This window comes from Syngnathus leptorhynchus, chromosome 19 (genome assembly GCF_054491065.1).
Source record: "Syngnathus leptorhynchus isolate UIUO chromosome 19, UIUO_Slep, whole genome shotgun sequence".
Taxonomy (NCBI): domain Eukaryota; kingdom Metazoa; phylum Chordata; class Actinopteri; order Syngnathiformes; family Syngnathidae; genus Syngnathus; species Syngnathus leptorhynchus.
Window position 1 is genome coordinate 1,389,598 of NC_141213.1, and position 108,694 is coordinate 1,498,291.

Consider the following 108,694-nt stretch of genomic DNA (forward strand, 5'->3'; position numbering starts at 1 on the left):
CGCCGGCGTAAACATCGCACGAATCGGGGAAAAACCGACCGGCTGAGGATGAGATGAGTAATCAGGCTTTTGTGGATATATTTCCCCAAATAAAGGCGATGCCAAGAATGCAGAGAGAAGATTTTCATATCGCTGATATCGTAAAGCAATTTATGGCCCGGAATGATTTATTGCCTTAGTGAACTGCTTCACAGTTTGCAGTTTGTCACATTTGCATCGTAAAGAAGCAATTCACCCTTTGGCTTTGTTTCAATTTGGCTGTTTCCGTTCGACACTTTAATTCACAATTCGGTTTGGTTTACTTTCTACTTGCATTTAGTAGCACGGTTGAGAGAAACTAAAACACCTTCAGAAAAACACAAGCGTCCGCAACGAGATGAAATGAGAAACGGAAGAGAAGTTCAGTGCACCGCGGCCTTGCTATTACCCGCTTGGCGCCAGGCGCAACGTGCAACAGCTCATTATTACGCATGGCGAGCAATTTCACAGCTCAGATTCATTTCGGTGCGGCAAGTGATGCGAACGTGCCAAATAGCGCTCCCGCAGAGGTGACACAATGCAACACTGTGACACAAAACAAGTCGGCGATGCTAATGTAGCGTGCGCGTGCTTGCCAATGAGTTAGTCCAGATAACACGGAGGGAACCTTGTCAACAGGTTTGGGACGGCAAAGACAACGTTGTTGTTTATTTCTCGGGGCCGCGCCGGCGTCTGGATTGGGGAATTCAAATCAGCACGACATACTGGGAGGGATGCGCTCGACTTTGTTTGCCGCTATTGTACAATGGCTCAAAATAACTGACGCAATCTGTCACACATTTTAGGCCAGTTTGTACTTAGCGCTTTGATTTAATACGCTTTGGTTCACCATTTATTCTATTTGAAAGTGAATGTGAAAATATTTACCCTGACATGATTCCATTAGTGAAACCAAAACAAAACAAAAGTCAGGCTATTATATTTTTCTGTTGCTGATAACGAGTGTTGCGCTTGAAACGAAAGCATCCACAGTTGCGCTAAAATAACAAGCAGTGGTGAAAGCCACCCCGAGTTGTCTCGCGGGAACAATGAAGCAAACAAAGAGCTTTTTTGCTTGGTGACTAGCGATAAGGTTCATGTTATCAGCGAGCCCAGAGGAGGCTGTTACTGTCGTCCCGCAGCCTTGTTATTGCTCATTCCAAATGCACCCATTAACAACTTGCATGCATCTTGAGATATATATTTTTTACACAAACCAGATAATTAGGTTGGACTAATTGCAAAGATTTAACGATTACACGAGGGGCCATCGACAGCGTGCAAAGAAGGCAGCTTATCTCGTGTAATACGTTTAACACCGGTTATAAGAATGTAACGAACGATAACGCCTGCTAGCAGCTACGGTTGGTTAATGCCACAAGCTAAATCCAAGCGATGAAAGTGGAGGAAAGATAAAAGCAAAGAGCTAGCGTTTGCCAAGTTCGTGGACGACATATGGACGCGAGGGGAATAAAAGACCATGCCAGTTAACAAGAAAAACGGCAATTTTTATTTAAATCCAATGTGGAAATAAAATACAAAGATCAAAAGGCAAAGCGAGGGCTCATTTTTTTTCTATTGGGGGGTTGCTTGTGTGCATCAGTCAATTAGGGCTTGTCCCAATAGTTTTGACCAAAGTGCCGTCGCACACCTCTTTTGATTATATCTTATATACATACACACATGGACAAAAATCTTGGGACACACTTCAACAGACATAGGGGCTTGTTCCAATACTTTTGTTCACAGTGTAGTCATACACCAATTTTGATTTTAGCTTTCTTACACACATGGACATTGAGTATTGGGACACACCACTTTAGCAGTCCGTTGGGATTTGTCCAAATACTTTTGTCCGCTTGTCGGCTACCTAGACAAGAAGATCGTAAATGCGACCCGGGATATGACGTGTAGACAACATAGTGGCCCTCTACTCACAAATCTTGAACGAACCAAAGGAAAAGCGCAAATGACAATTATGGCAGAGTTTCTGTCTGGGGCGCTCCATAAGAGTTTGAAAGGTTGACAAACATTTGTTTGTTTGAAGGCAGCATTTGCATCTACTGGAGGCTAAGCGGGCAGGGGAAGGAAAATAAAAAAAAAAAAGTCATGTAAGGAGGCGCAATGGTTTTGGGTGTTCAAGCTAACGAGGTCGCACAAGATGCAGTGCGTTCGGGGTCCGGTTTCGCACTCTGGTGGAAAAACGAAATAGGCCATCTTAGATAAAGGGCAGGAAACGCGTCGCTTAGAGAGCCTGTGCTAAGAAGCTTTGAAGCAGGCCAGTACGATGGAAAAGCAAAGATCAGCGACACGAGCTGTGTTGCTGACGCGTTTTGAGTTCACGTCACATCCACTCACTCACTCACTCACTCACTCACTCACTCACTCACTCACTCACTCACTCACTCACTCACTCACTCACTCACCCAAATCCATCCATCCATCCATCCATCCATGCGTTAATCCGTTTTCTTCTCTTCTGGATCCTTTTCTAATGCCACATCACCCTCAGGGCCCTCCAACCGTCGATCCTCCTCCTCCTCCTCCTCCTCCTCTCTCTCTTCCTCCCCCTCCCCTTCCTCCTCCTCCTCCTCCTCTTCTCTGGCCCCCTCCTCCTCTTGCTCCTCCTCGTCGTCGGTCAGACCGTCCCGCTTGATTGCGTCAATGTCGTCCGAGCCGTCGTCCGTCTCAGCCGTGCAGATGCCGTAGCACATGAGGCTGATCACTCCCAGCGGCAGGCCAAACAGGAAACAGCCCAATAAGGGTGAGCTGCGGAACACTGACTGATGGGGGGGGGCGGGAAAGAACAATACGGGCAGGGTCGGTTGGGAAGGGAGGTGGGGCAAGCAAGACAGGACACTGTTATGTTCATGGTGCCAATGAAGACAGATAGGACATGGAATCTGTAACCTTTAGATCAGAAATTCCGCTGCCTCAACGGGCTGCAGAAGAGGTAACACTGCCTCGATAGGCTGCAAGAAACAACCTAAAAAAGGAAGCACGCGTTCTGTACGACTGCACGGTGCTGTACAGTAGCGCAAACCAGTGGAAAGTGATGTTGGCCGAGTACTCGTGGAAGTTAATTAACACTTGCGCATTCGTTACCTTGAGAGGGCTAAATGCACCGGAGAACCACAGTGGATGTGGAAAAACCTAATCCGATCAGAGAGGAAGAAGCAAGCGTGCAAGTCTTTGGTCCCAGGCCGTATCCGCGGCATCCGCCAAGCAGCGGCGGCAAAAGCAGCAGTAAGCGCGAGCGCATTTATCCAGTTCGTCTTTAAAGCTCCCCACGGCCAATAAGTTAGCAGGCTTTAATATGGAACACGCTGGACGGGCAGGCAGGCAGGCAGGCAGGAAGGGAAGAAGGAGAGACGGGAGTCTTAAATTGCAGCAAGACTGACGAGAGAGAAATCTGCTCGCTCCCTCAGGTCGCCGCCTCGGGAAGAGAAACGCATCCCAACTGCCAGATGTGACAGCCGCGCTAACGTTAGTCACTGTACCACTGTGAGAGGCGGCCAGAGTAGCCACAAATGATACTCGGGTACGAGTACTGACACTTGAGAATAATCCTACGCCGGGAAATGGAAAAGCCAGATCTCAAGAGGAAAATGGAAGAAATATTCAGCCAAAGGTTGTGTCAAAGCTGTTCTTAGTGTTATTTAACATTACAGATCATTTTCACCGTACTATCAAACAAAAACAAATGTGCTGATTTAAAATTGTGTTTATGTAAATTCTGGGTTGGTCGTTGCATTTCTTCTGTCGCCCGGAATTCATACAGACTTTACAGTGACTAAGTAGACAAGAATGTCATGATGTACTTTTTGTGTGTGCCGTGACATTTTTCCGATACAAAATACGTGCCTTGGCGCAATAAAGGTTGGGAAAGACGCCCGGTGGGGCCCGGCAAGGTCACCCGCAGTCGAGGTGCGAGTTGGGATGTCGACAGGGGCTGCTCATCAGCAGCTAGGATTACGGCGAAATGAATAAAATCACTCCCGAAAATGTGGCATCGCTTCGCAGCGTTTTGGGCGACGTCGTGGTCTCGCAAACTTTGCCTGGAGGAACGCTTACGAGCTTGACGCTATGACTGCGCCAGCTGTTTAAGCAGTCGTCTCACGGCCGTGGCAGAGTAAACACTATTACTCCCAAAAGAAGTGCGGACCCTGAGGAAAAGCTCCCACCGTCTCCTCCATCACCCCCACCTCAACCTGTTTACTGCTTGCCTTGCATATTCCCGCCCTGTCAGTGTCATTTGTCTCCCAGGGGGGCGCAGCGGCACACACATTTGTTCTACTTGTGTCACAGCTCGCCCTCGCCTGCTCCGTATTGAGATGCGCGGCGAGAACGACGCGGTCGATGCAACATCCCCGAGACTCTTTGCTCAAGTGCCACAATCTAAAAGTACTCGAGTGGCGCGTGAGGAAGGAACAATACGAGCACCTCGGACAGAAACGTGATGACACGTCATTAGGCATTTAATGGAGGGAGTCAGGGGGGGCGCTTGCGTTTACCGAGGTGCTTAAAAAAGTGCCGATATTCGAGGTTTACTGCTAATTGGCTGTTTTATTTACATTTCTTTTATGTACCATCGCGGCTGTAGGCAGTGTTGAATTCGTTCGGCGACGGTTTAGATCGGACGTAGCAGGACAAACGATGCGGCTATTGTCTTAAATAAGAGAACGGCGCTAATAATACATCAAATGTGTTAAATATTCAACTTAAGGTTTGATGAACTGCATCAGGACTGCAAAGACCACGAGTACCCCGTGGGACAGTTTGAAAAATAGCTCATGAGTCACAGAACATTTTCTAGTAATGTAGAAATGATCATTTCAAAATGGAAATACTGGCTGAGATTCATGAAAACAAAAATGATCAGCGTCTGAGCAAAAAAACTAAAACGTGAGTGGCACATGACAAACTGATTTAGATGTAAATACGTTTTGCAGCGTTTAGAACCAAAAAGATTTTGATGGCAGTGGCAGAAAACGGTTGGATTGCAGTTGACATAAAAGGTGAGTGAAAGAGTTAATAGAATTCAAAAGCATATTGGAGGAGGAAAACTATTTTGATATATCTCCGTTGCATATTTTAACACACTGCCGGTAGGCCTGCAGCAAATCACCCGCTTCCTCGCACTCAATTTGTATTTATTGAGGCAACATTCAAGTCGAAAGCTAAACTGCACATATTAAAGAAAAGATTTTTACTTACCATCACAGTGGATCTGGCGTCAAACAGCACGCGCTTGATCCTCTGGATGAAGCCGTCACCTCCTTGAGCCTGCAGGGAGGCGAAGACACTTTAATGGAGCGGCGGGCACGGCGCGCGATATTGTTTATATGCTAATTTCACACTGGTGCCGTTCGCCGTCGGCCATTTGTCGCAATTACTCCACGACAACTCGAGCGATCGGCAATTATCGCCGTGTTTATGAAGGGCTCCTCGCAGAAGACAATTAGCGTTGGGGCTCTCGCCAAAAGCCCTCGAATTTGCGTCTGGGCTCAATTATTGCCAAAGCGCAGCTCCCGGGCAGAGGCCAGTGCGAGTGCATGGGCCAATTATAGTGAGCGCTGACAATTTTGGCGAGCCGGGAAGTCGGATTTGTTTACATGCAAGTTGTCGTCCCCGCGTTGCCACCTCAAACACTGGATGGCAAGCAAGACACCGGCACTTAGGAGGAAGAAAAAAAACCAACACTTTGAAACTGTCATAGAACTGCAAAACAACTGCAAATGAGCCGCCGCTGCCTGTCAGAAGCAGCTAACTGCGCCTCCCGCACACAAGAGCTCACTCGTGTGTTTCATCCTCCTTTCGGATGATGAAGCAGCGGGATTTATTTCCGGCTCCTGCACGAGGTATCTGCTTCCAGCGCTCGTCAGTCGATGCATCGGGCACACTGGGATCCAACAAATTTGATGACTGCAAATGCACGGCCATACAATATTAATCATAAAGTCATATAACGTGTATCTAAATACTTGTCCGATGAGCTCACAGGCATCCGTCCGATCGGCGGCCTGATTACCGACAACACTGCTTTCGTGGAAAGTCCCTCACATACTTTATGCCTCGGCTTTGTTATGCGAGACAAAAAATAGTGAGCGTTTTTTGGGTTTTTTTTTTTTTACTGTGGCGGTTCTGCACGCGCAAGCGGGCTCTCAGTTGACACGCTGCCTCTCCTGAGCGGTGTGCGGATTACAACAGCGAGTCGTGTACTAATCTCACTGTTTGACTTGGACCGCAAGAATTATTTGGAGATAATCTGTTCAGGAGGGATAGCGACATGTAATCTAAACACGCAAAAGGAGATTGCAACAAATACCTCGTGGGGTGAAATGTCAGGCAACATGTTTGACTCATCAGACAGATGGTGTGGTTACAACGGCCGTAAATTCTGCTAGTTTGAAAATCGCTCTTCAATACGTTTGATTTAAAGTCCCTGTAAATAACGTTTTCTAATTTTGACACACCGCAGAGGACAGTTAGTGTCGGGGTACAAAATTGGTTGATTTATGTTTTTTTTTTTTTTTTAAATCCAACTTTGCTAGTGCTCAGGCCTTAACGACTTAGCGAGAACAGAGCTTTATGCACAACAAACAGTCAAGCGTGAGGAAGGTAATTTCGTACCGGCACGGAACCGTTCAGAACGCCGCTGATGAACTGGACCAGCTGCTCCACTGTCTTGGTCGGCTGGCTGGGCAGGAAGTACTGCTCGTTGGCTGTGTTGAGGACGATAATGGAAGGCACTGTCACCTCGCTGAAAAAAAACAACAGGAAATAAAGGTTTGTGTTTTTATTATTGTTTTTAATCCTCTCAGCGGAGCAGACCACCTGAATCAAAGCGGAAACAAATTGTGACTTCTGCAATGACAAATTGCCACACAGAAGAGCACAACGGCGTGATCGACAAAGCCTTTGTACTTTTCCCGTGGGAACGCTCTCAGAAAAAAAAAAAATGATGCATTTGTGCCAGGAAGAAGGCGAAAAGCAGATGGTACCAAGCCTTGGAATTTCCTTAATTTGTTTTCTTTTGAGTTAAGTTTCTCTGGTCTGGAATGCATATTGCATTTTGTAAGGGACCGGCTCACCATAAAAATAATCAATTTCTGCTATCCAGCCTAGCTTTGGGCCAAGACAAAAAAAAAAAAGATGGATCATCGCAAATGGCCAGCACATCTTGGGCCGTGACAGAAATCAATTTGAAAATGATTTCCTTCATTGTCAGTTTCTTGCAGAGAATAGAACTGTCATGAAAAAATGGACTTGAAAGCAGTTACCACATATTGTGAAGCGGCCTGCTTTTGTCAACTGTCTGCTGTTTGTTTGCAAGTCACATCGGAATTTACTCTTCAACGGTGCTGAACTGGAATGACCTGCGCCGTTTCGTGGAAATGGAGCTTTAAGATGCGGCCGGCATACAAAGTGTACAGACAGTGAGGCCGCCGCCTGCTTTGGACGAATCAACCGAGGAATTACACAACTCAGTCAGCTAACAAGGTCATGCAAACAAGCAATGCCCCCCCCCCCCCCCCACGCGCTGCGGCAATGGCTCGTATAACGTGCCCTCATCAAGCGGGCCGCACTCGCACTCCATCACGCCGCCGCCATTCCGCGTTCTCGACGTGTTACGCTAATGGGGGCAACTAAAGTGCACACGCATGCACGCGGGGCCAGTGATGGATGCGCCCCGGCTGCGCCGACCAGCTGAGCTCTGAGAGTCACGCATACGCACGTGGCACAGCCCCGCCTGATGCGCCGCCTATTGCAACAGATGGTGGCCATTTTAAATAAATATGGATTAGCCTCTTAACCTCACTCAGAGGAGAGAAGAATAAAAGTTTTTTGGGGTGGAAACCGAATCACACATTACAATGGAAAAAATGCTGACAGCGGGCGGTGTTGTGAGCCCTTAAGCAATGGATAACTCAAATGTTTGGTGTAAAACTTAATTTTGTGGACTCATTGAAATCTGGCGCCTTTTAGTTAAAGATATTTTCTAGACTTGCATTATCTTTGTAAAGGCAAAAAAAATTGTAATACAGGTCTTGTATTGCTAATCATTAGTGTGCAGGGGGCAACCGAATGTTGCAGTCGTGTGGTGAGTGGATATTAAGATCAATTCTGGTCTCATATAAATGCTAATTATGGCACTGGAGCCAGAAGACGCTCATCTTAATGATTTGAAAAGCCAGTGAATAATTTAAACACACAGCCAATACTTGTTTTGTCCACGATAAGTATTTTTAAAAAGAACAAAAAATTGGGTTGCGCTTCCAGTAGAGACTTTTTGGGCTGTGTGTGTCAGTCGCTGGTGCATTGTGGGTATGTGGCTTCCCAATGTGCATGAGATGAACTTGGAGAAGCAAGAGGCCAAAGCAAGGCGGATGGAGTGCTTTACTTTGGGGGTTAGTGCAGGAAATGAGTGTAAGCCTAAGTAATGTCCTGGATATGCGAGTGTGTGTGCGTGTGTGCCTCTGTGTGCCGCGAGGTGAAAGCAGTGGCAGGCTAATGCCAGACAAGCCGCTGCCAGGACACAGTAATCGCCATGATGACAGAAAGCGGGATAAAAAGCCATCAGATTTATTTCGCCCGGCGTCCTGAGGGAGCGGATTAGTGGACATTGACGGAGCCAGGATTTCATCCCTCAAAGGAGGGCAATTAATCCTGCGCCGCCGCGTCCAAACACCCGCAAAACCCTGGAAAAGCGAACGCGGGAAGGCCAATCGCGTCCTTTCATCCTCGGCCGGTAAACGCCGGCAGATTTCCAGCGATACTGGTTAATCAACTGCGTCGGGTGTTTTCCAGGAAGCCTTCAAACAGACGCCTTTGCTCATACACTAGATTATATTACGACACATCATTTGATTGGGCGGACATCCCCGTCAAGCGTCTAATTAAAAGGAGGCCTTCCTGCGACCGGTGCTCTCGTCCAGATGTCGTTAGCGCGCCCGAGCCATTAGGTTATACGTGTTGCTACATATGCCGCTAATACTCACACGCAACCCCCGTCGTCGTTTTTACCATCAGCATCACACACCAGATTTGTGGCGTTTTACCGAGCGGGAAGTGAGGGAGCGAGGATGACGACAAGGATGAGGGAGTGTAGAAGAATGCTGACATTAGTTACTCACCCCATGATGAGGCTGTTGATGTAGTCGTTCCCATCCATGTGGCCAAACTGGAAGTCTCTGTGGACACAAGGCCACATTCATTAAGTGCGGCTTAAGCTTATGTACACAAACACACACACACACACACACACGCATTAGAGTAAACTTCCCATCTGGGTGGAATGCAAACAAAATTCTGCTCCATTTGCATGATCCGGCTGTGAAAAAGCCGCGGATTGATTTTGGGAGGAAAAGAAAAATCGGCAGGCTGAGAAATTCTACTTGGATGTGATTGTGTCAGCCGAGTGCATTGTGGGTAGTCCAGGTAAGATGACTGCAGTGGGCGTCGAGGGAAATGACTGATTAGTTGCGCTCTCGCTATTCATTTGAGCCTCCAGGCGCCGCATAATGGCGGCGGCGCTCGTGTCAATGACGAAATTACGAGGAGACGGGGGCGTGTCATAAATCCAGCCGACACAATGGGAAGCATCGCTCTGGCTTATTGATGATTTTGCTGACAAGTGTCAGGCGGCATGGATATGAAGCTAATAAAAAGTCTCAATACAAACGTCTATTAAGGGACCCAGAGACGTACAGATTCAAATGTAATGGCTTTTTTTTTTTTTTTTTTTTTTAATCAAGGCCCAAGTTTGGCAAACGGAGCGCAATCTTTCCTGGTGGATGATCTCCACTGCAGGAGGATTCAGGCCACTTCCTTCAACTTTCCCCGACCGAGGAAATGAATCCATAAAGCGGGATCTCCATTCAAGGCATGTTTATTATCAGATTGGCTCATGCGGTTCTCGGGGTAAAGGCTTCTAAAATTCAATCTCGCAGGCCTTAAAAGAGCGAGTGTGTGTGTGTGTGTGGGGGGGGGGGGGGGGGGGAATTGAGAACCTACAGGAGCAGTGATATTTAAGGCAAGAGCCCACCAGCAATAACTCAGAAAGGGCTTGAGTTTTTGTACTTCTATCAGCTGCTATCATCACTTGTTTGGTTCATGTGCAAATATCAACAGTGTGAAATTAAACAGCAAAGTTTGTCTAAAAATATTAATATTATGTTAACACAGCCTTGGCCTAGCAGTAGCGGGCGGCGTGCTGAGGCATGGCTCAGTTATATTAGACAGGACCGCTGCCTCACAACAGGCTAGCTTGAGTCAGGCTACTACAAAGTATCCAATAAAATTGGGGAACGTCTGGATCATTGGACCAAATATGTCTCTGGCATGACACTAAATGGTACGAAAGGAACGCAGAATATGTCCTCTTTAAAAAAGATCTTGAGTGACAACTAAAAGAGCGGCAATATTTGTCAGCCGCCCGACTACATGATTACCTCTTTGAGTGAAGCACAATGAAAAATGGGCGCGCCATCCCTGAATAAACCAACAAATTGGATGTCATACCTGCTCAAGTGCTCTCTGTATTCCCTGGCAACCGTCTGAACCAACAATTTTAATCTGGGTGGGGGAAGAGAGAGAGAAAAAAAAAAGAAAAGCCTGTGAGCAAGCTTCCCCGAAATTGTCGGCGAGTCTTATCTTGATTGGACAGCCGTGCACTTAAAGGTGCTGGTGTACCTGCCACTCTCCTCGGTGGGGTCCTTCTCGTCAATGATTGCAATCGCCACCAGTTTGCCTAAAGGGGGCAGACAAGGGGGCGGGCTGCTAGATTACAAAAGGCAATCACAGTTGACAGATGAGAGGACAATGGTGAGGGAGATAAAATGTTGTTTTCCTGAGACGTTAATATTAAACCAGACTGGGGTGAAAATGAATAGATTGATTTCAATTTCCTTGCAAGCACGATGAATCCTTGAGAAAAGAAAACACAAGCCACAGGGCCCCCCACCCCCTTCAGGGCCGGTTGTGACAGGAGCGCCCCCTAACGGTGACGCATGGAGCTTGCTGCCATTTCTATTGCTCAATGAGTTTTTTTTAGCAGCAAAGACAAAGCGGTTGCTTTCGTAAAGTCTTTTACTCGAGGGCTTGCTCGTTCGTCTCAAATTCTGCCTCGGAACTTTCAAATCTGCAGACCTTTGACTCAAATACAGGGGCACTCCAAAGTCATGGTAACACGTTTTTTTTTTTATTCCCCTTCATAATTTCCCCTGTACTGTTCGCTGACCCACTCTTGGCATCAATAAAGAATTCTTATCTAAAGTCAGAACATGTTGAAGCTAATTTTACCATAATGATTAGGTGGCTAAATGGATTAGTCATGCAAAATGTGCGAGCCGGCTGTTTTTTGGAATAAAAGTTCTCAAGCAGGTAAGCAATGCCAGCCCAGGACCTCAAACGCATCCAAAAGGACACAGCGGGGCTGCTGCCCGGGCTCGGGTACACGGTCACTTAGACACGGACGCCACGCTTCATGTCGCTACGAGTTTGGTGGCGTGGCTGACGGAAGCCGCCGAGCGGAAAATGTTCTTCCGCCGGCGCCGCGCTTGCATTGCCTTTACTTTGGCAGAAGAGTCACGCTCCTCCGACATCTAACCGACGATTTCAAAGCCTCCGCCTTTAATCGGTGGGGCTCTAATTAAAAAGCATTTGGCTGTGGCTTGTTAGGTGCAGGGGCTGGCGGGGCGAGACGAGCGGCTAAATCAAAGCGCCCGTCACAGGAAGGTGCACATTAAACTGAAACGCCGAGATGCTGCTGCTGCTGCTTCTAATATTAGAAGGCGCGTGGCCTCACTTGCAGTAAGCCCGAGACATCCTGTGGGAGGGAGCGCCTGCAAAGTAGAGCAACATGCTATGGATTCGCAAAGGGGGGGAATGTCCTGAAACCACCCAACTGCCAGATATAGTGGCGGCTGTGATGATTGGGAATAAATTCAAATTTGGGAAGAAGGGGAGGGGAAAAAAAAAAAAAGTATAGTCGCCCCTCGCAACATGGCGGTTCATTTATGGCGGCTTCATTCTCTGCGATAATGTTTCACGCTGAAAAATGAAGAGTTGTTGCGTTACGGAACATAAGCTTCACCGTAGCGTACCTGTCTCTCCGAGCTCGTACAACGTAAAGCCGTCAATCTGCATGTAGCCTTGGAAGCGCTCTCGATTGACCCAACTGGTCAGGCTGCCGTCAGCGTACTCTGCAACACGGAAGCACACACACACACACACACACACACACAAGCTTCCTTAACAATATTTTTCATCTTGCAATCAGTGTAGCGTGACACCCGGTGTTGCCTGGACACCAGCAATCACGTTCTTGCTTAAAACGCATGAAAGGGAGCCGTGTAGTTTGACACCGAGGCGCTGTGGGGAAAAACTAGGACTGTTCGGTGGAAAAAAATGGGTTGAGTGTTGCGTGCGTGAAGGGGTAAGCGCCGCATGTTGCCACTCGCGCATCTGGCGGCCACATGTGGAGCCGATCCTGCTCGCCGAATCAAAATAGTAGGGGGAACGTCTGAAAAGCGCTTACGGGATGCTCATTACGCACGTCGAAGGGCGCTGGGGACCTCATTATGACACCTTAATAAGTTATCACGACCTCGCGGCCACCGTGAGAGTAATTACAAGACAGGCGATGACTTTGACACGCTTTTTAAACTAGGCGGGGAGCCTCCCCAAAGGGCCTCATCGCGAAAAGCTTCATTTCAAACGGTCATCACCGGCCGGCGCGGGTATTAACGCTGAGTTCGTGTGAGAAAGCTGCTGAGTCAACTCCGGCGCATTCTTTCCACAGATGTTCTGGCTTTATGGGCCGACGCGCATCCTTCCCCCAGAGTGAGCTAAACGCCGCCCCCCCCCCCCCCCCCCCCCCCTCTCCCCACCGCCCACCTCCGCAGCATCTACTTCACCTTGAAACACACGCTCAAGCTGGGAGAAGCCCGTTCTCGGACGCCTCCATACGGGCTACAGGGATGAGGAATTTGAAAAAAATACAAACAGGCAAGATGATCCAACGTCTTCAGCAGCATGACAGAATCATCACATGTAGTTTTTTTTCGCGGTGGGTGTATTTCCTACAACCGATGCTGAAAGACTGCCATTTTTTTCGTGTTTTATGTTATGACTGGATGTGCCGGCTCTCAATTTGACACGTTCTAAATACTTGGGACCAAATGCAGGCATTTCAATGACATCCTCGTCATCTTTGCTGACTAAGACGCAGCGTGTTATCATCTTCAGAGGCGCGCCGGCTTCTTGTCGTCGCTGTCGCGGCGCATTAGGCGGCCCGTCGCTTAAGTGCCCGCCGTAAATGTATGCAAACTAATTCCGCCTCACAGCCGGCTGCGTTTTGTTCGCTCCCATAGGAGGAGCGGCGCAGTCAAACAGGAGAGATTAGCTGAGAGACTTGAAGGCGAGCGATAACTTGGACGGTCCGACGTGGGAGTGGCCTTGCTCGACCTTGTCGCTCGCTACACCTTTCAGGCGCGCCGTCGTCCGGCTACTGATCAAAACGGTCCGAGCACCAGCTCCTGTAGCGTGAAGGATTGTGGCAAATTAAATATGCATGAGCTCCACGCCGTACTTATTTTAACAGCAGCCTTGAAGGGCTGGAGAAGAAAAAAAAAAAAAATGGATGCGGCTTGTGATGCGCGCTTAAGCTGTGAAAGCCAAACAACGCTGCGCCGTGGAATTATTTGCGCAAAACGAGAGGCCAGATTTAGACTGCACAGCTCGTCTCTTCAAATTCATACGAACGAGAGCAGCGAGGCTTAGATCCGGGCGGGGAGGAGGAGGAGGCGGCAATCTTGGTTTCATTTTCTAAGAATTGTCAGCCTCGGTGCGGCGACAACACAGACCGTATAGAATAGAATGTGCGCGTGTGTGAATGCTGGCAACGGTCAGGAATTTGTTCAATTCTATCAACATCCACAACCGTAGCTATTTGCAAACGTTGGGGTGTTGTTTTTATGAGCCTGACTATGGAGCCCGAATCCAAAAAACAAAGGCGGAGGACGACATTGGCACTGACGCGGTAAAATCCCGCCTGGCAGCACTGACCCAAAGCAGCTTCAAAGTACAAGTGGCCATCAAAGCACGGTGGTGAAATGACACAGTTGCGGTGTGGCAGCGGGAAAGTTGATATTTCCTGCTTATTTCCCGACCTCGCCCGCTACAAGCTCCACGGTTTCCCACGCCCACCCCAGCCTGCTACGCCTGGGGAGATAACCGCTGCAACATGGCTAGAGGCCTTGCCGCGCGGAGGCGCACAGAAGAAAGGCAAAAGGCGGCCCGAGGCTCGACACAACAGCCAACGACCTCGTTTGGGGAGCGGCACTCACCGTCGTAGGTGAAGTAGGCGCCATCTTTGAACACAATAACCGCGGGCAGCTCCGGCAAGGTTACGGACTGAAAACACAAAAATGTCTCCTTTTAAAGCGGGTTTACACACAGAGACTTTCAAACAGGAGAGGAAACCTGAGGGTGACAAATAAGCACACTAAGCGCATTTCACAGATTTCAAGCGACACTGGGGACCATGATGACTTAGCAGATCACACGAGTGATGAAATGTCACTTAAAGGCATATACGGGATTTATTATATTCTCAAATATGTTACTATCAATGCAAATCTGTGGAATTATTGAGCAGAGCATGAGTGAAGAAGCAGAAAACAAGCAGTGAAAAGCACCATTTGATCATTTGTCACCTCTGGCAGGACGTCCTCCGAGGCCGAGAAGAAATATGTATAGACAATGAGCTCCGTGGCAACATCGTTGTACTTCTCCTGCAAAGACAATGGAAAAATAAATGTCTTTTTGTTTGCATTCCTCGATTTCATACAAACACTGAGGCAACACACACTCACTTTGAGAGGAGACTCGCCGCCGATGTACACGAAGAGGACGTTGTGTCGCTTCATCATATGCTCAAACATCTGCTTGCTCGGAAGGGCTCGAACGGCCGGCCTGCAGAGGGGGCCGGGTGTTAGTGATTTCAACAAGGCAACAAAATGCTCGCAGGTCCCCACTACATTAGCTACACCCGCTCATGAGATCCAATACAAGAGCTAGATCCAAAATGATGCCAGAATTGTATTATAATCACCGCTCCTAAAAATTGAGTGTACCTAAAGTTGTGACCAGTGGGTGAGTTTGTATTGTGAGGTTATGGCGCCACCCAGTGGTGATAAGCAACCATTGTTGCCCTCCAGTGAAAAATGTTGGTAGTCAGGAGGCGCTTTGGCAAAGCACTAACACTCACCCGGCCACCCGGTTGGCAAATTCCACTATGTCGTCTTTTGTCCTCGCACCTTTGTAATTGTAGGCCAGGTCACCCTTCAATCTGCAAGGGGCACACAATTCAAAATTTCAGTCAAGAAAGCAACAAATGTAAATTGAGAAGCATTGGAGGAATAGCATCTTTGCATGATGGTATTGATGGTTCATAACCGAGTTTAGTTTCAATTTTCTAATGTAGAGAAACACAACATGGTGCCACAAACTCATTGACGATCTAAAACTATTTGCCTCTTCCCACATGCAACACCTAAGTCTATTTGTGACATTAATTAGGTAGACATTTGGCACATTGGCGCCTCTGCGCACCGGCGCACGAGCTAGAAAGAGCATGTTGCTGTGGAGTGTGGCTGCCATTGCATCAGCTCATGGGGCTTGGTGCTCTCAGGAGGGGTGGGGGAAAGGTTGGCATGGGGCTGCTGTCCTCTGATGGAGGTTTCATCACTGGCCTGCGCTGTCTCAACTATACTTCCCCCAAAGGAACTCCAGTTTACATAAAAAGATGCCGTCTTACAGATGAATTTAAAAGCTTTAATAGGTGAAAAAGCGAATTTCATGTGAACATTGTCGCTTATGATTAAAAGCCTCTGGAAGTGTTGCGGGAATAGAATTGAGGTAACAAGTTGTGAGCAAGCTTTGTCTTGATTACGCCTCAGGCAAGCAGCAGAAGCAGCGCAAGCAGCACGGCATGTTCCAAGTGAAGGACACAGAGCGAGCCTCCGGGGGAAAGACTCAAGAGGCACCGAGAGCAAACTTCACCAAAGATACTTCAGATGCGGGGAAAAAAATAATGCAAGTGAAAAGCTCAGAGAGGAATGAGGAAAAATATTGCCACAGCCAGTGCCAACACCATGTAAAAAGGCCACGCTCGTACACTGCGGTGACTCAGGGTCACTGCAAATTCCTTAGTCCATTAATTCTCTTTTTCCATGATTCAAAATGAAAAGCATGATTGACATGATTATCGCAGACACTTACAGTTTTATGGTGGGGTACCCGCGCACGCCAAACTCTGACGCCATTCCTGCCAAAAAAAGAACAAAAATATCTGAAGATGCTCACATTTACTTTATAAAAATATTTATATACACTAAATGACAAAAACAACCTGAGTAAGCAGTGGCGTCCATTTTGCCGACACGGACCGGTGACCCGGATAGCTTCAGCTCAGCGCCCACATCGTGCCACACCGGCTCCAGTTTTTTACAGTAGCCACACCAAGGAGCGTAGAACTGAAAGCCAAGAGTTACAAGATGTTCTTCCATCATTTAGGCTTTGTCAGTTTGGTGTTTTAAAAGCAATTGTCAAGAAGCATATCAGGTCACTGTGAGTACCTGCACATATTTTTTTTAGTTAAGCATATTTTCATGGTGGATTTTGGAATCACTTAATCAGAAAACTTAACAGTACTTCTCGGGTTGGGCACATTTCCATCTGCTCTGCAAGCCTAGAACTGACTCCGACTGTAACATAAGCCCCCCTGGCTTTGCCCTCCATGCATGGCTTGTAATTGACGTGATCACAAACACAATGTAACCCTCCATTCAGCCCCCGACACCCGTTCCCACCATGCACGCCGCTACTTCCGCCAGGGATGAGCCGGTCGGTGGCATCCGGCCTGGCATAGGGTTGGTATTGTATTGTATTGTGCATGTATGTGTGTGTGTGTGTGTGTGTGTGTGCTTGCGTGAGTTAAAACTTACATCAACCAGCCAGATGTCATTGACTCTGGTCTCTTTAAATCTGCCAAAGAGAAATGCAGACACCTTGCTATTATCAAACTACTTACAAGTTAGCGCTAATTTTTATTAAAATGTACTGTCTCAAATCCAGGAAACACGAGTTTTTAAATTACATTTATTAAATTAGCACAAACACAAAAATCTGCCACAAGCCTTAAATGATTCACTTACGTGTCGTCCAAATCCTCCACAAAGGCAAGCACCTCCAAACCCGTTAAGGCAGCAATGACTGCAGGCAGGAATAAGAAAAAAATGGGTCAAATAACGATACTTTATAGTGTGAATATTCCAAAATAAAACGTCAGCTCGCCCATCCTGGCGGCAAAGCTCACGAGTGTAAGTGAAGGAAGCATCCCCAGCAGGCTAAAGGAGCTAGCATCACCATGGCATCATTTCGCGCCACACTTTCAACAAGAGAGGCTTTTTGACCGAGAGCAAGACCGAGACTGCGGGCTCACAAGTGAAAGCTTGAAAAGGATAAAGAAAAAGTTTAGCGAGCAAACGTACCTCCATAAAACAGGGAAGCTTTCACTCCTGCCATTTCTTCGATAGGAAACGGCAAGCCGTCAACTCAATGAAAAGGTTCTGCGCATGTACGTAGTGACGTCACCAACGACTTAAACGATGGAAAGGCATTCGTGCGACGACGTGGGATACTAGCTTTTTTACATATTAATATTTTTTTATGTCATATATCCTATATTACATCAATTATTTTAAAGCAAGTAAATTATTTTTTATTATTGTGGAATTAATATTTGTCTTTGAATTCGCGTAACAGTAACTGGGAGAATCATTCACGACTATTCTGAGCCACAAGAGGGCGCTAGAAGATAATAAGAAAGAGTCTGTTTTTGTTCCTGGTCATTTTATTAGAAACATTGGTTTGAAGACGTTTGAAAAAAAATACATTTTAATACTGTAAGTTGACAGAAAATTCACAAACATTCCTGTCATTATAATCCTCATTAAACTCCTCCTGTTCATTCACATTAAGAAATTAAAATATAATAAAGCTGTCATATTATTTCTGAATTATCAGCTAGGCTTGTCACCATAGAATTGATTTGCTGTACCAGTATTTCGTATAGTATGCTATGCAGCAGGATAAGAATGGTTATTCCAACTGTCTTCACTTTTAAGCAATGTGTTTCACAACGGCAAAGCGCAAAACAACCAAAACTTCCTCAGTGAGAAAGTACAGCTCGTTCTCACTGGCTGAATGACGATCATGACTGTGTTACTAAACAGAGCCATGCTGAGGCCTCGTGTGCCAACTTTGTGAGGCTTGAATGCCTTGGAATTTGCAGGGGGGCACAATACTAGATGTGAATTGTCGTGAGCCCACATGGGGTATCTCCCTCCTCTCAAGGGACAAAAGCGGATTCAGTCGCACATAAAAGAAAGTTTACAATTTACCATTTTGTCTGCAGTCGCTGTTGATTGATGACACTGAAGAGAAGCAAAAGTGCCACCCTCAAATGGGAGGAGAAAATAAATGAACACTAATCTGCTGTTTGCTTAATAGTTTAAATCTGAGGCCAGTTTTGTGCCCCTGCTACAATGGAGTGCCACGTTCAGGCCCTCAGTAAACCTACTGACCTCACATGGCCCCTCGTCCTTTCTGGTGGTGATTCAAAGCATCACGTGACCCCCAACACTCATTCTGTCCTCCTAACATTACAATCTCACTTGAAATACAATTGGACTTGAAGTCATTAGTGCAGTGGACTAGTGGTTTGCACATCAGCCTCACATGTTCTGCTGTGCAGGGTTTGAATCCCAGTTCTGGCCTTCCTTGGGTGGGTTTTCTCAAAGTAGTCTGGCTTCATGTTAGGTTAACGTAAGACTAAACTGCCAATATATGTGAGAATGGTCGTTTGGTGTACCCCGCCTCTCGCCGAAAGTCAGCTGGCTTCAGCTCATCTGTAGCCCTACTGAACAAGCATTATTGAAAACAGATGGTTGGAAGTCACGGCTGATGATAAAAACAAAAAATTCTTGGAAGAGGATTGCTGTCAAACAAGTGTGCAAATTTAGCTGCATGACATGAAATGTTGAAGGGACCACGAAGGGTTCCAGGTGGCACGCCGAGATGTTTTTTTTTCTTTCAACACTTCCATGAGAAATAATCCATCGCTTTAGCTGTCAAAGACTCAAAGTCCACGAGGCAAATCCTCTTTGAGGGGTCGCATTAGGTGTACTAAAATAGCACAAAAAACAAAGATGGCAGAAAGCGCTTCCTAACGACTTATTGTAATCCCACGGGAACTCCAGAGTAGGTGTTGACTTTGACTTCAAGGTAGCATGTTTCATTTTGCCGAGACATCCTGAAAGATGGCCGACTTGAAAAGTCCCACTGGTGCCATCTCGCTGGTGGTTTTTCCATCCTTCAATGGTTGAGCAGTTTCTTGGGGGAGACCATCAAAGAAGCCAGCTCCTCATTCCAAGATGTCAGTCTCAAACGGGACCAGGTGGTAGTAGGACAGGTTGGTGACGTACGCCTCCGTTTCCTCATTGCAAGTGTCCGCTTGCGTGGGCAAAAACTCGAGTCCGTCGTCATACCTGGCGCAAGAAGCAAAGAATGCATCAGTAGAGTTGTGTGGAACGTTTGGTGTGAACCACAGCATGGAATGTGCTCCTTTCTTTGCTTTCCGTGCAAACCTGGGGAAGGAAAAGGTGCACAGGCAAACTTCCTGTTTCAATGAAGTGGTGGAGAAGGGGGGGCCTTGACTTTACATTGCAAGGGGCAGCCGCAATGACTCAAATTTCATAAAGGGGAGGGGGGTATAAAAAAAATGTGCAAAAAGAAGTGTTCATTGTTCATTTGGAAATGTTTACATTGGCTTGCCAAAGCTATGTTATGAGACATAAAGAGAGAAAGACCTATACATAGATACTGACAATAGATGTTGCGCAATCCTTAAAAAGAAGATATTCAATCTCTTCTATGCATTAGCAGAAGTTAAAAAAGTGTTTGTATTTTCAGAAGAAAAAAAAGCACTCTATTTTATTGTATTTATTTTCAACAGTAATAGCGTGACGAGAAAATTCCGTAGAACTCCCAAAAAAGAAATAGTTTGCGCGTCACGTGCCGGTCTTGGCCACTAGGGGCGGTATAGAAATGTACAGAGTCATGCAGACACAAGCAAACAAGACTAAATTGCAAGACACGGCTGCTCTTAAAAAGACTCACGTGTGCTCCGCAGAGTCTGTGGAAGACGGCCTCTCCTTGTCGTCTGGCAGCTTATGATCAAACACGATAGTTTCCGTATTGGCTAGACAAAAGCCATTTGAGCGCATGATCTCTGAAAAGTCCAAAAAGTTCATTTATATCCAATCAGAGACGCAGAACGGCACTCGAGAGAAGGGGGGGGGGGATTACCTGATATGTTGACTGGACTTTGGAAGCAGGGTTGGATTCTGTGCACTTTGTCGTTCCGGAGCACTTGGTCCAGCGGCGAGCGCTCAAAGAAAGTCAGCATCACTTCCGATCTGGAATACTACGCAAGCAACGTCGGGATGAGTGAAAGAATCGCCGAAAGTGTCGCAGCCACCGATGGTTGTCCCACCTTGCACGGCATGTTGATGGCGTTCTTCAGCAGCCTTTCCACCTCGTTGAGTTTCTCCTCAATGTCGTTTGCTTCTTTGATTTTCACCAGGCCTGCCAGGACAAAATGGAGGAGATGGAAGCCCATGCAAATATCTTTGGGATGAACTAACTTTCAAAACTCTCCCGAGGTGTCCAAAAAATGCGAATCTGAGTAAAATAACATGACGTATGTGGCCATTTCACAACTTGTGATGAGGAAGCGGAGTGTGATGTCAGCCCATGAGTGGCCGTCATTTTAGGATGATGTCATCATTCCCGTTGTGCGGAAGGACTGAATAAGAGCGCATCACTTTTGACTCAAGCAAACTTTTGGGGCTGCTCAATCAGAAGTGAAGCAAAGACTCCCTGTTATCTTTGCTAAATGATCTCTGGTTTCCTGCGCTGACTTCCGGGCCACCGTAGCCCTTCAACAATTGATTGAGAGAGATTAAGTTTGTGTAATCATCTAGGGAAGTGGTTAGTATTTTGCATCGCAAGAATTATCTTGTGAGAACATCTGTTTCTGGTTCCCCAAAGTTAAAAGCTGTAAATTTGTTTTCATTCCGGGGAGGCTGATGGTTCCATTGAATCGTGACACAAAGCAACGGAGACTCTCCACGCTTTGCTTTTCAGCCATATAGTGGAAATGCTGCGCCATGTTCTCGCTCCATGCTCGTCCGTGACCCTTCTCAAACTGCGGCCTTCCGCTCAAACTCCGTGAGCAATCGCTTCCCGTCCACGTGTTAACATAGAAGCTATGTAGCCTCCGGGCTAAATATAGGAAGCGCGTTCGTCTGGCTCGCTCTCATCATGACATCAGAACGAGCGACGCCTTCCTTGTTGCCTGGAAGCGGAATAGACAGAGGAAAACAGAGAAGATCCGGGACCGGGATTCTCTTTGGAATAAGTGGAAAGCCGAGCAAAGAGACCACCGATATGACAACAGAACACTCTTTCCCGTCCTGTCGACAACTTGTCGGCTATTTCCGCGCAGCAGCAGGAAGTCAAAACATTCCAGGCGCAGCTGCAGGGATGTTTGGACAAATATTTGTCTGTCCACGTCCCAGATAACACTGCGGGCAACCGGGGAATGGTGGGATTATCTAAGTACAAATACTTTTACTGTACATAAGCAGGTGTTTAAAATAAGCTTGTTACTTTTTTTTAAACCCCAGAAATGATGACTTGACGGGAAAAAGTCGAGCGGAGATCTTGATTTAGAAGGACAAAAACAGAGACAGCTAGATGTCGCTTAGCCGTATTTAAGGGAAAAAGGCCTGCAGTTATCCAAACATTGCAATCAGTCAATATTTTTAAAATCGAGTATCCTGCCTATTATTTCAATCATTAATCGAGTCAGGTATTATTTTGTAGGTATGACACTGTGACACGTTGTCACTAGTTAGCGTCATACACACTACTAGTGCATTAATAGACACTGACCTCTGACCTCAAGCCAATATAATGTTACCCAAGACATGAAACAGACTAAAATAGCAGCAGCTTTTGTGTATGCTTGACACTAAAAACCTCCATCACATGTTCATCCAGCGCCTTAAGTGTCAATACTGACTGCGACTAAAGTCAGCTTGGAGCTCTTTCCACCGATAAATCAAACGTCCAAGACACAGAACTTATCGCTCTAAATGAAAAATAAGCATTAGACTCTGCTCTCATTCAGGTCTCGGGCGGTTGACGTTACATCCACGTGTGGACTTTACACATTATTGACCCGTGCAAATGTCAAAGTGACTGAAAAAAGGAGTTGACTGACGCTTGTTTCCTTTTATGGACGCGCATCATTATGCGGTAAATGAAAATGATGCACTCACTGCAGGGATGGAAAATGTGCATAAAGTATATTTTTAGTTCATTATTATGTCTGATAGTGATTTATTGCAATCTATTACAATTGCGTAGTGTCACTTTGGAAATTGACCTAAAGAGGAAATCATGTGAATAATGAAGAACTTCTTGGGAACGTGATACTTGGTCAAAAAATATGAATAAAGTGATGGAAAATACGCAATATTTAAAAACTAAATCCAATTTGGGTGCTCGGGTGGTTTGCACGAACGAAGCTCCCTCTGAACTGTGACCCCGACCCTGACCAACCTTGGGTGAGAGGCGAGGCTGACAGATCTCCGCTGTCCTCGGGGAACGAGTCGTTGAGGCGCCGAAAGAGTCGCCCCAAGTCCGAGTAGCTGCGGTGCAAGTAGAGCACGTTCCTGTCCGACCACTCGGTGCGGATCTCGAAGAAGTCCTCCTGGTCGCCCCGCGGGCTGATGAGCAGTCGTCGGACCCCGTTCACCCAGCAGTCGCGCACGAACATGTTGACCAGCGACGTGCCCTCGAACACGGCCGAAGCCATGCCGCTCACTCCCGCATGCCGAGACGCGTCGACACGTCGCCACGGAGATGGAAGAGAAGACAAGACAAACTTTTTGTTTGGACTTGTTTTTCTTCTTCTGCGATGTGGCGAAGCTCGGCCCAGCAGATCAAGTCAAACGTGGCGTGATTGAGGAGGGAGTGAAACCAGAGTCGGACTATGGAAGTCATTGCGAGTCAGAGATAACGCCCATTTGGAATAAAATAGTGAAAAAAAAAAAAAAAGAAGAAACACTCCCAATTGTTGCGTCTTCTTGGTCATGTTTAGATGAAAGATGTAAAACTATTTAGTCAAGTAGAAACTAGTTTGTAAAACTCTTGTGAAACAAACGATTTGACCAAAATTTTATAGAAATACAATTTAAAACAAAACAAAAAATACCACTTAAAATTGTTATGTATGTTTTATGCAACACCCGTTGCATGCTGAACATGGGGATTCGACGTTGGTTCTGAGTGTTTAAGGCATCGTGTTCAAAAGTTGTGGTCAAAAGACGTCCTCCGCATTAAAAGGGGGATGGGTGCAGTACAATATGTTACCCGCAGAGGTCACCCATGCACTATAGTTCAAGCTGTGGCGGAACTTTAGGGCATTTGTGTTAAAATAAGACGGCGCATCATTCTAATTACCAAGGAAATATGTAATTTTGGAAGAAAAAAAAACGTTTTGTGTCAGTGGTACTGTTTTTTTTTTTGTTTTTGCTTCCTCGTCAGGATAGAGGTGGTTTGGAGCCCAATATCAAACCTGAGCTGGCACATCCTGCCGTCAGTTTTTGTTTGCAACTAAATTGATCCCACACAAGGATTAAGTGCTCAAATTATTTTCTTTCCAATAAATTGTTCAACTGAAATGCAAGTTGTTGTTTTTTTTGTAAGCAAATCTGCTTTGCTCATTTGAAGTCTTTGATGCTTGCTGCAAACGGTGTCAGGCTTTTCACTTTTTGGACCAGGAACTGAAGCAGCTGGCCGTTTCTGCACTTGAATCTCAGACGACTAAGAGCAGGTCGAGACAACTCATAATATTCAATGTTTTTTAATAAAGACAAGCAAAATTTGATAATAGGAAATATTTTTTATTACTAAAAAGTATCATGAAGGTGCTCTCTGAACAGCAACTACTGAAGTCTTCATTGTAATCACAAGATTGGACCGTCACCAAACCATCAATTTGTGAATGGGGGGAAAGGAAAGAACGACGATGACGACGTCTATGTACACCGGGACGAGGAGAGGCAAAGTGGTCGGCTGTCACGGCGGGAGGCACTTGAGGAGCCTCAAGCACACCACAGTGCTTTAAAAAAAAAGGAAAGAAAAGAGGAACGACAAAAACAAAATCATCCAAACTTGCCATTTGTACACGGGCATGCATGTCGACGTCCACTATTTACACTGATTTGTTGTCATTTAATTTAAAGCGTCACTGTGAACGTTTACAATGACCGGGCCGCTTGAAAAAAGAAAAAAAAAAAAAAAGGGTGACGTGTGGTATTTACAGTAAACGACACAAATTTGATGGAAGGAAGGAAGGAAGGAGGCCCAGCCGATGTTTGGTCAAATCTTCTCCTGGATGAAGGGGTGCTGCAGGGCCTGGTTGATGCTGATGCGTTTAGCGGGGTCCAGCATGAGAGTGGCATCCAGTAGGTCCTTCAGCTGCATCACCTTCTTGCGCTGCTCCTCGGGCAGGCGCTGGCCGCCGATCATGTCGCCCAGCAGGTCTTTGGTGGGGTTGATGGTGCTCATCACCGTCACCTTCTCCTGTGACCGCAAAACGTCGTGGCAACGTTAAGCGAGCCTCCGTGTTCCTTTCGCCGGACCGCACATCTTGCTCGCCGGCAAACTGAGCTCACCCTTTCCGTGACTTTGTCCACTTCGATGTAGAGGAAGTTGAGGTTCTGGTCAAAGTGCTGGTCTTTGAACAACCCTTTGCGGATCATCTGAGGGACAAGCGGTGTTTGATGATGAGGATGCTGAAGAGGATGCGGGTGGGCGACCGCGTGCGCCCATCCTACCTTGTTGGGCATTTTGCCCTTGACGTCCATGGCCAGTTTGATCATGTGGTTGTTGGAGGAGCCCGGGAAGAGGATCTTGCCCGTGTAGAGCTCGTAGAGCGTGCAGCCCACCGACCACATGTCGATGCCGTAGTCGTATGGCTTGCCGATGACTTGGGGGAGATGGAGCTTTGTTTAGTTGCGCATTTTTTTTTTTTTTTAAAGAAAAGGAAGGAAAAAGAAAGGTGACTCACTGATCTCCGGTGCTCGGTAGAACCTGCTGACCAGGTAAGGCGTGATATCGTTGTCGGCCACGTGTGAGGCCGAGCCGAAGTCGCAGAGTTTCAAGATGGTCTTGGACTCGTTCACCTAGGGGCAAAAGACGTACACACACAAAGCATAATCGTCATCGTGTTGGGGGGGGTCTTATTTTGCTGCCAAGTAGGTACGACACCTACCAGGATGTTGTCAGGCTTGATGTCGGCGTGCAGAATGTTGCATCTCTTGAGCAGCTTCAAGGCCAAGAAGAGCTGCTGACTGTACGAGCGCACGGCCTTGATGTGCAGTCCCACGTCCTTGCCGTACTTCTTCAGCACCTCGCGCAGGTTCATGCTGCCAAGCGCAAACGACAACAGTGTGAGATGCAAGAAGGCTGGGGGGGGCTTAAGGGGGGCTCCTCACCTGAGCGGCTCAAAGACCAAACACAGATGCTGCTTGTGATAGAAGTGCCTGAAGAGGCGCAGGCAGTGGAACTTGTCGTCGGGGTCGGCGTCGTTGAGCTTCTTGAGGAATTCCAGCTCCTTCAAGCCCGTCTTCTGCCTGACGCCGGCAAAGGCAACACCCCAAAATGAACGACGAGACCTTCGGGTAGACCGACCGGAGTGTGCTAAAGCGCCGCCGAGCCATACATGAGCTCGTTGTTGCGGATGATCTTGACGGCCACCTCCTGGCCGGCCCTGGCCGTGTCCCTGGCCCGGATCACGTTGCTGAACACGCCTTGGCCCGTGTAGCCGTAGACGTCGTAGCGCTTGTCCAGCGTCTCGCCGATGTTGACCCCTACGGGGAAGCCGAGCGTCAGTGAGTGGACAGGAAGGCGGCGGCGGCCGCTGAAGGCACTTACTGTAGTAGCCCTCGGCGTCGGTCCAGTTGTCCCTCAGGTTGGGGTTCTCCTTGAAGTCCTTGCCGACTCCGCAGGCTCTCATCCGGGCACTCTGCGCACGCACACATTGAAGACTTGACAACAGTGCGCTACAACTCTGCTCGAGTCAAGTGTGAAAAAAAGCTATTAGAACAGCAATGGCAAGAAATGAAATTTGCCTCCCGCTTCTACTCTGACTCGCCAAGTTTGCGAGTCAGGGAATCTCGTGAACTTAACGACACAGCAGGAAGCGCGCTTGCGCTTGGCTTACATCAAAGTCGGCGGCAAACATGTCGTCCGACTCGGTGAACATGTCCGGTGCCGACGGCTTCTTGGGGTTGGCCCCTGGATACCACCGGAGAGAAGATGGGAGGGAGAGAGAGAGGTGAGCAAACACGTGCGGCCGAGATATCGGCAGAGGGAGGCTCACCGTCTTTCTCCTGGGCGATGAGGTTGTGCTTGGCCTTGATGCTAGCCTCGAAGGTGTTGAGGTTCTCACGCTCGTACTCCTTGACGTCTGCGGCCACGCGCTCCAGGATGTCGTCGGGCGACGGCGAGCGGCTGCGCGTGCTGCTCTGCGGGCTGTTGGGCTCCGACATCATGTTGGAGTCATCGCCGGCCGCCTTGTATTTCTGACGCGCGACGAAGACGACGCACTTGAGAGCGGCTGACTCGAGTCGCGGCGGCGACCGAGATGTCATTTTTGCAGACCTGTACGATGGCCATCCGCTGCTGCCGGCGCTGTTCGATCAAGGCCTCCTCGTCCACCTCCTCACTGTCAAAGTCATCCAGCCTGCAAATTTGGTACGGAGAGTCAAGCGACGGAGCGTTGAAAAGGGAAAATGATGTCCTTGGTGCTTTGCATGGTGAGATTTTTTATGTGTGCGTGATGACTGCCGCCAAGACTCACATGTCTTCTTCTGAGGACTCCTTGTCAACCTTCTGACCCTCTGAGAGGCTTCCTTTGTACTTGTCCTCGTCTCTGCTGCGTCGCCGTCTCCTGTCGCGATCGCGCGACATGGAGCGCCGGTACTGCCGGAGCCTCCCGTATCGGTCTCGTTCACCGGATCTGGGGATCACGGCAGAGACAGGTTTTTTTTTTTTTTTTTTTTTTTTTTTTTAAGGAAGAGACAACAATTCATTGATGGCAGCAACTCCTCTAACATCATCTTCCTCACCTGTGTATCAGCGGAGAACGGCTACGTCTTCGAGGTGACGAGCGAGAGCGTCGTCGCGGCGACGGGGAGCGCCGCCTGAGCGGCGAGCGGCTCACTCGGCGACGCGAGGACACCGGGGGACTCTTGTCTCGCGAGCGGTCCCGACCCGACCCGGGTTCCGCTCGAAGTCGTTTCCTGCGTGCAGTATCGGAGCCAGACACTTAAGGGCGGCAGTCCAAATGTAAACGCAAATTTCCCACGCACCTGAGTGGCGAATCCTGCCTGTCTGCTTCTCTCCTGCGGAGGTCTGGCGAGCGCCCCCTCCTGGGCGGCGGCGGCGGTAACGGTGACCTGGGTCTAGTGCGGTCGGCTGCGCCGGCCGAGGCATGGCGTGCGTCTCTGACGCGAGGCGAGATGCTGCGCTTCCTGACGGGGCTGCGCTGCGGCCGTCGGTGCGGCGAGCGGTTCTCCTTGCCGGACGACGCGTCCTTGGACGGCGACTTGGCGGGTCTCTTGTCCCGCTCGGCGTCGAGGCGAGCGGGCCGCTCGCGTCCGGGCGAGCGGGATCGCGGCCGCCCCTTTTCCTGCGCGTGGCGCTCATCCCGGTGCGGTGAAGGGCGCTGTTTGTCAGCGCGGGTGCTTTTCTGCTCCGTGGGGGACTTCCCGCTTCTCTCCTTGGCTCTCTCGGTGGCGTCTGAATGTTTCCTCTCCTTGGAGGCACTCCTGGCACGTCCTCTGTCCTTGAGGCTAGCGTCCTTGCCGCTTTTGCTCACCTTGTCCTGCCTGGAATCCTTGGCGGGCCGCTCCATCGACTTGCTGGGGCTGTGGCGCTTGGAGGTGGTCCTGCTGCCATCAGTGGAGTCCCGTCTGGATTTAACGGTGCCTCCTGCACGGGGGGAGTTGACTTTCCCCGCGGCGGCCCTCTGGCGCTGCTCCCCGTTTCTGACACGGGATTCTCCGCCGTCCTCTTCCGAGCCCGAGTTGTAACCCTGCAGGATGAGGCCCATGCCCGATTGGACTTTACCCTCCATCAGCTGACTGTCCAGCTCAGCTTTAATCATGGCCCTCTGCTTCTCCAGGTCTTCCAGCAACGCCCGGTCGTCCAGGCCGGGGTTGCCCGACAACGGGGAGCTTTCACTTTTCTTGTGTCCTGACGAGGCCACAATGACAGCGGCGGGGGTAGGGGAGGCTCCCTCCTTGTTGCGCTTGTGTTTCCTGTGTTTGTGGCGATGCTTGCGCTTCTTCTCTTTGTCCTCCTCCGAGGCGTGCTTGTGTTTCTTGTGTTTTCCACGATGCTTGTGTTTTTTTCGCTTGTGTTTTCCGCTGCCGCCGCCGCCGCCGCTGCCGGCATGCTGCTTGGCGGTTTCCTCAGGCTTCTCGCCGTTGGTCTCGGCCTCCTCCTGGGTGAGACAATAACAACAAAAATCTCTCTCGTATATGAGATCGTTTTTGACTGGATTTTACAGTATACGGGGGAGATGTGAATTCAGATTTGCGCGCCTTCGGCAAAGTACCAAATTGTGCCATAATATGCCAGGTAGTGTAATTAAGAGCAGAGGTAAGTGTGAATATTGTTGGATGCTGTTTGTATGTGCTGCCGCTCCTTAAAAAGCAGCACGACAGATTTTCACCTGGATCTGAAACATAGGCCCCATTTATCGGGGTGCACCGTACTTCCTTTAAAAAAAAAAAGGGGGGGGGGGGGGCATGTAAGGCGTTAACGACAACCATGACGTCACACCACCAGGGGTAGCTACCTCTTCTTCCTCCTCTTCCTCTGAAACGTCTCCACTGTCCTCATTGCCACTTCTCTCGTGACTTTCCATTTCTTGTTTCCTGTTCATCAAAATAGGAATAAAAAAGGTTGCAACGTGAATTCATCACATTATGACTTTGACTTATTGGTTAAAAAGAACTTTTTAAATACTACTGACAAAATACAGCCTAAGGTATGGCTTTTGATTGAAAACCGCGAATAGACCAACATCTACACTAAATCAAGAAGGATTATCTGCCGAGTGATAACGAATCCTTCACACAAACAAACAAACACACGTAACCACTGGCAACCAAAAGGTTTGCTTTCTTCAGCACAACAACATACTCCATACTGCTTTAATATCAGGCGATTAATCCTGCACTATTTTCATATTCTTTCATTACTAAAACGAACACACACACACACACACACAAAATAAGCCTTTGTTGAATCAAAAGAAAGGTTATTGCCCAGCTCACCGACACCATGTGAAGCGCAAGGCGGAACAGCGGTTATCTAGACGACACGACTAATTTAGCAGAACAACTAATGATGAAAATGACTTAATGCAGCAGTTAAAAATATATGCAAATGTTCTAGAGGTTGTGGTGCTGTTGTTTGCGAACATACTCAACTTGCCGGTTTTCAAATCCAGCATTGGCTCCGAAATGCTAAGGCACTTTAGCAAAGTTGGGTTACACCGCGGGTTTTTGTGACACAATCACATTTTGACAATTCAAATAGCACGTTTGAACTCATGTTGCGCAAGCCACACAAACACCGCGAAGGCGTAAATACTACATCGGGGGGATTTCTATCAACGTCTGCTTGACGTTTAGCCAAACTTCATGCTAGCCCAGCTAAGCTAAGAATATTAGCAAATCTTGGCAGTAGTCTTCCCCAAACAACACGACTCGCGTTCCACTGTTTGACCGGCCGGGTCACTCCATATTTAATCAGTAAAATAGTCCCATCTCACAAAAACTTCTAAATGTGAACACATAGTGCTAACAAATGACTTACACGTGCTCGTTGAAATTATTCATTCTTCTCGACGCGATTTCCATCTCGACGTCGGCCATTTTCCCAAACCGAAGGACCTCTTCTTCCTCCTCGCCACTAGACAGCAAGATGACAACAAACGCCCCCTGGCGTAGAGGCGGCGCACTGCTATTGCATACACGGAAAACCTCGCGCTTTCTCCACCAGGATGCGCTAAAGACACTTCATATAGATTACGATTAAATCCGGTGCTGCGCAATTTCACGATTTGATTTGACAACGAATCCTCGTAAATTGACTTTATGCTTTTATTTTTTAAATTAGGTGATTGTATATATCGGTATTATACATATTTAAAAATATATGACTATCTTTACATATTTTAAATTTATTAAAGTCAAATGACAAAATTAAACCGTAGATACTGGATTAACATCAATATTTTAAAAATGACCGACAATATTACCGGATTATATTTTTATTCGAACAGTATAATTTAATAGTTCAAAAATGTGCTTCTAACAGTAAATTCATATATTGACTTTCACTATTTTTTATTAAATAATGTGGAAGTGTTTGTAATGATTCGCCCACACAATAAATACATCGATAAAATAAATGGAATATTTTAGTGTTAAGGATTCACTTGTAAATAAATTAAAAGAATTACTTGTGTTGAATTTAACTGCAATAGGTTTACTGCTTATATATATGGTCAGTGTGTGAGGGTCACTTACAAATCTAGAAAGAAAGAAAAACACCAAGTCAAATATAATTTCCATTTTTATTAAAACCATACAAACATTTGGAGTCAAGTTATAAAAGAACTGAGCGAGCGAGCGGCCCCTCTGGCCAGCTGGGCCGATGAGGGAGGCCCAACCCCCTCAAGCACAGGGCCCAGGCGCCCCTGCTGGCCCCCAGGATGTTCATTCCCCTTTTTTCCTACACAAAGCGTAACGTATGGACACTTTTTTTTTTTATAGATATGTATGCTCATATATAGATTTAAAAAAAAAAAAAGCACAGTAAATTGTGGAAACAAAATGAAATGAGAATGCATTTGACAAATCTGGACTTTTTCCATAACTCGACATTTTTTCATATAAATGCTCAATTTTTTTCATGTTTAGTTTTTTTTTGTTCTTCATTATTCACAATGTAAGATTGGCAGTGTTTCTTCTCTTTACTGAAACGTATAAGGCACATACCTCAATGCATTTTCCTTCTTTGAAAGGAAATAGTTCATTTTTTTTCCCCATTATTCATTAAAACAAAAGAAAGAAACAATGCCCTGCGATAAAAACGTACCAGAAAAAAAAAAATTGTACCTCAATGTTTTTATGCTACACTACTTTTGTTATTACGGACACGTAACAAATTGAAAATGGAAAAAAAAAAAAGGCAAGGCAACAATATAAGACTAACACTGGCGACGACGTCTCGGCAATACTTGACGGCGGTACACATTCGGAATTTAAGAGCTTTGGAGAACACAAAATCATAAAAAAAATAATCAAACATCACTGTACAGGATTAAAAAAAAAAAAAAATCATGTGCTGTTGGACCAGCGTCAGCGTCCAGTAAGACAAAAGTACATGTGTGAGTAAGCACCTGAAAAAGGAGAATATAAAAACACTGTTCGACTATATACACTGGTGTACCGCACCAGACAAATTCAACCATAACACTTGATTGTTTTAGCCGAGTTTTCTTTTTCCTTCCTTCCTTTTTTTTTTTGCACAGTACTTTCTCTTAAAAACATCACTGGCTAGAAACACTGACAGGTTATCTTGTTTGGGAAACCTTTTCACCCATCAGAAACTGTTCAAGTCTTCCTGAATTTGTCAAAACATGATGCAACCAGCAAACAAATACTTGAAAATGTTATCCTCCAAAGCCAGTTTGGCCTAGTATCTTAAAATTTGGTACAACTCATGAGTAGATTCCCCCGAAAATGTCTCAAGAAGCTGAGCCTGAAAAGAACATTTTTGTTGGAAACTGCCATTTCAGAATCAATTAGGCTGTTTGCCGGGATCATTAAAAACGAATACGACAAAATTTGAACTCCCTAAATTTGACAAAAGTGTGACATGAAATGACCAAATATTTGTGACTCTGCTTGACTACCTACGTTGTTATTCAGCTTCCTATGTTGTTGTTTTCTTCCCAACACTGTGTACAGCAAAAAGAGTGACAATACGCAAGAATACTGTTTGAAGTGAACATTGTCAAAAAAAGAAGGTCTTGGAAAAACAGCCTTCATTCCCGAAAAGAGGAATATTATTATTTTATACATCATTTTCATTCCACGTTATCCCTTCACATACACCATTTTTTTGTTCCCGAGAGGAGAAAGAGGAGAAGAGCGGGGACTACTGCATGATGGCGAGGAACTTGCTTTCCTCTGCGAGGCTGCTGAGGAGGGAGCTCATGTCGCCGATGGCCATGTTGTTGACGCCGGGGGCCACGGCGGCCGGGAAGGTGGCCGACGCCCGAGGGGTGGTCAGCCGCGACGACGTCCTGGACAGGCCTTGTAAAACGGAGGGGCTCAACGGGCCCGACACCAGGCTGCCTTGGTCGAAGCCGTCCTCCATCATGACACCAAAGTCCAGAGCGCCGGCGTCGTCCAGGGCGCCCCCGGCCAACGTCCCGCCGTCGATGGTCACGCCTTCCACCGTGCTGGTCACTTGGTCGGACGCGGGAGACAGCAGGGAGACGGAGTCGACCTGACCGCTGCCGTTGTCCAGCAAGTAGTGGTCTTCCACGGTGGGGAATGGGGCTGACTTGAGATCGGCTTGCTGGTAGGAAGTGGGATCACCAAAGCCTTGCTGGAGGTATCCATGTTCTGGAGCCTCCAGTTTCAGGGAACAGAGGTTCCCGCAATTCTGCAGTTGCGGGACTTCAGTGCAGCTTCTGGGGTTGAGATGGTTCCTCATCGAGTTCCAGTAAGTGTTGACAGGCGGGCGTGGGCCTTGCTGATTGGGATGATGTACTTTATCGTGGGAGAAGCTTTGGAGATTGTTTACGGAGGCCCGAGTCAGGGGGTGGCAAGAGACTCTGGTGTTGATGTTCTGCTGGAAGTGGTTCTGCGTTCTGGAAGCTTGGTGCGTTAGAGGTCCATCAGTGGCCTTGGGGAAGTGAGGCCTGGCCAAGCCATTGGGTGCGACTCCTCTGGTCTCCATACACATGTTGGGGGACGTCTCCAGCTTCACTTGAGCAGTGCCTTGCGTCTGGTCGGCCTGGGAGCAACCGTTTTGGAAAGCCAGCGGCGCGTTCTGCTGCACCACCATGTTTCCGTACCTGCCGAAAGGCTCCGACGAAGCCTGCCCGCCGGACCACCTCGAGCAGTGGCGATCTCTCTGTGGAGATCGCTCGGCGCTACCGGAGCTCACTTCGTTCCACTGGATGGGAAGCAAGCTGGGGCTCCTCCTCTGGACCATCTGCTGCTGCTGCTGTAGGCAGTTGTTGGTCTGGAAGTTCATCACCTCCGTGCCCTCCATCAAGTGTTGCGAGCTCTCATTGACGATTTGGTCCTCAATGTGCACGTACGGTCCACCGTCTGCCTGGACTTGGGAGCGGAGATACTGCACCATGTCATCTGGAAGTATATCTTCATCTCCGAGTAAAGAGTACACCTCCCCGTCGCCCTCCATTGCTAGAGCTTCTAAAGCGGCGTGCTCGGCGATGCTCGAGGTGTACGTTGGGTGCTGCGAGCCCCTCTGCAAGTTCCCCTCGGAGCGGGTGTAATTCTGCAGGTTCAGGTTGCGCGTGTCGAGGGGATGTGGCTGCTGCTGGTGGTGGGATAGAGGTGGAAGAGGGTGGAGGTTGCTCAGGCTGTTGAAGCGCTGCACGGGAGGGAGAGTGCAAATGTCGGAAGGTTGCGTCCGCACCGGGTCGCTGGCCCTCCGGTTGCCTGCCACGGGTCCCTCGCCGGGGTAGAAGACCCTCCTCCTGTAGCTCGAATGCGCGCCCAAGCCGTTGGTGGTCTCGGAGCAGCGGTGCGGCCCGACGAGGGGCGGCAACGGCTGGTCGGCCCCGCCTTCGTCCATCATGGCCATGCGGGCTTTAAGGCTCATGCGCTCCAAGTTAGGTAGCGGCGTGGGGGGAGGGCCGCCGGTTGCGGCAGCGTACTTGGCCTTCAGGTGGTAGTGCTGCGCTGGGGTTAAAGTGAGCATCCCCCGGAAGCCCCCGAGGTCGGCGTTACCCCCGGCGCCGCCACAAACGCCGCCTGAAAGTGCGCCGGCGCTTCCCATTGCTCCGCTTCCGTAGTGGCTAGCCTCGCTGGAACGGCGGGAGGCGTCGGTGGAAATGGGGTCGTACGAGTCGGTGGAGCTGAGATTGTGGCGGCGGCGGTGGCGGGAGGCGGCCGCCACGCCGTCGCTTTGGGACGCCTGGCTGGAGCGGCGGCTGGAGAAGCACGGCGAGATGCCCGAGGAGCGCCTGCTGCTGCTCAGGTAGGCCGAGCTCGCGGCACTCCCGCTGCTGTCGCGCCGGTCCCGCAGCAAGTTGAGCACCGTTAACTCGGTCGTGCCGCCCGGCTCGGGGAGAGCGGGGGGTTGAGGAGCGGCTGACGTCCACTGCTTGCCCAGACAGCATCCTGAGGAGGCACGGCAACGGACTGAACTCAAATCTGTTTCCTTTAGCGTCGACAGCTTCTCATCGTCAGTATTTGAGAAAAAGCCACGAGGACTCACCCTTCCCCTGGATGCCCGCAAGCATGGACCCCTTGGGGGGCGGCGTGGGAGCCAGGGGCCCCGGGCCAGGCGTTGTTCCGTTCACCTGCTTCAGCCTCTCCATCTTCAGGTGTTCCATCCAGCGCAGGGGGCGTCCTACACCGCGCCTCGCCCGCAGGGTCAGCGCGGCCACCGTCGCCGTAGAGACGGTAGAGTCCATGACGGGTGCCGGCCCGCCCCGACGGCCCACCTCTGCCTCTTCCTCTCCCTCTTCGTCCAGCTCTTCCCCTGGCGAGCGTCCGGCGCTCACAGTAAGCTGGACTCCACCGCTGGAATAGATGCTGACGGGGGACTGGTCACTGCTGCATGTAGACTGACCGCCAGGGCTTGGCTGAGACGTCTAAGGAGGACACACTGCAGTTTTACAACAACATCCCAAATGGCTTTCACGGCCAAAGACATGGATCGCTTCGCTTGAAAAGACTCGGTGTTCCACCTGGCAACTTTCACAGTCCTTTTAACATTTCATGTTTTGTGCACTTGAGTCAAGCGGATTTGACAAGATCGGTAAATTACACCCCGGAATGGTCGCCGGCCAATCGCGAGACACGCATAGGCAAACGACTATTCACACTCATATTCACACCAATGAACAATTGAAGTGTCTTCGATGAATCGAACATGCGGGAGGAATCTGGAGTACATGCAGGAATAAGGAGAAAATGCCCATCTCACCTGATTACCCACTGTCCTTAGAAGACAACAAGCGCAATGCCCAAGCATTGGATAGAAGAGAACATGCACTTGTTAGAAGAAGTTTGCAGCGCATTCACTTTTTGATGGCTTCGTAAACAAAGTTCCCCCCAGGTGCAGTTGTGGAGAACGACCCGTAAAAGCCGGTGACGGTTTTTAACATTTGCGAGGCTAGATTACGCACGACGGCTAAATCCAGTGTAGCTAGCAAACAACAAACCGCACCAAGTGGGGGGGACACTAAGGGGAGTTCCACAGAAACCAAAAGCCCATTCTGAACAAGAGTCTCACCATGGGCTTCTCTGTCTTGATGGACTTGACCTGCAGACAGTCGTCCTGCTTGGAGGTAACGTGGTTGCTGAACTCCCTTTGGTCGGCGTAGCCGCCCAGGCCCAGCTGTCCGTGGCCGTTGGCGCCCGGCTCGCGGGGCTGCGTAGGGGGCCGCGGGTAGTCCCCGCGTTGCTTCTTAGTGACGTGCGCCTCGGGACCGTGTACCGTCTTCACGTGTTTGCGCAGGGAGCTGGGGTCCGTGTAGCGTTTGGTACAGCCGGGGATCTTACACACGTATGGTTTCTGACAACAAGCGGAATACAACTTTACTCAGACGCACTCGGAACCGGTCGCTTGAGACCAACGCGCGTACCTCGTTTGAGTGCGTACGGTTCTGATGCTTGGCTCGGTCCGAGGCGTTGGAGAAGGCCTTGTTGCAGCCTTCGTGCTCGCAAACGTACGGCTTCTCGCCCGTGTGAGAGCGCAAGTGGGTCTTGAGATTCTCCAGACGGGAATAAGCCTTGGCGCAACCCTCGAACTGGAAGCCAGACAGCATCCGTCATACATTTTTTTGTTTGGTGTAATCACGAGGAGTCGGACACTGGGTGGAGCGTTACCGTGCACTTGTGAGGCTTCTCGCCGGTGTGTCGTCGCATGTGGACCACCAGCATGTACTGGGCCTTGAAGGGCTTCTGCTCCCTGGAGCAGTCCTCCCAGCGACACACAAACTCCTTCTTCTCGCCATGGATGTGGTCGTTGTTGATGTGCTGCAAACACACGAGAACACGTTTCAGTCCGAGACTCGAGAGACCCCGGCAGAATTGGCTTTTCAGGTTTTTTGAATCGGCTTTTGAAAGAGCGTTTTATGAGCGAGCCTCTTTAGGGTGAAGTCAGCAATTGGACACAATTTACACCCCTCATTGACCTCAGCAGATAATCCAAATCGTCTTGAAGGGACTACAGACAATGGAAGCTCTTAAAAGTCTGAAGAAAAAAAATATATCAAGTGCTTTCTTGGAGTTGTCAGGGTCACATCCTGACCGGGCAGGCCTCGACCCCCTCCTTGACAATGGCATCTTTGTCCCGCCCCCTCGGCCCGAGTCTGACCCGGCAAGCATCGGACTTTGGCAACGTCTGCTCGAACAACTGCGCTCATTGGAAAGTGGCCCTCTATTACTCTCACGTGGCACTTGTTTAATTTTAAAGTGACAAAACAAGAAAATGATTGTGTGGTCGATGAACGTAAGTGAAGTCCCCCCACCCTCGCCTCCCGAGATTGATCTCCTCGGTCGGAGGCCCCGGAGCCGCCACTTTGCGAGGGAATCCCCGCGGCGAGCGATCGTTGTGTCGGGCGGCCGCTCGATATCCTCCCGAGAGCGATGGACGGACGGCGCGTCGGCGTGGCGGACGGATCCACGCCGGCGCGCCGTGTTTGTACAAATGAAGGAGGCGCTTGACGGATGTGATGCATGAGCCGGCCGGCTGACAGCGAGAGGGGGGAAAGCTAATGGCAATTCTTATTGGATCAATAATCTCCATGCTGAGCATCGACAAACAGGTGCTGATAGCGGCGGCGCGGCGCTTATTCATCTTCTCGCTGCCAGCTTATCGGACCACAACTGTAAAAACGCCACCAAGATGGATTTAAGGGGTGGGGGCTAACGGGGAGGGCGCTTGCAGTCGCTGTTTTTTCAGTCTCGTCTCAGTCACAAAGAGAGCGGGAGGAGTAATTGACTCTCCTCTTAAGGTATTGGACAATTACCGTTCCGGTGGCACAATGACTGCTAACCGAACGTTAGCATTGTTGACGCTAACGCTAACTGATACAACAAAGTACTCCTATTTGAACTCAACAATGCAGCAACACAAAATGATAAAACTCTCCGGCATATATTCTTTATCCTCTGCGATGAATATGAGTTATGTGTTGTTACGTGTCTGTGGCAGAAACTCCTCCTCTTACTTCAACATAGTTTGGACAACGGGGTGCCAGAGCACTACTTTTATTTTACACGAATCTGAGCACAAAAACAGCACGTAAAGTCTGCTGTCTGTCAAGTGACTGACGTGATCAGCTCCCACTCGGGACGGGCTGGCCGTAAACCAGCCGGGGAAATAAAATAGCTTGATGGAAGAAATAGCGCTAGGCACAAATTGCAGCCCGGGCCTCGCCTCGCGTCTTCACTGGAGTCTCGGTGGTACGCGGCCCCTCATGCATGAGAATGTTTACACGGCAATTCCCCCACAAGCCTCGGGACCCGCGACGTCGTTTAGCTTTTATCAAACGGCCGCCTAATAAATCAGACGCTCTTTTGTGATGTCACTCGCCAAAGCGCTTTGTTGTAAAAGCGCGGGGAGGCGAGGCAGAAGAAGGGAGGCGGTGGTTGGGTGTGGGGACAGGGGGGGCAGTTGCAAGGGGGGGGGCGCAGTTGGCATGTGTAATTCAGCGCATTCTTTTCATCTCGCGGCAAGATACTCCATGCCGATAAGCGGCCTAATCCTTCTCTCCATCGAAAAGAAAAAAATCTGCATTTTACCAATTAAAGGCCTGTGCCTGCAGTTAGACGAGGGGGGCGGGGGGGCATGGCGTAATGGCATTTTTGCTCGGATACTTGACATTGATGTGCTTTCAACATTGGTGAAGCAAACAAGCGCCCCCTATGGAGGTGACACACATATGCGGACCACCAAGGCCAATCTTAAGACTGCGTTTGTGATCGTTGATGGCACGTTGGGCAAATATGGACTGAGTAACAATACAAGATGGCGTAGAAAGGCCATACCAGGGCATTATGCGAGAGCGGGGAAGGAGGGGGGGGGGGGGGGGAGCACTTGAAGCTCGACATTAAAGAAGCCACCAGGCCTTATCTTGAAAAAGTCGTCCCTCTGGGGTGGGGGAAAAACGACAGGGAGGGAAAATGAAAGTGAAAATGAGAGTGGGGGGATGTTGGGGGTCCCCCCCCCACCCCCCCCCAAAATCAAGAGGGGGGTCCAATTGAGCAGGCGAGTGCCACAAATGGAATCAATGAAATAAAGAGCGCAAAGTAAAAGTGACACCCGCCTCGCTTGTGCTGACTGGCGCGGGCCGATAAGTGAGCTAAATTGCACAGATCTCGCGTTTATCTTATCGGCAGCGCCGATAAAGTAGCGCCGCGCCGCACGACGCCGTGCCGCCTGCGTTTGGCGTGTTTGAGGCTTGCAAAATATGCGCCGAGAGCTTTTGAACAAGGTGGAGCGCGACGAGGGTGGTGTGAAGGCTTCATTGGCAAAATGAGGCCGAGCGCAAAGGCGCGGCCACGTTTCAAGGCTGTCCTCACAGCAAATAGGAACAACTTGGTCCCCATCCAAATGGATATTGTCGGAGGTCTACACCCGGCCATCTTTTTTTTTTCCTCTCAGTTTCCCCCCTAAAGCAATTTCAGAAGACAAATGTGGAGGTGGGGAAGGGGGCTTCTATTGTTTGCTTATATGGAATCCCCCCCCGTCCGCCCCATCAAGCCGACTGCCCCCCTCCCCTCTTAAACCCTCCAGCAGCCTTGTGAGGGGGACCCACTGTGGTCCAAATACTGTACTTATCCTATTACCGAGGGAGGGGGGGAGGGGCACAATGCGGAAAAGTGCGGGTTTTTGTCGGGGGTTGGCTTTTTAATGACATTTGCGTGGAACGTGAGAAGTAAACTCGGCAAAAGAATACGAGAAAAATGGATTTGGCTGAGAATACGAAAAGCGAGAATAGCTCATACGTTGCGGCCACCTGCTGCGAGGGGATCTCCTTCCTTCCTCCCCCCCGGCTGCGAGAGGCGCAAGAAGTTGTCAAGCTCCTCAAAGCGTTTGAGCCTCGCCCTTCAAAGGCGGGCGCCCGGCAGGTGAGGATATCAATTATAGATAGAGGTTACCACCACGATTGCCGTGTCAAGACGCAGACGAGACAAGCGCGCAGAGCGCCGGATCTTTCTATCCTCATCTTCTTCCCGCGCGCCCTCCTCCAACTTGCTGTCTGACAGGAGATGATTTTGTTGGCTGAGCACTGTGACCTCACAAAGAAGCTTCACAGACACACTTGATCGCTCCTAAGAAGTATCACTGACAAGTGATTGGTCCCCCCTCCCAATTAATTTCCATTAAAACACATCATACCTTCTATTTTTTGGACTTTTACCTGCACGAGCTGCTCCTGGGTATCAAACTCCCGGCAGCAGTTCTCCCAGTGGCAGTTAGTCTCGTAGACCACCTCGGGCTCCTGTTTGCCGTCGTCCTTGTCGCCTTCCTCCTTGACTAGCGTCATGCCGTCGGGGTGATCCTGCCACACAAGCGCCGTCACTTCAGTCAAGCTGCCGGACAAATCCACTGGCCGAAAAATGGCAGGCTGATATTAAACGCGGGGGATATTTTTTAATCTGTCCCGATGCTGGAAACAGATCTTGAAGTTCCAATTTTGAAAGCTCCATATCATGTCCTTCAGGTTTGGCATCGGCGAGGCGAGTCACTACTGGGCGCTGGCCCAGAGAATTTGGCCTTGGGAGGCAGACTTTGACTTTTACGGCTTTTTTCCAGCATGGAGGGGGGGGGGGGGGGGGGCTACTATAGTTACGTGGACGACTTGCTTTTTTTCTAAGTACCTGCATGCTGAGCGCGCCCGGGCTGGGCATCTCCTCCTCCGGCTTCATCTTGGAACGCTTGTGGTGCATCGGGTCGCCCGTGCTGCTCACCGCCGACTCGCTGGTGGGTTTGGCCTGCACGCGAGAAACGGGATGTCCTCGTTTTGTGTGGTACATTTGACACAACGGCGAGTCAAGACGGAATAGGCCCTTCAAGCGTGGGCCCGCACATACAGTCGGCGCCAGGTGAAGCCAAGTAAAACCCCTTTGGATCCATCCATCCGTGTCAATATTCGCCCCCCCCCCCCCCTTCTCTTGTGATTAATGGAGTGAGCGGCGAGCTGCGATGCTAACAAGCCCTTCGCTGTCGGGCGGCGTAACTCCCGGGAGGACGGACGCTACGGCTGGCGTTTGCGAGGCGTGGCTGGCGTGCGGCACCGGCTACGGTATCTAGAACTGCCGTGATGTGATGAATGGCCAGAGATGGCAAAAGTACTGGCACGCTGTACTTGAGTACAAGTACGGATACAGAAGTTTCATTTCTTCCGTGGCTGTTTTTATTTAGCATTGTATGACATTGCTCCTTATGAAATGGTGTCATATTCATCCTTTTATAAACAAACACACAATTAACCCATTTGTCAAGTTGGCAGACTCACCTGCGAGGAGTCACCCGAGACGGCCGAACGCTCAGCGGCGGCCAGCCCGGCGGCGGCGGCGGCAGCGAAGCCGGACACGGGTCTCTGGGTAGCGAAGGCCGGCGTCGGGTGGATCAGGGGCGGGCTGTGGCCAAAGGCGGAGCCCGCCAAACCCGGCTGACGGCCCATCAGCTGTTGGTGCATATGCAGGGCCACCGGCGTGGGCGGGTAGGCGAAGCTCAACGCCGGGCTAGCCGCAAGCAAACCACAATTGTTCAGATGAGAAGTCAACGGAAATAACAAAATGGCATCGTTCCAGCGACGGCTCACTCGGCAGAGTGCCGCCGCTGCTCAGCCCCGCCCCCACCCACCAGCCAACCGCACCCCCGAGGACAATCTGACAGAAGACGAGGTTGCGCTAATGCCGGAACCAGCTGGCCCAGCGGCGAAGCTTTAGCGGCAGCGGCGACATGCTCGGAGCGGGCGACGATTCGCACGATAAATAAAAAGTGTGAAATTGAGCTTGGTTCATCAAAGCCTTGCAAAAACAGGAAGGTTGATTTCAAGTGCAAAGTTAGAATCCACTGGGGGGGGGGGAGACAGTCAGCTGACTTTTTTTACACAGTCTAGTCGCTCTACCTGGTGATGCAGACAAAAGTTTTGCTTTGAACTCAAAATCAAAATGTCCAAAGCCCATCGGTGTCAAGACTCCGTGCGGGTGAGCTTTTCTCAGGCGGCCGGAGCCGCCGCCTCCCCGGCGGCTGGTGTCAGTCACCCCAGCGGAAAGGACGGGCGGCCAAGGAAAAGAAGATAGCGAGCGGCGGGGGAAAGATCCATGGCCCCACCCGCGGTCATTGATCAGCGATCCGCGCAGGGAGCCTGATCAATCACGCCGCCGACTCGGACCGCCATCCCGATGACAGGACCCAAATAGGCCGAGGCGGCGCACGCGTGACTGATATGACAAGCTGGCGGGCCCCCAAATGCGTCTCGGCACATCGATTTCCCTCCGCGCCCGTAATAAGATCAGCAGACTTATGAACTGCTGAGAGCGAGCCGTCACAATGAATGGTCACCCACGACATTCGATGCTTTTCGACACGAGGAAATCTTTTGTCGTCCATTTCTGAAAAAGTGTCCGTGAGCGAGCCCTCGTGCGCTTCTACCCGACTGTGATGTCACACCAGAGCAAGTTTACACAACGAGTTTCTCCGCCCAGTGAGGCCATGACATTGAGTATGGCGTTCATAATTGTTCATTTTGGGCTTATCAATTTGAATTTGGTCACAGGTTTACCTGATGGCTCCGGCCGACAAATGTCCGTAGGATCCGCTGGTGGAAGAGCTGGAGCGCGAGTTGTTGAGCATGGTGACCAGCGAGTTGGGCGAATTGCGGATCATGGTCTGCAGGTCGAAACTGTGCTCCGACAGCGGCGAGATGGGCAGCGGTCGCTTCCTGTTGGGCCTCGACGGCAGCCTGGGGCTGGAGAAGCGAGAACCTGCGAGAAGGACCAAAAAATCTCAATCTTCATTTTGAGCACTACAAAAGTTTTCCAGATGACATCTTTGTCAATCACGCGACAAAAGCGATGGCGTGACTGAGTGCTCGGCTGTCACTTGATGCACTGCTTGCATTTCACGCCGAAGAAAACAAGCCTTTCATGTCGGGCCGAATGCTCCGACGTTGTATGCTAATACGTCTCCCGGTCCAATTTGACTCCTCATTCAGATGCAATCAAGGAAAAAAAAAAAATGGTTTGAATGGGTAAAAAAAAAGGCGGCCGCCATTCTCTGCTCATACGCACAAAGAGCCACGGGTGGAGATTAAAACATGACTTTTGTTGTCTTTTCACACGGCGATGTCACAAACAAGACGGCGAACAACAGTGGGAGGTTGGGGCGGAGGGAATGAAGAGGGGGGTGGGGGGCAATGAAGGGATGCGGCACTGTGACACAATGACTTTGTGACTCAAGACTCGCAAATAAAACATTTCGGCTTGTTTCATAAAAGGCAAACAAAAACGGCTTACGCAGCCTAAATCACCCGCCGCCACCCCCCCCCCCCCCCTCGCACGCACACACAGCCACCCCCGTATTTACGTCCCCCACAACAATCCATCCATCTCCCAAATGTAAATGCTCCGTCTCTTCAGTTGACACATCCAACGATTACAGAACGCTCCATTCACATGTTAATCAGCACGTGTGTGTGTGTGTGTGCGTGTGTGTGTCAAAACTGTTGTGGCGGGTTTGTACATAAGGGTTTAAGCAAAGCAACAACTACCTTTACATAAACAAACATGGAAAAAGTATTGCCAAGTCTACGATTACCAAGCCCTTTCCACAACAAATCCTCAAACTGATCCATCAAACTCGTGTCTTGCTCCGTCCACATTTGAGAGCATCGTCCATCGATCGAGGACACCCGCCTCCAATCGGGACTCATTTGGGCAATGAGTTTGGTAACACGCTCACCTTTAAATGGCAGCTTCAAAACAAAATGGCCGACTTCCTGTTCAATTTCTGACATGAAAAATCCATATGGGTCTGGCAGTAATTTTTAGAGGTTCCCAAAAAGGTTTCCAAGATCGATTCTTCGGGGTCTCTGAATGTGATGTCAATGTCTTGATTTGATTTAGATTTTATATTGATATATTTATATATTTATATTGATTAAATTTGATTTGATTTTATATTGATTTTTGTCTGCTTTCCGCCACGGCATCCTTCTGTTTGGCGGGTTTTTGGAGGCTCTGTCAGTCCGCTGTCGTAATCCTTGCGCGGCCATAGAAATTAATGAGGCGGTGCATAAGCGGACCGGCTGTCCATAAATCAAGAGGAAATTAGAGGGACAGTTGTGCTTCGGGGGGCCGGGACGCCCCTCTCTCTCTGTCCCGGCGTGAGGCCGATTCATCATTTGAGCGGCGCGCTAATAAACATCAGTCCCGAGAGACTTTTCTATCCCGGGCGCCAGCCCAGTCCAACATGCGGAAAAGTCTCCTTCACCATCTTGAAACATCTTCGGAATGAATATCAGGGTCTTTCTTCACACCGGGTCTTTAATGACTATTTCTTGTTGATATTTTGTAATGTAGCGCTTTTGATACAATTAGCTTTAGCACGATGCTTGTTTGTGTTCACTTTTTCGACTGACTAATTGGCTAGCAAACCTGAATTTAAACATGTACTTGTGATGATTAAAGAAAGTAGGTTCTAATCGACCAGAAATTGGACAGTGAATCCAATCACGCTATTATCCGAGCATTTTGGCACTAATTAGGCAGTGGGAACAGAGACACAAGCCACGAGGCTAGCAGGCCCATTGTTACTTTAACACAGCTCACACTGTCGCTAATTACGCTCCAGAAGTCGCCCTCGTCCAGATTATCACGGAAAGCCTCCTAATGGAGTCCATTCTGTTGGTATTTTAGCTGCCGATGAATTATTAGCCACCGATGATCACAAGCCGCTTTTAAGTAAAGAGCGGCGCACAGCCGCTTAAACGTGCCCCTAATTGTTTTGTTTCACTCCATTAATCTTAAAACGTGACAAAGAAGAAAGGATTTCCCTCGTGATGAATGGCGGGACACTCCGATTGTCGCTTAATAGCAATTAATTTCCCGATAGCCGCGCAAACTTTGTCGACTTTTAATTAGTTTGTCGGCAAGACGACGAGGCGCCGCCTCGACCTCGCCCCGCTTCCTATTTAGCTAAGCATCAAGCGTCAGCTTTTCATTTAAAAAAATTGGAAAAGTGACTCCATCTTGTAAATTTTCAGATATTTTCTGATGGTGTCTTGTCTGCATTTTGCACTTACTGTCCATGGCCTGCAAGTACTCCATGTGCAGGGCGTTTGCGGCGCTGGCCCCGGCCGAGGTCACGGACGGGAGCAGGTCGGCCGAGTAAGGGCTGCGGTGACCCGCCAGCAGCGCCATCTGGTGGTAGTACTCGGAAGGCGTCAAGCCTGCATGGGGAGCTGAACACAAACAAGTTCCCGTTGAAAATGCGCAAAGCACTTTGTAATAAACCCTTTGATTTTTTTCTGATATGATCCTGCAACAGGTCCAACCGACCCATCCGACCCGGTTTTGAGATGTTGATCTTTTTTTGACGTCGAGTGTTTTTGTTGGCACGTGTAGCTAGCTATCTGCCGCGCGCAGATAGGCAAGCGGCAAAACAAAAGGCCTAAACCTTGGCCGCACGCAGCAGCGCTGGATATCCCGCCTTCATTCGCCGAGTCCTTCCCCCTCGTTATGGCGTTCCGTAAGTCCTTCAACCGTTGCCTAAAAATAAACATCTGGTGCTGGTGGCTTTTCCTTATGCAAATATTCCCTGAAAGAAGACGGCGGGTTTGGATGCAAAGATGGAATGTGTTCAGAACCACAGAGTTCTCCCCCCCCCCACACACTCTCTCCAGAAAAGACGCGATGAGGAGATTTCCTGCATGCGATTGGCAGCATAAGTGGGGGTGGTGGGGGGGGAAGCTAAATTAATTTGATCTGGGTATTATATCCTTGTTAGAAGTGGGGAGTTTGTCGATTGTCTGAGCGGTTCCGCCCGAGCTTTGCATTTGCATTGAGCCGTAATGTGGCCCATTCAGGAGGACGCATGTGTGCGCGCGGCACTGAGAAAGAGAAGAAGAAGAAGGAGAGCTTTGCTTGGCTTTCCAAAGAAGGAACGCTGGCATCCTAGTGCCATCCTGAGGGCAACTTGCATGTGTGTGTGTTTGTTCTTGGGCACTTTTGCTGCTGATGGAACACACAATGAGAGAACGGAGGATCCCACCCACTTTTAAAGCTCCATTAGATGCCGTTCAGTCATTCATCAGCACTCAAATGCTCCTTTTTAAGTGTCCAATAAGAAGGCGACTTGCCACGGATGAGTTAATTAACCAGAGCGCTGATTAAAAGAGCTAATTAGTGTACTGATCTATAGCATAGAGGGGGGGGTGGGGGAATTAAAGTGAGACTCATCAAGAACTAAAACCAAAAAAAGGGTGTACCTAATGAAGTGGTGTCATTTGCACAAGCACGATTTAAACTGATGCAAACAAATGAAAAGAATGAATTCAAAATGTTCGCATTCAAATATGGCGTCTATCAAATGTAAACATATTTTCATCAAAGACCTATTACAGATCCCGCCTTCCCTTCCCCTGCTGTGGTTGAACAGTAAGTGACCCTGCTGGTCTTGGACATGACTCACAGATCAAAAGGATTAGCCTCCTGCGCCACTGAGCCCCCCCCCCCCCGCATCACATGACCCTCATCAGCCGGATAGCATCTGAGCGAGCCCCTGGGTCCTAATAGAGACGGATCTGCTTGCCTCTCACCCACCAGGAAATAGCCTGATCCCGGCAATCGGGTGCGTCCTGATCAAAGCTGACTAATCAATAGCAGCGATTACCCGACCACATTTTTTTTTTTTTCAGTTCTCACCATCGGCAGGGCTGAGTCCTCTGGTGGCCGACAGCACGGAGATGGATGGGCTGGCCAGGGGCTGCAGGGAACGCAGGTAGTCCACGTAGGGGTTGATGTACGGGTGCGACGGGTGGAAGGGAGACTCGGCCCCCACCGAGGGGTTGCGCTGCGGCGAGATGCGGATGAGGGAGATGTCCGAGAAGGCCGGACTGCCCGCCAGCGCTGGAGGCCTGCAGAGGGGGGGGGGGAGAACAAGATCCGTCATCAACTTTGAAACATGTGATCAACCCAATAATGAGCACATCCAAGGAACTTATTCTCTTCATCTTTTCTGATGTGTGCAATAAAAGCGGACAAAAAGTTTCTGCCGTCTCCATTCTCGTAATTGGCTAGGAGGGGTAGGAAACTTCCTAATGACGGCCTTCATCACAAAGGCCTCTCTCCCCCCCTCGAGGACGAGGAGAAATCCACATATCAGTCGCACATTAACGGGTTGAGAGATTAGACCGAATTAGCCCCTCTCCGCTTCCTCCTCCCAGCAGACCCTCGTACGCTGCGACCAAAGACCCCAGGAGGAAGCCAGTAGAAGTGAGGGAGGGGTGAGCGAGCGAGCGAGCGAGCGGCCAGACGTGGCCGAAGAGTTTGTCTCGCCGTGACCTTGAGCCTCGAAGGGGGGCGAGCGGAACGGCCCAATTACGACCTCCGCCCCGTTCCCGATCCCCCCGTCGGCCCTCCACGCCACAGCTAATGAAAGAGCTCAGGCCCGGGGCCAATAATGAGCCCTGCACACATTATTAAAGGTCACACACACACACATGCTTGAACACACACTCACCGCTAACAGCGCCTTTCTGTAATTAGCCCAAAGGGTCTGCTGGGGTGCGTTCAAGGCTTTCACTGCGCTTGAGTGTGTGTGATGACATGTCTCACACACATCAACACTAAAGTTATACTTTGATCCCGTTTTTTTTTTAATCATTTCATTCCACAAGCTTAATGCTAACATCAGATAGCATCGATAATGCGGCGATACCAATTGAACAAAAAAAAACACAATATGTAACAGTCATACAGTGAATTCTCAATCCTCTGCAAAGAACGACAAATATGAGTGCCGTACTGATGAGCTCAGAGGAGTCATCACCGTATGTTGCTACAAAGTCCAATATCGCGTGCGAGAGCGAACCGAACGAACTGTCCGAAGCCAACGTGTCACTTTTCCCACACCTTCACAAAGATTTACGCAGCCCCCCCCAAAGCCCCCCCCCCCCCCCCCGATGATGTCTAGCCGACAGCATGCAAGGAAAGGGTTAGTAACGCACATGTGGAATCCATTTCCTTCCCCGTGGCTCAAAGCGGCGTCTTTTACGACGAGACATGTTAACACGCGGGGCGGCCACAGGATGTTGTTTTATTCCCGCTCCTGCTCGACTGGATGTGCCAGGGTATAAATATGCCACCTTTTTTTTTTTTTTCCCTCCACGGCGTCCAAGCGAAACTCGTCTTTTGCTCGGAAAGCAAGGTCGCGTCAACGCGGACGCATTTGCTTGACGGCTTCATTCGGAGCACTGAAGGTATCATTGTGGCGGTGGCGGCTGCTAGACCGGACCGGACCGGTATTGACACAGCGGTCTGCAACAACAGGAAGTGCGCCACGCCGGAATACCTCCGCACCGCAAAAGAAACACTAACACGTTCTTGATTTACAAGTGGCGCTGCTTTGATTAGACTTTTTTTTTTTTCTTCGTCCTGCCGCAGCCAAACGTGCCGAAGCCCTGGCCAGGATGATGCTGGGAGTTGCCGGGCACCCGGACCAAATATGCGACCCCGATGGGTGGGGCGCGCCCTCCCCCCCCCCCCGAACATCAAAGGCCTCAGTTGGAACGCGGCGGGGTCAGGCTCTCTACTCAAGGTCCCGTCGAGTTCAGAACACCAACCCGATCGGACGCTTTAACTGCCATCTTTGCTATTTTTGATTTTTTTTTCAGAGGAAATGCGTACGTATGATCCAAATATGGCTTGTCAGCATTTGACAGATTTCCATTCTAGTTTTGAACTTCCCATTGCCGGGCGTTTTTTTGTGTTTTTTTTAACACACTGCAATCAGAGCTCATTCCAGCCAACGAGATAAGAACAAAACAAGTCTACTGAGGAAACATGAAAGAGAAATTACACAAAATGCCCGCAACCCCCCCTCCCACCCACCCCGGAACTATCAAACAAATCAGGGAACAATCCACATCTTTTTACATGCACTGCTTAGAAGGTTCCACTTTGATGAATTTCCACCGTTGTCCTTGCAGGGGGCACCACGGCGAGTTACTCGCATGATTTGTTTGGCACATTTTTTTGTGTTTTTTTTACACCAATGCCCTTTTCTGACACCAATCAAGTATTTTAAGAAAAACTTGAAAGCGTGCAGGAGGGGGTAAAAATTATTTTATTGACACGCTCTTTCTATCTTGCAGGAATGTGAAGACGGTCCGCCGCTCTGGGTTCGACCGAAGAGCTTGACTTTTTTTTTGGCCGCAAACTAGCGAGTAGCATTGTTGTGTTTACAGGTGAGGGCAAGGTGAGAGTCTAAGCGGCAGCGGAATTAGCTGTCAGTGTTTTGACTTCCCGCGGCTCGCCCCGGGCTAGCGGGCCGCTTCACACCAAAAACAGGAAGGAAGAGCATCCATCTTTTCTTTTGCGCGCAGGGGGCTCACCCGGCGCCTGCAGCTAAAGACCCCGCTCCCCCTCCAAACTCCAACCCCTGACCCCCACACACAAGCGTGTCAGGCGAGGGAAATCGGCGTGGTTCCGTGACTCAACCCCGCATGGTAGCGCCCCCCCTCCCTCCCTTTCAATCCGCCGCATCACCGAAGTCGTCACAAACAATAGCGAGTACGCCGCAAGACGGCACAAACGCGCCGCCGGAGACGAGTAATCCTTCCGATTGATCCGAGCTGCATCGTAGAAAAAGCAGCAAGGGAACAAAGGCGAAGCATCAGGTACGAGATGGCAAGAATCTCTTGGCTTTTCCGCCATGAAATCCATCACTGGCTCTTAATACACACTTGGCGGCATTAGTGCGGAAGGATGGAGAAACCCAACAAGCTCGGAAGCGAGCGGAGAAGCTAGCGAGCGGCCGGCGGACCGGCCTACTTTGTGGCGGCCATTTCATCCATCTTGTTGGACTAATAAAACGTCAAGCGGCGCCCCTTCATATTTCATCACGGCGCTCGCATCCGAGGCCCACGCGACGGGGCGGTGTTATGCAGAAAAACGCTAAACGACTGCGGGAAAACTCAATCAATTTATGGTTATACAGCAATTATGTTTTGCTTTCATTAGTGTGATCATTATTTACAATGATAATTACGTTCTATTCTTTATAAAAAAAAATCATAATAAAAAAAATCGCTATTATCAATTATGATAGATTAGATGTCAATATTTTAAATAAAAATAATTTTAAAAATTGAAGTTAAAAAAAAGAACTTTTTTTTTAAGCTGCACTCCACTATATTATTTAATAAAAAAAAACAAGAGTCTTTTTGCCACGAAGCGATCAGCTATCGGGAGGAACGGACGTCACATCTGATAAGACAAACGCTTTTATACGCTGCAAAGTCATTTTGGCTGGTGTAAAAGGAGTGAAATTTGGAGGCGATAAAGAACGGCGGATTTACAACAGCCCGCCTTCCTTTGGCCGGCTCTCCTTGCTCGCTGGCAGTAAGTGGCCCCCGGAGTGGACTCGTCGTGTCTGGACGCCTCGATCAGACTAATGCAAAATCCACGTTTGTAGAGTTTCGTCAATTTTTTCCATAGATTTCACAACCGTATAGGCTAGTCGGAATATAGAGCGCAGTACCACTTTGTGCCACAACACACCTGGCAGCGCTGAACTGGACTGCAAGACGTCACTTAATTAAGAAGATAGAAGAAGCGGCAAAGAAGGATCTCAACGTTACTCTAAACGTTCAGATCCTCGCGTGTATTCTTGGATGCTGTTTGTAAAGCGTTGCGAGAGCCACGTTGCAGGTTTGATTGGTTTAAAAAAAAAAAAAAAAAAGGCAACACAGAGGACACACGCACACACTTGCACACACACACCTGCCTGTTATCAGGTCCCCTCAGACGCGCACCTCCTTTGTGCTCCACGGGGGAGCCGCAAATGGAGACCTCAAACATGAATGGCTGGGGACAAATGACTGCTGCTAAGAAACGCTAATCCACTAACATGCTACAAACAAGAGATGAATATAGCCCTCTCTCCCCTCGCCTTTTGTTAATGTACAGAAATGACACGTTACTTGATACATTTACAGATTAAGAATAGAATAAATCACACATGTCATTTAGAAAGTTAGCAAAAGCTGTTTTGTTAAAGTTAAATTAAAATTGAGGTCAATTAGCTTTATTTAGACTTGATGATGATGATTTAGACTTCATTAAAGTGAACGTGGCTGCTTTTGGAATGTGGGAAGAAAAACAACACACAGCCCAGACTCAAACCCGGAATCTCAGACCTGCGAGGCAGACGTATTAACCACTGCTCTGGCCTTTTGGCTCTCCACTTCAGTCTGCAAATACAACAAGAGTGCACAGAGCAGCCCATTTAGGGTGCTAAAAAAAAAAAAAAAAACTTGCTGATATAATAAAGCAGCTTGAATCTACCCCGTCTATTTATCTCCTTTCTCTGCTGCATTTTCACACAGCGCTGCATAACTTTCTGAATTTTTTTTTTCCCGCCGCTCGAAAATTGAAGAGGCTTTATGTCAAATGCGGCTCAAGCCAGCCTCTCCATATCAAACAAACGCGGCGCGAAAAATTACCGCGGCGACGATAAGGCTGCCAGATAGAGCTCGGAGAGCCGGCGAGGACGAAGAAGAAGAGGAGGAGGAGGGGGAGGGAGAAGGAGGACAGTGAAAGGAAGTGACTCTACTCAATTATACTGCAAAATTGGTATGACTGAATATTTTTCATTCAGGTGACTGATAGTATCAGCCGGGCTGCAATGCAGATAAATAAAGGGAGGCTTCTGTCAAGAATAAACACCATTAATCATGAAGAGAGCCACTGCGTGACCGCCTGTCCCCCCCAACAGCCCCCCCCCCCACACCCCCATCAGCACCACAAACGCAGGAAGTGGGAAAAGTCGAAAAGTGAGGCGCCAACGGACGAGAGGTGACCCGCGACAGTCGAAGAGGAAGCTGAAGAAGTGGACGGCGCATGTGTGACAGCGCCCCCTATCGTGCTTAATTATGACTGTGATTTATTACGCAATCGTTCTCCGGCTTGTAATATTTTATTCTCCGAACATTCCAATCTTACAACTTTTTTTTTTATCTTCCGTAACTTTGAACTTTTTCTCTGCAATAAAACTATGCAGACCATCATGCAAGTGCTAAAGAAGACAACCATCCAAATGTAAGCAAATATTTGAAAAACACGCATATTTTCTTTTTACAACCAAACTACACAAGAGCCTTTTGTCTTCCTATTGTCTTCCACTATGCATGTGTGTGTGTGTGTTAGAGTGCACACGCTCAGCTTCATCCCATCTGGATGGGGGGGCCGGGAGGGGGAGCTGGTTTGCGATAAGGCTGCGCTCTTTATGCTAAGTGCCGCGCCGCTCCTCCATGCGCAGATTGGGCGCTCTGACAACAGTTTATGTAAATAACAAAACAGGGCCACATCCTTGAGAAACACAACACACACACACAACAGAGGACATTGTGCGTGAAAGTTAGCAATAAAACTTGGCACAAAAATATGCATTGTGGTGGAATGTAGAGTCGATGCTAATTCCGAGATTCTTGATAACGGTGTCGTCCCACGGGCAGTCTCAAAGCAACATTATGCGAGTGTGTTAGCATAGCTTAGCTTTAGCGCTTCTGACTTTGTCATAACGTTGCAAATGATATAGATGGCGCACAATTGGGTCCGGTCTTTTACGGCCTCTGCGTGCGTGAAACCCTCGCGCAGCTGAACAAACACACTCCCGAAAGAAAAATCCAAAGTACACACCCTGCCCTCGCTATCCAGACATGCAGAAAATAACTTCCTTTTTCGGACACCGGCGGCAGCAAAACTTGTCTTGAGAAAATAAATCTTCAAAATGCACCCAGTGGTTAGAATTCTTTGTCGGCACACTAAAATTCCAAGGCCTTTTGATTTGGGACTTTTTGGGCCCAATTTGTTATATCACAAGATGATTTGGGTGGCTTGCAAAGGAGCGCTACTTTGAGAGCCGCTGCTTTAATTGACTCATTTGGAGTAATCATCTCCTAAATCCACATTGAGTCAAAAGGCAGCTCAGTCAATAAGAAGCTTTTGTTAGTGCTCTCCTCACAACAAGGGGCCCGGGGTCCCCCCCCCACCATTGACTGAGCGCCGATGCCGATCATTGACTCCGCGCGAATACTTGCGATTGTTGCGACCGGTCACTAGGTAACGGCACCAAAGCTGGGCCGTGCTGTCCGAGGTGGGACGATAAAAGCGGCGCCCCGGGCTGGAGGACCCCTCGCCCACGGCACAAAGGCGACGGCGGGATCCCCGCGGATGGATGTGCTCTTCAGCTGTGAACGTGTTGATTTTAGAAGGAAGCTGCTGCTTGTTGGAAAAGGCACATAAGTTGTTACGGTCCACTTGACTGGAGCAACAGTTTGACGGGAAAGTGATACGCTTCAGCTCACTTCAACTTTTTGGATGATGGCAAGAGAATGAAAAAAAAAACACATTCCTTGGCCTTAAGAAAGCCTGTATAGCTTTATGCTAGCAAACACTGCGAAACTGGATAGAGCGACTAAATATTCAACCTTGTAGCGATATGAATACAAACAGTGGAGCAACACATGTCGACAGACAATGTAACAATACTCCCAGTCAAATACAGTACTTTTTACTCTTTTGAAAAAAAAAAAAAAAGACTTATATTACTGCAAATGCAACAGTTTCTTAAACTTTACGCTTGTAAATCACGATTTTATTTACGTCTCTGGAGATGTCTATTAATGAACTCTAAGGATTTTAAGTCGAGCCCCATTCAGCACCGCCCTTTCCAAGCCTTGGGCTTTAATATTCAATGGCATATTGTTACCTCCCCTTTCAGAAATTCATAAAGTAAACGATTAGCCTGTGTCTATAATTGCGCTCCCCCTCGCCTAATCGTAGCAGAGAGGTAAGGAAGGGAGCTGAAAAACAAAGGACAGTTAATTTGTGATTTCCTCCGCTCATTTGAAGGCAAATTAAGTGTCAAACAGCTAATACGGAGCATATTTCATTTTATGAGCTTTTAATTCAATTCCGCCCGCCTCATAACGCCGGAGCCCGTTAGCCCGCGCCGCTAACGGCCGCGCCTCGTCCCAAAGCAGCGGCCATAAATAAACATGTTTCAATTAGGCCGTCACGCTAATAGGATGCGATTGCGTTGCCGCGTTCAGACGGCGGATGAGGAAACAAGCGCGGCAGGTTGTTTGCGGCGGACTCGCGCGCCTGGCGTAAAAAAAAAAAAAAAAAAAGGGGGGGACGCCGGGCTGGATTGATGGAAGCGCCGCGGGGTCCGACCCAAGTGTAATTACAGCCCATAATGAGAGGCTGCATGGGGAAGTACTGCAATAATAGCGCCCGTGTACTTAGCCACAGTTGGCACGGCGCTAATAACGATGAATTCCTCTCACCGAGGAGAACTTGTTTCAAACAATGCCATATTTCTCCGGGAGTTTGTCCTCGGGCCACGGGACGCATCCCAGAATGCATCGGCGCTTCAAGCGAAATTTGGGATTTGATTGGGAAAAGAGGAACGCCGTCCAGACGACCAAAAACAAGTTTAGACGAGTTTATAGCGTCCAAGACTTTGCGCGAGCCGAGCGGTCGCGGCGGCAGATAACTTGTCCCCTCCTTAATTCAATTCCCGCTGGCCATCCTTCTCCCCCTGACGGATAACAAGCCAGCCAGCCTGTTTGTTGGCGCGCGGCCGTGTTTGTCGCCACGTGTTGGCCCCATTATCTCCGCATAAGCTAAATGCTAAATTATATTTGCCATTTTGTTTGCGCTGACACAGGGCATCAATCAGCTCCCCCCCCCCCCCCCACGAGTGAGGTGCGATGGGCCGGCGGAGGAGGGCGCATCAAAAATTCATTACGCTTAGCGGCACGCCGGCGAGGGGGAGATATGACGGCGTGAAGAGAAGGTGGAGGGGGAAGAGGACGAGGAAAAGGGGGGGGGGGTTGATAATGATGAGGAATATCAAACATAATGCGGCCCAAGTAGCTGCCCTGTCCAATTTGTCCTCGTCGCGCGCTGATCGCTTCCTCCGTGTCCCAACAAACGCCGCAAGGACGACGAGGCGAGGCGAGCCGACATGGCCAATACAAATGACGCTGTGTTGCAGCGGGGGAGTGGAAATGTGTGATTAAAGGTGAGTGTAAGAAAGGGGGGGGGGGGGACTTAAATACTCAAGACTGACCAGGTAGAATGCTAAGTTCTTTCTCTGAGCTTTTCAAATACTTTGTGGGGGCATTTTCAAAATGGTGATTGAGTAGTGTGGCGTGTCGCTACTTACACGTGGAGAGGCGGCACGGGCGACGGCTCGTAGATGTAGCGACCCTGCGCGTGTCTGTCGTCGATGGGCACCGGCGGGTGGAAGGCCGGGAAGAACTGAGGTGCGGCTGACAAAAAAAAAAAAAGCACAGAAACTAAAATGGACGCCAAAGCAACAGGTGGCGCTATAACACCAAACTAGCAAAGTTGCACAAGAAGCTTTACGAAGCTTCGTTACTTCTGATTAAAAAAACTGTGGATACATTTCTATTTCTAATAAGTTGGGTTTTTTTTTTTTTGGTCACCTACAAGACAAATTTGTTCACACACACACACGCAAAGACACACAAGGCCATAACTTAGACTTACACTCCACACCACCGTGTTAAATGTGTGTCGGACAAGCTGTGACGAGCCTGCGAATCAGCGGGCGAGTCAGCTTGTCAAACTTGGAAGGAGTTCAACAGCAACAACAAGCGATGACATTCCACCTCGGCATTAAACACACACTGGCGCACGCTTGCGACTTCATTCACAGGCGCACACGTGTGACTCGAACGTTGCCAAGCCCGCAGCGCCCCGAGGCGAAGCGAGCGTCAACATCTGCATACCTTCACGCGGTGAGGCTCTGATGTCATCCGTATGTTTGCTTTTTTAATATATACAAGTTGTGGGTACATTTTTTATTTTGTCGGGGAGGGGCGGGGGGAACATCTGGCGGGGTATGTGCGGCGGCGCCGTGGCAGATGGCCGACAGCTCAACAAGCGGCGCTTTATAAGAACGAAGGGGGGGGGGGGGCGTACAGGTTGGTTGACCACATCACTTTGGTAAACAGAGCCCACACGGACAAAAGTTTTGGGACAGTAATATTTAACGCCAATTTGAGACCATCACAAATGGCCCAAACTTGAGTGGACCGCATTACCCAGAATGCTTAGCTGCGTTTCTTCCTCCACGCGTGCTGCGCCTGCGGCCCGCGTGGTTTATTTGAGTCGTGCTCCTGAGTTTACGTAAGCCGAGCTCTGTCTAAACAGAGCCGGCCGGCTGCCTCTTTCACGCCAGCGCAAACGTCCATTAGTGAGGCAAACAGCCGTGTGTCACCGGGGGGGATGTACACACTGCAGGAGGGGGCAAAGTGCCGGTGGGGGGGGGTCTTCTGGATCCATCCTGTCATCCATCTCCACAGCTTCCTGTGGGGACTCCTCGGTGTTTACTTCAGGGCTTAACTGCTCTTCTGGATATTCTAAAGGAAGGCCATTTGAGGCCACCGATACAGCCAAGGGAAGGGGAGGGGGGGGGGGGGGTAGCTTAAGGCCAAACGCTAAAAACATGGTTTTGATCCAGACTTTTCATCATCATCCAAACGTTTCCTCCTAATGACCCTGATGTCACTTTGTGCAGCGACACTGTTTTTTTTTTTTTGTTCTTCTCTCATTTTTCTCATTAAGACCCGATTACAAGCGGGTTTTAACGAAAAGGCAATTAGAGGCAAACTTTGACGAGGCTCATTAATTTCCCCACACCGAAATATAAGTGGGCTTCTAATAAGGTTCGTCTTTTATTGGACACTTGAATGCTGTCAAAAGAAGAAGAGGTTCAAACCTAAACCTTCACTTTTTATTTTTCTTTGCCGTCGTTACCCCGCATTCTCTTTTTTTACGTGCAATTTCTTTAAAACAATTCCCAACCTTTATCGCGCCTAAGCACACCTTTTAGATTCCAAAAGTTCATGCCTTGTCAATAAATCACTCCGATCCAAAGACACTAAAAAGTTTATCTCTCTATCGGTGATTGACAAAGTACCGCAAATCGTACACCGGCTCCCTCTAGTGGTATGAAAAGGTATCACGAAATTAAAGTTTGTATTATGTTACAGCACTTCAACTTTGTTGAAAATTTACGCCAGTACTTTTTTTCAGCACCTTTATCATACATTTTGAAATGCTATTTTTCAAACATTTATTCCGGTACACTTTGGATTGCGCAATACATTTTCAATAAGTGTATATATTTTTCCTTTCCTGTATGTAAGCACAGTGTTAATCTCCTTATTTTTCCCCAGAGAGGAGACTCAGTGAACCGAGTAACCGCTCGTAAATCTCAGTCAGGTTTTCATAAACAATTTCCAATGGCAGTCTGTCGTCGTCGAGTCAGCCCGCGGCCGGGTTTACGCTCTCGGCGAGCGCACAAAGAGCCTCTGACGGATTGTGCGGGGCGGAGGGAGCTAATGTGGAACATATGAAGCTTGACGCCGACACGTTTTATGATGCCACCTCGCTCGGGACGCCTGAGCTCACTGCCGAGGCACGCCTGCCTGCCGTGAGTCGGGCCCCACGGCTGCGTTTCCACCGCACCAAATTACTATGCTGGAACTTCACGAGGTATGAGAACTAAAGTTTGGACTTAAAACGACAACCACTCGGAAACCACAACCCGACTCCGCTAAAAATGCAACAAAACTACAACTGCATTCAAACTACAGACACAATTTGAACTCTCAGTCTCGGACTCGCCGAGCACTCGACTGGTGTTGAACTTAAAGCAAGATGGCGCCGTGAGAGGGATATCCCATAATCCACCCCCCTCCAAAAGTTTCAAAATAGATGAAAAGCAAGCTTGTGGAAGGAGCCCCAAATCCACGGCCTTAACGCAGAGCTGTGATTAAGTTTGGAGGTAAACGTTTGGAGTTAATATCAGGTTTGTGCGCCGCCTTCCTGACCGACTCATCCCGGCTGTCACTCATCAGGCGCTCAAATTATACGGAACGCCGTCGCTGTTTTCCAACACGTAACGGATGCTTGTGATGTTTCACACAGAGATGGTAGTTTAGGATCTTTTTGGGGGTTGCGCAATAAGTCGTCGCACCCACTTTTTGGATTTTACCTAATGACCTGGATTGTTTCAGGTCCAAGTACCTAATTAGTGAATAAACAGAGGAGCCCGGTCTTGCTAGAGAGAGGAATTCAACATGCGTGACAGCATCAACCCCCCCCCCCCCCCTTCGCCTCCCCACCGAGTCTATCCCAGAGTGGATCAGGGAGTGCGGGTTATTTCAGCGGGCCTGTGGGGAGTGCCAATCTATCTCCCACATTTGCTGAATTTCTCCAGATTGGGATAAGCTGGGGGGGAGCCGAACAAAGCGCTATGCGCCGGCCTCTCCACCCCCCCCCCTCCTCCTCCTCCTCCCCCTCCCAAGCTGAGAGAGATTCACACAGCAGTTTAGTAGCTGGAAAAAAAAGTGCTGCACACCTCCCCCTATCCACCAGAGTCTTTATCTCCCTGAGATCCAACCCCCCCCCCACACACCCGAACGCCGATATGTCTCCGACACAAGGCGAGTTGATTTAAACCTCAAGTTAACTCACCAGCACCGGGCAACGTCTATCTTAGTTCCACCCTCGCAAGGATTTCTTTGGCCCCCTTCCGACATTCTGCGTTACTGCCGAGTGACAAAGAAGCCAAGGCCGCTGCGTAAACGTCGCAGGCCCGGAATCTTTCAAAATAAATACGGAGAACTATAAACTCGACTCCCTCAAAACTAAAGTAGAACTCCTGCAGCTCTCACGTTTGGAAGCTAATCGCTTGTTTTCGCGCCGTCCTCCCAAACGAAGCCAAAGTTGTAATCCATTTAGCACAACCGCGTCCATCCCGGAATAATCCGCCGACATTGGAAGGTGCTATCAAGGGAACCGGGAGGCAAGTGAGGAAGAAGTGAAGGGGGAACTTGCGTCACGGTGATATTTGGCCTCTTTGTCACTCAGGTGGCGCTCTGGGCTTCCCCGCCGCCGCCCTCAGGCCCGGCCGTAGAAACCTCGGAGAGGATTAAGCGGCGGCGCTTTAATGAGAGCCGAGCGGTTGCCGGGGCCGGGGCGCCGCTTCCCGAAGGTCCGTCCTGGCGGCCCCTGTGCCGCCGGCGGCGGAGCCACATCAAAGGGAGAAGCCAAAGAGGCTGGGGGGGGCGGAAGGGAAGGTGCCCCCCGCTCGGAAGAATCCCTTATCACCTCCTGAGAGGATGCTGCTCTGCGCTGAGAGATTGTCTGGAGCTGCCACCTGTCTCAGGCATCTTTGAAGGCGAGACGGCAGCGTGTGATGGGCCTGACCTCCTTGCGCTCCCTCCCCCGTTCTTTTATGTCTCTCTTCATTTTGGCCTTTGTTACTCACACCTCCCCACACTTGAGCACGCCACCTCCGCTGCCGACTTCTGGTCGGAGAGCTTTTAATGGTCCTGCGCCGAAGATAGAAATCAGAACAGCACAGCATCATGAATCTATCGTTCAGCCGACAGCTCCGCTATAGAAAGCGAGCATTATTGGTTGCTTCATCATAGAACTGTAATCAAACCAAACTAAAAGTTATTATATTTGATCTTCAACTGCAATGTACTTTTGGAATTGCAACTTTCTGTCCAAGGCTTCCCATATTGCGCAAGTTCAGCATGTTTTTGAATCTCATTAGAAGCGATAGTTGCACCCCGATGAGCTGATGTTAGCTGATCTTATGAAGCTGTAGAAAGAAAAAAGAAAAGAAAAGATAACATGAGCAATGGGCCTGAATGAACCAACACACGCGGACGCCATAATCCTGCTAATAAGGAGGCTAGCCGGCCAATAATCAAATTGTTATTGTTGTCAAGAAGCCGCAAATCTTGCTTTTAAGCCTTCGCGACATCAGCGGAATGTTTTGTGCGTGCACGATTAAGAAAACGAGGAAGTTGGGGAAAAAAAAGAAAGAAGCGCTACGCCGGCACTGCGACAGATGTTGCCGCGCTGATACCAAACGCTCTTCTTTGAACGTGCTAAATTCCCTGGAAATTCTGCTTCGTTCTCCTTCGGCCCCTTCGCGTTTAATCTCGTCGTTGTTAACGAGAACGCGCCGTTATTTCTTCAGACCGGCTCACGTGACTTGAAGATGTTCAGAACTCTTAAGTCATGCATACAAAGAGGAACTCGCACGGCAGATTGGGCGATGCGGCTAATAAGCTGTAAAAAAGGGGGTGATGTGATGATCCCTGGTGTGCCGGACCACCGGGACCCCCGTGTTGTTCTGTCCTGATGAAAGGCATCAGCCACGGATGGAAGGCGTCCCTTCACTTCGCCTGCGGCACGCCCGAGGCTGCCGCTGCTTCTCGCCGATACCAAGGGAACGCGCCTCGCCGCCGCGTTCGACATTCGAGGCGTCGCAAAGACAAACATTTAGCCTCGGCACCTCAGGCTTTCTTTGAAGGCAAGCCGGCCCAAGTGGGTCTCTTCAAAGCCCCGTCCTAAACTAGAACGACACGTGAACTATGGTAGAACTAGAAGGACGCTATATTTCACACCCGGGGTTTCCTTTCATGTCTTCAGACCTTTTTTCGAAACCACGGAAGGCCACTTCTTGTCAAGTTCTCCGAGGGGTCACTCCTTGGTTTTCGAACCCCCCCCTTCCCTCTCGTTGAAAAAACATAGACCCACGCTTGAAGATAAATGAAAATGTCTTGCACAGTCCACATGAAGCGAAGCACTGTAATTACTTGTCGGCACGGCGAGGCCGTTGTCGTGCCGATCACGTTCGGCGGCGGTGACAGCCGGCTCGCTCAGTTCACTGGTCAGCTGCATTTTGATATTGAGACGGATGCTTGGAGGGCCGGACGGACGCCGGACAGCTGGACGTGCCACGGCTCAGCGAAGCCCGAGATCAGCAGTTTTGCCACCGATCGACCTCCCCTGACCTCTGTTCCTCTCCTTTGCGAATCCTTGATTGATCCAGGTATTAGTCAGCTTACACCACACTCGACTACACTAAACTGTAACATATTAGTAAACTACAACTTAAGTGGAAAAAACTACAATAAAACGAGACGACACTATAACACACCAGAATTGAACTCGAAAGACGTTCAGCTCCGTTTTGATATCACGGCTCAGCGACTTTGTGACCCCCGTGACCTCCTTTTTCTCCCGCCGATCCAGGTAGTAGTCACCTTCGTCCGGGCTCAGTGGACGGGCTTAGCGAGGATCCTCGCGAATGGGAATCCGGCGGCCGCGAGAGCCACGGCCGTGCCGCCTCTGGCTTAGCCCGGCTCAGATTGTGCCATCAGTCAAGGACAACGAGGCTTTTGTGCGAGGGCCCAAAGGCAGCCGTCGCCACGCTGTAAAAAAAAGTCACTTTGCCAAGCAAATTCTTAAGCGGGGAGATTTGAACTTTTTCACAGCCGCGTTTTCAGCGGTCGTTTTAACATTTGCAACAAATCCGTGGCTTGAAAAGAAAGAATGGGCTTTGTCTTCCATCTTGGCAAAAGAGGGCCCCCATGTTTAAGAGAGGCCCACTTTTTTAAAGAAGACGACGACTGTCGCTGGACGGCTGACCGGCTAATCGGCGCAGAATGTAAACAGATGTCGCATTCACACTTAAAGACAATTAGCGTCTCGGAAAAACAAACAGCCGCCTCTCTCATTAATCCCCGGCGCAATCCCTTCCTCCTTATCCCTGGCGCCAAAAGCCTCGGTACATTAGAAGCGATGCCGACTCTTATCCGGTGCGTTTGCTCAAGAAAAGCGGCTAAGACGCGAGCATCGGCACGATTAGCTAACGCTAACAATAGGGGCCATGTTTGCTTCGCGGCTCCTCTTGTGTTGCGCTCAAGTGGGTGGAAAGCCCAAAAGTAAACAGGGGCCGAGGCCAAGGACGATCACGCGTCTGGCTGAATGAAAACAAGCAGCCGGGCCGGCCGGGTTCTTTTTCTCCTTATTCTTGCCGCCAGGTGCGTGCGGAGGCTTGCAGGTGCCGTCGCGTTTTGGCGCCGACACGGGCCAGAAACCACGCTAAGCCGATTTATGAGCTTGCGCATTATTGTGTAGGGCCTCTCCATCACTTGTACACACCTGGGATGAATTAGAGGAGGTGAGACTTCATGTTATGGCCCCGCCCCCCCTCCCCTCGCTTGCGGGGTTCCTACCCAAACGAGAAGTGGCAGTGTTGCTGACTTTAGACCAGGATGGAACGAGCCCTCGGTAAATAGAGTTACACTTCTCGGTCGGGCTCCGCTGGACTTTTCATTCGCAATCGGCCGGAACCGCCTTTCCGAGCCGATTGACGGCAAAGTCGAGAGGCAATTAGCCTCCTTAATCAGACTCGTGCTAACCCAATCATCTCGCCGCCGTCCACCTTTGCTTCAGATTATCTCCACCATCTCACATTAAGCCTGCTTGGCGGATCTCACAGTTGCTTAGTTGACATCGGGCCGTTTGAAGTGCGAGTTGATGAGAGCGGGCTCGGCGTTCAGGCGGACCGCCCTAATGAGGGAATTAAGCAAGCGCGCTGGCCATACCGACACTCACACTCGAAGCGCTCTCACACACGCTCATGAAATATTCTCACATATTGTGAAAAGAAAAAATGGGTGCACACACGACAGAAATGTTCCCGCGCTCAAAAGAAAGGTTTCTTACGATAGTGTGTGTCCAGGTAGCCGTTGCGAGGGTCCATGGCGAAGAGAGTCCCCCGGTAGGGCAGGGCGTGTTCGGTCAGGTGTGGCAGAGAACCGTGCAGCTCTTTCTTGAGCGGCGAGGGCCGCTCCTCGGTGGACGTGGAGGGCTCCTCGCTGGCGCCGCGCTCCGAGATGAGGGCGTTGCGCCGCTCGCGGTGGTACGGCGGGCCCGAGCTCTCGTCCTCTGCCAAAAACAGCACAAGAATTTCGTTAGCATTTCACAGTTGTGGCGCTACATATTCAAGTCAGCCCTCAAGAATGTATATTGCGCAATGTAGTTGGCAAATTGTCATGTCATTTGTTCATGAGTCTTTTTGGTTGTATGAAAATCAATATATAAAGACACAGACTTTTTATCACCAGTGCAAACATGCGTATGGGTAAAAGTGTTTCAAAACGTAAGGATTTCCCAGAAGTCTGCTCTTAAATTCAGCTTTTTTTCCCCCTCCTTCATAAATCCCACGGAGAGAGCAAGAGAGGCTTCTCGACCGCATTCCAAGCTGCCCATTAAACAGCGTCATGGGTTGTATCAAGCGCTCCCCCCCCCCCCGTTGGACTGCTCTTAAACTAAATCTCTCATCCGCTGTCTGACGGAGAAATTGGGAGGCGCGGGATCTCTGGGGGGGAGGGGGAGGGCGCTTCCTGGCACATCGGCTAAAGAAGGGGATAAACGTCGAGTTGAGTTCAAGGGCTGAGCTCAGCCGAGAAAGACGCGGCCTTTGACCTTTGAACTGGCAAGAGGGGGGGGGGCGTAAAGTCAGCCAGCCAACCGAGATGAGTTTTATCCTTCCTCTTGTTTTTGTTTCTTTGCTTCAATGTCAATATGAGCCGCTTAAATATACAATAGAATGAGAAAGCAACAAAAAAGGGGCAAATTTAAATAAATAAAAAAAATGGAAGGTTGAATGTTGGTTTAATAGCCAGTCCTAATCTAGGCTTGTTATTTAGTCATAGAACAAATACAATAAAAATGAAGCAGCAGAATTGAGAATCTCTGCTCAAACTTTTCAAAGTTTGGTCATTTTGACTAAAAACGTCCCTTTTCAAATGTTTGGTCTGCAAAAAGTCCCTTGAACGTGTCTCGATAATCGGCCAGTTGACACCAGCGCCTGGTGGCCTTTTAACTGCTACATGTCTCCATTTATAAAACATCAGAAAAATAAGATCATAAATATGTGCAGTGCTCCAGTCAGCTCGCGCCTCCACACATGTTGACGTCAGACATTTTTTTTTTCTTTTTAGCGGGGCGCTCCCGGCCTCCACTTTTTTCCAGCCCGTGTCGGTGGCGGTGGCGGCGGCTGAACCCGATTCCCGAAATCCCTTTATGTTAATATTGCGCTTTGCAAGAGCCAGACCTATTAATCCAGCTCCAGAGCGTATAAATGCCATTATTCCCTTAATAAGATCACGGGCTGTGCCGTATGGGATTAAATGCTTAGATCATAACTGACGCTGTCATTTCCTGCGGATGAGGGCGGCTCGCTCCTCTCTCAGCCTGTCAGTTCCGCGTTAAAGGATCCCCGCAATTTGCCGCCGTCACGGAATAAAAAACGAGCGCATTTCCGGCCGCCCCCCCTCCCCTCTCGCTTAAATCTCGCCTCCTCAACGGGATTCTCTTAAGGTAGCGCTCGTTCATCTGCCCTGCATTGGCTGCTTGGAGGCTCGAGGTGGCTGTTCACAAACTTTTGACCACCTGGAAAATAGTTGGCCCGCCAAGAAATATATTAAAAAGATACTATGGAGAGAAAAAAAAAAGACAGACTAGCTTGGATGGTGTGAAAGTTCCCCCTCCCGGTGAGGTCAAGCGACTAATGGCTCAATCACAGCGGTGTCGCTAGCTCGCCGTGGCCCCCGCGGCCGTTACCATGGCAAACCCGGTGGGTTGGGTGATTGGGATGGGGGGGGGGGGGGGTTCATCAATGTCCCATACAGCACCTTAAGGGGCTTCACTACTGTGTTCCCGAGCACCTTCAATGGTTAACCAAACACTTGGAGGCTCAATTGACTCCCGAGAACAACAATAAGTGGAAGAAGAAGCTTTTGTCTTCCGCTTTCAAAAGAACTTTTCCCTTTCTCATGTTTTATTTGCCTGTTTTTTTTTTTTCCCATGGTCGCCGCATCCAACCGTCCGTCGGTTCTGTTCGGACCAGCGCGAAAGCAGCAGGCAGGGCCTCTACAGACCAAAAAATAAAACGTTAAAAAAAAATAGCAGAACTATCCCGCGCTCTCTGTGGTGATTGAATTTCTTAACATCTTTTCAAAAAGCGCTTAAATGCCTGCAGGCGAGAGGAAGAAACAAGCTAATGGTGGATGGGGAGCGCTGAACAAATTTCAGAGGCCTTTCCTGCTCGCGTTTGAGCTTGAAAGCGCACTGGCGCCTTTCAACTGTTCAAAGTCCTCCTTCCTCCTGCAGTGTCACTGAAGGATTTGAAAAGAAGGTAATTGTGCTCACTGCCGTCCTGATCAGAGCGCGCGCCCCGCCTTTAGTAGTCGAAAGGTACGGGCGCTCTGTTGCGCCATTCTTCCCCCGAACCCCTTTTAGCGGGGCTGCTCCCTTTCAATACCTGCGAGCCGCTCATTAAAGTCGGCAAAATCCCAAATGTCGCCCTCTTGTCCGTGCCACTATTGTCAGAACGGGCCGCAAACCTTCGGGAGTGGATGCAAGGACTTTAAATGGGTGGCCGTGACTTACCTTGGCACCATTGAGCGACACGGCCAAAAACGGAGGTAATTATGATGAATACTTGAAATAAAGTTAGTCCCATTTGAAGTTTTCTTTTCCAAAGAGAAGTCAACTTTAGAAATTAAAAATCAAATCAAACTTATTATGTTTTATATATTTTTATATATTTATACTTACATATATATATATATATATATATATATATTGTATTTATATATTTATTATTATTTAATTGTAATCTATCTTGTGAAATGCCACGGATGGGCTAACTAAAATGTCGCAGGAATGATAATGTTTCAAACAATGCCACACTAAGGTGCGCAAGTCTTGAAAAAAAAGTTTTGATGTCTGAAATGTTAGCAAGGTGAGGTGAACATGCCCGATATAGCAGGGGAGCGAAGGCGGAACAGTGATATAGTGAGGGAATACTGATTGGACCAATGAAGTGGCACTCCAACCATTCAGAGAAACCTTAAAAACGTTTTTTTTTTTGCCCCCACGTCAAAGGCAGAGGTGAAAAACAAGAACGGCTCCTTCCTCCACATGCTAATCCGTCTTTCACTCTCAAGCATCTGATTTGCCCTCCGGCCTCAACTCTTGTCAGTCTCCGAGGCCGGGACGTGCACGTTTCACCGGGTGCACAAAGGCCCACTACAAAAAAAAAAGACCCCCCCCCCTTCCCCCAAACCTCCGCCAACTCTCCTCCAACCCCCAGCCAGCATCTTTTGTGCAGCCCAAACATCAGAAGAGGTGTTGTTGTACCTCTGAGCCAAAGCCGGAGAGAAGCAGCGCTCCACCTTGCGCGCCTCAAAGACGCGCTTGTCAATGGCACAAACAGGTTTTGGCTGCACAGAGAGGAGACATGAAGCAAAAATCGCACCAGCACTTGCTCTTCAAAGCTCCTCTCCTCCTGTGCAATAATCTCTTTCTCCCCTTTCTTCCCTCCTCCTCCTCCTCCTCGCCTTTCTCTTGCAAATCAACTCCCGGCAAAGACTGGAGACTCCCCCCAATTAACAATGAGCAGGAGAACATTCCAGCAGCTGGCTGGAGTTTAATAAGAGCACCTCTCCAAGCCGCTTTGGCTGACGCGCCCGATTCCACGCAATCGACGCGCGGGATTCGCCGGCGATTAGCCGCCTGCCCGGAAGACTGGGAAAAATCGGAGCGAGCCCGATGCAACTGCCGCGAGCGGGATTAAGACTTGCCGCCCGATGGGTGACTCGTGATTTACAAGGCAGGTGCTCCGAGGCCTTTTAGCAGGATGGTTCCAGTCCAGCTCTCTGCCTCAGATCACGGAAGATTTAAAATTTGGATAGTTGGAACAGATGAGGTGGCTCGGGCATCTCATCAGGATGCCTCCTGGACACCCTGGGGAGGTGTTCCGGGCATGTCCCACCAGTAGGAGACCCCGGGGACGACCCTGGAGAGACTATGTCTCTCGGCTAGCCTGGGAACGCCTTGGGTCCCCCGGGATGAGCTGGATGAAGTGGCTGGGGAGAAGGAAGTCTGGGAGTCCCTCCTAAAGCTGCTGCCCCCGCGACCCAACCCCGGATAAGCAGAAGAAGATGGATGGATATTTGGAACAGTGTCGCAAACAAACATTTTTTTGCTCTCAGTGAGCATTTGCGGCTGAATGCAACCTCTGTTCACATTGGCGAGCAGGGTGGAACCCGATCCGACTGTCGGCTCCGGCTCCCGGTTAGCAGTCGGCAACTGATTTCACACACCACAAATGCCCGCTTCAATATTCATCCAGGCAAACTCAACAACTCCCACATCTCAATTTCCCCCCCCCCCCCTCCCAGCCCCACCCTCATTTCCCGCTACGCCAACCACCGCACGCTCTCTCTTTGCCGCCGGGGGTCTACAGGGACGCCCCTCATGCGCACCACCCCGGCCTCCGGGAGCTCAGCCTCCGGCAGCGGCGGCCACCGGGCCCCAGAGCCAGGGAGGGGCAAATCAAAGCCTGCCCGGCTCCTTCCGTCTTGCCCGCGCTTACCTCAAATCAGGCTCACAGCGGGATTGTGTCATGCCAAGACTCCGCCGGCCCCCTCGGCCTCCCCCTTGTTCGCCCATCAGGGGCGCGGCGGCTGGAAACCCCACCAGCATGTCATCAGGACCACATTGTGATGGAGGAATGAGCAGGGGCCCCGCTATAACTAAAAAGCCCCCCCCCTCCCATTTTGACTGGGGATAGTTACGCAGCTTTTAAGACTGTTCACTCCAAGTACATCTTGGCCTACATTCTTGGGCGAATCAAACACCAAGAGGTGCATTTGATGGCAGCTTCAAAGCCAAAGATTCCATTAAGCGCACCGGGCCAATCGGCTTCCGACGGTCACAAGTCGCCAGTGATGGGCTGTAACCTGTTACGCACTTCAAACTGTCCTCTGTAACAATACCACATGATTGCACACCCATGTAACTTCTCCGGTACATTATTCTCACATACCGACTACTGGGAGCCATATTCAGGTCTGAGACTTTGACCAAAGGGCACCTTGGCCCACATTCTTAGGGCCCAGAGGCTCCCGAATTAGCACCGACTGAGACGGTGGCTTGTCGTAGATCTGGGAAAGCTTCCCAGAACGCCAGCAGTGGGCCCGAAAGGCGGAATCTTACTTGTGACACACACGAGCCAGAGCGAGCCGGACCGGTCTGTGGCACTCCGATTAGCGCCGACCCGCCAAGAGAAATGGAACTGTGGCCAAAGCAAAGAAGTGGCGAGCCAACAGTTGGGATCCAGTCGAGAGGAGGGAAAAGAAATTTAAAAAAAGCCACGACAGAGCAGCGAGCGGTTCATTCACTTCGGCAGTGAGTAGGCTTAAAGTTATGAACATTTTTGAATGTTTAAACATTTCACTCTTTGGGATAAGAGACATAAAAATAGTCATGAACTCCAAATAAAAATGAAAAACAGAGCTAATCGAGTGCACCTTAAAAGACAAAGGCAGGAGGCGGTTGCTTAATGAGGCACCTGCCCGCTAGCCATTAACTAGCACATTAGCTTCTAACCAAGGCTAGCGGGCTAATTTAACTTTTGACATTTGATAGCTAAGGAATGAGGGGGATCAGCCATTTATCTGGAACAGGATTACTCCCCCTCGCTGTTGCCAGCTTCCCGTCCATCCATACGCACACACACACGCACACACACACACACACACACACACCCTCTGCGAGCGAAGCCTGGATTCATTAATTTTCCTCCTGCTAAGCACTTTATCAATGCCTGGCGCTGTTCCGCCGTGGTCACTGCGCGCCTTCCCGCCGTCCACCGTGCTCTCGGAACTGTGACCCACACAGTAAGTGGGACATCGCCGAAGCACATTTTTTTGGAAGTTTGGAAACGCTCACAGTGGCATCTGCGGCGTGAAGCTCATTCTCTGGGACGGTAAAAAAAGAACATCGAGTCGCTATTCTGGGTGATTCGAAAGGCGAGCTCTACACTAAACTCACACTAGAAACAGTAAAAAAAAAAAAAACTACAGAACAAAACAGAAGTCATGATATGTTTCCTTTAAGTGTAGCCAAGTGTCTGTACTCTGTCTAACATAACTCGCGAGCACCTGGAAGTCAACAGAGGAAACCATGGCAGAGACTCGGCAAGATGGCGTCCAAATCAAAAACACACACTGGAAAGTTTGCACAGTGTTAAGTCTGGGGAACATCGCTCACAAGAGGTGCGAGGAGCTCATTTGCATGGCGCATTAGTCTCAGTGAAAGGCCGAGCGGCTCCGTTACAAGTCCAACGAGGAGCTAAGCGCCAGTGTGACAAATTCGGGCAAAGTGAACGGCACAGTCGGGCCTTTCATGCTGCAGCTGGCAACACTCAGGCTGTCTCGCCCTTCGCCTATTTTATTATTTTTTTAACTAGCAAGAATGACAATTTCAATTTACGCCAACCAGGCACCCACAAGGAGGCGCTGTTCTGGATTCACCTGTGCTAATCGCATCAAGGTTTAGCCTAGCTCAGACTTGACCTTGGCTGCTTGATAAAAAAAGCCCCACCTGAAAAGTCCAGGTAAACCCTGGACCTACATTGGCCCACGAGACAAAACGTCTTGAGACCACAGTGTGGAAAAACCGTTACTGGTTTCAGAGTCCAAATATAGCAGCTCATGTCTGGCTTTTCCATTCGTGTCCTCTCTTCCTCGTCCTTCAGCCCCCTCCTCTTTAATGACCTGTCTTCTCCTGTCGCTCGCATTGCCTCTCACCTCCATTTTTCTAATCTGGCCCTTACTTCACCATTAATCCCACATAAATATTGACTTGAGCCGCATATCTGCTGTCCTTATTGGAATGATTCCAAAGTGGTGTTTAAAGTGATCACCACAAGCTCAAGGCTACTTTGGGATTTAAGCGTGCCGCGGTGTGTCCCCCCCCCCCCCCCCACTTAATCTCTCCTCTCGTCACTCGTCGCAAAGTTTCCGCAATATCCTGCGTCTCCCCCAACTCTCTCTGCACGAAGCTCCCTCTTTTCACCTCCAAGCCCCTCCCTCGTGAACTCCACGAGGGGGTGGGGGGGCTCGCACAGACCCACGCAGAGCTGTCCCAGAGCCAAAATCAGAAACAAAGAGCCTACAGAGAGGCCTAGACATAATATGGAGCGCCTCTGACAGCACTCCAAAATGAAGTCATGAGGTCAACCAATAGTTAATAATCGTGCCCCGAAGACGAGCGGCATCAATACCGCCATTTAGCGGCGGAGAAAAATGAGCGCCGACACGCATGTGTGAGTGTCAGCGGTGTGCAACAAGTGTGGACGGATAAAAGGCTTTTAAAAACGTAATCAGATACTCCGACGGGTCCTTTGTGGATACCAAAGGAGGGAAAACTAAACTTTTGGCTTTGCTCCAACTAAGTTGAAGCCCATCCCCCCCCCCCGTCTCATTCCTGATTGGAGGTTGTCTGATGAGGGACACGCCCGGGCGGTAATGGAGCCGTCGCTCCCCGTGGACATCGGCGGAGCCTCCCAGATTCAGATACGATCGTGGAATCTCTATCAAAAGTGGACCAGACATTGAACCGACAGAAAAAAATATTTCTTTCTCTTCAGTTCTGATTGGATCTGATCTCGATACAATTTTGTGAACTTGGGAGACCTTTGCAGCTGTGAAGCTAATCAAACCTTGAGCCCCTTTCCAGAGCACTGACTTTTTGGGATCATCTGGATTAAAGGACCAAATGTGAAAACAGACTTTGGTCAAAGTCTTCACACGCACGAAGACCAAAATGTTTGAAGGGCTCGCTCGAGTTGATGTTGCCTCTACAGACATTTGTTTCTCTGGCAAACTTTGTCTGCGCAACACATCTGAGTTCAATTCCCTCTTCTTGGGAAAATCAATTCCTCTCAGAGCGGGGCAAGGGGATTACATCGTCCCTCCCCGGATCCAACCCGACAAATGGTTCTTATCAGCTGACAGCCCCGGTTCCTCTCCGTCTTCCACGCCAATAGTGGCAACTCTTTTCGCACTCCAGACCTGAGGTATTTACGGGAGAAACGAGGGTGGGAAGAAGAGAGAGCGAGGAGGGAGCAGGAACAGGAACGCCGCCTCTCTGCCGTGTCTGCTTCCAATCAATCGCCAAGAATCATTGCCATGCTTTTTGCCCTTTGATCCCAACTCGGGAGAAAAAGAGAGAGAGATCTGGTTGGTGGGGAGGAGGGAGAAGGGTGAGGCCCAGGGGGAGTGGAAGTTGAAGGGGGAGATTAAGAGGATGCGGGGGCCTCTTGTTCAGGCAAACCTGAAAGCTTGACTTGATCAAGTTTGTCAGAGGCTGAGGCGCGAGTTTATGTCATGAGAATACCCACGGCGGTACTGCATCGAGGTCGCCGTTAGTGGAGTTAATCATGAAGATGTCTCAGCCAATCAAGTAAGGTTTCTTTTCGATCCAGATGTTTGAGCACAATGGCGCCACCTACGGGCCTGGAGTTTTGTCCTATATGAAAACATTCTAGTATTTGAGTAAATTTTTGATATACAGTACAGAACCGGATTCTATGCTAAAAGGAACAGTCCAAGTAGTTTTCTCACGGAATTACAAGCATCAATGAAAAGTAACATTTAGAAAAGCCGCATCTGGCATCTTTTCTTGGCTGAGCTCCGCAATCTACCGAGTGTCATTCAACTTGTGTCTATTTAGCTTTTAGAGCACACATCCATCTCAAATCCACAAGTAATTCCCCCGGCCAGACTCGAACCTTTAACTAATTATATGTTCTCACCACATGATGATGTGTGTCAAGGAAGCATTTAAAACCCAAAACTGGAAAACGTTTTTGTCATCGCACATTTTCTTCTGATCAACACCAGATGCGGCGTGCAAAAGCCATTAGACGCAAACGTCGGTCAGCGCTTGAAGAGAAAGGCCGGGGGCCACGCACTGCCACCGGGACTTTGGCGAGCACAACAGAAAGCGAGGGAAGGAACGCACCATAATAAATTCTCCTGGCAGGCTCGGGACGCTCCTGCTTTTGTTCCTACTGGCAGGGGGGAGGCCACCGATGCCTGACAACAAATGGGGGAAAAAAGTACCGGCATAATCAACTACTGTTTTCCCGCTTTACGGGGCCCCTGCGCCTCCCGCTCTCAGAGGAATGAGATCCGGCATGGGTGGAGCGGTCTTGGGATGTTGCTTGGCTTACCCCGACCTTAACCCCATGACATCATATCCCGAGGGACAGGCTCATTATCTTATTTTGGGGTTGGTCATTGGTCTGGGGACTTGTCTGCGACCCCCGGTGAACACCTATTTTTACTGACCCAGTTCGACCCAGCAGATCGGTCCGCAGTCATCATCTATCTAGTTGCAGTTTTCTTCAGTGATGATTGTCTAAACTGTGACTAGAATTCTGGAGGTCCAAAGTTAGTAAGACAGGGCGAGAACCATTTCTGGCCGCAGATTCTTGACTCCCGAGGCCATCGAAGCAAGCGTGCATGATCGGCGAACGGAAGTTTGCCAGACAAGCGAGTCCAAGGCCGGGCTGGAAGGCTCATGTTCCCCTCCGCCCCGAGTAGCGGCGAGGCTAAGCTAATCCCGCGCCTCGGGCCCCGGCGAGGCAGCGCTGCCAAAGCCCGTCCCCCTGCTGCTGCAGGAAATTGCCTTCAGTCCAGAGGTCCGTGAAATGAGCGTGACTGGCTGGTGAAAGGCTGAAAGCAAAACACGCCCACAGTTTGCGTGTCGACAGGTACAATCCTAAATTATCCTCACGGATTCCGGAAGCTTTTCGTGCATTTCGATGTATTATTTATGCAACAAGCAGGGGGTTGATTGGACACAAATAGCCAGTGAGAGGTTGGTGCGTCAGGCCCAAAACGCCTTCTCCATTGTGCTGTTTGACCCTCGGGCCAGGCAGTAGTCCCCGGAGGTCCCTTATCCCTCCATCAGTCCTCTCTCATTAGCCCCGCAGACGCAGAACCCGGAGCAAAGCAACTCGAAGGGGGCCCTCGCTTCCTCCTCGAATGCACACAGCACAAATACAGATGGAAGGAATCCCCCTCGGAGTGGTTCCGAAGCTCCGATCGCTGGCTGCCCGTGCCCCTCTGCTCAGACTTTTTATTCTTGAGCAACAAACGAGGAGATTTTTCATCCCTTTTGGTGGCAAGGCGAGGAGGGAGGTGGACAAGGCGGAGATGGGGCAGAACACAGCGGAGAAACAGTTGATTATGAGTCCCATCAAGTGATCAATGATTTCATTAACAAGACGGATCACGCGGCTGTCATAGCGCTGGCACGGGCTGAGGGATGATCCATTTCCCCCAGACTCGCAGTTCCCCCCCCGCCTTGCCCTTTCGATATCCCTCTCCAGGCCACGAGCAAACAGGCGGGAGGGGAGGGGGAGGTTAAAAATCGGAATGAAGCCTGCTTTTGACGGACGGTGGGGGCAGTCACGGGGGAGATGGAGGGAACTGCGGGGTAGGGGGGGGATGGGGGGTGAAGGAGGCAAGGAAGAAAAGTGGAAATCCATTTTGAAACCTATTTTCAATTAGGGGTCCACAAGCTGTTATCACAGGTGTCCCAGAATGGCGGGCCGTAAGTGAAAATGTCTCCTATCCGTTTGTGAAATGAAACCTTATCTGGGAGGCACAAAGATGGCGGGGGACAGCGTATCTGTAAATTACTTTCCATCCATGCTGTTAAGGGGAACTTTATTTCTGTCAGATGACACCCCTCCGCCACCCCCCCTCTATTTACTGTTGATCATTTAAATAGCCGCCTAAAAAGACGGCGGGCCGTCGACCCCTCCATCCCACCCCACCCCTCTTGCTGCTCTTCACCTGTCAGATTTTCTTCCCTTTTCTCCTTGAAAGCGTTCCTTTTGCTCGAGAAAGTTCCTGGCCAACCCCTTTGTTGTCCTTACTTGAACTGCTACCAACCCGCTCGTCAATTACACAACTTTCACGAGCCTCTCGTGATCCCTGCCCCACCCCCCAAGCATTCCAAGCCAGCCATTTTTTTTTTTAAAACCGCCCCACCAATTGCGACCATATCCTATTTTTTTTTATCTCAACAAAAGAATCTGAAGACTTTGTGGCCCACCTGCCTGTTGAATAAGGAGAGAAGGGGGGGGGGGGGGACCTCCGCTGAAGCCCCTTCCAATCACGGCATTGTCGCGGCGCAGTCGGCTCTTTTGAGTTGTCAGGAAAGAAAAAGGGGGTTTAGGGATCGGGGGAGGCCGAGGTGGAACGTGAGGGACACACAGAAGAATGGCACATAGGATGAAGCCACCTTTTAGTGGCCGACCACATCAGAGGGCTGTGCCAACAAGGACAACTCGGTGCCTGAATGAAACTTCCAATGGGGGGATACAACATCAACAGACTTCAAACTATTCCGTTATCGTTCGGATCTCGGGCCCACAGGGTTTCTGCGGACTTGGGACTTCTTCCGATGAGGGGAACCCGGACGGTGGTTTGGCAGCTGCTCACAATTACCTTTTTGTTTGGAAGGGGGATGCAGGTCAAAGTTGGGTGTCGTGTTACACCTGATAAGAGGTTATGAGTTCTGGCGGAGGGGAATGTGGCGTAATTATAACCTACCAAAGAATGCTGGCTGCCTTATGACTCCGATGATGGTCTTAAACTTCCGGTCTGGTGACTTTGAAGCCATGTAAGTAGATCGGGCATTCATCGACCTGAGTCGTTCTCACGGGACGGGGTAGGCTTTCACACGGCACAACGATTTCGAAGAATAGTTTCCACTATTCTACTTGACGCATTTCCCGCTCTGATACTTCAACCAGAGCTGAGGAATCGGTCGTGGACCCCCTTTCCAGCAACCTTCAGTAACTGTACCTTTCACACAGAACAATGAAAACCTCGAGAACTGTGAAGTGGTCTTAAATACAGAACAGGTGCAGAAACTAAATAAATGCCAGTCTTTCGGATCCAGCTCGGGATCCGGGAACCTCTACCTCATGCAGTTTTCCAAACAGTCATTACATCATCAAGAAAAATTCACAATTACTGAGCCAAATTATATCCTAGTTTTTTTTTTTCTCCACATACCGCCCCCCCCTCCCCTTCAACGGGCCCCTTTAATTAATAAAGCTGCGTCAGCCATCCGGCAATAACTTTTCTCAGGACGCTCTGGGATGTTCGGTATTACTTTAGCCACTTCCTGTGATAACTCCCACATGGAAGGAGAAAGTCGCCGCCACATTTTTACCCTGCACGTTGGGCACTTGGGATTATCCTGTTTGGCAGATGCTGCCGCTGGGGTCATCCACCTCCGAAGCCCCAAAACCAGTCCAAAATCCTCTTGCTGCTAATGAGGGCAGCTGCAGCTTAAGGGCAGTGATCTCAACTCTGATTTTGTTACATCTTTAGACTTTCCCGCTTCAATGTATATCTCGTCTGAATGCAAAACGGATAACGACGAGCGTAACGAGCTACACGGCATTCAGAAGAGCATCGATTGAAGGCATCGCTAGTGACAGTGTTATATATGGCGTGACTCACAGCAAAGCTTGGGAAAAAGGAGGTAAAGCAAACAGTCAGGAGTTTAAATACAGCTTTTGGGAGTTGCTCTGAAATGATATCATCGCGGTTAGAAAAACAAGCAGCGGGTCACGGACATCTGCGCTTAAATGTGATGACTGATTAGCTTATGTGGCTAGGACGTTTCTTTCTTTGACACCAGAATAGAAATTTAAGAAGTCAGCAAGACGCTTATAACAATATTGAATTTGATTCATGAATCTAGATTTTCACCTTTTAGGTAGCTACCCATGATACCTAGGTTAAGTAACTGACCGGGACACATTTGGGTAAAACACGATGCAGTGAATGTAGCAAGAAGGCTAACTGCTAAGGAACAAGGCTAGCTTTTACAATTAGCGTGAACTGGGGAACGGGTACACAACGTGGACAAAAAGTCTTGGGATCATCAGACGATGTTGACGTGTGTCGTACCGTTGGACGTAGTGCTGGAGGCCACCGCCTTCTCGCTGATGTCATTGCGCGCCGACGAGCCCTTGGTCGCCACGATGGTCTCCACCCTCTTCTTCTTCTCAGCTGCAGAACTGGCCTGGGACTGGGTTTCCATGGCGAATGCTCATTCCTCAGCACCGCATGGAGACGGGACAACTGAGGGGGAGGCAAAGGCAAGTAGCTTTGAATACAAACTTTACAGTTTCCAACTCAAACTGTACCAAAACTAAGTATGAACTTCCACAATGGTGCAGAGAACAAGAGTCGAGATCCATAATACAGAAAACGAGCCGCTCGGGTTCATTCCTTTCTAGCTATCTAATAATCTAAACTTATTTAGAAGTATGTCACCTTAAACTTACGACTTCCTGCCAAGAAAAAACAAGCCGCAAACACAACAAGACGAGATCTGGGATCTGACAAACAAAGTAAAAACGAGTGCAGATAGTCATGCTCGTGTTAGGCAGCGAGGAGAAACCTTAAGGGTATATACCGGAGTAGGAGTAGAAAAAAAAATGAAAAAAAAAATCAAAAACAATCCTGGAAAAACAAGGATTGTTTGAAGGCCCCATTGGGAATATGATGGTGCCGGGCAATTTTTCTTTCAAAGAATAAAAGGTGGTTGAAGCTAATGCCGTCTGTGGGTTTAGAAGCGAGCGCCGTGCCGCAGCGTGCCGTCTGGCAGTTCGGCACCTCTGAGGCCGTCTACAAACACAACACCATCCAGGTCACGCAGGTCTATGATTATTAGCCAGACAGCAGTGTGCAAGCCTTCATTGACACGTCGCTAAGTACAGGACAGGTCAACACAGAACTCAATCTAGCTAACTAGCTCATATGTAGCTTTGTCTATACTAGCAAGCTAGCTTGTTAGACGCCATGGAAAAATTTAGCCGAGACTGTCTAATTAGCCAACAGAGACATTTAATTGCCGTGCGCTCTGTAAACATGCTTGCTTTATTACAAGCAGACTTGGGGGTGGGAAGTGTTTTGTTTTTTTGGAGGGGGAGGAAGTAGCGAGGGCTAAACTTCAGACAAACACTGCGCGCTTTGTTTGTTTTACTTTTTTTTCTTCTTCCAAGCATGTCATCTATCCTGACCCGTAACAGCAGGCAGCATCTGTAAGCGATTGCCAGCTAGCCAAAGAAAAAACAAAGAAGAAACGAAAACATACACACACACACACACACAATTACTCCCCGGCCAATCAAAACAGAATTAAACAAAGCTCGCCGTCTAATGGCTCCCACATGACACGTAGAGCCGTCAAGCAGCTAAATACATTTTGCCAGGATGCCTTGACTCGGCAAACAGCCCGCGGGCCACACGTTTCCCACCACCAAATTATAGTTATTAAAAAGAAGAAAAAAAAAGAAAAAAGGAGTAAGGCATTGTTTTGTTGTTCCAGGAAACTACAAAAAAAAGAGCAAGTAAATAAAAGATGTGCTGTGCAATAATAGATTACAAGTGGTTGCATGTCTTTGGAATTGCACAGAAGCAGCAACCTTCTGCAAACAAGCACGTCAGGATTTATCTGCGGGCCTCCTTTTGATCCACACGTGAATGTTTTGAAACGAATGCTCTTGTATTTTTTTTTGGGGGGGGGTAAGAGAACCTGTCATGTCATCATCCATTACAGGCTTTGCCCTGTTTAGTAGTGAGGGCAATTGTTTTGGCTTTGTGATTATGTTTGTCGTATGAAGGCCTAGTTTAGTTTGAAAAACAACATCATTTTGTTGGAATAATGTCAGATTGTGGGCTTGGGAAAAAAAAAAAAAAAGGGAGAGAGAAAACAACCAAACATTTTTTCTGAAAAAGTTTAGGATTAAGTCAAGAGTTTATTGATTTATTTTCTTCTAATATCTATAATATAGGAAGACTGTCTTTCTTTTTTTTGGTGGGAGAAAAATGTGAAAAACTTTTGAAACCGTCCGTAAAGGTCAGATTTGAAATTTGAAAGAGCGCTTACTAGCTTGTGCAGGTGTGCCTAATGAAGTGTCCCATGAGAATTCCCGCACGATCCCAGCAGCCTTTCCACTCCGCCTGCAGTCTGATGATTAATCCTCATGTTGAATTTTCCTCACACTTGTAAGGAAAGAAGCGTGACGCTTAAAAAAAAAAAAAAAAATGTGTTGACTGTTGCAACGTGCCCCCCCCCCCCGCAGGTGAGCTCCACTGCAAGGAGATGAAGCGGATAGTGGGGTCAAGTTTGCCTTTTGTAGGGGGCGGCGAGGGGCATTCCGCCGGCAAACATTCCCAAGTCCGGCCCAGTGGAGCGTGTCGGAGCGGCTTTTTGTGTGCCGGCAGCTACCGAGCGGCAATTAAAAGCCAGAACTTTTCACCCCTAATCCCGCTGACCTTCGTGGCACGCCCTTCAGACGCAGTTGCGCACAATTTTTTTTGTTTTATATGTTTTGTTTTGCATCTTCATTTTGCTCCGTAATCCCTCCACGCAGAGAGCGAGGCCATTTAACAGGTTTAAAATGCTGCAATTCACACCAAAAAAACATCCTTATTTTTTAAGCACATTAGGCAAATCAATTTAACATAAATTATACGCCCGCCCGGCGCACAAAAGGCGACGAAGCGGAATGTCAAATTCAACACATCAAAGTGAAGAGCAAAAATAAACTCTACTTTCGCTTTTTGAATTTCAGAACAAACCTCCGGCACACACACAAAAAAACACAAAAAATGTGTTCAAAAAAGACGTACACAAGAATAAAGTTGTCATTTTTCTAAAAGTTTAGGAAGGAAATTGAATTTTGCGTGAAAATCCGTTGGCATAATATTGAAAGTATAATTTTTTAATTTTTTTTGAATGAATGTGTGCAATTTCCATGGTGAGATGTTGGTTTGGATTGGGTGCACTTTCTCCTCCCCCTCCAGGCAAATACAAGCTGCTGTATTTGTGTTCATTTCATTAGGGGGACTGTTCAGTGTCGAGGGTCCCGCCGTCCCCCTTGAAGGAGGGGGATGAGGGGCTGTTGGAGGGCGGGGCGGGGCGAGGGGGGGGGCAACTGGGGGCGGCGCAGCATTCATCATCATTACATCAGCGACCACCGAGATCTGCTATCTGCGTCTTATCACGAGTGCACCGACGCCGCAAGTCGGAGGGGAGGGAAGCGATGGAGACGATTGGGACAGATTGCCAGTGAAAAGGGGGAGGGGGGGGGAGTATGTGTGTGTGTGTGTGTGTGTGTGTGTGTGTAGGTGCCCCTGCATGCCTGCGCATGTTTTCCCGGGTGTGTTTTTGCAAATTTCACAGCTATGCCAACAACATGAAGGTTCTGCTGCACAGCTGGAACAACTAAAAACACTCCAGGGGCGAAGGGGGGGGGGGGGGGGATTGTGCTTAGGCTATAGGGGTGAGGAAGGGGAGGGCTGCTGGCGGTGTCTAAGCCCTGCAGCAAGATTATACCAATTTGCAATGAAAGCGAATGGCGTGCACGTGTTTGCATTGGATAAGGTGTTGGGCCGACCCGGCCGGCAGGGCCCCTTCCCGAGCTCACCTCACGTGGTCAAAAGTTGAAATATCATCAAGAGTAAAATTGGATTTTTTAGTCTTGCTAAAAAAGAAAATGCTAATTATCACCAATTAACTTTCGAAATGGAAGACGATTTAATGCTAAAAAGTCGTTTCGCATTTTCCCAAGAAGACTTTTCGGGGCTTTAAGTTGCGCAATCAAATCCATTTCCGTACTTTCAGGTCAGCGACTCGTCATTGTTTGCGGCAAATTTTGCAGCCTTGTTTGATTTGTCGGTCGTGTCGATTGCGAGCGGCGTCTGTTTATATTTTGCGTCAAGGACAAACAGTAGCTTGGAGCGGCGCTAATAGGATTACCCCCGTGAGCCGACGACCTCTCCACTTGCGGCACAATGCCGCCGGGAGACCCGAGCGCATCTTACATTCCTGCCCAACAAACCCCGCACGATGTAATCGCGATGCTTACACAACGCCTCTTTTTTTTTTTTTTTTTCCCTGTTTGCCACGCCGGCTACGCGGCAGATAAGGCCCCGAATAAAGCCAGCGCGGCACAATGGCATCCTCGCTGGTGTTGTCCCCGACTCCAAAGCGTATTAAAGTATTATTTCGATATTTTTGAGCGGTCGCCTTTGATGCGAGCGACACTTTCCTGACGCGCGGCGGAAATGCTTATTCAGCGCTGCGGTGGTACAAAATTCAGATTAAGACACAAGGAAGGTCCTTGGGAAAGTTTTTGCTTGGCTCAACTTTGACTTGCTTGAGCCCTTAATTTGCCTCTTTAAATCTCCTTCTGATACGAAATGTATTTCTTTGTTACTTTCAGTGACTCCGTCAGTTGATCGTGCCTTCTAATTATTCTTTCAGCATCTTTTTGGTTACCGTCGCCGTGACGACGTGATTAATGGCGACGTGGCGCGAGGGTCTCCGAGGCCGCGGGCCCGACAACAAGTGCCGGGGAGGGGATAATACGCAATAATCACGGCGGCAGACAATCAGGCCAGGGTCTATTAGCTGAGCCCATCAGGAAGGCTAAGTGAGAAATGAGCTCTTCCCAAGCGCCTCCTCGATTCACCCCCCCCCTCCCCCCAGTCATAATGTTTACTTGAAGACTGGGCCGGATGCCCCAGTGGCCGTTTTTTATTGGCTCTGATTATGTCCCGCGCTAGTCCCGGGCGACGCCATTTCAAGGCCATTAACGGCTTGCAAATTGGAGCCGATGAAGTCTTCGAGTCCAAGTCAGGCGGCGGCGAGATGAAGTCCCGCCCAAACGCACACGGACGGCTGAGGAGGCGAGACGTCGGGATGTAAAAGAATGCACGATGAGGCCCAGCCTGAGATGCGCCACGGGAGGAATGCGGCGGGAAAGGGAGGGGGGGATGGATGGCGAGGGAGGAGGGTCTTTAATGTTGCACTTCCTGCACGGATGGGAAACCTTCCAGGGGGTAAACGGCGGGTTACGCATTCCGAGCGTGCCGAGAGCGATGACTTTGCCGCGGCCGCACGTTGACTTTATCTTTTGGAAGACGGCGGCCGGATTCCTGCCGTGACATCACGGCGCCTGCTCAACGTGATGCCTTCTCTTGAAGTGTGACCCAAACTCCAATATACCTTAAGTTACTCCTTCACTTACGTGACTTACTTGGCGGAAGTTGACTTAAGATTTGTGTGTGCGTGTGCGCGACTCGGAAGCGACAGCGGTGGAGGTGCGCGCACATCAAAAGCCGAGCGCGGATGTCGTGATGAAGTCCCGCCGACTTTGGAGACGTCTCGTTTCCTTTGCTTTACGCGCCGGCGCCTCGCTTCGATTCCATCCTGACTTGCAGAGGGTGCGCACACACACACACACACACACACACACACACACACACACACACACACGCCCCCCCCCCACACACACACTAGGGGTCTCAGAGGATTTGCTGCACCTCACCCGAGCGTACACGCATGCACACTGATGGGAAAGTCGAAGCAGTACCGGGGGAGCTGCGGGTGTTGCAACACCCGCATTTTTTTCCAGTTCTGTCTTGCCTGCGGCACGTCGGCCAAACGTAGGCTGACGTCAGGATGAGAGCGTCTTAATGAAGACGTGCGGGGGGGCTTTGCGCCTTAACTGGAAGTTGAGCGCAGGACAATAAGCTCGGCCCTCTCGATAGCGCGGCGAAGACATCGGCCTCATCGATCAGCCGTCGCTCCCGGACGCAAGGCGGCAAAGTCCTGCGGGTCCTGGTATGGAAATGGCAGCGGCCGCAGCGCTAATGGCTTATTAGCCCACGTTAGCTGGTTTGCATTGATTGCCCCTCACCCGCACAAACGCCAGAGGGATGACAGCGGTGTTGTAGCGATTCTCTAATCACATGGCAGCTTGTTTCAATAAAGCAACATTAACATAAACCCGGCAAAGGCGCAAACCTGGCCGGCCGGGTGCGTGCGGGTGGGGGGAAGACACGGCAGATTAGCCGGTAACGCACGCCATATGCGGCGAGTCGGCACAGACTTTTTTTCTGGTTTCGCATTAAAAAGTCATTTTGAGGCTGGCGTGTGCACCCCGAAGCAACAGGTGGCGACGTAAGCGCAAAGAACTGCGTCAAGCCGCCATAACAAAAATGCTTACGGTCTTTCCTAAACTTTTAACCTTCAACATCCAAACAATTTTGGTGCACCCTTAACTCAAGGTTCATTTCCAATAGCCAATAACCATGACCCAATACAGATTGGGGTTCAAAGGGTGCAAAAAAAAATGATGCACAGGTAGAGTCATATTCAGTAATGGGAGGAGACAGAGACTTAGAGGCGCCACACACACAAAAGCTTTATAAATAATTCTAAAAGCTAACGGGATGCCTTGTCAACGTGCGCCGTGGCTTCACACACACACGCAAGAGAAGAGGGGAAAAAAAAAAAAAACACAAGAAAGGTCAATTTTTGTGAAGACACACACACACGGAGAGCGGTGCACTTATCATGCAGGGCAGCCCAAGACAGCGGAGAGCTGTCATGTAAATCTCTTTGTGAAAGCAGCTTTGGGGGGGTGCTAGTGAGGGGCTTACACACCGCTGAGCCCCGAGGTGCAGCTACACACTCCACTCCACTCGACTCACTACCCCCCCCCCCCCCCCACCGCCGCCACACCTCCCTTCGTGCTCATTCTCACACACACACGCTCACTTCACATATTTCCTGCATTTTTACTTTGTGAGGGGAAAAAAATGGGTCAGTTTGACCCACAAGGTACATTACTCGAGATTGCGCACCCACGCACTCCCACCCCCCCCCCACCCCTGACCACAACCCGCCTCCTCAGGGTCCAAGTCTGGACTCCCAGAGGCCGCGGTGACTAATGTCCTGCCCGGGTCCAGACAATGACTGGGCTCACACGTGGGGCAAAAGTTGAGGAGGAATCAGGTGGCTCCAGGCTTGGAGGGGGGGCGGGGTCAGCCACCTTTGACAAATGGACGCCTGGGTGGTGGCCACGGAAGCTTTGAACAGAAAGTGAGAGTGGGAATAGAATGAATTCTTTGGCTTTCTTCATGAATAAGATCTACTTCCCACAAAGCTGCATCCTGACATACGATTGTATTAAAAGCAAACTGGTCGGACGAGTGGGAGCCGTTTTTGCCGGCGCCCCCCCCCCGTCCCCCCACGTACGTACACATGTTTTCCTCTTCTTCGTACATTTTTGCCTGTCAGCGCGAGGCCGCCCACACAACTTTGCCGTAAAGTTCAGGCGGCGTGATGACAAACTGTTATTAAAAATGTCTCCCTCTCTTTCAAGGAACTTGGCGCCCCCCTTTTTCCTAGCCCACCTCAAGCCCCCCCCCCTCCCGCAACCCTGAAAGGAACCGGGCTTTGTCTGCAGAGCAAAGGAGCGAGGTATCCTCCCCTTGCACCCCCTTCCCCAGCATCCCAAAAACCGTGTTCCTCGCTCCCCGTGGAGTATTGTTAAAACACACCCCCTTCCCCAAGCCCCCCCCCCCTTAAACCAGCATGCTTTGCATGAGAAAAAACGATTAGTCTTCAAATGCAGCACTGTCAAAAGGGGTGCGCAGGGAGCCGGGGGCAGAAGTTTGCTCCGGTAGTTGAGTTTTTTTTTTTTTGTTTCTCTGAGTTGAGGACGACGAGGCACCGTTGAAGCCGCTCGCTCGCCCGCGTCAGCATTCTTCACAAGATACGGGAGCAAGAAGAACGCTCTCCAGTCTGTGCGGAAATGAACAGCAAGGAAAAAGTGGGGGGGGGGGTCCTTTCAGGTATTAACCCCGCGACATCCTGGACAATGGGCCCCTCGTCCACGTCCACTTAAAGATGCTGCGAGGCTCCAAAATGAAAGACCACACTGAAAAGAAGTCGGGCCTCGGATAAAAACACTTTGGAGCCGTTTTTGTCCCAGGAAGAATCAGTTGTGTTGAACTTTATGGTGCACTCTGTGAGGACTTGATCTGTTTTTTTTTTCTATTTAGAAACCAGGCCGGCCTTCGTGTCTTCTTCAGCAAAAGGTCGCAAGGGTCACAGAGCCACTAAATATGCTCGCCGATATATCTGAAATGACGGCGGACCTTCGTCCTCCTCCTCCGTGCGTGCACCTTATCCAAAGACATCGCTTGGCTTGAAAGGTGCCTTTAGCGGCTCCTTGAAGCCGAGGGGGGGTGGGGTGGGGGGGCTCGGGTCCCGCTCTGGGACAATGATGGTTGGAGGTTGCAGAGGGGGGAGACACATAGCATATTAAATGGGCCGTCGGAGCTGGGTCGGTCCGCACGGAGGTAGATCTGAGGCATGCCCTGAAGGGACGGTCGGCTGGGGGATTAGCGGGCCGACGAGGAGGAACCCTCCCGCGTCCGCCTTTCCTTAGCCCGCTCGCACGCTAACGCCTACTTTTGCGACTTTAAATCCTCAAAGCAAGAGGAAGTCTGGGTGACCAAGCGGTGGCCCAACTTGGCCGGGATGCCCTCACACTGGGGCAAGGAGAGCCACCCGCAGTTTAAGCACACACCAAAAAAAAAAAATAAAAAATCATGACAGCGAGTTGAAATGATTTTTATGCTACTGTAGGGTTGAAAACATAAAATGCCGATGAAGAGCAACTGGAGGCGCCGTGGGTTGTTGCGACAAACAAACAAGCCACGACAAGCGCACAATTATCTCGGAAAGGAAAGTCAACTTCCTTCTCACAACGCACGCATTAGCAACACAACAGGGCTCATTAGCGCCTCTCGCCTGATATGCACTCGCGCTACTCGGGTGTGTGTGTGTGCGTGTGTGTGCAAAAGGAGAGGCCATAGCTCAAGAAGCTAATAGAATGTCACCTCATCGCATTAACATGACAGGCTCCATTCTACGGGGGCAGCGGGGCACGAGGGGGGGGCAGTGTTGGGAGAGAGCGAGCACAAACTCTGCATAATTTGGACTTTTCAAGTTGAGATAAACGCTATCGGCATTATTGGTATGATGTCGGCGTTGGAAATAAAAAAAGAAGCTTCGCATCTTGAACGGCGGCACATTTATCAGCGTCCTAAGTGTGAGATGAATTTTTGGGGAGGGTGTGTCTGTTCCGCAACAGTCACCTTGACTCCTGCTTGCCCTGAAATAAAACTGGCTCAAACATTTTTCTTGGGAATTACGTGGTTTGGTTAGGCTTCATGTTTTTATGACTTACAAATACAGAACTGAACAAGAAAATTTACATTGCCATCAAGATTTTTTTTATCTTTATTTTTGGCCCCGTGGCACAAATTTTATCCGATTATTTTTAGGCATCTAGATTGCCTTTTTTTTTTTTTTTTACACAGGAAATGTTAACTGCTCCACATGTTTTAAAATAATAAATATATATGTATATATTAATCAAGAAAAGAACACACATTTGAAAAAACTATTGCAAATATTATATATTGATAACACAATGTCATCTAATATTTGTTGCCACTCTCAAAATATTGTCTAAACTTTAAAAGGAGTCATCAGGAGTCATCCCAAAACATAAAGAAGATAAAAACAATTTGCAACTGCATATAAAAATCAGATTGCAAATGACGCTCATCTCGTCATTTCAAGATTGATTTTTTATTTTAACGGCTTAATTTTTAGACTGGAGACAATTCAATCAGGTTTAGTATCAAAACATCGTTGTTGTTTTTTTGCCAATGGTCCAGGTGTGAAAAAGACGAGTGCGGCGTGGTGCCGATGACTCTGGCACGAGGAAACCCGATAAGCCAGCGAGCACATCAAATGTGGAGCAGCTGGCTGCGACTTTCAAACAAAATATCTCCACATGTGGATGCTTTTCATGTGGCCATAACCCCCCCCCCCCCGCTTAAGAAAATGAACATAAACTTGCCCTCTAGTGCATAAACACACGCGTGAGTCATGCAATAAGGGGATTTCACATTTATGGCTTTGGGACTGGGAAGATTGAATTTTTTTTTTTTTTTTTTTACAAGAATGCAGAAAAAAAACAGACTAACACGGATTTTTTGAGATGGCCTTAAAACATAATGTAAAAGTCTTTAATTTCTCCTTTTCTATGTGACGATATGTAACGTAAAAGACATGACATTCAATTTGGTAAGTGTCAATTTCATATTTATTCTGTGTATGAAAGTCATAATCAAATGGAGTACACTTTAGAGTCATCTGAATATTGTCCTCTATAAAAAAATTGTGTGACACGTGCAGAATGTGTGTTTGACCTCTGGCTCATGTTTTCACACACACAGAAAATTAAAGCAAAGATGCACGTGTGTCTCAACTGTTTTAACTGCCACTAATAACAATAATAAAATTCATATTTCCAAAAATATTATTAATAACGTGAGATACAATTGGATAAACAAGACACACACACACAGGGCTTGTTTAAAAAGTTTCAAATATGTAACATTCCACAGACAATTTTAATCTCAATACTAATAATAGCGGCAAATTCATAATGACGATGAAAAGTATATGATGCATTATGTGTGCGCGCGCGCGCGCATCTGTTCTGGTTAATCGTTTCAACATGAAGCGCAAAAAGCACAACACAAAAAAAAAATGCAACAAACTTCAACTCATATTAATAAGCATTATAAGCAGAACCGTTATGGAGTAAATCTTGATGTGTGAGTCTTAAATGCTACAAACATAAACGTGTGCGTGCGCGCGCACACACACACACAAAATAAACTAATGCAACTACGACTAACGCTTATCATAAATGTATGAAATTCATTGCGCGTGTGTGTGCAATTTCTTGTTAACGGTTTCAACAAGTCACAGACACACACACACACACACACACACACAGTGAAATATGATCACACATGCCCCCTACACACACACACTCACTCATGCACGCACAAGCGCGCGCGCGTTTTTGGCGTCCAAAAAGTTGTTGCAGCTCCAACCCATTTGCTCGCCTTTTGTGACACACAACATGAGAATTCAAAGTGGTTCTGCCAAAGTTTGCACCGAAAGCGCGCACAAAGTTTGCCCGCAAGTCAACTTTGAGAGGAACTTTAGCGAGGTTCCTGAGTTTGTTGAGTGCGTAAAATGCGCGTGGAATCAGCAAGACTTACTTGCGGTTGTCTTTCTGGGCCTTTTTTGCAAAGTTCCTCTCTGTCACGTCGGGAGCAGATGCGCCTTAGGAGGAATTCTTCTTCTCCTCCTCCTTGTTTTTCTTCTCCCTTTTCCACGCTGCAACTTCCAAACAGCGCGACCAGAGTTGGTCCTCCTCCTCTTCTCCTCCTTGTTCTTTTTCTTCTTCTCCTCCTTCTTCTTCTACTCCTTTCGTGGCTTCTTCTTCTTTGGGCGTCTTTGCTGCCTTCAAAGGCCGTCGGACAAATAAACGTCCAGTACAGCCCGCCACTAAAAGTGTGCGGACACCCCCCCCCCCCCCCCTAAAAAGAGAAAGGAGAATGTGTGCGGCGCGTTACTCTGGTGCTGTTGCGTTGAGTGCGCCTTTTTTTTCCAGAAGAGAGGACGAAGTGTGGAACTCCAGCTGCTCGTTCCCCCCCCCCCGCATGACTCCTCCCTCCTTCAACTCCACACAGCCATCCTCCTCCTCCCCTTTTTTTTCGTACCCCCTTCCCGTTTTCCCACCGCCTTCTGCATCCACTTACTTGGCGCAACTTTTTTTTTTTTTTTTACACTGAAGTGTGCACATTTTTATAAATCGACGTTGTGCAAGATTACATGACACGCATGTGCTCCGAGGCAATACTTCTTAAACTTTTTGACATCAAGTAAGCCCTTAAAAAATACTTTTTTTTGGGGGAATGATCAATTTTCCTTATTTTACTCTATTTGCAAAAATGCAAGACCGAGTGTTGGTCATTATGCAAAAGCCGATGTATTCCTGAAAGGGTGGTCTGCGTCGTTGAGGATGTGAACACAGCCCGATGGAGCCATTTGTTTTGGCATTTACTTGTTGGCAAAGTCTTTATTTTTAAAATTGTAAAAGAATATAAGGCCGGAGAAAATATGGAAAGATCCTTAATTTGCAATCAATCGATCATTCAATCGGCGGCCGGTGTCACAATAAACGATGGCGGTTGCCATCAATAAACTTATTACAGTCATGCCGTTGAACTTTTTGGGAATTCATCAGGATGTCTTCGTTAAGGATGACGTCGCCGGTCCGCCCACATCCACAGAAGGGTTGCCATGACGACAGCGAGGGTGTGGCGTAATAGCGCTGTTAGCCGCCGCTCATCTGGGCCTCATTCCCATCACGTCAGGTCCTTGTTAGGAGCTCGCGTGTGCGTGTTGGGGGGGCGCGCATTGGGGCAAGAGGAGTGGGGTTCCCCAAAGTATTCCATCAAAGAGGGGCCAGGATCTCGGGGATTGCGATTGTGCCCGCAGGCAACTCACCCCACGTTCGCTCTTGCTCACATTCCAAAGTCGGACCCGGCGAGCCAAAGCACACATCAAAAGCACCTCTGCGCTCGCCAAAGCCATTGACGAGGAAAAAGAGAAGGGAAAAAAGAAAAGGAAAGAAAGAAAAAAAGGTTCGAGGGGTCCCGTCACGCCTTCCCCCCCCTCCCCACCTTTGAGCTCACCATCTTACCCCAATTAAGGAGTGGTCGCTGCAAACACACACACACACAGAAGAAAAGAAATGTGGATCCCAAGTTTGGCAATCACAATAAATGTATCGGAAAATGTTCTATATTTATTTTTATTTCGAATCTTCCGACTGAGCGAAGGAAGGCTGCAGCGTCCAGCTTCTGTTTGGAAAAAAATTAAAAATAAATCACACAATATTTTCTGCTTATTGTGCAAGTTTCATGACCATCTGATACACTTGACGGACATGGTGCAAACTCGTTGACATCGTGCGAGCTCGTCAACTTCAAAGTGGTTTTCGAGCGGCCAAGCGGGATTTTGGGGTCGGGACTTTCCGCATTTTGTTTTCTTGTTCCTTACTTTTGTCCATGTAGCACCTTTAGCTTAGCTTTTTTTTTTTTTTTCTTCTTTGCTAGGCCTCATTAGCCAGTCAGTCGCCCCCCCCCCCCAAAAGGAAATTTGGGGGGCTTCTTATGCATCCCTGGGAAATAATCAAGTGCTCAACTTGGGCAATTGAGGCAAATTGCGGGCGCAGTGACGGCCGGCGGGCGCACTTTTCACGCCGGCTCCAAATGACGGCGGCATCATGAAAAGGCCCCCGCGCTGCGGCGCCGCGGCCTCCTTCCTTATCAGGCGGGATTAAAAGGGAATCGTGAAACAAGCCGCGCCTTTGCAGCCTTGTGTGGCATGAATACGATTATCTAATGGGTTCCAGCGGCGGCGACGGCGCCCATTCCGCCAGACCTTTCCCAGACTATCTGCTGCCCGCGGCCCCTCGCCGTCCTCCTCGCTTCGACTCCTCCTTTGCCGCCAAAGTCATTACGGCCGCCGTCTATCAGAAGGCAGAGCGATAAATCCTCCCTCGGCTCCTCCGATCGGAGCGTCTTGCTCTTGTAAGTTCAACAGACAAAAAGCACTCAAGGCACTTATCAATATTCAGATTTTTTTTTTTCTTCTTTTTGTCTCAATGTGGGTCACATTTATGCAAAGCCACTTCAAACTTCACAAAATCGTATTACATGGCGGCCATGTGCGAGGAGGCCTCGTGTCGCCAAACTGGGACAAAATTGCAATTTGGGGTTTTGGCTCCAAAATATAAACAACCCGTGATGCTGCGGGTCAAATTGACCCGCTGTGAATAGAGACACTCACATCATCCACTACTTTGCTAATCTCATCGTTTTGTTCCTTCAAATCTGCAAGTCATTTTGAACCCAGAGAGAAGTAGTGTTCATTTTGGACACCACTTGATCTGTGGCATGTTTATGTTCAAAATTGATGATCATAAACGATTACAAGAATTCCACAGAGGATAAAGAATAAAGTTTGCTCTCTTGACATTTCATGCTAGTGTTTGTTTTTTAATAGAAAGGTGTAAAAAATCTACATGTACTTGTAGATCATGTACAAATGTTGCAAAAAAAATTCACTTTACAGTTTCAACCTGACCAAGAAACATAAAAAAAAGACTCCGTCTCCTAAAACAGGGAGAAACACAAACAAGAATCTGACGGGTCACCGGGTTTAAACGACTTCAATCATATTTATGCTAGTTTCGCTAACCTGTCTATGGCGTTTTGTATTGTGTGTTAGCATTAAGCTAGCAGACTTGCATAAAACAATTTGGTAGCATGTTGGCGTTTCACACTCACGTGCACAAATGCTCACACTCGCATCCCGGGAGCATGCGAGCTCCCCCCGGGACCGTGTTAAACCAAAAAAAAAAAAAAAAAAGGCATCAATATTTGATCCAGCTGCTGTGTTTGTGGTCCATATCATCAAAGTGAAGCGCGCCGCTTTTGTTTGGCCTCTTCGGCAGCATTCGTCTCACGGCCGGCCGCGAGACGCTCGGCGGCGAGGCCCAACGACGCCCGCTGATCGCTTTATTATCCGACATTAATAATCTATCTTTCTCTTTTATCAGCTGCACGCCTTCTTCGTTTAGCCCTTGACGAATGCGGGAAGGATGCAAAGACAGCAGGATGGAAAACAATTTGGATTTTGAAAATTGCTCCAGAACCACCTTCGGTCACTTCGGAGGATGTCGGAGGCCTCCTGAGAGCCACGAAAAAAGCCAGCTCAGAAAAGACAGCAACATTAACAAGATCTCCTCAAATTCAAGACAATCATGTCCTGATGTTGTAATAATTTAACAATGATAACATACAAGAAGATATTACATATTTGTATTTATCACATATTTGTATTTATAAATTATTGTAATAGATTTTTATGGCAACAGCATTTTATATTTGAAGAACTAACCACCATTTATATTTATGTAATAATAATAATAATACTAATAATAATAATGTAGTATTACTAAGCTCTTAATGTGATTCAGTAGCAAGTTGACAAATAAGCAGATAATAAACATGGTTCCAAAATGACATTAGCAACTCTCCGATGGTATCACTTTTAAAAAAATGAAGATGATCATCTTTTTCCAAGTACTATGTGATGGCTTTACATGGCGCGGGTGTACCTAATCTACCGTCCTGTGAGTGTAAATCATTGTGTCAGCCGTTTATGGATGCTCTGCCGTCACAGCGACACGGACGGTGACTAACGACACTGGCTCTTATCACGCTGGCGATGAGTGACGTCAAACGGAAGCGGCGTCTCTTATTCTCGGCTGAATGATGAGCAAGATTGTGGGCCGCTCCAATGCCGAATGTACTTTTCGTTTCATTCCATGCGGGGCCTACTTTTGACCCTTATGCTATTCTTCTCTGCTCCACTGTGGACCCACTCCAACCAAGTCTGAGAGGTCACATATGCTAGCTCACCACTTTAAAGACCTGAACACACACATGTGCACACACACAAGGTTCCTTCCACAATTGCAGCAAGATGGATGGCGTGTCCCCCCCACTACAGGTGCTGCTCTACTTTGGGAGCCTTTCACATTTTTCACTGCACTCCCCGGTGGTGATTAAACAAAGAGTGCATCCACAACACACTGGATTCGTTTAAAGGCACGCTATCCATCTTATCTAATTGTTCTCGTTCTAGTTATAAGGAGGTTCATACTGTGCGGCTACATTGGTAGTCGATAGGGGGCGCTCCTATCCGCTATAAAGTGCAAGAAGGGCTTTTTTTTTAAATATATTTACGTGCAAGCTACGCCACCCTGTGGCCAAAAGCAGACATAACGCGAGCGAGCAAACGCTCCAATGTCGCGATGGTTGTTTTATATTTAAGTCTTTTTGAGATGGGTAAGAAAAAAAAATTCTCCAGATTTTCGAAACGTCTCAAAGTGGTTAATAAGACGTGAGACTGTGAGGTCATATATTTTAGCGTTTTTAAAGAACAAATATATCAAATGGGTTGTGCAAGAGGATATGATCTCTTTTTGGAATGGAGTTTCTCTTTTTTTTTTTTTTTAATAGTTGACAGCCACTTCCCGTTTCAGGAGGTTTTTTGTGAATCTTCAGTAATTAAAATAACATTTGGCATCTAGGAAACTAAAGTAAGAAAATCTACTTAAAATTTAATGGAGGTGAGAGCGCCTTGTCTTCATTGTTGGCAACTTTCTATGGTGACAGTTGCAGCAGAGTTCTCACCTGAAGGCCACAAGGTGCAGCAGACTGTGGCTGACCGCAACACACGAGGTTCTCTGGAGGTCATGTGCCCAACATGCCAGTTTTTTTTTTTTTTTCCCCTCCAACCACATACACATGAGACAGCTTGCCAACTCCCACGTGACCGTGATTTGTGCAAATTGCGCCACGGCATTTCAGCCAAGTGCAAAGTCACAGATTCCAAACAAGTCTAATTTTAGCTGGTTGAACATTTGCTCACCTGCAACGGTTATTGTCACTCTCACAGCAGAAATAGACTCTGTTTTTTTTTTTTTATATTTGTATCTGAAAATAAAGAATACATTTTTAAAGCATACATTAGAAAAAAAGTGACAATTCAAATTTACTCAACGCTATTTACATTTGTACAAGAAGGTCTACCGTTCATAGAGAGAGCGCCGGGGTGGTTTCAGTGTCGGTGCCGAGGGACGGGCGCTTAGGGGCCACTTGAAATTTGGCGACCCCGCCTTTGGCCGCTCCTGGAACGCACGAGCGGAGCAGCTTCAGCAGGTCTTGCCTGAAGCGCACGCCGACAAAGACGTACAAGAAGGGGTTGAGGCAGGCGTGCGTGTAGGCCAGGCTCTTGGCCACCTGGCCGGCGACGTCGAAGCGCTTGACCACAGCGCAGTCGGTGATGGTGGCGTTGGCGGCCTGCGAGGCCTCCACCATCAGGAGCCCGTTGTACGGCAGCTGCGAGGCCAAGAAGGCGAAGACTACCGCCAAGACCACACGCAGGGCCTTGTGCTTCTCGAAGTTCCTGGCCCGCAGAAGCGTACGGATGATGACCGAGTAGCAGAAGACCATGACCAGAAGTGGCAGGACGAAGCCAAAGCAGATCTGTAGGGCTAGCACCAGGATCTTGGTGCGGTTGAATGCGTTGTTCCAGTAGAGCAGCACGCAGAAGGACGACCCGCTGGCGTCCGTTTTCACGCGGGCGAAAAGGAATTCGGGCAAGGCGAAAAGAGCCGAGATGACCCACACGGCCACGCAGGTCACTTTGCTGTACAAGAGCCGCTTCTCCTTCCAATTCTGAGCCTTGGTGACCTGCACGATGGCGATGTAGCGGTCCACGCTGATGCAGGTCAGCAGGAAGGTGCCGCTGAAGAAGTTGATCTTGTAGACGGCCGACACCGTCTTGCAGAGAACCCCGCCCACGTGCCAGCCTTTGACGGCCTCGGCCGCCCAGAAAGGCAGCGTACAAAGGAAGAGGAGGTCGGCCACGGCCAGGTTTAGCAGGTACACGTCCGTCATGGTCTTCAATCGTTTGCGTGCGGTGCTGTAGATCCACACCACCATCAGGTTGCCCACGGCGCCCAGCGCAAAGATGGTCCAGAAGAGGGGCGGCTCGTACCGGCCTCGGAACTGCCTGACCCAGCTCCTGTCGCACATGCCGCTCATCTCGGTAGGGCCCGTGTCGTAGTCGCCCGAGTAATCCAAAGACTCCTGATGAAACAAACGCAAGATCATTAGCAACAATAAACCCCTGATGGAAAAATAATAAATGACTAGAAGAATCTGATACTGCCATCTAGTGGTGGGGGGTCTGAAGTGACATGCTGGCAGCTTTGTTGTCAAGGCCATCCTGTCTCAAGGTACTTCTGCTTGTTTAGTGCCGAGTTGACCTCAAGAGAGATTTTTGTTCTTTTCGTTTCCTGTCATGTATGTTCTGAGCTCCTGGCAAAGATGCGGAGATGTGACATCAAACGCTCATGCAGAGCGAATGCGTCTCGTGCAGCTGCCTGGAGAAACCACATCGCTGCACCACTTCCTGCTATCCAAAGAGTGTGCTCAACGATCCTTGGGGTGGGGGGCGTTAGGGGGGGGGCTGTTTAGATGAGGGTCGTAGATAACAATGGTAGGAAGTGACAATCAACTGTTTGCCTAACTTGAAACTACCTTGCTGTGTTATTCTTGATTTCAGATTTGAATTCGGTATTGTCAATTCCTGGGGGGGGGGGGGGGGGCATGGTTAACTTGGTTATCTTAACTAACACAAAATTCTGACTTTGGGGTTCCAAGAGTGCATGTGTGGATATTTAATCTTTTTTTGTTGTTGTTATTTATATCAATTAGCGACTTGTTCAGTTAATATTGGGAGCATCATCTCACATACGACCAATTTTATTTTCATTCCAATACATGTTGAAGCAAGCCAGTTATATTGTATTTCTACAAACACATGATTAATTTTTTTCCCCTAAATACAGTTGAAGCAAAAGTTTAGCTAAAAACAAAAATCCCAAAATGTCAATATAAGCCACAATATAAGGAGTTAAAAAAAAGGAAGCTTGAAAGGGAAGTCAAACTAAACATGTTTACTCCAAAAGCTAAAAGACTAAATACTCACCGTAATAAAGTCATCAGTTGGTGTTGTCATATACGCCGAAGGGATGAAATCTGCCATGTTATCTGCAAATAATAAAAAAAAAAGTTTCATGAGCTCCTCCATATCCGTTTTAACAAGCAGTCAAATTTTTAGGACTGATGAACAAAGCAGCGAATGTTTTACCTTGTTGGGGGGGGGGGGGGGGCGTGAGTGCACGAGCTCTTCTCGTTTTGTGTGAGTGCGACTCATCCTCGGCCGTCTTTTATGACTGCTCAAGGTCACGTGCTGATTGTTCCAAGTCCATGCCAATCAAGGTGGGGGAGCCTTTACGCTTCAAGCCGCCTCCCCCCTTGAACCGGACCCACGAATTTTGATCTATGCCTATTAGACCGGAACCAAAACAATTTCTTTCCACAGATGAAGTTTCAGATCAAATTTTGAAAAAAAAAGCTTTGTGTGCACAGGTGGAGCACTCAGCATGAGTGACGCGTGAAATCCAAAACTTTCAGGTGCGGGTGAAGAGTGGAGACGGCCGACGAAGACGCAGCCGGGACAGCTGTGGGGAACGTCTTGGGCGTCATTTGACACTTTTTGCCTTCGCTGTCACTCCAATGATGGATGGCAAAAGGCTGACGTGGGCTTTAACGGACGGCTCGAATTTTAGGAAGAATCCGTCCATCTTCATGTTATCAGATGGCAGGTGCAAAGTGAAAATAATATTCCTCAAAGTTAGACTTTGTTCCTGGTCAGACTGAATTGCTGTTCTTGGATGACGTCGCTCATAATCATTCATGTGATATGACCAAAACAAAACAAAAAGTGGGGCTTGCCAGTAAAAGGGAAACACATCAACTGACCCGAGTCACATTACCGAGCATCAGAGCGGCACAACGCAGGCGCTCCCACGCAAAGCTGACTGAAACACGCGAGTACCGCACGAGGAACGTCGTCCGTCGACGAGCTCGGGTGGCTTTCGCAAGAGGCGCTGGTCTCGATTTGCGCGCTTCCTTTTGTGGACACGAGAACAGTTGCGCACAGTCGCTCGTCACCACACGACTGCTTTCACTCCCCAAAAAAAAAAAAAAAAAGTATATATATGTATAAATATATATATATATATCACCAAAATGACCATAAAGGTACACACACAATGCGAAGTTGACTACGGTTGGTGTTTACTGTCTGGCCTTTCAGTTCACAGAAAAGCATTTGTGCGATACACAAGATAACAGAAGGTCAAGAGACCATGTCGTGGCTTTCAAGGGCTTTTTTTTTTTTTTTTAAATCAGAGTCCAATTCATTGAAGGCCTCTCGTAAGAAACATGTACTAGATCCAACTGGAGAAAGTTCTGAAGGGCACGTCCAGAACCAGAAGCCAACGACAAGAGCGGGAGGAAAAAAAAAAAGAAAAATCTGATTAAGTCTGAATAAATGAGTTCTCACTAAAGTGCTGCTTTATTCTGCTTGCGTCACGATGGAAGCCGAGTTCTTGCTTCCGTCTCCCCCGCTGGACTTCGACTCATTCGTTGGGCTCGTATCTGAAAGACACATTGAAGAGGCTTTTCTTAGCTACGCTGCCCTCTACTGGATTCGGGAGGGCACCGCCCCACTTTGGCATTTTGGAGGGCGGCGCTCATGCTCACATACTTCTGCAGTCGTTTCCTAATGTCCTTGATCTGCTCGTTCTTCTTCGTTAGGATCTCCTTCATGTTGCGATAAGCCGCTGTTTGCTGGAACTTCTTATCCAGCTCCTGGACACCAACACGCCTCAATGAAAAGAGCTCAAAGCGTCGTTCTCCGATCACACACACACGCGCCGACGAGGGCGGACCTTCTCGGCCAAGGCCAGCTGCTCCTGTACTCGCAGGAGTTCGTGTTTGGCTGAGACCAGGTTCTCCCGCAGGTCCTTCTGGGAGGCGGCGTTGATGGTCACAGAGCGCTCGTAGTCCTTGTTGAGGGCCGCCACTCTTTCCATCAGGCCGCTGATCTCCTTGGAGTGAGCCATCAACTAACAGGCAGGGGGGGCGTGAGGGGAGGGCAGAAATCTGCTTCAAAAGCAAAACGAGCCATACCTGATGGCTGCTTTGCACCTTCTGAAGCTCTTGAACGGCTTTCTGGGCCTTTGTCTTTTCTTCCAGCACACTCATTGCCTGGAGGAAATGACAAGTTTATGGCTTGCTGTGAAGGCGAGCTTTGAAAAAATGTGCTTTCCTACCTGCGATTCTAAAGTACGCAGTTTGCCTTTCAGGGTCTCGTTCTCTTCCTGGAGTTTTGTGATCTCCTGAAATGCGCAAGTAGCTATGAATAATGATGAGTTCTAATCGGATTCTTCTCCGAGTAGTTGCGCTCCCCCCCCCACCCACCTTGTTCAGAAGTTCTGAAACCCCGCCTTCGTTTAGTGGCGCCAGCTTGGGCTTGCTGCTGTCCTGGTTGGCCTGACACGAACCAAAACAAAGACAAGCTGGATCGTTCCGAGCCGAGAGTAGACGTGAGCTCTTCGCACTCACCTTATCGGAGACTTTAAAATCAGTCTTCTCAAATTCAGCTACTTGCTCGAGCAGATCCCTGTTTGGGTAGAGAAGAGGAGGCGAACAGACTAGTCGGCTTTAGACAAAAAGAGCTTGGAGTCAGTCCGGCACACGTTTTGGCATGAACACAACACATGGCAGGGAACAACAATCAACGGGGGAGACATGATCACAAAGTAAATGTTATTATGGAGCTGAAGATTGTTCCATGGTGACGAGCTTTTTTTTTTCTCAGCGCAGCCCTGTTGACAGCAGCTGAGCACTGATACTAAAGATACACAGATGTGGTTTGAAAAAGCGGCGAAAGTGCACGTAGATGGCTGTAGACCGGTGGGGCGTGTATGATGCTTTAGAAACTTGCAGCCACAAAGGCTGGGAACAAAAACAACAAATCCACCCTAGCAGCACACTTTTAGAGCAAAGGTTACAAGGTGAAAAGTGACATGAAGTTCACTTAAGTGTTCCTCACCTGTTCTCCAGCTCAGAGATATCCGTCTGCAGGCGCAGGTAGTACTTTTCGGCCTGGAAGAAGAGCTGGCGTAGCAGCAGGACGTTGGTGTGCGCCGTGTTGATGAGCTCCATCTCGACCTCGCCGCGCACCACCGCGTGCAGCCCGTCCAGCATGTCGCGCACCTCGTCCACCGTGAAGGTCTCCTCCACCAGCCTTTTGAACGCAAACACAAACGCGGCACATCATGTTACATCTTCCCAGTGTGTTACAATACCTGCTGGCTCCCTCTACTGGCATGTCAAAGACTCACAGCTAAGTTGAACTTTTTTTTTGTTTGTGTGATACATGCACGGAATATTGAAAAACTGAACTAGTCTATGGAAGAAAGTGTGAGGAAAAACAAAGAGTGGCACTCACCTGCTGTCTTTGAGTTCTTCAAAGCAGGAATCCACCGTCTTGAGCCTCAACAAGCGTTTGGATCGAGCGAATCGCATGTAGTTGATCACCTCGTTGTGATGATACTCATTACACCCAAATTCAGTCTATGTGAGGGAGGGAAAAGAGGAGCAACCCGTTGATTTGGGTTATAATTCATTTGAGTTTCATTGCAAGAATTTGCAACGAATTGAATCATTGTTTTTAGGGAATGAGGGAGGAACAGCATGCAAACTCGAGTTTTCCTCCCCACAGTATATGTAAGGGGAAAATTATTGATTTCTATGATTTTTGTGGACGTTGATTCATTATTGTTGAATTAAAGCAAATCGCAGAAGGCGAAAATCAACGCTAACACAGCTAACAGAATGAAATTGAAGACAAGCAGTCGTCCAGCAACAGGCCCTCCGTCGAGACGACATCAACATGAGACGCTGAAGGCAACGACTTTTACGAAATGGCTACAAGCGCTAACTGTAATCTTCAAATGATATAAAAAAAGGGACTTACCATGTTGGCTGTGGTGCTTATGCGGCTAGCTTGAAGCTCAAAATGGCACGGAAGAGGATGATGTGTAGCTAATTTAAAACAGATTTGGAAGAGGGAGGGAAAAAAAAAACCTGCACGAGCGATACCGTGCGTTGGTAACGCTCACGGTAATGTCGTTTGAGCAAATACGCAAACACAGGTTGTCCTAAATGAGTTACTTGGCTGTTGGACGATAATCTGTCCGATTGGCCAGGCTAGCAGTGAAGCTAGGCGTTTGCAAGAGAACCAAAACGAGCGTCATTGCCTTGGTTACGAGCGGTGCGTTCACTGCAACACCGTAAACCACAGTGTCCTACGGCAATGACGCCACGACGTCATTTCCACATATACGTTTTAAAAAAATTCTACTGTTGACATTATATCAACCCATCTAACATATGTATAAATAATATGGCTATAATAGGTATCGATCTATCTGTAGCCTGTGTGTGTGAAAATGGTTCTGATTTAAAAAATATACTTAGTCATGAATATGACTGCACTGCTTGTTTCTTTTATTTTTGTAACTCCCGCACGAGGGCAAAAATGTGCAAAACGATGATTTGTTCATAATTAAAATGCTGATTGAAAAAGAATTGCTTTACAGTTGGGCCATCTGATGAAAAAATATGTCAGACATTGAACATAATTTACACACACCTCATTTGACTTGTCAGATGTAGTATTCTGCTCGGCGTTTCCGAAACCTCAAAAATGTCAAATGCGCAGGTGCACCTCAATAAATTAGAAGACATGAACTTAAATTCTTTCACTCGAGATGGGGATCCAAATGATAACGACGTATACGATCCAAAAGATCAATCTGTAGAATAATCGGATTCCCCTCTTCATACATTTGCTACACACAGAATGAAATATTTCAAAAGTTGCGTTCATTTTGATTTCCAGAAATCCGATAACATACAAAACCAATCCTATCGGTTGAGATGCATCTCTAAATGTATAAGTGACATACATCCTCGAGATTCAAGTTAAACAGGCTATAATGAGTCATTTAATCTTGATTATTGAAAACATAGGCATTTGCTTCTCTCACTTGAGCCAGTCATTAAACCAAACCGCACGGGTGTATTTAGAAAGACATTAAAAATTATCACAACAATTAATACGTTTTTTTTGGGGGGGGGGGGGGGTGTAAAAAGTGTACATCAGAAAAATAGGCGTGCACGCCCTCATCCCCCTCGGAGCTGCCGCACGTCGCCGCTCACAAGTCCGGAGCCAAGGGCGTCTGTGGTACTGCAGGCGCTAGATGGCCGAGGCTTTGTCTCTGTTGATGAAGAGGGTCTCCTGGCAGAAGGGGTTGACCAGGACCACGCTGCCCACGCCGTAGTCGCCGTTTGGGGGCAAGCAGCTGTCGTGCTCCTGCCACAAACACAAGTGACGTCATTCATCAGGCTTTGCAAAAAAAATAACCAAATAAAAAAATAAATCTTCATAAGTTAAAGTTTAAAAATGAATATACTACACGCCAGCCAGCGAGCAGTCAACTCGCAGAAGATTAGAGATCATGCTATACAAGGCTACAACCACTAGATGTCGATATAGCACGCAAAACACGTTTAGAATGCAAATCAGGAGTAATTGAGCACAAAAGTATTCAAAGACATCAACAGTAATATTATAATTGTAAATAATTTTCAACGATAACAAATAATTACAAATTATAAATCAATGATTTGCGTTCCTTACCTCGCTCTCCAGCGTGTGAATCTCTCGGGGCAGCTCGACGGCATGGCGGCTGAAGTAGTCCATGGTGATGGCGTTGTTCCAGTAGCTCAGGTTGTTCTCCTGACTGGACGACTTCTTCCTGCGTCTCATGCAGCACACCGTCAGTAGCACGGCTGCCGAATCACAACAACAACCGCTTAAATCACACATTCATGTTAAGATTAGCATTATAACGATCAAATAAAAAGATGATCTCTGCCACATTCCACGAGTAATTGAAACTCCCCGAAAAACGTTTGCCAATAGAGGCCACAAGACGGAGTTGAAACACTACTTATGTCCAAATGCAATTCCTCAATTTGTCAGGAGTTGGCGCTGTTGCTTGATCACAAGTGTTGCGACTTACAGCAGGTAGACACGGGCACACTGATGGCCAGCACGATCCATACGATGTCCACGCGACTCAGGCAGATGGCCACGCGAGACGAAGGGGATGAATCCAGGCCGGGCCCCGAGCTGTTGTCCATCCCCCAAGGGTCCCGTGTGGTGGCTGGCACCTGCCTGTTCAGGAAGCTTCCGCCGCCGCCGCCGCCTTCTGTCCACCCCGTCTCTCGAGTGGACGGGTGGCGGTCCGGGCCGGCAGACGAGCTTGGCGCGAGGGGGTCGCTGTCCGTGGTGTTGGGCCGAGGGGATGCCGGCATGATCGCCTCGCTGCTGTTGTTGGCGGTGGCGTCTGTAGGACGGAAGCTGGGTTCTTGGGAAGCGGCTACGGCGGAGGTTTGGTTCTCCAGGGAGGCGTTTGCGGGCGTGACGGGGGTCAGCTGCTCAGTGGGGGGCTCGCTTATGTCAGCGGGCACTTCCCTCAAGGTGATGGCGTGGTGGGCCGGGAGTTCCCTGAGGGACCCGCTCGAGTTGGATGCTCGGCTGGCGTGGAGGACCACGTCGCCTTTGGCCGACCATTCGGCACCGCTGCTGGAACCTTCCGGGTCCCAGTCCGGGCGGGGAGTGCTGATGGTGGCGGTTGCCATGGCCGCGTCACCAAAGCCAAACTCGTGTTCCGACGACGCCGGTCCGACCGGCAGCGTGAGGAGGGCGAGAACACCTGCAAGAAAAAAAACCCAGCACCTTCACCCAACGGCATCAGATCGAGGCACTTCTTTCCCCTTCACGTTATTGTCTTGTTTGGCATTCATAACGCGCCTCCGCTTTTAATCGAGTGCGTTTGTCACTCTGCCGCTCCTCTAACGAGATTGCTTCATTAAGCGCAGCGGCCGCTGAATTCCGAGCAGGTCGTCACGACGCACAATTTTTCACTTTCTTTTTACATTCCGTTCTCGATCGCATTTAGCACAAACTCAAGTGGAAGTGAGGGGAGACGTCTTCTCGTTTACACAGAAAATTCTTCTTCCGCTCATTTCGCTCAAAGCAGGAGCCTCTGACAACTTTAAGACAGGTATTATCATACGTTGATCAACTATTGGATTTCCTTCGCTCTGTCGCTCCTCCAAGGTCACTTTAATGCCCGAAAGATTACAGGATCCCGAGGACAACATGCTTGACAGGAAAAGTTGTCATCCAATCAATAACATTGATGAAACTGTGCTGGGTTCTCCAACACAATGTTTTGTTTTGTTTTTTTAAATATCACCTGGTAAAAACAAATTCCAGTAGTGACGCAAACAACAAACATGAGATAGCGGGCGTTTCCATTGGTGTCCAGATAGTCTCCATCCTGTGGACGCTCTCGCTTGGGCGGCAAACACTCGGCAGATGTGAGCGTGCAGATAAAGACAAGCGCTTCCTGTTTGAATACCTCGCTAATTGTTGCGCAACCACTTTGAAGAGTACATCAAGTGCGCTGTTGACCAAGCGATGGCCATCAAACAGGAAGTAGTCACATTAAACAGGAAGTGCGGAAAGAATGCTAAAATTGGTCTATTAAAGCCAAGCCCAAAATGTCAAATCATAACCACAGAGAAATCAAACATGAAATCTGGGTATTTTGGAATCTTGAATCATTTCTCCCCCCCCCCCCCCCCCCCCCCCCCCCCCCCCCCCCCCCCCCAGCCCCCCACCCACACTCACTCAATAGCTGGCAGCGCAGAACCTGCAGGCTGGTCTTCATGGTATCATGTGATCCGGGTCGTCCTCCACAGTGCTCATGGTTCTCTGCCAAAAAACGAAAGACGACACAGGCGCTCAAATGAAGCTCACGTATCGACCGCCGGGGCGCTCGAGTTCGAACTGACGGATGGCTTTCATTTGAAGGAAACAATCAAAATGGATGATTTTCAGTATTATTCATAACGCCGGGGCTGATTCATTGTCAGCTGGTTGTCGCAGTGGACAGCGGGAGTGATCATTTGGAGCTCAAGTTAGTCTTTAGACGCAAGACACATTGACACCTCCCACTTAGGAGAACAACTTTGCCTAGCAACAGGACTGCATACGTGTGTGTGTGTTTCTTTTTCAGTCGGGTAGCGAAAGTGCAAAGTTACAAGTGACAGTGCTCGATAAATGTGTCATCTTTTTTTGTCGAAAAAGAAGAAACCACGCATCCGGGCGTCCGTTGTCACCGTGGCAACCGAGCCTCCCTGAAAGTCACTTGAAGAGGGAATTCGAGTCATTTCGGTAGGCCGTACGAACTGGCTCGCGGAGATCGTCTCTGGTCTCCGTCGTCTCTCGTTTCGATCGGGCACCCGCGTGGGAATGTTTAATACTTTGGCGTATTATTGCAAAACCAGATGATTAAGCATCACCACTGAATGACCCTGTTATGAAACCAGATTTGGTGCTTTTTGTGCGAGTGGGAGGCCACACACACACACGCACACAGACACACACACACACACACACACACACACAAGTCAGTCACCGACAGACTGCGGCTTTCAAAGCCGCTGCAGTAACACCATTTACATGACACAATATGACTTGCTGAGTCACTTGTATGTGTGTTGGCCATTAAAAGGACACCAGGCCCCCCCCAAGTAGAAGAGCTCGGCATCACACCTCCACTCTTATATAAGCACCGACTGGACACTCGATGAGCCACTCCGGCAATCTGAGTCAGCGGTGGTCGGGTTCGACACGGATCGGATTGCCTTGATTGTCAAAAATATGAGAGAACAAAAAAAAAAACAAGATAGACAAAAGCGACACTGCTGAATTTAGCAGGTGTTGGGGGACCAAACGTTGTGACTCCAGTCATTTGAAAGGTGTCACCGTTACGCTCCCAATTCCCTAGCGGGAGAGATTTGGCGTGAAACGTTGCCGGCTGCTCCCTCATTGGAGCAGGCGAGCGGTAAAGGGCAAACATCAGGATGCAGCTCACTAGCCGCTAGCGTCGCAGTCGTAAATAACTTCCCCCCCCCTCCTTGTCAGCGTCTCGGCTCGTCGTCCCTGTCAGGCCGTCTCGCTCGGGATGATTTGGCGCGTCGCCGCACTTGTCGACATACGCCGTGATCATTTTCAAAGGGGCGTCGGCGCCGTGGTGAACGGGCGCACCGCGCTCGCTGGCTGTCGAGCGTTTGAAAGCGGTCGGGAAGCAAAAACGGAAACGCCGACAGCGGATGACGATGCTCCGGGCTAAGCTGGGTACCATTGTTGGCTCTACTTCCTGTTTTGGTACCACTTTGGAATTACTCTATTCTCGTCCCTCCGAGTACAAACTACACCGTGTTTCCCCATTGTGACCATTCCTGGTCTCCACGGCAACCGTTTCCGGCGATGTTCCGAAGCAGTACGAGAGTGCAAAATCAGCACTTTTTTTCAAAGTGTAGGCTACAAGTGTGCTATCATAAAAGAAAAAAAAAAAAAATCACAGCGAGACAAGACTGCTTTTCACGCTCAGCGTTACCATGGCGACAAAGCCACAATTTGCCTAACCTCAGCTATGCTAAAGCCATTTGGACTGGCAAGGTTGTCATTCGAAAAAAGAGATTTGAATACAAGAGTAAGAAAGACAATCTCGAGTTCGAGAAGTCAGGAAGCACCGAGGAATTCGGAGAACAATCGCGGTACGAAGGCCCGGGTGGAATTGATCGTTTCCTGACAAAGGAAAACATCACCAGCACAACATTTGAGGACAGGATGTGGACATGGCGCTACTGGGATTTCAACAATCCCGGAAAGTTCTTTTGTGGACCAAACAGGCTACTGAGTGCTTTTTTGCAGGTCTGATCCCTCGGCCGGCGAGACCGAGCCGCGTGGCTCGGCTCAGCTCGGCGTCACCGGCGACTTAAAGGGCAGCTAATTGAGTGGCGTGAGTGTGATGCAAGAGGATCAGCTCGGATCGCTCGGCCTTAAACCCTCCCGGCACTTCTTCCTCTCGCCGTCATTAGCAAATAGATGAGCGCAAACATATTTGCTGAGGAAATGTCCCATCATCATCATTATCGTGACCGTCAGCGGATTCCCAAGCAATCGGAGCGACCTCGAAACAGACTAATTACCAAACGGCTTACTGGATGACTCACGATGATGTTATCTGACCAATCTCCAAACTCGGCCCGCCCTCGTTGACAAAACGATGTACATCTGTTTGTCAGACAAAACCGAGAAGCGCGCTTGTGTGTAATGTCGCTACGAAAAGATCTATTATTGGTTAACGATGGCCTGGAGGAGGTGGCAAAAAAATGCAATGGCCCTTTCTTTCCCTCTGCTACTGTTTGACAAGACCAGCACAAACACAGGCGGCCACTTCATTAGGTCCAGCTGCAAAATACAATGCGAGGCTCGATTCCACCCTAACAACAATAAAGTAGCGCTCGCCAAAAAAAAAAAAAAAAAGGACGAACACCACACAGAGCAAATCTCCCACGTCTGCTTTCCATCACCGAGTCAGACGTCTGTCGTCTTTTGTGTTCAGCATCTTTGTAACCCCCCCCCCACCCCCTCCCTGTCCTCCACGCGCCTCGGATGACGCCGCTGTCGCCATGGCGACGCAGCATCAGCACCGCAACTGTACAGAGATGAACCCGGACACGGTTCCCAGCCAGCTGGATGGACCCGAACGGCTTCTTAATGGACATTAATGAAGATTATTTCACACCTTCCAGAATCTGTAATGAACCATAAGTGGCCTCTAATTGGGAGTCCAAATTGAGAATTCCCAATTAGCAGCAACGTGAGGCCACCGAAAAGCTGCCAGGAGGGGAAAACATTTCATAATATTTATTTTTGACAGTTGCCAAGTTGCTAAGCGTGTTACCAAGAACACGTGTCGACACCATTTGGCATCTTTTCCACGGATGAAGTCGAATCCTAGAATTAAAAAACGATGACACGGGCAGACGCTCCTCAATCACAAAACGTACGGCGGCGCTTTCAAGACCGCCTTTGATTGCAACACGTTGGGAATCCATCAAAGCTCCAACGAGAACAAGTTGCCAAGGAAACAAGAGAGGGTCTTTTCTTTTGAGGTGGATGCCACCCTGCTGATGTTAATCCTCGTGCTAGGTGAAGCTACAGTCATGATGTGGACGCCTGCACTCTCCCCTCAGCATCTCGTAGTCGGAGGTGACATGCGTGACCCCCCCCCCCATCACACACAAGGAGGACTCCTTCACCTCTCGCCAGCAGGTCCACTACTAATCCCATTAGAGGAGCTCATGTGTGCTGCTTAAAGAAGAAGCAGAAGGCGGGCCACCATGTTCTGGGAAAGCCCACATGGAGCTCAACACCAGCTCCATTGGACCAAAGCTTCAAAAGTGCTAACACCTCCCGAGCAATATACTGTACTCAAATGCAAAATTAAAAATAACTTACACAACATGGTCGGAGTGGATTAGCTGAACCAAATCCCCCCCCCCCCCCACACTGGCACCTGGGGGTGAATGTCAGCAGGTGCGAGCACACATCGGAGTGGCACGGCTGCAGCCTAGGAATGTCAGGAATTCCGCACAGCTAATCACGTCGCCATTATGCTCGGACGCTCGCCGTCGCTCTTATCTCCCGGACCGATGACCCCCCCGCTCCCCCGCTCCCCTCCCTTGTGCGATCATTAGAATGACGAGTCATTCGTTACCGCTTCCTCGACTCTTCCCATGGCCTCCGTTTCAAGTGTTACACCGGGTATCAACGAGACAATAAGGCTACGTCAACAAATGAAAGAATAGCCATTGTTCTCACGTAAAGTGCTTTGGCGCCACATTTGTCAGAAAGTGCAACAGGGATACTTTGTCTGTAATATATTGAAATACTGGGGGGGACTGCATTCCAACTCAACTTTTCGTTACTAGTTAACTTGACCAAACTAACCTCTTGCAGGCACATTCCCAAATACTTTCCCATCAGTGAACCACAATCCGCCGTTTCCTGTGATAGGTTTGTTCAGGCGGGATGGGACAGCTGATAGTTTCCGGGCGTTTTTCAGACTTTTCCGGACGGGTGATAAGAAGCCAACGATGCCGTTAGTTCTTCCGAACGTGGACGTCGGCTCGGCCAATGACGAGAGACTTTGGAACATTTGATGGCAGACAATTATTTCCCACTGATAACGATAATAACACGAGAGAGTGATTCCACAGTAATTCCCTTTGGATCAAAATAAACATTCCTCTTCAAGATGTATGCTTTTCATTTCTAGGGATCTTTTCACTAGAAAAGAGAAATGAAAAGAATCTATTAGTAGGCCGCCTAATACCCGACCCAGCATGGCAGTTTGCCCCGAGGACGATGTCCGCTCCAGATGTCATTGCCCCCGCTGACCCCCCCCCCCCCTCTCCCACCCCACCCCTGCGCACACAGCACTACTGGCAGTGTGGGTGCAGGGATTGTCCAGCAGAACAAAAGAGGCTGGAGGTGAGTGAGCACGGGTGGTGGTGGTAAGGGGAGGTGGAGGGGGGGGGGCAAACATTCCGGCCGCAACGGCGAGGTTTAACCTGCAGGTTGAATGGGAACTTAAAAACAACCACAATGGACAACTTGCCGTTCCCCGTTTGGCCTCAAGAGAGTTGCTCAGCTCTACGCGAGTGTTCTCATTTTGTTTTTTTGGGAGGTTCTGGATTTGAAGTCCAAATCTCCTGCCTAGAATTTCCTCCCAGGTTACAAAAACACGCATGTCAGCATTATTTTCATCAATATAATCAACATGGCTGTCATAAAATGATCAGAATTGTATCTTGTGTTCATCTATTTATGCCAGCGATGTGTAGTGACAAGCAGAAGAGAAAAAATAAGCCTGTGAGACACTTTTTGTGACAATTTTGGTGGTGGCTCCATAAAGGTTGGAAATGCTGCGCCCTGGTTGGAAACAACTAGACTTGCTTGGCACTACTACTAGCACTCCTATTGCAATGTATACCCCCCCCCCCCCCTCACCCGTCTGTCTTTATGACCGTCTGCATGTCTGGTCCAGGCAAACGGCCGCCCCGCGCGGGTCCATACTCAAAGTGCATTGAGCTAACTTATTTACTTGAACGACATAATAGGCATGAAGGACACAGTGTGGCTAATGATGCGGTCGCGTGATATCGAGCTCGCAAATCGATTCATGCGAATCGATTCGCGCGGCAGTAAATAAACAGCGCTCCACTCACCTATGACGGCTTGGTGGCGTCGGCGTATCCGAGCTCGATTGCGAGGCGCACCATGCGGGTGGCAAGTCGCACTTCAGCGCGTCGAGGCGCACATGGTCCGGTTCGCCTTGGAAAGGAAGTGTCGCACCCGCTCCGGCCGGCCGCGGGAGAAGAAGGAGCGGCGTTCGGTTGTCCAAACTCCGGCCGCGGGGGATTGCGATGCGCTAAGGCGGTGCCACCTGACTGAGTAGCCCTGGTCGGACCCAATTCCTTCCCCCGGTGGCGTTAACTCTGCTCCCCCGCTAGTGACGCAGCTCTCTCCGCCTCCGACCGGGTCGTCCGTCGGGGTTTGCTTACGCCGGTTGCCACCCACCGAGTGTGAGGGAGGACCTAGAGGCGTGTAGACAGAGAGGGAATGTTAATGAGGATGTTGGGGGGCTGCTGCAGTCGATGGAGCTGCGGTGGCTGGTGGCGTCCGACGCGATCTTGGTCACAGGGGAGTAGCGGACTGGGTACCCGCTTAGGGCGACAGCAAGCACCCCCAAGTTAATAGTCAACAGTGCCTGCAAAGTGGGGGCCGATGGGAAGGGGCGCGGGGTAAAGGCGCATGAACGCATTAAGTAGATTCCCATTGATTTGAATGGGAAAAGATGAGCTCCGATACAAACGTAGAAAGTGCAAAAAAAAAAGAAAAATATATATATACTCAAAGTACTGATACATGAAAATACACTTGAGTACGGCAACATAGGATTATTAATTCTTTACTTTCCATTATTAACATGTAAGCAATTTAATGTCTACTGCACCGGAAGAGCTGGAAATGCAATTGGCTAGAACGGACGCAAAAGAGAAAATGAATCAAACTGAGATCACGAGAAATCAAATGAATCCACGTGCCCAAAAAAAGAAAGCGCTAGCCAACCCATCAACACAAGCGTGACGATGTAGCGTCCTCTGCTGGCCAACCGATGTGACTGCACCTAATAACAAAGCATGACTGTGCATTTTCTGCAGGGCCCTCAGAGTCATCAATCACAGCCTGCAGCCACACTGCAGTCTCCACGGCGTAACGCGACAGAGCGACGCCGCATGCGCCACGCTCACTTAATTCGCTAAGACAAACGAATCTTATTTACACATTTTTTTGCACTGGCGGGGATAAAAGAGTCAGCTGATATAAGAGTGTCAGCCTTGCCAGGCGCCTGTTCGGGGAGACTCCCAGTGAGGAGGTAGAGCGACGCAAAAGGGATGGGCTCCTGCAAGGGGAGAAAACATCGTAAATCCCGACACATAAAAGTGTCCATAAGACACGGGAAGAGCCCCGTTGCTGCCTTCTATACATCGTTACAATATGCCCATCGTTAATTCGTGTTTGATAAAATACTATTTGTTCTTGCTTACTTAATTCGAATGGACTATTGTTGGCTCGTGAGTGAACGATTCGTTCAAAAGAACGAATTTTTTTTCAGTGAACGAGAGTGAACGAATTATTTCTTAAAGTAATTCGGGTTTTTTTTCTCCAGTTCATATGACTAACCAGTAGGTGTCGGT

At 49.0% G+C, this 108,694-nt stretch overlaps 7 protein-coding genes across 11 annotated transcripts; all 7 read right to left on the minus strand.

The window, feature by feature from the left end:
• Positions 1–1,505: 1,505 nt before the first annotated feature.
• tmx3b (thioredoxin related transmembrane protein 3b) lies at positions 1,506–17,657 on the minus strand. 2 transcript variants are annotated; one of them, XM_085938803.1, is made up of 16 exons: positions 17,577–17,657; positions 17,241–17,298; positions 17,031–17,070; positions 16,436–16,559; positions 16,306–16,351; positions 15,293–15,373; positions 14,898–14,997; positions 14,739–14,816; positions 14,370–14,436; positions 12,126–12,224; positions 10,714–10,771; positions 10,543–10,596; positions 9,156–9,212; positions 6,652–6,781; positions 5,236–5,304; positions 1,506–2,801 (listed from the first exon to the last, which is right to left on the minus strand). In XM_085938803.1, exons 1-16 carry the CDS (start codon positions 17,608–17,610, stop codon positions 2,478–2,480), a joined length of 1,419 nt encoding a protein of 472 aa, XP_085794929.1. In that variant the 5' UTR covers positions 17,611–17,657; the 3' UTR covers positions 1,506–2,477. The 2 variants fall into 2 exon arrangements, with proteins under 2 accessions (XP_085794929.1, XP_085794928.1); XM_085938802.1 differs by having other exon boundaries at positions 14,721–14,816.
• A 275-nt stretch (positions 17,658–17,932) lies between these two features.
• On the minus strand, positions 17,933–23,196 carry pxdc1b (PX domain containing 1b). The gene is made up of 5 exons (XM_085939155.1): positions 22,777–23,196; positions 20,642–20,733; positions 20,455–20,572; positions 20,266–20,377; positions 17,933–19,634 (listed from the first exon to the last, which is right to left on the minus strand). The coding sequence occupies exons 1-5, from the start codon at positions 23,030–23,032 to the stop codon at positions 19,511–19,513; spliced, it is 702 nt and encodes a 233-aa protein (XP_085795281.1). The 5' UTR covers positions 23,033–23,196; the 3' UTR covers positions 17,933–19,510.
• Positions 23,197–24,107: 911 nt separating this feature from the next.
• prpf4bb (pre-mRNA processing factor 4Bb) lies at positions 24,108–30,268 on the minus strand. The gene is made up of 16 exons (XM_085939606.1): positions 30,115–30,268; positions 29,090–29,168; positions 27,597–28,732; positions 27,354–27,527; positions 27,086–27,244; positions 26,887–26,968; positions 26,606–26,807; positions 26,447–26,520; positions 26,158–26,248; positions 25,946–26,093; positions 25,719–25,856; positions 25,496–25,649; positions 25,292–25,406; positions 25,059–25,210; positions 24,897–24,983; positions 24,108–24,804 (listed from the first exon to the last, which is right to left on the minus strand). The coding sequence occupies exons 1-16, from the start codon at positions 30,171–30,173 to the stop codon at positions 24,601–24,603; spliced, it is 3,054 nt and encodes a 1,017-aa protein (XP_085795732.1). The 5' UTR covers positions 30,174–30,268; the 3' UTR covers positions 24,108–24,600.
• A 597-nt stretch (positions 30,269–30,865) lies between these two features.
• gli3 (GLI family zinc finger 3) lies at positions 30,866–86,961 on the minus strand. 2 transcript variants are annotated; one of them, XM_085939262.1, is made up of 15 exons: positions 86,591–86,961; positions 75,539–75,712; positions 62,403–62,624; positions 54,997–55,102; positions 46,464–46,675; positions 44,843–45,001; positions 42,323–42,524; positions 41,048–41,276; positions 40,410–40,523; positions 39,950–40,090; positions 36,408–36,557; positions 36,164–36,328; positions 35,812–36,093; positions 34,789–35,167; positions 30,866–34,691 (listed from the first exon to the last, which is right to left on the minus strand). In XM_085939262.1, the coding sequence occupies exons 2-15, from the start codon at positions 75,669–75,671 to the stop codon at positions 32,467–32,469; spliced, it is 4,719 nt and encodes a 1,572-aa protein (XP_085795388.1). In that variant the 5' UTR covers positions 75,672–75,712; positions 86,591–86,961; the 3' UTR covers positions 30,866–32,466. The 2 variants fall into 2 exon arrangements, with proteins under 2 accessions (XP_085795388.1, XP_085795389.1); XM_085939263.1 differs by lacking the exons at positions 54,997–55,102; positions 62,403–62,624; positions 75,539–75,712; positions 86,591–86,961 and adding an exon at positions 47,768–47,852.
• A 5,086-nt stretch (positions 86,962–92,047) lies between these two features.
• Positions 92,048–94,238, minus strand: LOC147041492 (C-C chemokine receptor type 9-like). Of its 2 annotated transcripts, none has more exons than XM_085939190.1 (3): positions 94,186–94,238; positions 94,011–94,077; positions 92,048–93,106 (listed from the first exon to the last, which is right to left on the minus strand). In XM_085939190.1, the coding sequence occupies exons 1-3, from the start codon at positions 94,236–94,238 to the stop codon at positions 92,048–92,050; spliced, it is 1,179 nt and encodes a 392-aa protein (XP_085795316.1). The 2 variants fall into 2 exon arrangements, with proteins under 2 accessions (XP_085795316.1, XP_085795317.1); XM_085939191.1 differs by lacking the exon at positions 94,186–94,238 and adding an exon at positions 93,429–93,434 and having other exon boundaries at positions 92,048–93,103; positions 94,011–94,067.
• Positions 94,239–95,152: 914 nt separating this feature from the next.
• lztfl1 (leucine zipper transcription factor-like 1) lies at positions 95,153–98,238 on the minus strand. Its single transcript, XM_085939638.1, has 10 exons — positions 97,914–98,238; positions 97,386–97,510; positions 96,987–97,181; positions 96,497–96,554; positions 96,353–96,424; positions 96,205–96,270; positions 96,062–96,139; positions 95,821–95,997; positions 95,637–95,740; positions 95,153–95,527 (listed from the first exon to the last, which is right to left on the minus strand). Exons 1-10 carry the CDS (start codon positions 97,914–97,916, stop codon positions 95,509–95,511), a joined length of 897 nt encoding a protein of 298 aa, XP_085795764.1. The 5' UTR covers positions 97,917–98,238; the 3' UTR covers positions 95,153–95,508.
• A 185-nt stretch (positions 98,239–98,423) lies between these two features.
• On the minus strand, positions 98,424–107,893 carry tmem108 (transmembrane protein 108). 2 transcript variants are annotated; one of them, XM_085939636.1, is made up of 5 exons: positions 107,162–107,893; positions 101,706–101,789; positions 100,027–100,722; positions 99,642–99,793; positions 98,424–99,314 (listed from the first exon to the last, which is right to left on the minus strand). In XM_085939636.1, exons 2-5 carry the CDS (start codon positions 101,743–101,745, stop codon positions 99,198–99,200), a joined length of 1,005 nt encoding a protein of 334 aa, XP_085795762.1. In that variant the 5' UTR covers positions 101,746–101,789; positions 107,162–107,893; the 3' UTR covers positions 98,424–99,197. The 2 variants fall into 2 exon arrangements, with proteins under 2 accessions (XP_085795762.1, XP_085795763.1); XM_085939637.1 differs by lacking the exon at positions 107,162–107,893 and having other exon boundaries at positions 101,706–103,236.
• Positions 107,894–108,694: the final 801 nt, after the last annotated feature.

Excerpts from the sequence above, each read along its gene's own strand:
- gli3 (XM_085939262.1), bottom strand. The coding sequence starts at position 75,671 with ATGGAAACCCAGTCCCAGGCCAGTTCTGCAGCTGAGAAGAAGAAGAGG. Across the intron at positions 45,002-46,463 it reads AGGACTCAGCCCTGCCGATG|CTCCCCATGCAGGCTTGACG; the intron begins GTGAGAACTGAA and ends GTTTGTGTTCAG. Across the intron at positions 36,558-39,949 it reads CCCAGGAGCAGCTCGTGCAG|CACATCAACAACGACCACAT; the intron begins GTAAAAGTCCAA and ends GTGTGTTTGCAG.
- prpf4bb (XM_085939606.1), bottom strand. The coding sequence starts at position 30,173 with ATGGCCGACGTCGAGATGGAAATCGCGTCGAGAAGAATGAATAATTTC. Across the intron at positions 28,733-29,089 it reads AGGAAGAGGAGGAAGAAGAG|GAGGAGGCCGAGACCAACGG; the intron begins GTAGCTACCCCT and ends TGTCTCACCCAG. Across the intron at positions 25,857-25,945 it reads ATCCGCAACAACGAGCTCAT|GCAGAAGACGGGCTTGAAGG; the intron begins GTATGGCTCGGC and ends TGCCGGCGTCAG.
- LOC147041492 (XM_085939190.1), bottom strand. The coding sequence starts at position 94,238 with ATGAGTCGCACTCACACAAAACGAGAAGAGCTCGTGCACTCACGCCCC. Across the intron at positions 94,078-94,185 it reads GTGCACTCACGCCCCCCCCC|TGCAGATAACATGGCAGATT; the intron begins CCCCCCCAACAA and ends TTTTTTATTATT. Across the intron at positions 93,107-94,010 it reads CAACTGATGACTTTATTACG|GAGTCTTTGGATTACTCGGG; the intron begins GTGAGTATTTAG and ends TTGTTTCATCAG.
- tmx3b (XM_085938802.1), bottom strand. The coding sequence starts at position 17,610 with ATGGCAGGAGTGAAAGCTTCCCTGTTTTATGGAG. Across the intron at positions 16,560-17,030 it reads ATGACATCTGGCTGGTTGAT|TTCTACGCTCCTTGGTGTGG; the intron begins GTAAGTTTTAAC and ends CTTGGCTTTCAG. Across the intron at positions 12,225-14,369 it reads CGCCTACTTCACCTACGACG|AGTACGCTGACGGCAGCCTG; the intron begins GTGAGTGCCGCT and ends TCCGTGTTGCAG.
- pxdc1b (XM_085939155.1), bottom strand. The coding sequence starts at position 23,032 with ATGGCTTCGGCCGTGTTCGAGGGCACGTCGCTGGTCAACATGTTCGTG. Across the intron at positions 20,734-22,776 it reads AGCCTCGCCTCTCACCCAAG|GCCTGGTGAAAATCAAAGAA; the intron begins GTTGGTCAGGGT and ends TTGTCCTGGCAG. Across the intron at positions 20,573-20,641 it reads CCATCAACATGCCGTGCAAG|TATTCCAGATCGGAAGTGAT; the intron begins GTGGGACAACCA and ends TTGCTTGCGTAG.
- lztfl1 (XM_085939638.1), bottom strand. Across the intron at positions 96,140-96,204 it reads TGCGTACTTTAGAATCGCAG|GCAATGAGTGTGCTGGAAGA; the intron begins GTAGGAAAGCAC and ends CATTTCCTCCAG. Across the intron at positions 95,741-95,820 it reads AGCTGGCCTTGGCCGAGAAG|GAGCTGGATAAGAAGTTCCA; the intron begins GTCCGCCCTCGT and ends GTTGGTGTCCAG.
- tmem108 (XM_085939636.1), bottom strand. The coding sequence starts at position 101,745 with ATGAAGACCAGCCTGCAGGTTCTGCGCTGCCAGCTATTGA. Across the intron at positions 100,723-101,705 it reads TCTGCGCTGCCAGCTATTGA|GTGTTCTCGCCCTCCTCACG; the intron begins GTGAGTGTGGGT and ends TTTTTCTTGCAG. Across the intron at positions 99,794-100,026 it reads TGTGCCCGTGTCTACCTGCT|CCGTGCTACTGACGGTGTGC; the intron begins GTAAGTCGCAAC and ends GTGATTCGGCAG.